Consider the following 144,179-nt stretch of genomic DNA (forward strand, 5'->3'; position numbering starts at 1 on the left):
ATCTATAGCTGATGCAAATAAACACAGCCTAAATGTCCAAAAATGAGAAAGTTCTGGTGTTCTTGGCTCATTTTATCACTATATTCATGCAATTAGATTAGAAATCCATCCATCCATCCATCCATCCATCTGGGTGTGCTCAACTTGGTTATAGTCCTACCTACAGTGAAGTTGCATTTGTTCTTCTGACACGTTTTTGATGCCATTCATTTTAATCACACCTTCTGCCAGGGTCAATTTTTTTTCTGCTTTGTCCAGATGTTGCTGTTGTCCGTGTTCAGCAGGAGACAGTAGAATGAGGTCAGAGGTGAAATCTCAGTTGTATGATGATGGCCTTGTTCTATGGTTTCCTGCTGAACAAGGGCAACAGCTAGACAGAGCAGAAAAGCACTGTCAGAACTGTGCGTGGTCGGAAGAATGACGAAATAAGTTTTTTTCAAAGACATTCCACCAAATATAAGCATATTGCACCTAGCATGAGGCATACCTATCTTGGCATAACCAAAGCAAAATTGGTATAATCCTTATTTGGAACACTGGAAAGAAGAAACTGAAAGAGAAAATAGAATAGAACGTTATCTGGCCTTTAGAAGATATTATGAATTAGCAGAATCGCTCTGTTCTGTGACATTTTTTTTTTTTTAAAAAAGGAAAATAGATCCTACCCAAGTACAAGCTAAGTGACCACAAACCGTAAAAAGAAGACACAAATAATCCTCACTGAATAATGCAGACACACAGCATACTTTCAAACATTCATAAAGACTGATGTCCTGGATTTAGAATAAAAATGAGCTTTTGTTCCCTGCATTATTACTGACACTAAAATGGCACTCAGGTACCATCCGTGTTGTTGTCATGTATTGCGTCCGGTGTTCCCACAGAACACGGGACACTCTCCTGATAACGGTGTGGAATTAAACATGATCCTTGGATGTTCCATTGAGCAGCGTGAACAGATTCATTCAGCTTGTTCTCAGATGCCTTTGACCTTTGTGGCTCAGTCTTATTTTATCTTTGCAAAACCGCCGGCCAGCACAATATGTCTTTCACGCCACTCTGGGCTCTCCACACCTTATCAGTTGGAGCACAGAATAATGGTGCAAAAAAAAGCTCTCTGTTTGAGATTGATAAAGGACGGGAGACAGTTTTTCCCATCAAACACTTGGGGCTTATCTGAGGCGCTCGTCTCGAGAGGTGGTCGAATAGCGGGTACGCTCTGAAGAGCACGCCTGGCCCCAGAGTCAGCCTGGCTGACTGTTCAGGAGAGACGAGATGCATTCAGTATGTCTTCAGTCCCTGCTAGAACAAGGCTTATTCATTAAACATCAGGGGTGTCGCCTCAGACACTGGCTCTGTTGCAGCGACAGATGGCCAGACAATCACTATGTTACTGAAACAATGGCCACTTTGCAGCAGAGACCAAGTGGTGCTTGTCAGAAATAGGCCAAGTCAAATTGCCCTTAAAATGACATAGACAGCTCATGTTGTGCAAAGCCAGAGAACTGTGGATAAAATGCAGCGGTATGTTCATGCCGGGGTCGCATCTTTGAAGCACAAATAGATTCAGCATTCAACACATGTACTGTAGGCTCAGTGTAGGTAATACTGAGGACTAGTATGTGCTTTCTTTCTCCTATTTTTCCTGTGACATCCCCAATTTAAAAGAACAAGATAATGTTGGTCTTTTACTGGATAATTTATCTCGCAGAAAGGAACAGTAAAGCCCTGAGAAAGATCACAGTTCAAGTTCATGTACAAGTGATTTAATTGCAGATTTGTTACGGGAGAACTCTAACACAGCCATCCACCACCTCAACACCTTTGTACTCGGCGCCGTTGCATAGAGAAAACAAAAGTGCTGAAAAGTTCAAGGGTTGTTTTCCCTTGGTACCAATCATGAACCTCTAAATGCAGCATTTTCTCAAAATACTTGGCTCTGTTTTCTGTTTTCAAGCAGTTGAGTCAATTCATGGTTTCTGCTCGAGGATACGTGTTTTGAATGCGGACGGCGGTTGCCACAGATGCTATGGAGACACATCAAAAACCCTCATATCGAGTGTTTCATTGCACGTTTTTGCAGGATATAGAATCCAATTACAGATTGAACTGTAACACCATGAGAGTGATTATTCCCTAAAATGCACCACAGTGTGGTCAGATATAGCACAGGATATCTGGAGAACTTAGGACTTCTCTATACAAAAAAAAGGCAGACAATTTAGTCCACTGTGTCTGTCAAAGCGGTAAATATAATTTTAAATTCCCCCATTCCCCATTCAAGATGTAAAGGCCCGGTCACACCGCCCGAACTTTGCTGGAGCATTCCTTGAACGGTAGGGAGGGGGGGCCGAATTTCGACAACGCTCATCACCGCGCACAAAATGGGAAAAAAATCGAAAACACGGGCGTTGGATTAGCGGTGCACCGCTGAAGCTGGCGTTGCTTTAGCGTTGGTTTAGCGGTAGCGAGCGTTGGTTTAGCGGTGACGCGAGTGTTGGTATAGCGGCGTTCTGCGCATGCGGGCGTTGGCTCGGCGGGGTATAAAGTTGGTTTAGCGGCATAACGCTTGTGACTACGGAGCTGAACGGATCGTTCATCAAACATGGCTGGTGGTATCCTCATGAAGTGCTGGAAGGCTCGTGGATCCTCATTCCTCAGCTCCACCATCAGCTTGTCATACAGTCCATGTTCAGGCCTTCTCAGTATCCACTGTCTGACCCACACAACTCTGTCTCTCCTTCTCTCTCTTCTCCTTCTGTCAACAGCTTGTTGCAATCGGAGGAGGTTCTGATTCTGCTGCTGGACTAGTGCACCAATCATAGCAAGTCTCTCAGCATCCATGGTGATACAGTTTTACTGTAACTTTGAGCAAATTCGATATAGATGAGGTCTGAACTCAACGGCAGCTCGATTCCAAATGAGCTCCTGGTCCATTTATCCCCGTATTTATAGCCAAATTCTGGTCCCGCTCCGACACCTCTATACCAGCGCCAAACCAAAGTTCATCGCCGCCATGGATCGCTGGTTCAACGCCCGACACCATTCCAGCAACCCCGTGTCCGCTCGTAAAACGCTTACAACCGCTCCACCGAAGTTTGTGCAACGTTTAATCGCCGCCCGGGCAACACTGGCGAAGCAGCAGTGGTTCAGCGTTCAAGATTTCTGCGTTGGCCTAGCGGACCCAAGCGTCCACGAACTTGCGTCTAGCGGTGCCCAACTTTGACTGGGCGTTGGTGGAGCGGGGGTGAACTTTGCTGGGGCGGAAAATTGCCCCCTCCTCACCGCTCGCAATATTTTGTGCAGCTCAAAACTTTCGGAGCGGTAGGAGGGCCCCTCCAGAAACATCAGCGGTGGCCGAGCGTATACGGCGTTGCTTTAACGGGGGCCAACTTCTGTTAAACGGTGGTGAACGGTTACGAGCGGTGGTGAATTTTTTTCACCGTTCAAGGAACGCTCCAGCAAAGTTCGGGCGGTGTGACCGGGCCTTAACTGTTACTTCTTTAAAGCAAGTGTGTAAGCAAAAATGTAGGCATCGTGGAGATCTTTTTCCCCATTTCTCAATAAGCTAATCTTGGCATATGGCTGCAGTTCTGCATATAAAAGGTGTTGGTCGCAGTGAAAGAATAGAAGAGCGGCATCCTCTTTCAGTTCAGTGTACAGGTCTCCAGTACTGAACAGTTTTAGCAGCGGATTCATCCAGCTACAGTAAGATCTGAGGAGAAAACATGATTCAGTTAGTCACCCTCCCCACTGGTGTGTTCAGGTGGCTCAGGCTGGTTGACTTTGTATGCTAATCCATTTAGAGTGTTCGATTAGGTAGGACAAAAGTTGTCTTGAGGTTGTCTGTATCAGTTCATATGTCAGTATGCTTTATATAGTGTGCCCTGACTGGAAATTTATAATAAGTGTTCATGAAAGTGTTCATGAATTTTAATTTGCACAACTTGATTTGCTACATTAGATGGCAACATGGGGCTTAGCACACAGTGTCAGCAGGTAGCTAACTGACAAGATCTCAGTCTAACTGTGCATTAACAGACATTTGCATGTGTATTATTTATTTATTCATGCAGTATAATTTAATATAGTAGTGGAATCTATCAAGGAAATAAGCAAGGAATATTACAATTAAGTAAAAATATGCTTTCTGGTCCTTAGTGCTCCAGTACAAGAGAGGCTGACTTCTTTTTTGGTTCTTGAAGATGATTTACTTCTCATCTATGAGGTTTTCTCAGTTCTAAGTGACTAATGAGCAGTCCCAGGTATTGATTCTGCCCCCATATCACATGGCTCAAGGTGTAAATGGTTGTGATAAGTCAAGGTATAAGTAGTGATGACTTTCTTTTCTGCTCTGTGTTGGAGAAAAAATTAAGAAAAAATTAGGGGGAAAAAATATTTCTTTTGCCCAGTCACAATCACCTTGGGCGGTACTAAGCCGTGGATGCAACAATGGTGCCCCTGTAAAAAAAATTAAAAAGGGTTTAGGGGAATTGGTTTTCTGATACATCTTCGTGCAGGTAGGTGAATGCTGTTAATAGACTTGAAAAATACAAGACGATCTGTGTTATTTCACAATTAAAAGCATAATTCTAACTTAACATATTCAGCATGTAGTTCGCTACTGTAGTTGGTTTTAAGAATTCCATTAGCAAAGAGGTTTCTGAAAACAGTGGCATGCAGATGGAGAGAACTGTGTGAAATTTGCAATGGAAAAATGTAGACTTATACGTGAAGTCTAGATCCAGAGAGTCAGACTCTGACCGAGTCATGTCCAAGTAGCAGCTCTGAACCCTCAAAATCCTCATTTTCAAACTACAGTCACATACACAGAAGTCAAAGATAACCGTTATGCTGTTACTTTGGCCATATTAAAATGTAAAATGATAACTAAGACACAAAGTGCAGTGCAGTTGCTATGCTGAAGCTGCTTTTATCTGCCATTTTTAACACTATAGTCTCATCTTTTTAAAATAAAACTTAAGGAGCAAGGTGGGAGCTGCTGAGGCTAAGGAAATTGCTGACATCATAACATAACTTAACACTCAACAGCACCTAAAACTACACCACAGACCCATAAATAGACAACAGCGATAAAAGGACAGAAATAGCAGATGCCAGTGTAGAGTTATGGATATGAGGCCCATCAACACATCCAAAGGTGAAAGCTTCAGAAAACTGACAACACCACAGTGTCCCTAAATGCCCCAGCATTATTCACATTTTGTGTCTGAAATACACCAAACTGTGAGAACAAACTTCTCTCAATGGACTTTGGGTTCATTTAGTCATTTAATGCGCCCTCTGAAGCTTCAGACGTTTGCTGTTTATTGTGTGTGAAGCTACAGAACCCAAAAAATGGCATTCAGGGCAGCGCAAGTCAACACCTACAAAAAGTGGTCCACAGAAGGACAACTTACTGATTCTGCTTCCATAGAAGAGCCACTCTAACAGAAATGACTAAAAAAAAGGTGTCAGACGAAAAAGTTCTATCTTTGGACTTGGCCTTTAACAAAAGATATGCACGGATACTACTGATTCCTTTGAGGTTTTTGTAATGAGGTCTGCAGTTTGAGAGAATTTGTTCGAATCTACATGATTGGGGTTTGGGGTCACAAAGACAATTTCATCTTTTCCATGAAAACTCACACTTTTATTCATGTACTAAAATAATTGCACAAGGGTTTTCAAATCATCAATTAGCCTTTCAACACGATTAACTAGCGCAATGTACCATTAGAACACAGGAGTGATGGTTGGCCTACTATCTTCATTGAAAAAAACTACTTTTCTTTCAAAAATATGGACAGTGACCTCAAATTTCTGAATGATAATGTAGATCAAGACTTGAATCTAAATCCAATATTTCATCATGACGCATTGAAGGCCCTTCTTGAATCCATGACTTTTTAAAGTAACTGACACTATAAATAATAAGAAAAAATGTTGAATTCTTATTTCTGTGAGACAAACAAACAGTTACAACTATTGTGACTTGTTGTTGCCAGTATTTGTCATTCTAACCAGGATCTGACAGCTCTTGTGTACAGACTACTGCTGAAATTAATTCTCTTAGCTGACTTCTTACACCAAATGTGCACACCACTAGTAAATTTCTTGAACAGCTTGCGTTTTTACCAATATTTTAATATCTCAGGTTGAGCATTTTGTGTCTGCAAGCAGCTGCAGATGGTTTGAAAATGCAGGACAGAATTAACTGTGAGAAGAAAATAGGTTCCTGCCTTTATCGGGATTTGTCAGTATTCTCCTTTGAAATCTATTTCAACCACGGCTGAGTCTAGAATGTTGAGCAGCATCTCCTCGGAGACTGGATTCTGAATGACTCAGTTTCTGAGTGAACTTCAGAGAGAACAACACAATATTTGGGACATCTTGCTGATATTGAGTTGCAGCCTCATTTTTCACAGTCCTCCCTCCAGTCTCAAATCCTCCAGCAGCTCATCTGCTCTTCTTTATTTAAATCTCCACTATGTTATATGTATGATTCGATGAGAGAATTTCTTATCGCTGTACCTCAAGTACAGACTGTCTTTTATTTTGTGCATGTACAAAAGGAGGAAAATGTTTGCTGCCAAACTGTTATTGCTGCTGTGCTTACAAGTATTTTCTGTTAACAGCATCAAAAGATTTAAGTGAAGCAGTTTGGTGCTAAATTGTTTACTTCGATGCAGGAAAACTGGCCCAGCACTAAATTGGACGGACACCTGTAGATATTGCAAAAGTAGCAATTTTCCTCCAGAGTCAGAGCAGACAGGCTTATAATGCCCAAACCTTTCAAAATCAGTTTGAATGTTAGATACATGGACAAGAGGATAAACAAACTACAGCTATATGGTACTGATATTTTATCGTTTGAAGCTAAAACTACATTTTACAGCTGGATCAAAGTTTATTTGGTATTTCTCAATGGAGAATCATTGGCTTTCTCTTTTAAGTGCCCTGAGGTAACTTTAATTTGGGGCTTTATAAATAAACCTGAATTGGATTTAATTGAATTGAATATACATCAGAGCTAGAGTGTAGGCTGGTGTGTATGCAAACATATTTAGTGTCTCTGAAATCCATAAACCTCTAAATGTTGGCAGGAATCAGTTGGTAAATGAAGATACTGGCACTTGTGTGCAGAGGTATAAATAACTGGGTTACTGCTCTATATAAATGTCACATAAACAGTATGATTAAAGATTGGACAAGACTTATAGCATAGAATGCTAATGTCCATCATATATCATCATTCAGAAGACTCAGATCCCATTCCATCCATTTTTTGGCACTTATCTGTCATTGGGGTGGCAGCAGACGAATCAATGTAGCTGCAAGGGGACACAAGCCAGTGTCTTATTGTGCCCGTCCCAAGCCCGGATAAATACAGAGGGTTGTGTCAGGAAGGGCATCCGACGTAACATAGGGTGACCTATAAGAGTGGAGGTAGGAGCACACAGGTAGACTACATCTTGTGTAGACGGTGTAATCTGAAGGAGATCAGTGACTGCAAAGTAGTGGTAGATGAGAGTGTAGCCAGACAGCATAGGATGGTGGTGTGTAAGATGACCCTGGTGGTGAAGAAGATGAAGAGGGCAAAGGCAGAGCAGAGGACCAAATGGTGGAAGCTGAAAAAGAAGAGTGTTGTATGACTTTCAGGAAAGAGTTGAGACAGGCTTTGGATGGTCAGGAGGTGCTTCCAGATGACTGGACAACTACAGCAAATGTGATCAGGGAGACAGGTCGGAGAGTACTTGGTGTGTCATCTGGAAGGAGATAAGGATACTTGGTGGTGGAATGAGGAGGTGCAGGAGTGGATCCAGAGAAAGAGGTTAGCTAAGAAGAAGTGGGACACTGAGAGGACTGAAGAGAGTAGACAGGAGTACCGGGAGATGCAGCGTAAGGTGAAAGTAGAGGTGCCAAAGGCCAAACAAGGGGCTTACGATGACTTGTGTGCTAGGTTGGACAGTAAGGAGGGAGAGACTGACCTGTATAGGTTGGCAAGGCAGACAGACAGAGATGGGAAGGACGTGCAGCAGGTTAGGGTGATAAAGGATAAGGATGGAAGTGTGTTGACAGGTGCCAATAGTGTGATGGGAAGATGGGAAGAGTACTTTGAAGAGTTGATGAATGAGAGAGAACAAAGAGTAGAAGAGGTGACTGTTGTGGACCAGGAAGTAGCAAAGATTAGTAAGGATGAAGTGAGGATGGCATTGAAGAGGATGAAGAGTGGAAAGGCACTTGGTCCTGATGATATACCTGTGGAGGTATGGAAGTGTCTCAGAGAGGTAGCAGTAGAGTTTTTGACTGGGTTGTTCAACAGGATCTAAGATAGTGAGAAGATGCCCGAGGAATGGAGGAGAAGTGTGCTGGTGCCCATCTTTAAGAACAAGGGAGATGTGCAGAGTTGTGGCAACTACAGAGGAATAAAGCTGATGAGACACACGATGAAGCTATGGGAAAGAGTAGTTGAAGCCAGACTAAGGACAGAGGTGAACATCTGTGAGCAGCAGAATGGTTTCATGCCAAGAAAGAGTACAAAAGATGCAATATTTGCTTTGAGGATGTTGATAGAGAAGTACAGAGAAGGTCAGAAGGAGCTGCATTGTGTCTTTGCAGTTCTGGAGAAAGCTTATGACAGGGTGCCCAGAGAGGAGCTGTGGTTTTGTATGAGGAAGTCTGGAGTGGCAGAGAAGTATGTTAGAGTGGTGCAGGACATGTATGAGGACTGTAAGACAGTGGTGAGGTGTGCTGTAGGAGTAACAGAGGAGTTCAAGGTGGAGGTGGGACTACTCAGGGATCAGCTCTGAGCCCCTTCTTGTTTGCTATGGTGATGGACAGGATGACAGATGAGGTTAGACAGGAGTCTCCATGGACTATGATGTTTGCAGATGACATTGTGATCTGTAGTGAGAGCAGGGAACAGGTGGAGGAGAAGCTAGAGGCGTGGAGGTTTGCCCTGGAAAGGAGAGGAATGAAGGTTAGCTGCAGCAAGACGGAGTATCTGTGTGTGAATGAGAGGGACCCAAGTGGAAGAGTGAGGTTACAGGGAGAAGAGATCAAGAAGGTGGAGGATTTTAAGTACTTAGGGTCAACAGTCCAGAGCAATGGAGAGTGTGGAAAAGAGGTGAAGAAGCGTGTACAGGCAGGCTGGAACGGCTGGAGAAAAGTGTCAGGTGTGATGTGTGATAGAAGAGTTTCAGCAAAAATGAAAGGAAAGGTTTACAAAACTGTGGTGAGACCAGCCATGTTGTTTGGTCTGGAGACAGTGTCCCTGAGGAAAAGACAGGAGGCAGAGCTGGAGGTAGCAGAACTGAAGATGCTGAGGTTCTCTCTGGGAGTGACCAGGATGGATAGGATCAGGAATGAGTACATCAGAGGGACAGCACATGTTAAAGGCTTTGAAGATAAAGTCAGAGAGGCCAGACTGAGATGGTGCGGACATGTCCAGAGGAGAGAGAGTGAATATATTGGTAGAAGGATGCTGAGTTTCCCACTGCCAGGCAGGAGGCCTAGAGGAAGACCAAAGAGGAGGTTTATGGATGTGGTTAAAGAGGACATGAAGGTAGTTGGTGTGAGAGAAGAGGATGCAGCAGATGGAGGCAATTGACCCTTCGCTAAGCCTCTCCCACAAATGGCTACTGTCCAATCCTACCTTAGCAACTGTAACTAGGCACGAGAGGTCTGTCAAGCTTTCAGCAGAAAACAATATGCCGAAGCAGTGTGCGTACGATACTTGCAAGTCCGACACTCGTTATCCGCAAAGCTTGGAGGGTGGTGTTGATTTTTTTGCATTCCCCAAGCCAAAGACACAAGAAGAAAGGTGCCGCGTGTGGATTAAGCAGTGTGGGAGACCGCATGATCAGCTGAATCCCTCCAAAATAAATAAGAACACCTACATCTGTTCTAAGGTAAGTTGCTAGCTAACATTAGCTAACCGTAGCTCTGTGTGTTAGGTCAAATAACATTAGCAAAGAAAGACTGTATGTAACATAGAGCTCAGAGGGGGGAGACTGTCGATTCATTCAAAAAAGCCCTCAAAACTCATTTATTTATTCAAGCCTTTGGTTGAGTTGAGGAGACTGGTTGATCACTGAGTTGTACCTGTTTTTCTACTTGTGACTGTACATATTTAATTAATGATACTATTCTCTTGTTTTCATTGTACATGTAAAGCGCCTTGTGACCCTGGTCTGAGAAAGGCGCTATACAAATAAAACTTACTTACTTAATTACTTACTTACTTACATTGTACAATACCTCATCTTCCTAAATATGGTCCTGCCTGCTTCCTTTGTAGCAGCAATCTACGGGTCTCCGCCTACGCTCACGTCTGGCTTTGGCGACAACAACAGATGAGATCGGTACTGCATTAATGTTGTAACCCCTTGGTTTGTGCCACTGCTGTGGCAAACTTGTGCAAGATATTGCTGGGCTTTGCTGTGCCTTAATGAGATCAAGTGTATAGATCAGCCCCACTAAATGTGAGCAATATCCTGGCGCACTGTAAACAAACATAAATTCAGCTTAGCAAGAAATGGGCAGACACATGATAATGACAGTTGACATAACATTAATTTAAATGTATATAATACATATCGGCTTACCCTGCTGTACAAGAACATTATTGTTCTTGTATATGATTATTTTTGACTTGAAGTGACAGTACATAGGGTGTTTGGCGCTTACACTGAGATCTGTGAGCTTTTCCCTCTATTTTAACGTCCTCTTCATTTGCACTCCGCCAACATGTAATTTGGTGAATGTAGTTCTCAAAAGCATATTGGAGACCCTTCTGTCTGCTTCTTTCTGATATCGCTGGAGAATATGTCCAAAAATTTGCATATATCTCCTGAGAAATATCACTCACCGGTACCGCTAAAACCTCCATATTTCATGCTAGGAGGGAAAGCTTGACAGGCGTAGCAGAAGTAACCAAGGGGGGCGGGGCTTAGCGAAGGGTCAATTGATTCGCTGTGGCGACCCCTGAAGGGAAAAACCGAAAGGAAAAGAAGAAGGGTGGCAGCAGACTAATCAGAGCATTCCAGATGTCAGCATTGCCAGCATTGTTTTAGAGCTCCTTCTGGGAGACCGTAAGGTATTCCCAGGCCAGATGAGATACGCAATCTCGACAATGATTTCTTAGTCAACACTGGGGTCTCCTTCTGGGTGGGTATAACCGGAAAACCTTCAAAGGAAGTCGCCCTGGAGGCATTTGAATCAGGTACCTAAATTCATCCATGATCTCTTTTGGTAACTATTCAGAGTCTATGGTTATAGGTGAGGGTGGGAATGTAGCTCGACTGGCAAATCACGAGCTTCGCTGTCTGTCCATCTCATGTTCCACTTTCTTGCCAATTGTAAACAAGATCCCAAGAAACTTTCCTTGCTTTGCTTAGGGCAGCAACTCACCCACAATCCAGAGGGAACAATCCACTGGTGTCTGGAAGAGAACCATGGCCTTAAATGTTGAGGTTGCTTCAGCTGTAAGCCATGGTCTGATGAGGCCAACAGAACCACATCATCTGCACAAAGCACATACAGAAGTTCACAAACTGTACATCTTTCAGATCCTGCTTTTGAATATTACAATCAGAGTCAAGGGGCAACCTTGTTTGAGTTCAACACCCACTGGAAATGTGTTTCATTTATGCAGAGTACACTTTGTTTGTACAAGTACTGGAAGGCCCTTAGCAGCGTCTCTGATAACCAATACTCCCACAGTACCTGAAAAATGTAATTCTCTTTCTTTTTCCTGTGCAGTTTGTAAGTTTTTCATTTTTTTATTGCAGCAAAAGTGGGTAAGATTGCTACCTTGGTGACCGCAATCTCACTGCTTCCTACAGTAACAGCATGCACATCAAACCTCCCATCGCCATGACAAATTCATTTTGGGGGATTTAGGCACCTAAAAAAATCGCAGGAAAGAAAATCATCCATTATTATTGCAATACAAAATGTTGCATATTACTTCTGGAACCAATTTAGAAACAGGAATGATTTCATCTTTCAGAAGTTTGAGAAAGTAGTGATTTCCCTCCATTAGATTACATTTCCTTTTCCCCCTCTGCTAGAATTGTGGAAAAAGTGCTACAGGAATGTTTTTTATGTGCTAACAGGCAGATGGATAAAGAGAAAGGCTGTCTAACCCTGCCAGTCTGGATCCCCTCAGTTGTCAGGGCACCCCTGATGACTCCATCCTACTGCTGGTAGAGATGTGAGAGGATGGAAGCATTAAGAGGTCCAGCACAGACAGTCCAATTCAATCTACCACTTTGTATAATGAAATGTTACTTGCGCAGCCTCATTTGCAGTTTAAAGACTCCTGACAGAAAATTAATAGTGATACTACCTTCTCAAAGCTTTGCTTTTTTAATGTAAATGAGGTCAATTGTGGAAGAATTAGCACAGAGCAGTTTGTCTCCCACACATATAAATGACACAGTGTTCATAAAAAGTGATTTTCTGCGATGGTAGATGGTTGTGTAGAAATGCACAATGCGTGGGAGTTTTCTGACACATTCTGTGGACAGCTTCCAAAGCTTCCTGCTTTAATACTGGACCATAACCCAAGCCTCATTTCTTGTCACTCTAGCAGAGGCAATAAAGTCAACATCTGGATGCCTTGCAAGCATAAAGTCCAGGATGGTTTAATTAACCTCGCCGAAAGCCCTGTAGAGTCTCATGGAATATTTGTCTTATTTCTTTATGTCTGTGTTAAGCTATTACTGTAGGTGTTTTTTCACTGTAATGGGAGCTGAATGGGAGCTCAGGGGGATTTTGATACATGACTTGCTTTGAAAACCTGATTTTTATTTTTGAACTGACTCACTTTTTGTTTTTTTAGGCTTGCACTGGTGAGCATTAATGTAAAAATGTGTGCATATGGATTCATAAAATGAGGAAATGGAATAAGGAATGACTGACAACAGACTGGTAGCACAGATTTTCAAAGTGAAACAACAGATTGTTAAACTGAATACAGATTGTTAAAGCAAACACACAGATTGATCACCATTGGTAGGTCAGACACAGACTAGTAAATCCAACTCGCAGATTGCTACACCCGCAAACACAGATTGCTCAGCAAAGTGCACTAGCTGGTAGATCAGATCCACAGATTGCTAAACTGACCGTACAGCTTGCTCGTTAAACTCAGCACGAAGATAAGTAAAGTGAATTTGAAATCCCTGCAAACAGCCTGTAGGAATGTCAAAGTTATGGAAGATCCAGAACTATCTTTTAAAGTTTGAAAGTTAACCGCATGTACAGAACTTTAGCTAATTAACCTTCTGAATGCCAAAATTGCCGAAAATGACTCATTTTATTTGAGACAGAAACGGTAAAAACAGAAAGAACTGCCGTATTTTCAACTTTCTAGGGGTCTAAACATTCAAAATAATCATGTACAACATGGAGCTCGATCAAGGAAAGCAACCAAATGCACCCTTAAAATCCAAATATTTAATCAAAATCATTAAAATAATTGGTCTGTATCAGAAAATAGTGCTTTCAGCTGAACTGCAGGGAATGTTTATGCAGAACAGAGAGGAGGGGACAAGAAAGACATAAAACTTACATGATCAATAAATACAGATGCAGCATGTATACCACATTAGAAATCTCACAGTTTGCTACTTCTACTACATGCAGTGCTTAGTTTTTCACATTTGCTTGCACACCAAAATTAAAAATAGAAATGCAATCTTTGAAACTTTATACCTCTGTGCCAAATCCCTAAATCAATGCTGCAAAATTGCTCATGCAATCTCCGCTTTCGCTTTTCAATTAAGCTTTTTTGGAAAACACCGCACACAGTTCTCTACATTTCTAATGAAAATCTCTTGAGTTTCTTTGTAATGCAAAACCAATCACACTGCCAAGCTGTTTCATTTTTTTTTCAACCAATTGGCAGAAACCACTTCTCACAGCTGTAAACACTGGTTGCTTTATTGTTCACCTGAAAATCTGAGCCATAGAGGAGCTCTCCTGTTTTGGAGGAAATTGGAGGTAAATGGTGGAGGACTGAGAGGAGGAGATGGAGGATGACGGTGCTCAGCTGTAGATTGAGTTTGTGGGATGCTGGGCGGAAAGTTGAGGCCAATCTAAGCTGCTACATGGCGCCATCTATCATCTGTACATGCTGAAATGAGACCTGATACAGATATGTCCTATCTAAACTGTGCTACTCTTTTATGTTTGCTGCAGTTCAGCATATCATTAAGCCTTTGTTATAACTGTAATTTCACTTTACACTGGGAAAAAAAAAAAGACTGCATGGATATGCTGCAATCTATTCCTATAATGGCATGTGTTGGTCATTTCTGCATGGAGCGTTTGCTTTTACTTGAGATTTGTCGACATTTGCATCTTGTGATTGTGATTTTAGGTTTAGAATTTTGACAAAATAAACCAGATATTCAGAAAAGAGGACATTTAGAGTCATTCTTACATGTGTCACTAAATTCTTGGCAACAGTTTGCCATAGGAACATGTTTTTGCCTCTTTCAAAGAGACTCTAGAAGCCAGTGGAAGGCAGAGCTGTTCACAGCTGAGCAAAAAACAACCAACACATACACAGTCCGGGCCAACAACAGCATTGGCCTCTGACAAATCCATGAGCCCATCAATGGAGACAACGCTGCATTTCAACACTCCTCCTTCAACACTGTTAACTCTGGTTCATGAACTGCAGGGAGAATCACAGACCTGTAATGAGAATAGGTCAAAATAAGTTATTGCATTAAAATTCTGGAGTCTTCTAGTTCATTTGTGTGTTTTTAGAAACCTGTAATTGGATGCTGCTGTCGCTGAAACAGACTATTAGGCTATATCTCACTGAGAGCCTGTTCAAGGTCAGTTTCTATCCAGTTGCTCTGGTTTACTGATCTCCTACACTTCACTGTTCTGTATTTTCCTTTTCTCATGGCCACACAAGATTTATTTTCAGGATGGCAGTGGAATTTCTATTACCAGCAACTATATACACTCAACTCTTCAGCATGCAGCATCCAATGGAGAGAGCATATGGTGACACTGATGTGGGATCCAAGGTTAGAATACATTTGTTACACCAGTGCATTTGTGTGTTTAACGTGTGTTTCTATTTGCACCTGTAATACATACAATTATTATGGAAATGTAGGAAGCAATACAGACATTTAAAGGGGCACCAAGGAAGATTTTAGCGGAAATGTAGCGTTGCCTACATTTCCCGTGAGCCTCGGCGCGCACTGTCGCAAACTATCGTAAATGAGGGAGCGAGCCTCAGGAAAGCCGGCGGAGTTGAAATCATTGTTGAACAATAACAATAACGTGTGTAAAATGTTGTAAAACCGAGTTGTCAAAGCTGCTCCGAGTTACGGAGTTAACCGAACGTTAGCTCCGAGCTAACGTTCGGTAGCTCAGAGCTAACGTTACATTAGCCAATACCCACGCAGTGTTTTTGCCACAAAGTTAGTCAACTAAACCAGTCACAGTCAAACTAATCCCATAGTCTACTAACCACACATCGCAAGCAACACACACAAAAGACAAAAGAACTGTATCAAACTTACAAAGAGCTAAAGTTACGTACCTGTCTAGGAGAAGCACATCCAGCTCGCCATCTGTTTTGATTCCTTTTTGCTCCCGGAATTCTCTCCACCTCTGAAATGCCTGTCCAAGATGAACTTTTCCTTTGCTTCGTTGTCGATCTGACAACCTTTTTGCTTGCAGACTTTGCTCCGTTCGCTTCCTTTTGCGCTCCATGTGTGCCATCTTCTCAACCAACTCTCCGCTCTGCTACTGCTAAAAACAACTAGCTCCGCTCTGCTACTGCTAAAAACAACTAGCTCCGCTCTGCTACGCTCCGTCAGCGCACGCGCACCGTATTTGCTGTAAATCGCTCCGTCTCTCACAGGAAATTCTGGACGAGTCGACAAAAAATTAATAAAATACAAATATTTACAAAACCAAAATGATTCATGAATCGAAAATGGAGGCATTAATAAGTTTAAATAACGAAGATTCATCCACATTAATATGAGACTTTGTTACGAGCATAAAAATCTTCCTCGGTGCCCCTTTAAATCTCACATTATGCACACCAATGTCTAGTTAGTTTGTACAAAAGTATTCATGTAAGCAATGTGTTTGCCATCTGGAATGGTTTTTAATTTTTTGCATGTAAAATTGAGCACTGGTTCAACAGACTGTGTTAAAAAAATAGTCTAGTTAAAAAAAATCTATTTGCACAGAGTTTCACAAATTTTCTTCTACAATGTAACCTCTGTGCAGTCAGTAAATGACTAATATTCTGAGAGCCTTTTAGCACTGGCCTAACCCTAACTCAGCTCACATAGTACAGTAAGACATGGTTTGGCAGTTTGTTGAAGTAACATGCAAAAATGTATGGCAAAGCACCAAAAGAAACAGTAAAGACTGCAAACTATGTGTGCACAGTGTATGAAATTAAAGAATAGTGGCAGAGGGGACACTGAATTCCACATATTTCTTGAAAAAAAAACTTTTAAAAGGAATGTGGTCCATATCTGCAAGGTACTGCAAAAGTATATTTCATGATCCACTCAAATCTGAGGGCTGTATTGGAACAGAAAAGCAAACAGTCCACAAAACAAATGCTCACTATGAGGAGGAATTGAGAAAGGAGACTCTGAATCTTTGTAGTCCACCAGTTGTAATTGAAGTAGTCACCGCTGGATTTTGATCGACGACGCCCATAAACAGAAGGAAGTCCTACTTTCTCCAGATAACCTTTTCTATGTCTGACCACACTCGGTGTATTTCGGGCAGTGAATCACATGCGTATTGCTACAGTTCAGTCTTCCCCGAGCTGCCATTAACACACTAGAGAGTTCTAAAGTCTCCGGATACACTGTGTTATGTCCACCCACAGAACTCACTTCTGGAATGATCACTGACATGGTGCTACAGTTCAATCTGTAACTAGCTGCCATTAACGGTGTTCAAACCCAGTAAAGAGTTCTAATTTCTCCAGATATCCTGTGTTATGTCCACCCACTGTAGCCACTCAGGACACTTTATGTCCACCCACTGAACTCACTTCTGGAATTATCACTGACATGGTGTTCACTCCGATACTAGCTGCTATATCCAGGAAAAAGTCACAGCCACTCTTTCAGAAACTGCCCCATGAGTTTCTCTGTGCTCAGTGTAAGAGGCAATTTTATCGTCTGCGAACACAGCGATGTGTTCCTATTGTGATATGAATAGAACTACGTGTGTTGTAGCCTGTCAGAGTCGACATCAGTCATGTGGAAACCACAAACTGGTCTTGAATGGCTTGATGCACTCTTGCCAGAGGGCCTAAGCATGAATGGCAGTGTCTTTTGCAACCTAGCAATCAAGGTGGACCCATCAAACACACCAATACACACATCCCAGATAAAGTCATGGTTCTTGCTTGACAGGTGATGCGGAATGTATGACCTCAAGTCTCGCATGCGAGGCTTTAACTCTGTTTAGACACATTTCTGGAGTTTCACATTCAAATGTAGCCTCGTTTTACTGTCTGCATACATGATTAGGCATCAGTGAATAATTAAGCACTGAATTACTAGTTGTGTGCCTCCTCAGCAAAGTCATGCAAAGAGGCAAAATGAGTTAGTGATTAGGTAATGAAAGCATACGAGTGACTGAGCATAGCAAGGCACTAATTTGCATTTGCTTCATAATGATGATCCAAATACAGTAATTATTAAGTAATCTAATTGTAATTGCAGTTATTAATCAGAGTCACATTCAGGTGACTGACAAAAACTAAGAGCAATTTCTCAATTTTGAGTATCAACTTTAGCAGAAATTTGTAATAAATGTTTGTACACAGATGTCGTGATGACGAAGCCCTCATTTTCTGCCCGAACAAGCAAAGAAAGAGGTGCAGTATGGTTAGAAAATCCCCTCCCTGCATCTCCAGTGTGCACAGAACCCACCTCAGACCAGGGATACATATTTGTTCATTTGAAATTAGCAAATAAAGCCCTCATTCAATAGGTCGTGTCTAATAATTGTGCTCTCAAAGGCTGAGTGTTGGTAATGGCAACAGTTGTGTCCAAGGACGTTTGGGAATTTTTCGTTTTTGATGGTGGAGAGCATTAAAAAACACCAATTCGTCAGTGAAGTCAGTGTTTCTATTAATCAAAATGCCACAATGAGATCCAGTATAGTGTGTTTATTTAAATAAATCAAGAACTCAGCTCCCTGATGTTCCTCAAGCTACTGAAAATGATAGGTGTGCAACGTTTTGTGCCCAGTGATGTTGGATTGGGTGCTGTTGTATCACCATCAGTATGAATTCATCCAAACACAGTGATGAGGCCTGTTTGATCAGTGTGTTGTCACAGTAACATGACGGTGCAGGTTGTCAGGTTTACTGCTGACCAGTGTTTTCTTTTGCTGACATCAACTCTGCAAATGAAGATTCACCTGAGGCTGCTCGTTGTGAGGAATTAGCGTTTGTGTCATTCATGAATTAAATTAAGAGCAGAAGTTGAGCTGACTGTATTAGCTCTACAAGGCTAAAATGGTCCAAACACACGACGAGTGAAAACTTTGGACACACGTTCTCGTTTAATGGTTTTTCTTGATATTCATGACTGTTTACATTGTAGATTTTCACTGAAGGCATCAAAACTATGAATGAACACATGGAATTATGTAGTAAAGTGTGAAATAAATCAAAATGTGATTTATATTTTAGATTATTCAAAATAGCCACCTTTTGCTTTGATTACTGCTTTGCACATTTTTGGCATTCTCTGGATGAACTTCATGAGGTAGTCACCTGAGATGGTTTTCCAATAGTCTTGAAGGAGTTCCCAGAGATGCTGAGCACTTGTTGACCCTTTTGCCTTCACTCATCCCAAATCATCTGGATTGGGTTTAGGTCAGGTGACTGTGGAGGCCAGGTCATCTGATGCAACACCCCATCATTCTCCTTCTTGGTCAAATAGCCCTTACACAGCCTGGAGACACCTCCAGACTTGGGGTAATTTTCCTGTTGAAAAATAGATGATGGGCCGACTAAATGCAAACCAGATGGGATGGCATGTCACTGCAGGATGCTGTTTTAGCCATGCTCGTTCAGTGTGCCTTCAGTTTTGAAGAAATCCCCGACAGTGTCACCAGCAAAGCACCTCCACACTATTACTCCTCCTCCTCCTCCATGCTTCACAGTGGGAACCATGCATGTAGAGACCAATCCGTCCACCTTTTCTGTGTCGCACAACGACACAACAGGTGGAAGCAAAGATCTCAAATTTGGACTCATCAGACCAAAGCACAGATTTCCACTGGTCTAATGTGCGTTCTTTGTGTTTCTTGGCCCAAACAAATCTCTTCTGCTTGTTGCTTTTCCTTCGAAATGGTTTCTTAGTAGCTATTTGACCATAAAGGCCTGATTGGTGCAGTCTTCTCTGAACAGTTGATGTAGAGATGTGTCTGCTACTGGAACTCTGTGCGGCATTTATCTGGGCTCTAATCTGAGGTGCTGTTAACTTGCCATTTCTGAGGCTGGTGACTTGGATGAATGCATTTTCAGCAGCAGAGATGACTCTTGGTCTTCCTTTCCTGGGGCGGTCCTCATGTGAGCCAGTTTCATCGTAGCGCTGATGGTTTTTGCAACTGCACTTGGGGATACATTCAAAGTTTTTGCAATCATCTGGACTGACTGACCTTCAGTTCTTATAGTAATGATGGGCTGTCTTTTATCTTTACTTAGCTGATTGGTTCTTAACATAATAAGGATTCTAGCATTTGTCAAATAGGGCCCGACTTCTGCACAGCACAACTGATGGTCCCAACCCCATTAAAAAGACTAAAACAATTCCACAAATTAACCATGACAAGGCACACCTGTGAAGTGAAAACCATTTCAGGTGGCCTACAACATGAAGCTCATCCAGAGAGTGCCAAGAGTGTGCAAAGCTGTAATCAAAGCAACGGGTGGCTATTTTGAAGAGTTTAAAATGTATTTTTGCAACATTGGGACATACAATGTCCTGCAATTCTGAAATGACCTTTAAAGCAGTTTAGGCTGTCACCAATGCCGTCTTGACTCCTCAATGCCGCCCCATCATGCAAAAATACTGTAATTTTGTGGGCAATCATTGTAAAAGAATGAATCACCATTTATAAAATACGGATGTAGATGTGGATATTATGCACAATTTTGGCCCGTTTTTTTCATTAAAAAATTAAAGTCAACATGTACATTAATATTTTTTAGATTTTATTCAATATTATCTGTAAATTAGCAAAACAGGAAAAATGTGTAAAACTAATAGTTTCAAAATATTTATACTGTTGAATTATAATATATATATTTAATTTAAATCACTGAAAGTGTCTGTAACATAACATTTAAATGTGCTAAATAGTGCAATTTTATGGTCAATCATTTTAAAAGAATTAATTACTGTTAAAAAAAACAATTTTTAATGTGGACGTGTACAAGTTCAGCCTTTAATTTTTTTTACAGTCAACATGTAATATTTTTCTGTAATTTTAATAAATATAATCTGTAAATGAACAAACCAAGAATAATCTGTAAAGTAATAGTTTAAAATTATTCATTATTCAGTCTTCATTATACATTTTTAAAAAACGGAATTACTGAAATTGCCTGTAAAATAAAATTTGTTTGCAAATTCAAACATGCTAAACATGCTATTTATGTTATTTATTATGAAATAATGAATCTCCGTTCAGAAAAGCACTGATTTTTGATGTGTACAATATGAATAGTTACTGCCCTGTTTTTTTTAAAGGGTAACATATAAATTACATTTGTATATTTGTATATATTATACTGTAATATTATCTGTATTTTCACAAAACAAGACAAGTCTATCCGTTTTTCCAGTGTTTTTCAATCCTGAATATACCCACTATTTTCTTCCAAATAAGGAAAAATATCTGTAAAATAACTTTTTGTTTTGCTAATTTCAATATTAGTCTATTTGTATGATCAAACACAATAAAAGAAAGATATACTCATTATAAAAGTATAGTTCTGTAAGGAGGATGTTTTGATAATAACTGTAGTGGCCTGTTTTTTTTTTTTTTGGTTGACATGTAAAGTACTTATCTTTTTATTATCTATAATTATCTTTAATTTAACAAAATCTGTAAACAGTAAATTGCTAAATAATAATAATAATAATAATAATAATAATAATGATAATATTTAACCTCTCAAGGGAGGGTATAAATACGATCGTCAGGAATGGGACGCCCTGTCGCCTCACCGGAAAACGGAAGCCGTCATCGCCATGGTAATACAAAGACGCCTGCTGTGCATGGCTGTAGCGCTGTGGCACAGGTTGCAACTAACAAGGATCGCTGCTGCTTCCAGAAGACGAAAGCATCTTCGTTTGTTAGCACTGCTGCATCAGCAAGAGGTAAATGTTGCATTGCAGTGTCATCTGTGTATTTGTAAAAGTGACATAATGTGATGCTACAAAACTCCGTGAGGAAATACATTTAAGGTTTTTGCTAGAGGTACGGACCCGTACCCGTAGCCTGTGGACTACGGATACGGCACTTGCCATTTGCCAATCAGATACGCGAGATCTGGTCACGTGACTCCCGGTAGACGATAGCGGTACGGACCCGTAGCATCGTACTACAGGTACGGACCCTAAACCTGACCCTAACACTAACCCTAACCTTAACCTTTGCTTACCTTTCAACAGTTTGCAGTGGTTAGCAGCTTCTTGACTCGTGAGACTCGCGTACGGGTCCGTATCTGTCTGGCAAATGGAAAGTGCCGTATCTGTAGCCCACAGGCTACGGGTACGTATCTGTAGACACTACCTACATTTAACTGTAAAATACGACTCCCATCTGTTACACAAAACCTGAAATATCACATGAAATATGCACATAGGCTGCATCACCAAATTATCATCATGTTAGCTAATTATCGTGATGCATAAACTCTCTACCACGATTGCAACTGATCATGACAACCTGTGCTCACGTAACAAAATGGTTTACTGTAAGTCATTTACGTGATGATGACAAAATGTGAGAAGATAGAGTTACTGATCAAACTGATATTTCTATATCCAGACAAAACAATAGTCTTTTCTCTTCCCAGGAAGGCACCATGCCCCCTTCGCAGCATTTCTCGTCTTTGTAAAGAGGGAATCACGTGCTGTGCGGAGCCGCACCAGTTGTTTGGTTTTCTCCACCGTCCCTGTAAAAGCAGACAATCAGCAGGCAATGATGTAGGGGCTACATTCTGCTTCAAATAATTTGAAGTCATCCCACATGTTTTCCAATCCTATTATCTGGCATTTCAAATCCAACAAATGAATGAATAAATGAATTCTGTCAGTTGTGTTCAAATTTTAAGGTGTCAGGGGGTGCACAAATAAATCAAACATCAGCAGAGAAGAAGATTTGTTTCTTTTGTTTTATATTTTTTCACCACTCTTTTTGTGATGGTCTGTCAGTGTGAAAAAGGCGTTGAAGAAATAATGGACGCATGTGGAACTTACATCAATATGTTGTTTCCTCCTCCATTTCGACGTTTCACTTCCTGAAAAAGTTGTCGAGAGTGAGCGTCGATGCAGACTCGCTATTTAAGGGCTGAACAGTCCACTCTCCCTCCGCACAACGCGGTTTGGTACGGCCCTTAATATGGAGGACCCTCCGTGGGAACGCGGAAACGGAGGGGTAGTGTGTAGGGATAGTGTGTAGGGGGCGGTTTGGAAAAGGCCCTCTGTGTCATTGCAGCCATTTGCCAAAATCAAAAAAGTTCATTTTATTTCTCATTAATGTACACTCAGCAGCACCCCATCTTGACAGAAAAAAATAGAAATGTAGAATTTTTTGCAAATTTATTAAAAGAAAAACTGAAATATCACATAGTCATAAGTATTCATACCCTGTGCTCAGTATTGAGTAGAAGCACCCTTTCAGCTAGTACAGCCATGAGTCTTCTTGGGAATGACACAACAAGTTTTTCACACCTGGATTTGGGGATCCTCTGCCATTCTTCCTTGCAGATCCTCTCCAGTTCTGTCAGGTTGGATGGTGAACGTTGGTGGACAGCCATTTTGAGGTCTCTCCAGAGATGCTCAATTGGGTTTAGGTCAGGGCTCTGGCTGGACCAGTCAAGAACGGTCACAGAGTTGTTCTGAAGCCACTCCTTTGTTATTTTAGCTGTGTGCTTAGGGTCATTGTCCTGTTGAAAGGTGAACCTTCGGCCCAGTCTGAGGTCCTGAGCACTCTGGAAGAGGTTTTCCTCCAGGATATCTCTGTACTTGGCCGCATTCATCCTTCCTTCAATTGCAACCAGTCGTCCTGTCCCTGCAGCTGAAAAACACCCCCACAACATGATGCTCCCACAACCATGTTTCACTGTAGGGATTGTATTGGGCAGGTGATGAGCAGTGCCTGGTTTTCTCCACACATGCCGCTTAGAATTAACACCAAAAAGTTCAATCTTGGTCTCATCAGACCAGAGAATCTTATTTCTCATAGTCTGGGAGTCCTTCATGTGTTTTTTGGCAAACTCTATGTGGGCTTTCATGTGTCTTGCACTGAGGAGAGGCTTCCGTCGGGCCACTCTGCCATAAAGCCCCGACTGGTGGAGGGCTGCAGTGATAGTTGACTTTGTGGAACTTCCTCCTATCTCCCGACTGCATCTCTGGAGCTCAGCCACAGTGATCTTTGGGTTCTTCTTTACCTCTCTCACCAAGGCTCTTCTCCCACCATTGCTCAGTTTGGCTGGACGGCCAGGTCTAGGAAGAGTTGTGGTCGTCCCAAAGTTCTTCCATTTGAGGATTATGGAGGCCACTGTCCTCTTAGGAACCTTGAGTGCTGCAGAAATTCTTTTGTAACCTTGGCCAGATCTGTGCCTTGCCACAATTCTGTCTCTGAGCTCCTTGGGCAGTTCCTTCGACCTCATGATTCTCATTTGCTCTGACATGCACTGTGAGCTGTAAGGTCTTATATAGACAGGTGTGTGCCTTTCCTAATCAAGTCCAATCAGTTTAATTAAACACAGCTGGACTCCAGTAAAGAAGCAAAACCATCTCGAGGAGGATCAGAAGAAATGGACAGCATGTGAGTTAAATATGAATGTCGCTGCAAAGGGTCTGAATACTTCTGACCATGTGATATTTCAGGGTTTTTTTTAAAATAAATTTGCAAAAATTTCTACATTTCTGTTTTTTTCTGTCAAGATGGGGTGCTGAGTGTACATTAATGAGAAATAAAATGAACTTTTTTGATTTTGGCAAATGGCTGCAATGACAGAGTGAAAAATTTCAAAATAAGAATGTGGCTTTGTTAGTTCTTTTTATAGCTGATTTTTAAATTTTGCTTAATTTTTTTATTGAATTTTGCTATCACTAATTGCAATTTTGTACGATGAAAACAAAAGATAAAGATGCTTTTTAATAGCGGAGTCTCATTAACAAAGTCTGTCTCTGTTGCTTATTAATTATTTATTCTTCCAGTTGATTTTGCTGTATTAAACTGAAAACCTCAGCTCAGAGGTTTTCTTTAGTTCAGCAGCACAAACCAAACAACACAAACAGGATGCAAGATGTGAATTCTGTTGTTCTGTCCAAATGCCATCCGGAAATGTCAGACTTCTCAGAATCAAGGAGTCTTTTCTAGTAAACATTATCCCAACAACAATTATGGTTTCCACGAAATGTTTTTGGCAAAGCTAATTGGACATGCAGAACTCCGTAACGGTTTTAGAGTCCAGGTTTTATTCAGGTGGCATCTGATTGGACCAAATTCATTCTGCGGTAGGACAATAAGCCTAAACAAGCAGCCGGCGTCATAAATAAAGAGGAGTCCTGCAACAGATGGTCTGAAAAAAGTCTGCATGAGAGCGAAAGCGGCCAGTATATCATGGAAAAACAGTGTTTAGCATGAAATGTAAAGGCATATGCATGATCCTAGCAAATCTTCACTATCCAGCGTCAGTCTAGAATATCAAATTTCATCAGATTTCAAAGTGTGACACAGATATGTGGAAATAAAAGTGTGAAGTGAAATGACACATCACGTATAATTTGTTTAACTCGTGTTAACCCAGCAGCTGCAATCCTGCACAGACCTGAAGCATTTGTTTAATAGTGAAAATGTGACAGCGTCTCGGAGACGCTATGGATTTCGGGCTTATCTTGTATTTGTGACTTTCTCAGTAATGTATATAACTGAAAAAAACCCAACATTGCCTGAGTTCAAAGATGGAAAAGGATACAGGAAGACAATTTAGGTGTAGGGCCTCTGCTCTGGATTAACTAGCATAAATACTGCAGGTTTGTAGCCTAGCCACGCTACACCCATGTTTCTGACGGCACAAGGGTCTAGGGAAGCTCGACAGGGAGGGAGGCGGGCTAAAAGGTTGCCTATCAAATCCCTCTGCAGCAATTGGGTAGGTAAACAACCAATCAACGCAACGAATAGGCTGACATAGTTCCTAGAGCACTGGCGGATTGTGGCTAAGTCCCGTTAGCTTCCCAACCAGCGGAGCTGCGGAGCCAACTGGTGTATTAAGGATTTGCCATATCTCGTCGGCATAAGTCCCAATAGGTCTTTCTTCTCAATGAAACACTTCAGTGCCGTCCTTTGTTTATCTTTCAAGTTGAATTTTAGCTTCAAATCTTTAAGGGCTGTGGCCAAAGCCGAGTCGAAAGATAACTGTTTATTGTGCGCCGGTTGTTTCTGTCAGAATCGTCGCGCCTCTGTCGTCACTTAGTTACGCCCGCCTTCTGACTCTACACTTCATGGTGATTGGTCAGGCCAGTTTTAGGAGAATCCAGCCTCGAGCCTTATGGAGGGTAACTAGACCCACCCTGGCAGAGAATTAAATTCGTTGCCGTGGGTTGTCTAGTGCGGCTTGTCTAGCAGGTTTGTGTTGACATAGAACTTTAAAACATGCAGACAAAATGAAGCATCGGCAGCATTGTGATTATGAAATAAGGTCATTGATGTTCACACAGCATTTATCCAGTTTACAGCAAGAAAAATCAGTCAAAACACAAGTGCAGCAGTAATCACTGGAAAAAAATGCCCCTCTCAAAACACGAAAAAACAACTTATTTCAAGGAACTTTTACCTTGAAAGAAATGAAAAAAATCTGCCAATAGAACAAGTAAAAAATGGCTTGGCAAGATTTCTTGACATAAGATACGGTATTTAGATTATATAGATCTTAAAATTAGCTGAGGAAACTTATTTTAAGCTATATTTTTACAGGATTATGAAGCTTAGGTGTCTTAAACCTTCTGTTGCTTTCATTTAAGGCACCAAAAAATATTGTTGCCTTGTCTAAAAAAAATCCAAAAATTGTGCAAAAACAATTCCCCAGATTTATAAAAATTTGCAAAATTTTCAGAAAGAAAATTCCCGAAAATTTTCCCTTAAAAATTTTATTTAAAAAATCTCCAAATTTAGCCAGAAATAAAAATTTATAAAGTAAAAAAATGAAAATTGTAAATTTTTTCAAAAAATGACTATAAATCTTCCCAAAAAACATCCTAAAAATATCTAAAGTGATTCCATATCTATCAGGAAAACTTCTGGTATTTTCTTTGAGGACATTCAGAAAAAAAATCAACCAAAATCCAGCGAATTTCGCCTGATTTTGGTTGATTTTTTTCCCCTGAATGTTCTTAAAGAAACATTTTTTTTTCAACATTTCTTTTTTCCATCAAGTGGGATGAGACATTGTGACTACAAATAAGACAAATACACTTGGTAAGATTTTGAGTTTTTGTAGTAATCAGGCAATACTACTAGTCAGGGCTGTATTCGTCGTCACATGACACCATAGACAATGCTGTATTTGCACAATGTAGCTCTGAAAAACACAAAACACAGCGTTTTTCAGTGGAAATCAGAGTTTCTGTGACAATGCAGACAGTTGGAATGACATTGTGTAACATCAACCTCTATTTGCTGCAGCCAGAAAGAACTTGTCCTTGCTGTTGGGCACAAAACTGCAAGCAAAGAATATAAACAGTCAACCTGATGAATGTCATTGGTCAGATGAGACTAAAATAAATTTGCGTGGATCAGATAGAATCCAACATGTTTACTGTAAGCATGAACAGAAGTACCAGAGTGAATGCATAGTCCTGACAGTGAAGCACGGAGGTGGCAGTATGATGATATAACTTGGACCTGGCCACGTATGTCACCTGACTTGAATCTGCAAGAATACCTTTAGGGTATTCTGGCAGGCTGCTCACTCATATCATTTCTGATTACTGAAATCTTGAAAAAAAATTGTTGCAGAAGTCACGGCACGATAGAATGTGGCCATTTAATATATCCAAAAACAAAATGACCTTGCGCTAAACACAAGTTTGTGTTATGTATGTGTACGTTATGTACGGATACTGAATTGGATGACCTAAAAATGTAAGGAGTGATGGGAAATGGTGGGACTCGGAAACACCCCCACAATTTAATTAATTGTTCCTTGTATCACTCGCGATGGATAAGTCTTGAGAAGTCCAGAGAGAGTCGATTTGTAGTAAAATAACAGTCATATGATCGTCAGTACAGTGACGCCGTACCGCTCTCTCGCAATGGTTCAGAAATCTAAAACAAATCTGTGGATCCACACAATAGCCCGCATCATTGCTGAAATCTCATTACTTGGTCTTTGTGTCATTTCATCCAGATCTATTAGTCCATTATTGAGTAATGTTGCAAACAGATAGACAAACATACGCTGATCGTCACATAACTCCGCCATGTTCGTTGTCGAACTAATTATTGTGAGGTGATGCAATTTGGAATAAATTCACAGTGAAATGGTGCTACACAAAGGTGTACTCACTGTGGTATATTATATATACTACCGTTCAAAAGTTTGGGGTCACTCGGACAATTTCATGTTTTGCATGAAAACTCACACTTTCATTCATGTGCTAACATATTTGCACAAGGGTTTTTTAATCATCAACTATCCTTTCAACGCCATTATCTAACACAATGTAACATTAGAACACAGGAGTGATGGTTGCTGGAAATGTTCCTCTGTACCCCTATGGAGATATTCCATTAAAAATCAGCCGTTTCCAACTAGAATAGTCATTTACCACAGTACCAATGTCTAGACTGTATTTCTGATTAATTTAATGTTATTTTCATTGAAAACACTAGCCTAGCCACGCTACACCCATGTTTCTGACGGCACAAGGGTTTAGGCACGCTCGACAGGGAGGGAGGCGGGCTAAAAGGTTGTCTATCAAATCACTGCAGCAATTGGGTAGGTAAACAACCAGTCAGCGCAATGAATAGGCTCCTAGAGCGCCGGAAATCAGAGGATGCGGTAGTTCGGTGAAGCCTTATTTATACAGTCAATGGGTGAAACTCAAGTATATTACAGACATGTTAACAGAAAGATTATTCAGAGTCGGTGCTAATGGAGCTCAACGACTGTTATCGTTTTTGTTGTCGACCCTGGCAGAGAATTAAATTCGTTGCCGTGGATTGTCTAGCGCGGCTAGGCTAGTTGTTTCCGGTTGTTTCTGTCAGAATCGTCACGCCTCTGTCGTCACTTAGTTACGCCCGCCTTCTGACTCTACACTTCATGGTGATTGGTCCGGCCAGTTTTAGGAGAATCCAGCCTCGAGCCTTATGGAGGGTAACTAGACCCACCCTGGCAGAGAATTAAATTCGTTGCTGTGGGTTGTCTAGCGTGGCTAGGCTATGAAAACACAGCTTTTCTTTTAAAATTTCTGAGTGACTCCAGACTTTTGAACCATGCTGTATATGTGTTTTCTCATTGAAATAAGTGTCATGCACGAATTAAGTGATGAAATTCCTGCTTTTCATGATCAATAATGTCATTTTTATTAAACCCTCTCACTGGCAGCAGATCACTGGCTGATATCACTGAGCACATTCTTTGTTGGTGTGATTACTTAAAGTCTCACTCATTGAGATAACTCCTCCAATCCCATCAGGTGAATCCAAAGCACTTGACAAAACCTTATCTTTCAGCCCGAGATCTTCCTAAAACCCTCCTTCCTCTTTTCTTTAATGTTTGACAGGCGGCTTCAGAAGGGGCTGTAGCGGTAGCATGGAGTGCCAAATAGTTTCACAGCTTGAGGATGCAAGTGCAAATGTTAGGCCACCTCTGTCTAAATCAGACACATCACTATTCCATTCATGCTGCAGACAGTCTGACAAAAAAAAAAGAAAAAATGAAAGCCAGGCTGCGGTATGAATACTAATAACCGTTGCTCTGCTTTGCATTGCTAATGTGGTCAGAAAACTTTAAAAAACTATGAAGCAACTGAATGCGCGAATCAGGAAATCTGAATTACATGTGATTATAATGAATGTGCCCTTATTCAAACAGCTCTGTTATGCAGAATTACCCTGATTTAGCCAGTGGAGGGCTAATGCCCTACTGGAGGAGAGTAAAAATACACATTTGTACAGCAGACAGGAGTTCAAAACAAGCACAGATGCTGCACCTCGAGCCATATTTATATGAATAAGTGTCACAGCATCCAGCCAGGACTTGAGCTCTCCTCTGCCAGCTCTGACTGTAGGAAGGGAACTGAACCTTGTTGGCAGCTGACTCAGTATTAAGTATTTTAAGTCTATGTCAGTGGCACACGTGTCTTGAATTTCCTCTTTTGCCCCCCTGAGAACTTTAACCTCCTGTATAAGTATAGCACCCACAGCCATAGGCTATTTAAAGGAGACTCACACTTGTTTGGGGTTATTGAGGGCAATATCGGATTGAAACAAGCAAATGATCACACAGTTTAATGTTATTTTTGCTGAAATCTACACCCAAATCTGTAAAAACATTGCTTAAACACTCACTTTTGAATGAAATTTTAACCATCTATAAGTGATGATGTGTATTTTTTTTTTATATAGCACAGCACATGTGTTTTCGATAGCAAACGGACCCCACTGTCATTTCTACATCCATTTACGGCTTTCTGCGGGAGTGAAAATGAGGCTTGTGTGTCTGCACCTTTATGAATCTGATGAAAAGAAAATGGATATTTCTTTCTTTGTGCACACACGCAGAGCAAGAAGGAGTGTGAATATTAGACTTTATTAGGTAGACTCAAGTTGATAATGCACAATAGTTCATTTTCATCTAATTTTTCAGGTGCAATATTACATTTTCATGTGTGGTATTCATTGTGACCTCAGTATATTTGCCAGCAGTCCTTATTTTATTTCTGTAATTTACTGTGCTTATATTGAACTTACAGACTCTTTTTTGCATGCAAAGGTCCTAAAGATTCAAGGCTTCAAGAGTATGGGTGGACTCTAAGTTATCACTGAACAATAAGATCGTTTGCACTTCAAAACAGAACAAGCATGGATAAAAAAAAAGCCTAAGTCAGAAGACAACTGCAATATAAAATAAAATGAACTTGCCTGTTACTGATTTTGTGTATTGTAAATGTGCTATTTGACATATTTCATGCCACTAATTGCTTTCTCTTTCTTTTATGTCACCTCTGAGTGGTTGAGTTCATCATACCTGTGTTTATGGCCAAGCTCTCTCTCACTCATGATTGGTTAATGTCCTGGGACAGCTTCGTTTTCATTGGCTATGTTTTGTCAACATGCAGTTTCTGTCTACATTCAGTGTCAAGTTACCGTAGCTGCAGTCACACAGCATGTACAGGAAGGGTATGAGTAAAACACTAAACGTATATGGATTTCTTTTTAAACTGTTCGGTACACTGCTTTAAATAACAGTTCTGATTTAATTTCGACTAGAACAGATTGATCTTGAGAGAAAACGCTGCTTTTCTCTCGGGGAAGTTGGTGAAATAGCTTAGTTGGTTAGCGTTTGCTTTTATTTTGAAAGCCCTGACCGGCAGTTACTTGAGCAGCGATACAATGTCTGTTCCTGATTGATGTGGACAGAAGAGAAGCTGCTGGGTGAGGTCTGCTGTTGTACCAGAGCAAATAATGGGGCAAAGCGGTAAACTCGGGTCATAAAAGCCTCAGAATTCATCTTGTTAGTGGGATTTTTAAACTCAGATATTTGTTCTTTCAGTTTTGCGGCGCCTCTCTCATTAACACACCATGTTAGCTGCTCGCTGCTAGCCGCTAACGCCTAATGCCAGTGCACCTGTGTCCGGCTTCTTTGTCTCACTCTTGTCGGTATCTTAATTTTCTCCCCGTCTGTTAATGACTTTGCTAAGATAAACGTTAGCTACTTTTATTTAAATTTCATCCTCTAATGTAGAAAGCTTGAGTCACCCGTATCCGACGTGCGCTGTCAAAGCTAGACAAAGACCTGGCGACTGTCTCCGTCCAGAAATGTATGATGTGAACTCTGCATGCGTCCTACTGGATATTTATACACCCAAATAGTCAAGCTAGTCCCGAAACTAAGAAATGGCGTCCTCCAAAGCAAAGGTCGGAGTCAACAGTGAGACCCAGAAAGAAAGTAAAGGCAACGCCAGCAGTTCAGCTGGAGAAGCATCACCAAATAACCGGATATACTGCCTTGATGACCTGGAGACTATTGCCACAGTTGGTAAGCATGTCTGAACCTGTTATGACCAGTTATGGTTTGTTATTTCAAGTGTATTACATGCAGCATTTCTTTCTAAGCTTCAGGAGTGATTCTTAGCTGGGGATAAACCTTATACTGGTTTGTGTACACAGAAAGCTACAGACAACACTTACCTCGAGTTGTTGTTTTTTTCTATTCTAGTCCACTCTACAGACTTTGTTCCATTTAGTGGATCAGTGTCTGTGTGACCAGTGAATGCACTTTACTGCATTCTCAACTATGTGTCCAGTTCATGCAGACTTAAATATTGGCGGCCTGACTCTCGTGGACATGGCAAAATGTATGTCAAGCCTCTTCTGTGGACGTGCAAAAGGATAGCTGCAGATACATGGTTGTTTTTATGCTACTTTTCCAGTCTAATTCCACTTCCACACATGCATTGTGGGTTTGAATCTACATATTCTGCACATGAACTCCACTGCCAAGCATGCACAGTGCTGGTTTTGTATTGTACTTGCTGCATTGACTCAAATTTTGGGGTTTGTATCGCCTCATTTCCACCCAGCTTTGTTTTCTTCCTATGGAATATGCCCCTCAGCGTTCATGCATGTCACTAAAAATGGATGAAAACTCAACCGTAGCCGTGGAAGTCACTAATTTGATCAGTTTTCAAGGTGTATGGAATTTTTGCATCAAGGGTTGCAGTGTGCAAAGAGCACAAATATCGCATGGTGAGAATTAAGCGAAGACGCGTACACGACGACGCATGCGTCCTTTATGTTCCACAGTTGGCATGAGTTGAATGAGCTAAGCTAGTTTGTTTTTGCATTGACAGAATCTGACTGTAAATGTAAGTATCGTCGAATCACTGAGCGGGTTGTTTGCTAACTTCCGACTTCATGCGTAACAATGCAACATGCCCGAGGCAAATTGAAGAGCAGAAAAACAAATGGAAAGGGGAGTTTCGCATTCCATCACAGATTTTCCCACGAGGTACCATGTATATGCGAAGGTCTGTGTGATGTAGATTTTATTACCTGCCGAAGTCTTGCAAGTTGATAAATGAATGTTGACAGAGCTAAACATTTTGGACCAGTGGTTAAAAGAGTTGCCTACAAGCAAAATGTGCATCGTGAACTAAGTAGAACATTCCAGTTGATAGATGTTGAAAATGTAATCGCTACATAAAAGTTAATGCTAAATACTAAAAAAGATGACAAAAAATATGGATATAATGGGAAAAAAAATAGTAAATAAATTTGAAAAATGCTAAACATGGGCAACCCAAAGCCAGTGTCAGAAATTAGAATGGCACAAAAATACATGATTGAGGGGTGAATATTGCTCTCAAGATTTTGATAAATATAATATTACATGAAGTGATGTATAATGCATAGCAATGCGCTAACAAGCAATTAAAAAGTAAGAGTAACTGTTGATAAAATTTAGTTATTTACGTTTTCTTAAATACTGAAAATTTTCCCCATGTGTGAGAATAATCAAACTACCAGCACCTTCCAGTGTGTTATCATGTTATGCTGTTACATGCTGCTATCGTTTGATAGTTGCTTTCATGATTACAATGAAGAAGTGCAGGTCAGAAAGATAAACAGCCAAACATGCTGGAATAGCTGCATCATTTCAGAAATGTGGGTCAACTTTGACGGACGATAAAGCAACATGTAATCTGCAGTATATCACAACATGTCACATTTTCAATGAGCACAGAGCCTGAATCCAGCTGATCATCAGGAAGTCTGGTCCAGAAGGGCCTCAGACTGTCTTTGACGGGCACCAACACCATGTACAGACATATTCAAATCAAATGTGCTGTAATAAACAGCTTGTTGTGATAAGAGTTTCCCAGCCCTACCACATTAACAAGAACAGGGAGTCACCTCGTCTCCTATCAGCATATCAGTATTCACTACTTTATCTGCATGTCACCCAGTTCCAGCTGACCTACTTTATCCTTTATCATCTTTCCTTTTACTTTGTATAAACCCTGCTGCTGCAGACTGAGGTTGTTCCACCATAATCTGAACAACACTCCCATAGATTTTTTTTGTCTAAAAAGCTGCTGCAGACTTACAGAACTAAAGCAGACAAAACACTACAGGGTAGCTATTGTCTTTTCAAGGCAGCAAAACTAAATTTAAAGCAACACTGTCATTATACCGCAAGAAATGTGCTATTATGTCACGCAGCCATTTAAACTCATGTATGTAATTTCTCATGTTTTACGCAAAGCCATGAAGCGAGTGGCAGCTGTGTACTGTGTTCAAAGCTCAAACATTAACATTTAGTGCATCCAAACCACATAATAACCTGTCAGGAAGGCTTTTTTATATCGTCTTTGCTCTGTTGAGAAGTCAGGGAGACTTCTAACAGAAACTGTGAGTGAAACTACAGTGAAATGTTTTCCCAAAGTGCACTGCTTGATGGATCAGATATTAACCAAATTCAGCCTGGGGTCATGTTTCATATGTTAGACACTGGCCAGTGAGTGCAGCAATGCTCATGGGTTCACCGTGTTCAGGCAGCATCCTGCCTTTAGGGCGTTTGAAGTTACTTGTTTGACGTGTCTGAATACTAAAACTTTGAGTCACCACATCATGAGATTACACAGGGACTTACTCAATCAGGACTTTTTATGAGTCTTCATTGTAAACATAAGAATCATTCATTCCAAGGACACGCCTTGCATGTCGAACACTATACTTTTGTTCAGTCACAAATAAAAAATGATGACGGCACACGCCTTCCACAAGTCGTTAAATTTTAAAGCGATACTCTGAATTTCACGAAACTCAGGAGTTAACCCTTTACACTTCAGTGCGTCGTAGGTGTACCGCTGGCGGTACACCTACTAATTTGCATAGGAATTTCAAGAATGTCCGACGGCTGCAAACACGATTATACAAACACTATACGCCGATGGAAAGCTTAGATTCTCATGAATCCGCCGGTATAAACCACTTTCAGATGCGATTACCACAGCGGGTGAGAAAAACACATTTGTCCGACAAGAACGAATATTCATCCATCCGTTCTCTATACACGGCTTCAACGCACACAGCGCGACTCACATTTCCGGGTTCATTACTACACACACAAAAAAAAAAGATTCCACAAAAAACGGCCATAATCCAACCTTTTACATCCAGATGACACAAGCCAGTAAACTATTTTGTCCAAAACATGTCCTGAAGTCGTATAAAATCCCCGAATCGGTCATTTTCAGGGAAATGCACCTCGTGATGCCCGTCCAATATTCCCCGTATTTTTTGTAATTTTTTTAATTTAAAAATAGAATATTAGCGATTTTTTTGTACTGAAAACGGCTGGAATTGACTGAAGCTTAAAGGGTTAAACAGTTTGAAAAATGAAAAAATGGTAGTTTAGATTTCCTAAATTGAAAATACAGGATCCATAGTAGGAGCTCAGTGCAACAAAAGTCAATTTTGAACAATGTTTCTAATGCTTGAGATGTTCCCCAGTGATGTCATGACGATGGCTGTCTTTTAACCTGTAGTATCGCTGTGGTAACTGATGCTGCTCTGGAGGAGGTTTCTAAGTTTGGGCTATAGATTTTGCTGTAAGAAGTGCCACCGTTGTACCAACTTTGTTCCTGATGATTCTCTGTGAGCGATACAGGTTGTCAGCTGAGGGAATATCTGCAAACACGTTGAGCACCCTACATGCACAGTTAGTGATGCAGAAAATGGACAAAATATGTTTTTCAGTTTGCTCCTGATGTGCTGCCAAGCCTGTTTTACACCACTGGTACTGCAACTGATAGAACACAGATTAGACTGATTAAACTGATTACTATGTTGGAATATTTATCACAGAAAAGATTCAAGTACATTAACTTTGCTTTGATTTGGCCAAAAGCTAAAATATCCTTCATTACTGGACAGCGTTGAACCTAAAGGATCTTGATGAGTATCATGTTTAGGTATGTAAAGTTTCAGAACTCTAATCTGCAGCTGTCATGTTAGAAATTAACAGCTGGTGAAGTCAGTTCCTTTGTCATTTGCACCAACTATATTCTTCAAAGCTCACCATATTAACAATCTGTTCCTCTTAACTACGGTTCATTTTGTTTTGAAAAACGCTGTTGTTTGGTGGGAGCGAGATAAAGAAAACCTGGGTTGGCAAAGCAAGTTGAGATACCCATTATCTCAGATTGGGATTTTTATTTAGCCTTGTGGTGTTGCTTTGTCATTCAGCTCTTTTCCCATCTCTCGTGTTTGTACGCTGGGTCAGTTCTGTCTTTAAATCGCACAGTTCATTTGATAGCATGTAAATATTATTTGTAATTATTGACAATTGACTTGAAATCCACTTTTATTAATACGTTTCTGTTGTTAATGAGTATAATGAGTATGAATAGTGGTTTGTGGCCTCCGAATATTTGGGCCCTATTAGAGACGAATATCCGGATATTCGTTCCGCCCCGTAACGTCCGCCCCGGGGGGGTTGGAGACGGCCCGAATATTCGGATCCGTTAGCGTGGTTGGTGCGGCGGTGCGGCAGCGGAGACAGCCCGATTAGTCGGATCCGTTCGTCTGGTCTCCCGGGTCCACATTTAGCCCTCGTTTAGTCTTTAGTTAAACTGAAGAATTCCCAAACACAGGTCTTCAGCATCTTGTCTTGTGTTTATGCAACGAAGTGAAGCGTGACTTCAGAGTCGGCAGCCACCCGGCCATTCGGGTGGTGTTTACAAACACGAATGGAGGAGCCGAAATGAGCCGAAGAACATGGCGGAATGAGCCGAAATGGGCCGAAGGCGCAGGGAAGAGATGAGCTCTGAATATTTTCGTCTGGGGGGAGGAGGGGGTGATCACATCGACATATTTGTATATGTTATAGACATGTGTGTATATGTTTATGTGATCACAGGACGAGATGAGCCGATGTGGACAGAAGGCGGAGGGAAGACAGTAACGTTGCATATTCTTTCCGCCCGATGACGTCCGACGGCGGGGGGGGGGGGCAATATTCGGATACCAAATTAATATCCGGATAGTGCCGTAGCGAATGAATATTCGGATATTCGGGATATTTGGGTCCAGTCCTATTAATGAGTCAACTTGGATACAATACAACTTGTATTTAATTGGGGAAAAAGGGAAGGAATTAGGGTGGTCTGAACTCAACCCTGTTTTCAGTCTCCTGTTCCATTTTGTCATTTGGGTTTCAATGCAGTAAAATTAATCAGACAGTTCTTCTGGTTTTGGTCGCCAAATGTTGGGAACAGTGTGAAATTTGATCCCCACCTAACCAGCACTCATTACCAAGCTGGAGCTGAGCAGATAGAATCGATGTTTTATGACAAGATGAGCAAAAATACAGGGTTGATGACAGCAGTTGTGTTGGGAAAATTAGCTTTATTATGGGTCACATAACGCCCCTGTCATCTGCATGGAGGCTGTTGGAGGTGATCTCTGCTAATGACAATCTGACGATATTGAAATACGGATGATTGTTCAACCATTGTTTGAGCAGATTTGACTTATGCGAGGTGTTTTTGGCATGCTTGATTGACGTGCTAGTTGCTGTCCGTGCTGTAGGTTCTTTTCAGTTTAACTTCGGAGCACATTGACTTTCCTGTCTGCTGTGTGCATCAGGCTTTTTAGGAATAGCTGTGTGTAAGTGTCAAGCTTCTATCAGCTGCTGACCAGAGTTCTGTAATGAGAGATGCTAATTCCCAAACAGGTAAAAAAAAGACCCAAAAAAACGCAAAATGTTCTTAAAATCAAGTTTTATCTAAATAAGGGCACAATAGTGAATAAAAAAAACAACACAATGACTCTCAAAAAGCTCATGAAATTAGAGATAACAGGGTTTAACAGGGCTCTATGTTAACTTTTTAAAACTCGTGCTATAAATAGCCATTTGTAGTAAGAGTTTCTACATCCATTTATGGGTAATTGTTTGAGTGGAGATGACTCGACGTTAACAAAGACTTATAAAACAGAGTCAAGCACAAGAACGGCTCTATAAACCGGTGGGAAAGTATGTGCTCACTGTTTCTCGCAGTGGCATGATTATCACTGAGTGTACTTGACTCCTGTTTTTTTTTTTTTTTTAAATAGCACACTGTTCTTCTTGTGAAGTAGGGTCAGAAATGCTGTAAGTCTGAAATCTGGGATTTGACGCTGTGCCAACACTCATCCGTTCAACGGAAAGTAGCTAAAGCCTGCTAATGTGCCTATAAGAGATGTAATGTAGGGGGCACCTGCTGGGTAAATGTTCTTTCTGTGCTTGCGTGGGTTTCCTCTGGTGCTATGGCTTCTTCCTACAGTTTTTGGGCATGCATGGGTGGTGCAGGCCCATTTTTCACTGCAATATTAAGTCCTGCACGTCTAAGGGAAAGTACAGCAACAACTAGAAGGAGAGAAACTCAGAAACTGATGAATTGAAGAACATGCACAGCATTTGTTATATGAATATTGGAATAACTTTCTCCACATACCGTAGACAGTTTACTACTACTTACAGTGCTGTGAAAAAGTATTTGCCCCCTTCTCAAATTCTGATTTCTTTTGCATATTTCCCCACTTTAATGTTTTAGATCATCAAACAAATGTAAATGTCAGATAAACATCACCCAAGTAAACGCAAAATGCAGTTTTTAAATGACGATTTTATTTATTAAGGAAAAAAAATCTATTCAAAGGTACCTGGACCTGTGTGAAAAAGCAATTGCCCCCTAAACCTAATAACTGGTTGGGCCACCTTCAGCAGCAACAACTGAAATCAAGCGTTTTCTACAACTGCCAATGAGTCTTTCACATCTCTGTGGAGGTATTTTGGCCCAGTCTTCTTTGCAGAATTGTTTTAATTCAGCAACACTGGAGGGTTTTTGAGCATGAATGACCTTTTTATGGTCGTTCAATCAGATTCAAGTCCAGACTTTGACTAGACCACTCCAAAACCTTCATTTTGTTTTTTAAAGCCATTCAGAAGTTGACTTGCGTGTGTGTTTTGGATCGTTGTCCTGTTGCAGAACCCAAGCGCTTCAGCTTGAGGTCGTGAGCTGATGATCGAACATTCTCCTTCAGGATTTTCTGGTAGAGAGCAGAATTCATGGTTCCACCAATGTGACCTCCTGAATGAGTGGTTGCTGTGCTCTTGTGCTCCATGTTTTCTCCATTTGTGGATAATGGCTATCACCATGGTTCGCTGCAGTCCGAAAGCCTTAGAACCGGCTTTGTAATCCTTTCCAGACTTCTAGATGTCAATTATTTTCTTTCTCATCGGTTCTTAAATTTCTTTACATCTCAGCATTTTGTTGCAGCTTTTTGAGACCTTTTGGCTTACTTCATTTTGTCAGAGAGGCTCTATTTAAGTAATTTCTTGATGGAACAGGTCTGGGGTTAATCAGGCTTGGGTGTGGTCAGTGAAATTCAACTTGCTTTCCAAAAAACGTGCTAAGCCACAGTTAATTCATGATTTAGCAAGGCGGGTATTTACTTTTTCCTCATAGAGCCAGCTAGGTTTGGAAAGCTTTTCTCCCTTCAACTCATTTAAAAACTGCTTTGGATATTTTTGCCTAATATTTTAATTTGTTTTATGGTATTAAACAGTTAAGTGGGGAATTTTTTTCAAAAAATAAGAGTTTAAGAAGGGAGTAAATACTTTTCTCGGCACCGTACATCGTTAATTGAATTTCATTCTTCTCCTATCTACTCTATATGAACACAGCCTGCAGTTCAGCCCAGTTTAGCTGCAAAGTCGCTGAATTTTTGTCAAGTGACTCAATAATGGTTTCCTGGTTGCACTGAAAATGCAGAATTTTGTGTTTTTTCCAGAATCGGATCAAAGCAAATGTGGAATACTTATGTAAAATGAAGTGATTTGATGAAATATTACAATTTTTAGCTTAGTTTTGGTTGTTTTTTTGTCAGAAAACCACAAGAACAGTTGAATATTCAACAATTATGTCTGGTTTTAAGTCTCTTGCTTTGGTTAATGGTATAATTTTGCTGATTTGGCGGGGGGGGGGGGGGGCACATTAATTTCAAATCTGCTGGCAAATTTTGGAGTCGGCCAACAAGCTTTTTCGTTAACTATACTATATGCTTCTGAATCTACAAAAGATATCAACAACTTGTTTTGTATCTTGATTTGGCCAACAAAACATTTCCCAACATCTTGGAGGTTTTCAAGGCTGCCAAGTTGTTAACACTGGTCCCATTTCTTCACTCTTTATTTTCTTTTATTTTACAGTAAACAGTGTAAAAGTGATTCAGATGGCTAGAATTGATATCCAGGCCTGCAGAATAATGACACGGCATCTCTCAGACCTTTCTCATTAATAGTAATCAGCGCTCGATTTAAGGCCGAGAGGTCCGGTGGCCCAAATGACATTTTTTGGGCCACCAACATACGTTAATTTAGACATTTTTAGGAGCCAAAATCAACTTTAAGTGTTCAAAAAAATTATGACTGAGTGATCAGTAAGTGATGTAAGATGTGCGCTGCACCTGGATTAGCGAAAATAGCAGGATGGAACCAAAATGTCATAATAAATATGATCCGAGCATAAGTTTTAAACTGATTTTCATTTTTGGAAGAAAACTACAACAAATTAGAAAGCAACAATTATTTACATTGGCCAAAAATTTGTTATTTCATGTGTTTTTTTAAAAATATATTTTTATTTCCCAACTCACTAGGCAAAATCATATTAATGTGTGACAGAAATAGAAATAAATATTTTGATGTGAAATTTACTCTCTTATAATATGGCAAAAGTGTGATTTACATACCTTTCAACTACAGCAGCCATCAATTTTAAGTGCTTCTATTTTCACATAATTGCAACTCCCTGTTCCCAATCAAACCTGAGCTGGAGTTTGCCTGAAGGCAGCTTGTCAAGCTTGAGACTTCGCTCAGTCAACTAGGCTAGTAAGTTGACCAAGCGCCGGGAATCATGGGAGGTTGATGACATCATACAAAATGGCTGCCCCCATGTAGAAAACATGATAGGCGGTGATTTTCGGCTAAAACTTGGATTTGGATAGCCTAGCCGCGCTAGACAACCCACGGCAATGAATTTAATTCTCTGCCAGGGTGGGTCTAGTTGCCCTCCATAAGGCTCGAGGCTGGATGCTCACTGCAGAGTGATTTGATAGACAACCTTTTAGCCCGCCTCCCTCCCTGTCGAGCGTGCCTAGACCCTTGCGTCTTCAGAACATGGGTCTAGCGCGGCTAGGCTAGGATTTGGAGGTCAGTAGCCCAAATCAAAATATTTGGGCCCCTAACCAGCGTGTTTTTTTGTCATTTTTGGTCACCAAAATCGTTTTTTAGTCGCAAATGGCGACCTGGCGACCGTCTAAATCGAGCGCTGGTAATAGTCGTGTTTCGCAGCAATATTTAACACCCATTCTGATTTATGAAGTCACGCGGCGACTTTATAGGAAACCACTCGCTCAGTAACATCCATAAAGCTGCATGTGAGCAACAAAGCCTGAGCCTAATGTCAGGGAAGGTATGCTGCAGGCAACAGCATTCGTCCTGTGCTGTTGGGGGAAAAGCGCCGAGCTTATGTGCCCCCTCTTAAAAATCCAATTTGCCGAGCCATTTTGTCTGATGAGAGGGATTTAGCTGCCTAAAACAAACCAGCTAAAGCTCTTTATCTGCCCGCTGTTGTTTTTAATTGTCATTGAAATCATGAGGCAACTCTCTTACGCCATTAGATTTATTTGCGAGGCAACTCTCTTACGCCATTAGATTTATTTGCTGCCGCAGTGGCCTGTGTGACCCGGAGAGCATCACTCGAAGGCAACACCGACTGCAGCTCTGCATAAATATTCCGGGTATTGTGTGTCTGCTCCGAGCGAATCTGTTGACTTGCATCCTGTCAGCAGATCAGGAAGTTCAAGAGTTGCGTGCAGCGCTGTTGTTTCCCTGAAGCCCCAGAAACAGAGCAGGTGGAGTCAGGGATGACCCAGTTTCCAGAGGAGGGGGTAAATATCACTTTGCAGTACATTATTCTCTAAAGTCATCACAGTAATGACAACTACTTGTGGTTGCCTTTGTCCCTGCTTGGTTTCTGATTACAACTTTGGCGTTTGGAAATACTGAAGTAGCAGCCCTATGATTTATAACACCAGCATTGAGTGCTTGGAGATAAGTGCTCATCCTGTTTTTCCATGTATGTGTTCAAACATAATGTAGGGATGATGTTCGTGAAATGGTACACCGGTTTAACATGCTGTCATGCAGGAAGGCTCCTCATATCTCATTAAAAGCTGAAGCTGCTTCTCCCTGTGTTTTCCTGTTGGGAAGTTCTATTTTAAGGTCATTTTCATGCACTCCGACTTCAATTTAAAAAAAAAAAAAGCACATAGAAAAGGTAACCCGTGTAATAAAATTTAACTTACAAAATTTGAAGCAAATTCGCCATTTCATTACAACAAAAGCTGCTAAATCCTACCTCCACTGCATGATCCTGTCTCACATCAAATAGTGCTTCACAACCTGGTTGTTTACGACCGTCACTGTTCTAGAACCCACTGAACAGCTTGATAAAAAGCCATCAAGGTGTTTGACAAAAAGCCACAATCATTTCATCATTGAGCAATGTTAATGAAATATCGATTCCTAAGGCTTGACAATTTCTAGTCATTTAAAGGCGCTTGCTTAATATATATGTCTGTGAATGGGACGGCCCCACGACCTCTGGGGGATTTTGTCAAAAAGAGTAATGGTATTCTGATACAAGGTTAACCACTAGGGGTGATTTTGAACTAAAATTTAGTCCTCCTTTGCACAGATTGCCTTATCTATGAAAGCTTGCACAAACTGGAATACTCTACCTATAGCTATAACAGAATGTGCCACCTTTGTCAGTGTAAACTTTGTGTAAACTTATGAGATTGTTCATTAATATTCACTGCCCGTCCAAATAAATAAAAAATTAAAAGTATTTTCAGGTCTCTCTGGACATTTACAGCCACTTGCCACCACGCTCTAATTTTTAGTGTACAGTGCAGCTTGTGGACGTCAGATTTATCTTTGGCATTCCTGTGCTGCAGGTTGTTGTTCCTGTCTGATCAGCGTTACTGCGATAAACCCAAATCTCTGGTAATCTTACCTGATGTGACAGTTAGGCTGGAGTGCTTTCTTTGTGTGATAAATTAGGTCAAGCAGGTCCTGCTGTTTACCGTTATATCCTCCCGTCATATTTCTACTCACCGTGAGCTCATTTTTTTCACTGCAGTATAAAGTCACATACCTCCATGGAAATGGCAGAAGCATGGCAAGAAATGGAGAGAATTCAAAAATGTCTTCTGTGTAAAATGACACCGTAATTAGGGCAACAGCAGAGTTGATGCAGAGAGTGATTGTGGCACAAAACATGAGTAAACTGTCAAAATATTCAGAAAAAAGTTGCATTCACACACATACAGGCAGAGAAATGTAGTTTAACTGCGTAGCTCATTTATTCCTTGCTAAAAGTATTCAAACTGAGCATTTGCACTTGATTGTTTAAAGGGGAACTTCGGTTTTTTTCAACCTGGGGTCTGTTTTCATATGTGAGTGATGGAGAAATGAATTTTCGACATAGCTCCAGTATTTAGCCAGGCAGGCAGCTTAGCAGCTCAGCTAGCGAAAAGTATGGGGCAACTTAGCCTAGCTTAGCTAGACTGTATTCCCGTTATAAGGGATATACGGGAATACGGTCTAGCTCTCCTCCATTGACACATTTTGACAGGTTTTCAAGCTCCGAGCAGATCAGACCGAACCAATCAGAGCACCAGAGGCGGGAGTTAACGATGCGACCGCAACAGAGTGAGGTTTCTCTCGTGCGCTTTCCTCTGTTTTGCACGGGCTGAATTTGTCCTTAAAACCTCAACAAGAAGCAGATCTTAAAGCTTTTCTTTTTAAAAAGGATGTATTTTTAATTCCGGCAGGCTGTACGATAGAATGCGTAATGCTGCCCTCCACTGTTGAAAGGGAGAGCTTAGATTTTCGTCAGGACCCCTGTACGACGAAGGAAGCTGTTAAAACTACAAAACATCATGGCGGAAAGGCAATTGTTAGGTCGCTTAGTGATTGCGTCTCACATGTGTTACGCTGATTGGCTCTCTCCAATTCAAGCTGTGATCGGTAGTCCCGCCTCTGGGCTAGATTTGGTTCAATGGAGCAGTTCCAGACTGACTTTATGTGTATTTGTAATACACAATATAAAGGCTGTCTGGTCCCCAGGCAAGCCCTAATGTGCTTTTTTTCCCCACACTGACCGGCTCAGATAGTCTCAACGAGTGTCCCACAACATACTAGAGATGAGAAATGAACGAAAACCTCCACATTACTTGTGGATCGCTATTTGTTGTGGTCTGTATCCAAATCTCTGGACGCTCGAAAGCAAATCTCATTCCGAAATCGTGCGATAGCTCGCGCCAAAACCAGTGTTTTGGCGCGAGCCAAGTTCTGCATTAATTTTTTTTTCTTCAAAAGTGAAGTGTAAAACAGGTTTTATTTACACGATGTACTTAAATTTACTTTGTATGTGTTGAAGATGAAGCTTTTAATTCTTATCTAATACTGAACAGTTTAATCATACACAATTGTAATGTTTTATTTATTTCATCTGACTATTCCAATCAACACTCCGATAACCACGACATTATTGTCTGTGAAGTGTCACTAAATTACCACTATATTACTAAAACAATCGATAGCTGCAGCTCTAAAAACAACCTGTCTTTGTGGGTTCAGAGGGTCAAGAAATGGCTAAAAAGTTTGGCACTAAAGAGATATATGAGCTTTTCGCCTGACTTTGACGGTGTATTGCTGTTTCTCTGTTTCCACGGCAACACACCCGTTGACAAAGGTTCATTGTAGGTAAAGCGGGGGAATGAGACAGCCGGCATTTCATTTGGAAGTTGCAGCAGCTCCATGTCTGACTCAGAGTGGCTGTTATATCACATATTGTCATCAGCCATTTATCGTCTCCCTCGCTGCTCGTCTCCACTGCAGGAGCGAAATGCAAAATGTTTCCCCTCATCTTTAGGAGGGAAACAACACAGACCTCAGGCCTATATGAAGCCACCGAAACTGTAGTGACTGTGCCTCGGGTTTTTTCTGGTGCGCTCCTGCAGAATTTCCTGCCATTACTGCCCACTCTCACTGTATCACCATCACACTGTGACCTGACTCCGTTCACAGTCTGATCCCTCCTGCTCAGAACACCGTCTTCCATTGTCTGCCTTGTCCCGTAGAGAAATGGAATCTGTGAAAAATACCAGCACAGTGACTCAACACAGTCACATTTCGTCAAAATCGAGACACCTCTTGAATATCTTTTAGGAGAAAAATGCAAACTGGAAACAAAGTTATGAATCAGTGTTGCATCTCAGATATGAACCAGATATGACCGGGGTGGTTTACAGGTGCCAAATTTACAATGGTATTACGGGGCTGCTCACCTTCGTTGCACTATGTTTTATTTTTTGACACAGTCTCCTCCTGCATGGGTAACAACTGAACAAGCAATATCTGAACTTCCATTAAGCCTATATTTTTATTCAGCGGACTCTAAAATTTTAAAAAGCCAAACAGCAAATCCCTTCTTAAAAAAATTCCATTGACATATGGTTTAAGGCTCACACCTGCTATTTCCCAATTTTCTCCCATTTGGGGCAATATGCAGTTTACTCCAGGCAGGGCAGATGGTGGTTTTAAAATTTGGACTAACAAAGGTGTACATAAAGTTGGGGACTTGTATGAACATGGCACTTTATTAACCTCTAATAAGCTCCAATTGAAGTTTTCAATTCCCTCAAAACATTTTTTAAAGTACCTACAACTAAAACATTTTCTCTCCTCAAAACACTGTGATGCTCTGCATGAACCACCGCTGTCGTGCCTAGAAGATATCATGATAAAACACGGGCATGGGAAATGACAAATTTCTATATTATATGCAACACTTGTCTCATATGACAAGGAGTCTAGCGTCGATAGGAGGAAGGCCTGGAGTGTAGATATTAAAGAAGAGCTCAAATACAAACGATTAATACAAGAATGAAACTTTTGCAACACAAATGGCTGATGAGAACGTACATTACACCAGAAAAACTCAACAAATGGTACCCAGAGACTCCAGACATATGTGAAATGTTTGACTGAGAAAGACACGCTAATTCATTGTGTATGGGAATGTCCTAAATTGATAACTTTTTGGAAAACGGTTGTGCGAACTTTGTGTGAAATTACAAATGTAGAAGTACCTTGTATTGCAAAGCTTTGTATTTTGGGGATATATCCTGATAACTTTTCTGTTAGTACCAAACATAAGACACTAATCAATTTTGGCCTCCTGCAGGCCAGAAGGATGAATGCTTTATCTTGGAAAGAGACTGAAATATCCCCAGTACAGTCCTGGCTGAGAGAGATGGCATTATGTGTTTCAATGGAAAAGTTAACCTACATAATTAGGGGTAAAGCACAAGAATTCGAAGATGAGTGGACACCTCTAGTGGACTTTCTCAAGAAATGATGAAACATTTTTGGAAGGATATTGAGTGTGACCATTGATTTAATTTTATTAGTATTTGTTTTAGGGCTGGACCCGAATATCTGGATATTCGTTCGCTACAGCACTATCCGGATATTAATTTGGTATCTGAATATTTGCCCCTCCCACCCCCCGTCGGACGTTACCGGGCGGAAAGAATATGCAGCAGCGTTACTGTCTTCCCTCTGCCTTCGGCCCACATCGGCGCATATCGGCTCATCCCGTTGTTTGATCACATAAACATATACACATATGTCTATGTGATCACTCCCTCCTCCCCCCAGACAAAAATATTCGGAGCTCATCTCTTCCCTGCGCCTTCGGCCCACTTCGGCTCATTCCGCCGTGTTCTTCGGCTCATTTCGGCTCCTCCATTCGTGTTTGTAAACATCACCCGAATGGTCGGGTGGCTGCCGACTCTGACGTCGCGCTTCACTTCGTTGCATAAACACAAGACAAGATGCCGAAGACCTCTGCTGAAGACAAAACGAAGGCAACGAAGGTCGGTTTACACTGGGTTCAATCTGTCATCAGGAAATGTTGGCCAGAACTTTCTAAAAATGAAAACGGATCCGAATTTTCGGGCTGTCTGTGTGACAAGCCCCGCCCTCCCCTCTGTCGGACGTTATGGGGCGGAACGAATATTCGGATATTAGTCTTTAATAGGGCCCGAATATTCGGAGGTCAGAAACCACTATTCGGGCCAGCCCTAATTTGTTTTTTGTTTTTTTTTTGTCTTTTGTATTGTTTAAGTTCAGGTGTATGTCATTGTTTAAACTGTGTGCTTCTTTTTGTCTGTTTTTGTTTTGTCTTATTCTTGTTTTGAAAATTAGTAAAACATATTGTTGAAAAAAAAGATATGAACCAGATGATCAGACTCATGAAAGCCACAGCGATAGTGTCATTGTCTTTGTATCATATTAAAGATTCCAGTCTCGTGTTGTATCGCTGCCATGTACACAAAAGGCATGTAACCAAATGCATAACCAGTCCATAAAGGCAGACAAAGAGACAGAGTGAAAACTAAATGAACTATACTCCCCTATAGGCAGACAGTTTACAGGAAAGCTGTACATCAAGCAGCCTGTTATCATCTCAGTGGAGACAGCAGGCTGACATGTTGACGTTTGAATGGGAAAAAGAAACTCAGCATACAAGCTGATGTTCCTTTTTTTGTCTGACGTTTATCATTTGTCTCATGCCTTTGTTGTTTTGTTTCTTGTTTTTGTCATTTTGTGTTCCCTTTTTGTCTCGCTTACATTTTTTGTCTTATTTTCTCTTTTTGTTTCTTGCTTTTGTCATTTTGTGTTTTTTTTTTTGTCTCATTGGTACCATTTGTCTAATTTTTTTGGTAATTTTGTTTCTCGTTTTTGTCCTTTTGTGTCTCATTTTTGTAGTATTTTGTCTCAATTATTTTTTTTTTTGTTTTTTTGTCTGAGTTTTGTCGTTTATATCCTGAAGTAAAATACTAGGACTGGACCCGAATATCCGAATATTCGTTCGCTACGGCATTATCCGGATATTAATTTTGGTATCCGAATATTCGCCTTCACCCCCTTTTTTTTTTTTTTTTTTGGTGTCTGTGACCAGTTTCTTCTTCTTAATGGACAGCCGATATAATTAAGTTTTGGGACTGTCTGCAATAACTCTTCCATAAACACAGAAAATATGGACTTTTTCTAATGATATCAGAATCTGTGCATTCAACTATTTTAACCTCACTCACAAAACACTCACGCGGGATCGACTGAGATGTAGGCTTCTTCATTATTAATAAGGGTGACTATAACTGAATATGTGAAATAGAAATGATTAAATTAGGACGTTCTCCTCTGTTTATGTGGGCTCAACTGAGATTGATCTTCTGCAGTTCTTCTCTGTTTTCTTAACCTTACGCTTTACTCTGACTTTTATTTCCCACTGAGATTCATATCTTACAGTGTTATTAATTATGGTTTTCAAGACTCTGTCTTCGGATAATTTGTGATTGCCTTCTAACTTAGCCGTTAGCATAGCTTTAGCATTGTGTGAGTAGCTAATTACCTGGTTTGTGTTTCTCGTTCAATTTTTTGCAGTTTCTGTTTGAGAGACATTTCTGAGATCACAGAGTGACAGTTATTTATCAATAATCAATCAATAACAGTACCCATACCAGTAATCAGAAAAATGGCAAATATCGGCCCCGATTATTGGCCAGGCCAATAATCGGTCTGACGCTAACACACACACTTTTGACACCGAAAGGCATCCTCAACTTTACAATACATGAGAATTTTGTTTCTCTGGTAATGAATGAATACTGGAGCTGTGTGATATAGAATAAAAATTTTCACGATGAAATGTTTAATTTCAGTTGATACTGATAACTGGTGATATTTTTTAGTGACCTGTTTTAAATCAAGTTGTGTTTTGATCCATCTTTGAATTTGACCACTTTAGCCTGTTTATCAAGGTACATGGGTGATAATTTAATTGGAATAACACCAACAAATATAACTTGTTTTACGCACATTAATAAAGAAAAAGGTTGGCTGGCGAGGACTAACCCTTCGTCAAGTCTGGCAGCGCTGGAAGCAGGCTGTTGGTATTGCATTGCTTAGGTGGAACGTCCAGTGTCGTGGATTTTTCCATCGCAAATCTCATCTCTTAAGGGTCACCACTGGTCCCTGTCTGCCATCGCCTCCCCAACGTGACTTCTGGAGACATGTTTTAGGGCTATGACAGACCCAGGCGGCTGTTTTCTAGTGTACTTTTGGAGACCTTTATGGAAGCCACGGAGAGCGTAATGGAGGGCGAAGGGGCTGTATTATATCCGGATACGATGAGCAGTTATGAATCATGGAGAGAGCATAACTGGCATTTACTCATGCCTGTAGGCTTTCGATTTTTGATATGTGTTTTCGTGGCATTTTCATCTGATGCAGTTAGGTTATAGATCAAACTTTCTGTTGAATCACTTTCATATTTTTGTTGACAGGTTTTCGAATCATCAATGAGCCCTTCAACACCATAATCTGCCATTTTCATTGACAATAGTCATTTACCACATCAACAATGTCTCGACTATTTCTGATGAATTTAATGTCATCTTCACTGACAAAAAACTTTTTTTCTTTTGAAAATAAGGACGTTTCTCAGTGACCCCAAAATTTTGAACGGTAGTGTATAATTAACATATCAAGATGATGTTAATGTGTGACCAACACATAAACCAACAAAGTGTTGACAATATAAAGCAAAAATCTCAACTTCTTGCATGCAGCTGTTTGCTCATCTCTGTCAGTCTGCATAAATATCACTCGGCTTGTAATTCAGACGAATTTGAAGCTCTTCTCTTCTCTGTTGGGGACACCTGAAAGGTTCAGTTAAGCAACAGTCACCTGACTTTGTACACGTGAGCTCACTTTAGCTCTGTTTGCAGAGATGAACGCGGTGTGATGCAACGGCGGTTGAAGTATTGCATTGTTGTCTGCTTTATAGTTCTACTTTTTTTCATTTCAAAGGGAAATATTTTGCGTTTGAGTCTACTACATTCATCTGTCAACTGTTGGTATTTTTTTGTTGGTTTTGCATAGTTATTTTTAGTGTGAAATATAAACTTTTAACAGTTAAAGGTCTTCCTTGATCAAAAAGTTGTATTTTACCTCATTTTCAGTGTTTTTAAGAATCCTCTTTTTAGCTCTATCCTACTTCAGTTCATCTAAATTTAAAAACAGACAGAATATTCTTATAGTCACTATGAAAGAGATCATTTAGGTACATTGGGCCAACAATGGTTCTGTATTGTAAATGCAGAACTAATGGTAGACTATTTATATATTTTTGTATTCCCATTTTAATTTTAATATCCGTCCATTTTCAACTTTTTGCCCATTAAAACCCCTGTGCATTTTCATTTAGTTGGTCGGAATATGAAGGTTTTTTTTAAAGACATAAATGAGTTGTAATCTTCACAGTTTTTCTGATCAGCTTAGGAACTTATCATTCTTTATGGGTTAAAAGTCGAACTTTTAAAAGACAAATATCACGAAAATGATCTGATGCTATATTTTGATGGGTGTTTTCAGTATTTTTCATTTGATTTTTGGAGTCAATTTGCATTTCCAATATTGCAATCTGTCAGTTTAACTATTCATCATTACCATGCTGTAAATGTTGGTTGGTTAAAGCCTCACTGCATAAGTCAATAAATAGTCGTTCGCTCTTTTTTTTGCTGCCACAAAGTGCATTATGGTGGATTTCAGGCGGAAGAGATAAGTGAGTGATTTGAAAGCCATTGCTTTCACCTCCATTGAATGAAATCCCTTATCACTTTTGCCCTTTTATTAAATGCGGCTTCCTGAAAAATTGCTCACCGGCATGTCTTCATTCTGCCGGTGTGCTTATGCTTCACCCAAACATAAGTTCAGACATTTTCAGCAGAGTAATATTCCTCCACAGTGAAAATGAACTCTGGTGTGGCCATCATTGGGATAGATCATAATGATTCATGCGGTAACTTCAGCTACATCTGCGTTGCCTCCCACCAATGCTTCTCCCACATCTCCTCCAAAAACACAGTGTTGATTGGTCATTTCCTTGAGATTTATACCCAATCTGATAATGCTGTGGGTGGGATGAGGAGCCAGTAACATTTCAGAGAGAGTCCAAGCCGGAGGAACACATTTTTAATTTAATCAGCTATCAGATCAAAGTAGCGATTGTGATAAAATCTGATAACAGGCCGGGATGATAATAGGCTAGACCTGATGACAATCTGCTGTCATTAGACTGTGCAGCCATTTGTACTGAAAGAGTTGTATTGTCTCTACAAATTACATCACACCCAAACCAGACTGTTGTCCTTTCTTTCACCTCTGACAAAACACAACTCTCGTTTTCACGGCAGTACTTGATTCACTGAGCTTTAGGAGGTAAAATTCAGCTTTTACATTACGGTATAATTATAATCTCGGGCTATAATATACTGTATTACAGTTAAACCATCAATGGAGACACTGATTATACAGGGCATTTCGTAAACAAAGCCATTACGTGCATCACGATATTGAACTGTTCTTCGGAAAAGTCATGGTCTGAGTGTTTTATTGTATCTAATTTCATATACATGGAGGTATTTCTTCGAAGCACTGCCATCAGAAGAGTCTGACTTGCGCTTGGGAGCCATGATGAAGGGCAAAAAGTTCGCGAATGTAGCACGATCCAAGGTGGTGTACAACTGGCAAATGTAAAGCAAAGCCATCCTATAGCACTGCGTGATGACATACAGTATTCATAGTTCTACGTAACGAGTACGACGGCATTTCGACGTTAGTGGTTACGTGGTTGACAGAGGACCCGCCCATAGCCAGTTCTGACATAACAACAAAATGCTGTAAGTCAAGGATGTCGTAAACCAAGGACCCCCTGTACTCTCATACATATACTTGACCTAACATTTCAATGCACGTCTTTTATTGTATTGTTAGTTCATTTTTTCTTTAATTCATTGACAAAAGAAATAAACCTCACAATTTAATACAATACAAAAACAAAAGTTTCCAAATTCCTGAATGAAAGGGAACCCAATGAAGAAATAACTCGTGTGCTCTGACCCTTTATATAAAACAATTAACAATAAAAAAAAAAACACAAACAAAATGTCTATAAAGTCTGACAGGCCTGCACAGCCACTCTCACTCAGAGGTTTCTCTCATACCAAGTGCCATCATACTCTGACTTCCTTGTATTTTAAAAATAAGCAGATTTTGATTACATTTTTATTCTTGTGTATGATTTACATTCTTTGGATTGCTTGTCTAGATTGTTTAATAGGGATTTTTTCTTGCCACTGTAGCCTCAGGGCTTGCTCTAGGGGTTTAGACATATGTTTTCTGTAAAGTGTCTTGAGACAATTTGACCTGTAATTGGCGCTATATAAATAAAATTGAATTTAATTAATTTGGCCCTAAATCTTGGTTTTATGAAGATCTCTCTTCCTTTCAATTTTACTTGCTTTCTCTTTTTGAAAATCTGTTCTGGGCATTGACTGATAGAGTTTCTTTCTAAGCCTTATACACAATTTGAAGGGTAGTATAATCTACTGTGTCATGAAATTTCAACAATTTTAACTGAACAAATAATGGGTTTGTTGGATATCTGTATTTTTTTTTGATTGTTTATTCTGAAGACTCTTTTCTGTAAAATGAAAATTGACTGCATGTTTGTCTTCAAGGCATTTCCCCAAACTTCAACACAGTAGGTCAGATGTGGAACAATCAGATTTATAGAACATATACAATACTTTGTTGTCCAGCAAATCCTTTACTTTGTATAATACAGCACTTGTTTTTAGCATGTATAGAACACCTCATTGTATGAATAACTATGCAGGTTTAGCTGCTTACTATGAGGTTGTTTAGCCTCCTCCAACAGTGCCGCTCTATTTTCTCTTGCCATTTTAGAGTTTTCACACTTAGTCTGGCTGTTCTTTCTGCCTAAATCTTCATTTTCTCATAATTTTTTTAAACCTGGTGGCTCATAGAATTACACAGTGAAAAAAGACTAATAGGAACCAATTCAAACCCAGATGGTGCCATTATTCTATAGTTATTACTTTATCCAATCAACATTTACATCAGAAAGATAACGTCAAACAAACATATCTTGTCAGTTTACGCATATTGGTTGTGATGGAACTGAAGAAAAACTATCCTAGTTCTGTCCTATTCAGCTGTCAAACGTGTTCCTTAGTTTGTATTAATTGTGAATTAACTTGTCTGCTTCAATCTCATTTTGATGTCCTGCACAAGAAGCAGTGCAAAAAGTTGACATTTTTTCAAGTTGACCTCATCACAATCCACCAATACTAATGTCAGTGTGATTGTGCTTCAGGATTTTTTTTGATATATTTGGAAGAATTGTGTATTTTACCTTCGAAATTTGGAAGTTTGCCTTCTGCATGTGACTGACGATTTGCAGAGACCACATGATTATGACTGGACCTAAATAGGATCCCTGTTGCAAACTAATGTTTCTTATCTACAGAAATATGCAAAAGTCTTTGAATAGGAAGTCACAAGGTGGCAACATCATGAATGAAACCAAAACTAAATATAGAATAAAGGAAAGTCTGTCCTTAAATGTATGCCAGTTTTTGATTTTAGAGCTTTCAATAGTGTATTTTTAGCAGATTGCTTCCCAAGAACGATGATTTCATGAAGTTTTAATCATATGCTATATTGTTTAAACATTGTCTCACATTGATGAAGCTGTAGACATTCAAGTCATTGAATGTTCAGACAAATGGGGTGTACTATACTTTAACTGTCACTTTGTACTTATTCTGTAAAAAAACCAACAACAACAAACACCCCAGGTCTTCACATAATAGACTTAAGATCTACGTAGCCCAGCTGCGCTAGACAACCCACGACAACAAATTTAATTCTCTGCCAGGGTGGGTCTAGTTACCCTCCATAAGGCTCGAGGCTGGATTCTCCTAAAACTGGCCGGACCAATCACCATGAAGTGTAGAGTCAGAAGGCGGGCGTAACTAAGTGACGACAGAGGCACGATGATTCTGACAGAAACAACCGGAAACAACTAGCCTAGCCGCGCTAGACAACCCACGGCAACAAATTTAATTCTCTGCCAGGGTCGACAACAAAAACGACAACAGTCGTTGAGCTCCATTAGCACCGACTCTGAATAATCTTTCTGTTAACATGTCTGTAATATACTTGAGCTTCACCCATTGACTGTATAAATAAGACTTCACCGAACTGCCGCATCCTCTGATTTCCGGCGCTCTAGGAGCCTATTCGTTGCGCTGATTGGTTGTATACCTACCCAATTGCTGCAGAGTGATTTGATAGACAACCTTTTAGCCCGCCTCCCTCCTTGTCGAGCGTGCCTAGACCCTTGTGTCTTCAGAAACATGGGTCTAGCTGGCTAGGCTACTTAAGATCTTGTTTTTTTGTCAGGACTGTGGAGCCACGGTTATTTTTGCTCTCCAGATTCTGAATTGGGCTGCACAATGGGCGAGTGGTTAGCACTTTCGCCTTGCAGCAAGAAGATCCCCAGTTCAAATCCTGGGGTGGGCCTGGGTTCTTTCTGCATGGAGTTTGCATGTTCTCCCTGTGCATGCGTGGGTTTTCTCCGGGTACTCCGGCTTCCTCCCACAGTCCAAAAATATGCTGAGGTTAATTGATTACTCTAAATTGTCTGTAGGTGTGAATGTGAGTGTGATTGTTTGTCTGTATATGTTGCCCTGCGACAGACTGGCGACCTGTCCAGGGTGTCCCCTGCCTTTGCCCGAGTCAGCTGGGATAGACTCCAGCACCCCCCCATGACCCTAGTGAGGATAAAGCGGTGTATAGAGAATGGATGGATGGATGGAGATTCTGAATTTACACGCACTTATTATGATTTTTAGTCAGTCCAGCAGTTGTTAGAATCGTTGCTGTTACAGTATTGTGAAATTAATATCACTGGATTTCTAGCATTACCTTGGAAAATGCAATGAGCATTTATTACAGCTTTGTGAAAACAATTAAATGGGTCATTTGGACCTCAAAATTTTTGAAAAATAGGCCCTTTCTTTTACAGTTTTCTGCTACATATTCATCAGTAATAGGTAATAAACTAGCAAGTGCTTGATTGCTAGCCCTACTCTAATCACAGTAACAGCGTTGTTAATCCAGGCTAATGTTAGCTCAGGAGTAGATGCTAGATTTTTAGCTAGCTGTTATCTTTCTCTACAATTTTTTTTTTAGATTTGGTCTCAGGACAAATAAATTTACACAATAACTGCATATTTTAGTATTTTGTACATGAATTAATTGAAATTTGATGGGTGGGATATAAAATGCCCTCCACTTCTGGAATGACCCATTAAAGATTTCAATGTAATGATAGTAATTAATAGATGCATTAAAAATCCGTCCCTTCACAGGCACGGGGACTTTTGGCCGAGTCTTCCTGGTCAAGGACAAGAAGAGCAGGGCCTTCTTCGCCCTAAAGCAGATGAAGATCCCCGACGTGATCCGACTGAAGCAGGAGCAGCACGTCCACAACGAGAAGGAGGTGCTGACAGAGGTCAACCACCCCTTCCTCATCCGACTGTGAGTCTCTGCTGCAAACACACAAGGGGGAGGCAGAGGTCACGATCCACTGGGTGAATGTTGTAAAGAAAGTTCAAGTGTAGTCTCGAATCCCGACACACCGACTCCAATTAGAAACACAGAACTGATGTTTCAGGGTTGAGGCTGTGTACTCATCACAATACCACACACATTATGTCACCCAGGACTAATGAGATAATCAACCAGTTGGACAGGCAGTGATGAGTGAGCCTAATTCAAACATCATGGAGGCAAGAGCTGGCCATAAGAACACATTTGTTCTTATGTGGTACGAACAAGCAATTTAGGAGAATTTATGACATTCACTGGTTACGTGTCTCATTGGTGCAATTAGGCCTGAATGAAATAGTGTGACTCTCCACGGGGTAAAGAAAACACACTGACTGGATGAGAAATCATCACGTCTTCGTCTGAATGAGTTTTAAATATGATGCCAGATTTAATGACACCAAGACGTCTAATTAATCCGCGATACTCCAAAGAGTTTGTGGGTGTTTTTTTTTTAATCCTGTCACATGTGGGCAGATCTTTCACTGCACCTCTGTACATACAGCACACCGTGTATAGAGGAAGAGAAAACTCACAAATGTCCTCATACTAGAAAAACAGGGTAATTCTGTATATTATAGATGTTATAATGCTTAGATTTTAGATTTGCTTCCTTGTTTTGTCTTGTTTTTCGTAAACACAGCCTGCAGTTCAGCCAAAAAGTCCCAGATTTTTACTCCACAAAGAATGTGGCGGAGTTATGTGACAATCAGCATTGGTTTGTCTGTCTGTCTGATTAACATATTTGGATGAAATATTCAGGGAAGGTCAGAAATGACACAAGGACTTAGATTTTGGCAGTGATGCACCTTATAGTCTGGATCCATGGATTTGTTTAAGATTTCTGTGTCATTGCGAGATAGTAGAATGGCGTCACTGTAACCATGACAACAAGGGAACACTACATCAGCTGCCTTCAGACGATCACGATTGCGATCCGGCAACAAACCCACCGCTGCAGACTTATCGGAACTTATCTGTTGGACAAGTTACAATGATACAAGGAACAACTGATTAAATTGTGGGGGTGTTTCCGAGTCCCATCAATCCCCGCCATCCACTTCATATTTAGGTGTCATTTCGGTATCCATACATAACGTACACGTGCATAACACACGCCTGTGCTAAGTGGTCATTTAATTTGTGGGTACATCTATATTAAGTGGCCGCTTCTGATCATCAATAACTAATAAACAAATACTACGGTACATTTCTAAGGAAAAAAATGCTGCATTTTCTGACACTGCTGTATGGGGGAATGAGCAGGATTGACAGAGTACTACATTCTCTCAGTGCTTTTCTAGTTTTGTTATGGAACATTAAAGGCATTATGGAGGATGTTTTTTTTTGTTTAATTTGTCTGATTCACATAAAATGAATATACCGACCTTTAGTGGACTTGTATGTATGGTTTCTAAAAAATAAAAAAAAAATAACTGTGGACATGGGCAGGACCTGAAAAACATCAGCCAATCAATGCGCTCGGACCGAGGCGTTTAGTTTGCTCCCTTTCCTGTCAATCAAAAATCTTCCGGCTCAGGCCTAGTTACGTAGATTACGTACGCCTTGGACTTACGTGTTTTGTGTATGTGTTGCTTTGGTATAGCTTCGTAGTTAGCTGGCGACTTGTTTTGCTCATCTTTTTTTAACATAATGGCAGATAAAGATCCAGGGGGACCCAGCCATAAAAGACAACTTCATGAGTCCTACGCAAGTTTCTGGAGGGGGGGCGTTTCTTCGTAAATGAGAGGTTGTATGTGCGCATGCTACGTTCAAAGTCGTAGGAAATTAAATCTCCTCTAATGCCTTTAAGGGTTTCTCAGTTCTAATGAGTGTGCAAGTCTTTGTTTTTTTTTAAGAATTTTCTTGAAATAAATGGTTTGTTTTTGCTAAATTTAGAATGCCGCACGTAGAATAAAGCGATTTTGATTAAATATCAAAGTGTATCTGTGTAAGCCTCGGTTTTGTAAAGTTTTCCACCGAAATGACGTGCAGCAGATGAATCATGCAAGGACAGTGAAGCAGCTGAAAATCCAAGGACTCTTTCAGTATTCGCAGTTATGTGCTTGAATAAATTGTCGTTTTTGTGTTATTAAAAAGAAAAAAAAAATGCTTTTTGAACCCGCTGGTGGGTGTGATGATCAAATATGTCATAAATGTGGACTTCCTCATGAACAGTCAACAATCATCAGGCTGAAACAGGAACTTTGTGGTCAGTTAATCCTTTTAAGAGAATCAAAATGAATTCGACTTGGAACACTAGTGTTAGCAGACCCCACATAAATTTGTCAAGGAAGTTTTTTATGAAAAGAATATTCAGATGTTCTTTAGTATTAGCCACTAACTTTATTTTCACTTGAGTAAAAATAATATCCAGTCATATATAATTAAAAGTTTTACAAATTGGTTTATTTTCTAGTATGAGATACATGTAAGGGTTGTTAAGATGGTGTCAAAATGAATAATTTTTTCGATAATTTCCAAATAATTCAGCCATTTAGTCAATTTCATTTCTTAATAATCTAAAAAAAAATCCTCCATGTCGATTCAAGGAAATCATTTTGCACATTTTAAAGCAATAATTCTGCATTTTGAGACTTTGATATGGAGCGGGAATCAAGTTGTGATCAGCCTGCCTGAGCACAAAGACTGAAAGCAGGATGACAAACAGCACTCGTGGCCTAAATTTACATGTTGGATCCTGTTTGTTTAGTTTATGTAAAAAGGACTTTAGGTTTATGAGTTGTTATTTGTGTTTTTTTTATAGCTACACCCACCCAGCGCTTCTGTGCAGCATCTCCGGCTGAAACGGATTCAGTCACTGAACACAGGCTTTGTTTTCTTCACTGTAAAACAAGACACACAGTCACTATTACCAGTTGCTGTTCATCAAGAAGTAGTTTAAGCACAACACCATCAGGTTTTCTTGAAATGTGGATCAGACAAACTTTAAAGGGGTTTTTAACGGTGGCTAGCACCATGCTAGCTGTTTCCCCATACTTTCTGTTTTCATGCTAAGCCTAGCACAACAAGACCATTTCCTAAAATGCTGAAGTATTCTGGTGTTTCTCCATCCAAATATTCACCTTTTGCTCTATTGTCTCATTACTGCACACACTAAAATGCATTCCAGACTTGTCCTGATCAGAGTAAAAGTTCCCTGCTGATACAAATCCAGAATAATTTGCAGTCTTAAGGAACAGACGGTGTGAGTGAAATCAGCCGTGTGGTACAGAGGAGTCACGATGAACTTTACTGAGTGCAATAAAACACTGATCTCCCAAGCATATTCCTGACTTAAGTGAGAATCAGTCCCTCAGCAGATATCCTCCTTTTGCCTAATGTGAAAAACAGTCTCTAAAAGCCTGTCCCAGTTAGGCTTTGCTGTAATTTCAGTATCTAAATCTGATGTATATTTAATACACATCGAACAGTGTTTAAAATTACACTTAAAAATAGAGCAGGAGTTAAACAGTCTTGTGCTGCCAAATGAAATAAGACTTGTTTTTAATTTGTGAAAGAAAATATAATTGGCTAATTATAGATGAAAAGAACAGTGTGAGGTGTGTTATTCAATGCCACTCAGCCTTGTATTGCAAAAAAAGCACAATTGTTGTATGAAGTAAGGTCTCAGCAATGTGAGACATTTCAAACACAGTACATCAATCAGCCAAAACATGAAAACGACTGACAGTGCAGTGATCTGCTGTGATTTGCAATACCAGGCAGGTAGCTTTATTATTGTGGCTGATATGTGTATAATAAGATTCTTTGGGGGGGTTAATCTCTAACAAATATATTCTATCAAGCTGAATAATCATATTAAATAAAGCAAAAAATGGTTCGTCTTGAGCAGCATTTGGAAAAACAAACCAATTTTAGAATTTTACAGGTTTTTCATTGTTGTTCTTATGTGTATTTATCAGATGACAGCAGCTTGACAACCACAAATCCTGAATTTCTCAATAGGTGTTAGTTTTGTTTCTGGAGACTGAACGCTGCTTCCCAGTTCTTACTGTTTCCAAAAAATGAATGTACGTCATGTTCTGTGATGCCCGAGTGATTGGTGAATGTTCCCTGTTTGTGGAGTGTTGAACAGTGCGAGGACTGATGCAGTAGAAACAAAAATGCTAAAATATGCACATGATAGACTGTAGATTAGCATTTTCGAGACATATGCCGACACAAATGCAGGGTTCTTGCCAGCGCATTTCAGCGTAACAGCCCGTTACGCTGTCATAACGGCCCGTTACGCTGTCAGTTTAAAAGATTACGCTGTGATTAGGGCCGCTACGCTGTTATTTTGACAGATAACGCCATGTGCGTTTGTTTTTATCGACTGGGTGCCTGTCTAGGTTAATTTATGTCTCCCCACCTCAGCCGTACTTTCCTGTCGATTGACCCGTTCCCGTCTATTGCGGGTGCACGTGCGGGAGGACCTGCCGTTACGCTCAAAAAAAAATCCTGGTGAGAACCCTGAAATGACGAACATAGAACACGAAGCAGCTTTTGTGGGCTCATTTTTTACTGCAGGGAAAAGTCCTGCACCTCTATGGAAACCAGGAAAATGAAATGTCACAAATCAAAAAACAAAAATGAAAATCGAATTTCTTTGACAACGTATCAATAACAAAGCAGAATTCAGTAGTACAGTACTGGAAAAAACATGGTGGCTCGACATACGAATGAATTTGTTCCCATGCTTGTCGCCTTTCTGCTCAGCTTTTGCTAAACACAGCCTGCAGTTTAGCTGAAAAGTCACAGATTTTTTCCTACAAGACTATTAGTGTCAGCAGAGTCATTCAAAGGCTGTACCTGCACGAAGGAATGCAGAATTTTCCATTTTTGACTAAATGTGGTTTGCACCAGTTGTTTATTTTTAGCAAATTTTTAAACAACACATGTGGAATAATGTGATTTTTAAGAAGTATCACAATTTTAAGGGTAGATTTAGGTCACACATAAATAGTTTCTACACTAGTCCTTCTATCCTTTGTTGATTAATGCTGCTGATTTTTTTTTATGTCCTTTTTTTTTTTTTGAAGAAAACCTTTCAAACCTGCTGGTGGGTTTTACTATTCAGATGGATATAAACTGAGAGAAGGCAGATGGTGATCAATATAGTAAATGCAGTATAAAAATCAGCTCATCAATGCTCTGTAATTGATGCAACGTACAACAGAATACAATAGAACTTTGTCATTGTAACAAGTACGACTTTAGAAAGCAATCCAGTCAGTGCATCATTCTCAAATAGAACTAATATAAGAACATGGTATGAAAATAGCTTAAATAAATAAATAATAGATAAAACACTAGAATAAATGAATGAAACATCAAACCTCACCCACACAAGTGTACATAAAGTGTGTACGGAAAGTATTCAGACCCCTTGAAATATTTCACTCTCTGTGTCATTGCAGCCATTTGCCAAAATCAAAAAAGTTCATTTTTCTCATTAATGTACACTCAGCACCCCATCTTGACAGAAAAAAAATAGAAAAGTGGAAATTTTTGCAAATTAATTAAAGAAAAACTGAAATATCACATGGTCAGAAGTATTCAGACCCTGTGCTCAGTATTGAGTAGAAGCACCTTTTCAGCTAGTACAGCCATGAGTCTTCTTGGGAATGACACAAGATTTCACACCTGGATTTGGGGATCCTCTGCCATTCTTCCTTGCAGATCCTCTCCAGTTCTGTCAGGTTGGATGGTCAACGTTGGTGGACAGCCATTTTGAGGTCTGTCCAGAGATGCTCAATTGGGTTTAGGTCAGGGCTATGGCTGGGCCAGTCAAGAACGGTCACAGAGTTGTTCTGAAGCCACTCCTTTGTTATTTTAGCTGTGTGCTTAGGGTCATTGTCCTGTTGAAAGGTGAACCTTCGACCCAGTCTGAGGTCCTGAGCACTCTGGAAGAGGTTTTCCTCCAGGATATCTCTGTACTTGGCCACATTCATCCTTCCTTCAATTGCAACCAGTCGTCCTGTCCCTGCAGCTGAAAAACACCCCCACAACATGATGCTCCCACCACCATGTTTCACTGTAGGGATTGTATTGGGCAAGTGATGAGCAGTGCCTGCTTTTTTCCACAAATACCGCTTAGAATTAACAGCAAAAAGTTCAATCTTGGTCTCATCAGACCAGAGAATCTTATTTCTCATAGTCTGGGAGTCCTTCATGTGTTTTTTGGCAAACTCTATGCGGGCTTTCATGTGTCTTGCACTGAGGAGAGGCTTCCGTCGGGCCACTCTGCCATAAAGCCCCAACTGGTGAAGGGCTGCAGTGATAGCTGACTTTGTGGAACTTTCTCCTATCTCCCGACTGCATCTCTGGAGCTCAGCCACAGTGATCTGTGGGTTCTTCTTAGGGCTGGGCGATATGACCAAAATTTTATATCCCGATATGATATACATAACGATATAGCATATTTTTGGTAAATTCAATGAATGACTGGAACCGGGCAGCGGCATACCTTACAAAGTACGGTAGTCTGATCCTTGTCGGTCTTTTTAAATCCGAATATTCGGATACCAAAAATTAATATCCAGATTGTCCCGTAGCCAACGAATATTCGGGATATTCGGGTCCAGCCCTAAATTCTCATTATTGCATTTCTGATATATTGCACCTATTCCAGTTTAACGAGACATCTTTGATATTTGTGTTCTGTACAAAGTGTGTCTGCAATAAGCTGCTGGCTTGTTTCCTGATATTTATTTTGTGATACAGAACGTGTGACGACTGTGCTTGCTGTATGTTTGGAAATAAACTGATTGCATGTCGAAATAAGTAGAGCTGTAGAAAAAAAAAACAGAAAAAAAGAAAAAGGAAGTGTGGAGCTGAAATAGCAGTGTAGGAAAGAGTCAGTAATAGTCTGTGGCCAGCAGCCACCACTTATGGAAAACACTGGAGCCTCCTCCATCTTCATCAGTGACATTTCTCTCTTGTTTTTATTCCTCTGAAGTGCCCTTCCAGCTGAAATAGTTTGCTGCACGCTCCTCCAAACCACACAAGGGGATAAAAGAGTCTGAGACTGATACTACCTCGCATCTTATCTGATTTCCCCAACTCGTCAGACAGCACTTTAACAGTTTTACCCTCCAAAGGACATGTAGGGCTGTGGACTGGAGAAGTTACACCGGGCTCTCAAAAACATCCATTAATAATGAATCATGTTGGACCTGTGTCTCCTTTGTGTTTCTTGGCAGGTTCTGGACCCACCACGATGAACGTTTCCTCTACATGCTGATGGACTACGTGCCCGGCGGCGAGCTGTTCAGCTATCTCCGCAGTCGTGGGCGCTTCAGCAACGCGACGGGCCTCTTCTATACCTCGGAGATCGTATGCGCTATCGAGTACCTCCACTCCAAAGAAATCGTGTACCGAGACTTGAAGCCGGAGAACATCCTGCTGGACAGCGAAGGACACATCCGGCTGACTGACTTCGGCTTTGCTAAGAAGCTCTCTGACAGGTGAGCAAAATAGCAAAAAAAAAGTGTCTGTTTGCTTTTATTTTCTTTTAATTTAACTTCAATTGCACTAAAAGTGAATTCAGTTCCAATATTTAGGAATTTGAGCAGTGAATGGTCGGCTTAAGTGTGAATCTTGAACTGCAAAAGGAATTTTTTAGACCCTAAAAAGAAGAATTTGTTGTATAATTCAGATGATTTGTTTTGTTTCTACACTTTTGTAGGTTTTTGTCACGTCATTAATTGCTTCCGGGGAAAAAAATATAATTTCCAACCATATTAGTAATGAATTAATTGTCTAAGTTAATAATTAGAATCAGCAGTTGCTGAAAAATGTGATCCATTTTACAAGAATACAACAAAAACACTTCATAGTTTGGAGTCTTGCAGAGTGGATAACGTCACATTCAGCAGAGGGGGGAAGGTAAGCGATGTAGCCCCATGACAAAGAGTTAAATATGTGGGCTGAACAAATGTTCCTTCACTGCAATGCTCCCACCTTTTGTTTATAATAGCACCAAGCCATCTGAATCCTCTCGTGCCAATCTCTGATCCATTCCTATCAACCAGAACCATCTGAAAGCCATCCATGTTAATGGGGTTTGGAGCAATTCATACAGCTATATCTCTGTGAAACACACAACAGTATGTTTACTGCACTCCCCTCAGTTCTTCTCCAGGGCTGCTAGCTCATCTGTCTCATTGTCCATGGTAATAGAAGGACCGCATGGCTCATATCTTTGCCTTCTTGCTTCCTCCTCCACAACCCTTCCGCTGATTTGTTTGCCGATGTCTGTTGTTGCTCTGGTTGCCATGCAACTGCAGCGCTGCTGAGCGAAAGTGCCAACAGTGTGGCAAAAAAAAAAAGACGTCACCCAGAACAATCCAAGTAAGGGTGTCAGGAAGGAAAGTGTAAAGACGTTTCACAGAATGAGAAAATGTGGAGGACAAGTAGTGGTGCATGGATATTGACCGAATTTGCAGTTTTTTTTCCATATTTTATGTCATTGTTACCTGGACGTGTTTGGTTTTTATTCTCTTGTATTTTTAAGCTAAAGATCTTGTATAGTCTGACATTTTACCGACTAAACAAGGCATTGATTATTCAGAATCACAACATCGATAATGAGTGAAACTCACATTTTTCCCAGCCTCACTGAGTCGTAACTTAGCACAGTTCATCAGATATAATAGTGTTGAGATGTTGAAACCGCATTGTGTGATGTTTCGTGTCTTTGATCTGCAATTTTCTGCACAGACAGGGTCCTAGATTAAAGCATGGATGACAGTTATTAAATGCTTTGGAAATAAAACAGGCATCTTTGTAAAAACTACTGTTAAAGAACAGAAACAAGCTTCTGCTAACTTGCATGTCCACTCAGTTTACTGTGTGAAATTACTTATTTTAGTTTCTTCATCGACTGGTTTTAGAGATCCTTAATGAGATCCAGTTACATACATAGATGGATAGATAGACAGATAGATCTTACATTCTGTTGTTTCTTTATGTAGTATCTACAAACTGCTCATAACTTCTAGAAAGTTATTCACTGTGCTGAACGTATCTTCCAACGATTTCTCTGTATCCCTTTTTTCAACCGTGCTGCATTTATTTTTTGGGTCAAGTCTGATGTGCTTAGCTCTGAGTCTTCTTTGTGTCTGTGCTTGTCTCCTCTGTATCTGCAAACATGGTCAATAGTTGAGCCAAAAAGTACCTTTGTCATGTGACTGTTGGTCCCAGCAGAGCTTCCTGATTGAGCTGAGGGGCACATTTGGTTCTGACAAATGGTGTTGGTGTCATTTTGGCTGTATTTCTTCTTCTTTTTCTACTTCTTCCCATTATTATTTTCACAATTTAAAGGATATCATGCTTTTCCAATCATGGGAGGTTTGGGATTTTAGAAGCCACTAGTAGATTGTTGAGGTTCACATGGATTTCCAGGAAAGTAGAGGAAGATGTAATTATAATGGAAATGCAAACGCTAAAATGTCTATTTGGAGGTGAATGAGGTCAATATTAGGGGCAGATGGTAGATGTTGGAGATGTTGAAGTACTTCTACATTTAGGGAAGTATACTTTTAAACTCTCAGCAATGGTGTCGACTGCTTATTTTACTCATTGTAGTTCTTCCAGCATGGAACAATCACCATATGGACATATTGACAAGATAAAAACATGATTTTCACCACAGGGGGTCTTTAATGCAGAGAAATGGCTCGATGACAGATCTGAAAATAGCAGAATAGGTGGGATGCTGGTAGCAATAATTCAGTGGATACCTCTGTGTAACTACAAAAGACATGATCTTTATATTGATCTCGAAAGCATTTGATGCTTTTGGTGTGCCACTGCAGGAAGATAGAATTTGTGACTGATGGAGAAAATAGACAGTTCTTTCTTATTAAAGCGGCATTGGTAGATGCTGGCAAGAATTTGAAGTCGAAATTGATACAGAATGTTAAGATCTCACCGCTGGGTTATCTGTAAAGCCAGAGGGGTTGAGTATAACAGAGGATGGAAGTGAAGCTTCATGAAAGGACGATGGAAACTTTCTCTGTTGAGCTTTCAGTTAAGTTCTTTTCATACACTACTGTCACTTAGAAATATCCTTATTTTTGAAAGAAACACTTTTTTTTCAATGAAAAAACATTAAATTAATCAGAAATGCAATCCAGACAGTTAATGTGGTAAATGACTGTTGTAGCTGGAAATGGATGAATATTAATGAATATATCCATAGGGGTACAGAGACACATTTCTACTAACCATCACTCTTGTGTTCTAATGCTACATTGTGTTAGCTAATGGTGCTGAAAGGCTAATTGATGATGAGAAAACCCTTGTGCAATTATGTTAGCATATGAATAAAAGTGTGAGTTTTTATGGAAAGCATGAGATTATCTGGGTGACCCCAAACTTATGAGTGGTAGTGTACATTAAATATCGTATTCTGAGTCAATGGTAGCTGCTAATGCTATTAAACAGCAGTTCATAAAATGCATTCAAGCTAAGTTAGCCTCATGTTATCCTTTGTTAATATTGTCACAGTCCACAAGCCACCCAGTAGCAACTGAACTCAACTTATGTCAGCTTAAATTACATGTTCAGATCCAGATATCTGTCAATGAGCTGCTTGGATCAGTTTGATTTAGTCATTTTTTTTATTTGCATGAATTCCTCTCTGAATCGTTTGTGTCTATAATTTGGAGGATTAATCATCAAACACTTCATTAGGGCTGCATCAACGAATCGATAATAATCGATTATTAAAAGCGTTGGCAACGAATTGCATTATCGATTCGTTGTGTCGCGCGATCCATGCGTCACTCGTCATGTCGCGGAGCCGTCTACTTCACCTGCAGAGCGAGTTGAACAGAGCGAGGTGGAGGCAGAACAGAGGAGGTATTTTCAAAGGGAAGTAAATTCAACACATGAAACATGACCAGTACGGAGAAAGCAGTTTGAGCGAAGTCCTTAAAAGTATGGGAGCATTTCACGCTTCACAAAACAAAGACATGCTGCGTGTTCATTACATGTGAATGCACGCATCTGAAAATCGCACTGATGCCGGACGGTCACGAGCGGGCCACTACGTGGTCACGTGACCGCGCTTTCAGCTTGATGGTCCGGTAGATGAGTCCGATAAACACAGCGGCTGGGCCGCAAACTTTCTCTATTATTTCGAAAACACTTCAGGGAAAAGTATTTCTAAAGCATTTGAGGCGAGAAATAATCTGTGCAGCAGCTGAACCTGTCCTGGTTTTAGTTCACTGACGGCTAGTTTAGATTTTAGTTTAAGGACAGTAGAAGTCGAATCTACTTCACAAAAATGAGCTGCAGGTAAACACATGGGATCGCAGCTGGAAACGCACCAACCGGCCACATGCGATGTGTCGCATCTAGTGGACACGCACCTTAAGTCACTGCATTATCCTACATTTGTTCCGTTTTAAAGTGAGGAAACGTAACATCAGTCTCTCTGGTAGCTTGTCTGATGCTAGGGTTAGCTTATTAACTGATTAATAACAGGGATAGGGCTTGTGTGACTGTGAGTGATTATTTCACTTTCAGCAGCTAAAGCATGGTTTGAATATATATTACAAATAAATGTAACTTGCACACTATGGTGGTAATATTTTGAAGATTAAGCCTCAAGTTTTAATTTTCTGACAGGATCTGAGTGAAGACACTGGTCTGTGTTGGAGTGAGGCAGGATGGATTGCATTGACAGGCTTCATGATGAGAAAGACATCATGTCCACCACAGCAAGCAGCTGTCTGACTGAGAGCATCCTCAACATAACCGTCACTGACATGAGGCCTCTGTCATTGGTTGAAGATGAAGGCTTTCCTATAATGATCTTATTTGTTCTGTCATTCCAAATCTTTTATTTCTGAATAAAGAGGCGGAAATTAAAAGTGTTATCGGATTCATCGATTAATCGAAAAAAATAATCGGCCGATTAATCGATTATTAAAATAATCGTTAGTTGCGGCCCTACACTTCATATCTTCATACGTGACTCATTTCCTGCTCATCACCTTGTACATGTTGCTTCGCTTGCACATGCTGCTGCCATTCCATGTGTTTTTTGTTTTTGTCCAGTAGTGTCGCATTTCTGAATTATGGAAGAGACTTTGTACGGAGGGCTTTCCTTGTCATATAGCAATAAAATACTTCTTTACATAAGCAAGGATAAATGTTGACAAATTATTACTGTTTTTATGTGCTGTTCAGACACAGCAGAATAACATTTGTTACACAGATAATCTTTCCAAGAACATAAACGTATAGAAAACCTGCTCTTCATACATAGTTTGTATTATATCTGATTGGATAATGGCAGATAATTTAATGAGTCCTGGACTATTAACATGTTTTCTCCTGTTCTTCTGTACTACACAGACACTGGGTTTTACTTGGCTGCTGTTGTGGCACATATCAGTTCTCTTGGCTTTCCTGCAGCAGTATGTGTGGCTGCTGGTGAATGACAGTTGGGGATACTCAGCTCTCAGCTTGAGATGTTTGATGCTTGATTGGTTGTCAGTAGAGAGTGAATGACAAAGCAGCTGTCACTTTGCACTGTATGTCTGATCTCATACTGTACATTTACTCCCTCCTAGGCTGTGCTCAGCATGCTACACTCGCTTACAGCTGCAGGTGCACAGTGTGGAAGCTGTTATTACGCTTGGAATTGAATTTGGAAGACATCATGTCTCCGAGTATTCATATTCAGGCCACAGCTACACTTTGTGGTGGTTTGAGGCGGCTTGAATCAGTCTCCGTTTGGGTGGCTGAGCTTGTCAACTTTCTTTAAAGATCCGAATTTGTCAGTTGATTTAAAGGAGATGACTGATTAAGTTTTATTTTACATCTCAGGAGAAATACGACTGGTTGAAATCAATTTTGACACATCAATAATAACATTTTTCTCATATGAATATTGACTGGCGATTCACAACTTCTAGACTAGGGGTTCAAATTTCTTTCTTTTTTTATTGTCACAAATACAGCACTGCCGCACGTCTCCGCCTTCACAGCAGAGTCCTGCATTGTGTCGGGTACTCGTGAGTTCTAAGGTAAACTACGGATAATTGTCTTGCTCGGTATCTACTCTTTGATATGTCAGGTTAATACGACGTTACTCGCGAGAACACGCGGCTCGATGTCACGCCCAGCATCCAGGCAGCAGGTCAGAGAGTCAGAGGAGTGTCGTCTTGGAAAATAGGGCAGCGACTTACCGGAGAAAAGTCATTAGCTTACGATAAATAGATAAATAGATTTTACAAGTTTAATAGACATTCGCAAATTATTGATTTCCAGCTAACATTACGTAACATATGAGGTCCAAGAGCAAAAATGACATTAACCAAGTAAGATAAATATTAGTGGTAGGATACAATTAAAAAAATGAATCTATCTAATTAGAGGATTTGTAATTAATTAATCACGACTGATTAACAAGGGCATAGAGGTAAAAAAGCGATATATGCAGTGTTGTCTTCATTTTAAATGCCACAAGGATTTTGCGGCTCCCGGTGTTTTCTTTTCTGTGAGAAACGGGTCGAAATGGCTCTTTGAGTGTTAAAGGTTGCCGACCCCTGTTCTAGACCTGTGGTGTCAAACATGTCACCCGCACGCCAAAACCGGTCCGCTAGAGGGTCCAACCTTTCAACTTTGTATATTTTTTTTAAGTTATTTTTTGGCATTATTAGATTTGTAGAGAGGCAGACAGGAAAGTAGGGAGAGAAATGGTGGAAGAACTGCAAATAATTTCTTTCTATAATAGTTTTTTTTGTTGGTTTTTGTCTGACTTTTGTTGTTTGTGTCATGTTTTTAATCATGTTTCTCTTGTTTTTGTTTGTTTGGTTTTTTCTTTACATTTTTTGTCTCGTTTGTGTCATTTGTGTAATTTTTGTCTGCTTTTTGTCGCTTTGTAACTTTTTTGTCTAATTTTTTGTCTCTGTGTTGTGTTATTTCGTGATTTTGCTTCTCACTGTCATTTTTTTCATTGTGCATGTCATTTTTTTGTAATATTGCCTTGTTTTTGTTGTTTTTTTTTTGTCTGACTTTTGTCGTTTTGATCTTGCGCCTTTGTGGATACTCTCTGATATGTATGTTGTCATGTGTAAATTATCAACTGAAGAATAATTTTGTTGAAATCGAATTTATTTTTCTTGAAAAATTTCAGATTGTTGCAAATGTTTTGTACAAAAGATAATTCCTTGAATGTGAGCATTTTCAGAGTTTACTTTTTGCACTAAAACAAAGGGGAAAATGTGGAGTTGTGGTGATTTATAGGTTATTATACTGTGGTTTTCGTGGTCACTTAAGATCAAATTGGGCTATATGTGGCCCCTGAACTAAGATGAGTTTGACATCCCTGTTCTAGATTTAGTCACAAGCCAGATTTAAGGCTTTGAGATGCTAAATAGAATTAGAAAAAAATGCTTCTGCTACACAAACTTATATTATTTTAGTCCTGTGATTATTATCAGTTTTAGCATTTATGTTATGGAACAGCTTTACTTTTGCAGTATTCTCAAAATTTTCAAATAAAACAAAGTAGTGTTTCACATAATTTACAAATTGATATTTAGATGTGTTGCACTTTCTGCCATTTCGGGGTGTTTCACATTTTTGCTCACTCGAGGCTAAATTTTTATCTGAAATTTTTCTCCCTCTGGTTAGAAATAGAGAAAGCTCAAAAATGTCATTGCCATATAACACACGTATTGTGTCATAAATGACTGAAAAGTGAACAAATTTATTTTCTATTATTAATTGTACAAAAATTGAGAAGTCCTGATATTAGCTAATGCAGGTAGGGCTGCAACTAACGATGAATCGATTATTCGTCTGAGCAGGACACGTCATCGAAAGCGAAAGTGAGCGTGCAATGCAACAGCAATAACCGTCCAAGCGGAGAGTGGAACATGGACGGACATCCACGCTGTATCGCTGTATAGTATGTGCATATACAGGGTGACACAAAAAACGGGAACTTTTTAGCAATCCAATAAAACCAACAGTGATGGAAGAAAAATATTTTATTCATAGTAATTGAAACCTTTAAACATGCCATTTAAGAAACGATGATGGAATTTTCTTTTCTTTTTTTTAATTACTTCCTGTAGATGGCGTCCTTCTGTACGAATGCATTCTTTAATTCTACCTGGGGCTATCTCAAGAGTAAAATGTACAAAACTCGACCAAGAACTCTGGTTGAGTTAAAACAGAGAATTCAGGATGAAATTCACAGTATCCCAGCTGAGATGTTGCAGTGGTCAATGAGGAATCTCAACAGCAGATTTCAGGAATGCATTCATACAGGAGGACGCCATCTACAGGAAATAATTTTTAAAAAAGGGAAATTCCATCATTGTTTCTTAAATGGCATGTTTTAACCCTTACAAGGCCATATTTCTGGAGAAGTACATATACTAAAACCACCTAATCCATAAAATATCGATCAAGTCTTGCGAGGTCGCATTGTTGTAGACGTTCCCCATATTAAATTTCGGCCGGTATGCGGCCCCGATAAGCGCTTCGTAATTGCGGCTTCGTTATAACGGCTCATACGGCTTTATCGTTTGAAATAAGCAAATTTGGGGCCAATGTTTACATCTTACCAAACATACAGGTGTGTGCATATTTTATGTTAATTAGCAATCATAAACAAGTCACACATGTTGAGCCGAGAATGTTCGGTTTCGGCTGTGTGTACAAGTAAGCGTGAACCGAGTATACTCGGTCCCGGCTTTTTAAGGGTTAAGGTTTCAATTACTATGAATAAGATCTTTTTCTTCCATCACTGTTGATTTTACTGGATTGTTAAAAAGTTCCTGTTTTTTTTGTCACCCTGTATTATATATGTACGATGTAGTGCGGATGTCCGTCCGTGTTCTGCGCTCCGCTCGGATGGGGATTTCTGTTGCATTGCGAGCTCACTTTCACATTTGTGACGTATCGTGCTCAGACAATTAATCTATTTATCGTTAGTTGCAGCTCTAAATGCAGGTTTGTTTCCAGGTGCCCACAGGTATTTCCATCACTGTTAAAAAATGGTGGCTTTGTGTTGTACAGATATTTTACTTACATTTGAATATGTTTTCATACTTGTTTCCTTGCTGCTCTGTGGAAACACAATTTGAAGTTCAGTTGAAAAGTTCGTAAATTTTGCCATGTCACTGTTGGTCGCATCTGAGTCACTAATGGCTCCTCGGTTGCGTTGAGGAGTGCAGAATGTTTTGTTTTTTTACTGATTCTGGTTCTTGCAGATGGTTTATTTTTGGCAGATTTTTAAGTGAGACATGGATAAAGTGGATTGATTTTTCTGACAAAGCAAAAGTCACACATGATAAGTTCAAGGGTCAGTGGAAAGTTGAAAATTCTTCCTGTGCTTACAGTTTCCTGCCCTGATAAATGGTGTCATTTTTTAGGATTTAAAGAAAAGAAAATCTTTCTTAAAGGGAGTTATGTGTCGATTGGCGTACATTTGTCCATCTGTCTGTCTGTTAGCAACATTATTAAAAACAGATGGATTTGAATGAAATTTTCAGGGAAGGTCAGAAATGGCACAAGAACCAAATCATTAGATTTTGGCATGTTTGTATGTATGTGTATATATATGCAGCTTATAGTCTGGATCCATGTATTTGTTAAAGATTAACCGGCACAACGTCACTGTAACTATGACAACAAGTGAACACTACGTCGGCTGCCTGCTGATGCTCACATCACTGCGATCCTACTACAAATCGACGGTTGTGGACTTTCTGAGACTTATCCATGAGAAATAATACGACGACTGAGAAGCCTTGGTGGAGTACTGCGCTCTCTGAGTGCTTTTCTTGTTTTCTTACTGTCAGAAAACTGTTGGAGCTTGACCTTTACCATGTAAAATGCTGAGATGACGTGTCATGATTTGGGGCTATATAAATCATACTGAATTGAATATGAAGGTCACACGAAGCGGGAGAAGTTTCATAGTTGTGTTGCACATCCACAGAAGTAGGTGTCGTGTAGGTGGTGAATACAAAAAAATCGATAATATTGTACTACAAGGAGTACCTACACACTGAAGTCACATCCTCTTCTCCAATCTGTGATAAAACTTGTGCTATTCCATGTATTCTTTCTGTCAACATTTAACACTTAATAGTTATGAGTAGTTGACACTAAATTTTTGCATGTTAATGACTCTTGGTGTCCATTAGTGCTTTGGTACTCGGTGACATCCACCTTTATACTTAAATGAAATGAATGATCTTTCATAATCCATTGATTACAACACAGGATGTCTTGTAAAAAGCAATTCATCCATTCATGTGGATGGGCATCCTGCTATAGAAATCTGTAATTTCTTTTGCCTGAGGGGTATAACAGACCAGGATCCAATTGCCAGACCAGGATGCTTTATATGCTGCTCCCACCAACTCAGCCCCCTGCTGTGTTTTTATTTACTGCTGAATCCCCACTAAAGGCATTGAGAATGTTTCAAATGAAATCCATCTTGGAGCGTCTCAAACACCCGTTCTTGTGTGGGGACTGTGCCAGTAGTAGTGGTTTGCTGAATTTCTCCTCCAGCTCTGACGGTGAAAGTGGCCCATTTGCATAATCTATCATATCAAGACTACAAAGACGTGCAAAAAAAACAAAAAAACATCCCACTGATTAGCTGGAGAGAGATCAGGGAGGCGGTGTGATGAAGCCAGGATGAGGCTGTGATCATAGCTTCTCCTTTTGAGTGAGGACATTCACAAAACGTAGACACACTTTTGACTTTACATGCGATCCTGGTTTGTTTCTAGTACGCTGAAGCCACAAGCTCATGCCGCCACACAAGATGAAAGCTCTGCAATGTTTAATTAGTCTGGCCCATTACCTCACACGTGATTGACTTTTTAAACAGTCAGTGTAGACATTTCACTACCTTGGGCACATCCAGTAGTTTGTTGTCCTTGAAACTCATATCTTCCGCCGGGAATCTCAGGGAATCCTCCCAACTCCAATAGACCCATGGCAGTGCCACTGAAGGACAAACTTGTGTCATTTAGTCTGAATTAGATATACAGTGAGCGAGGCCTCCCGGCGACCTCAGCAGAATTGAAAAGATGCTCAGCGGAGGAGGAGGACGGCTTTATATCTGCACTGCAGTCTCAATGCTGCAGCGTTTCTCCTCAGCGTTTCTGCGATGACCCCCGCTGACATGTAAACATAATGGAGTAAGATTACATTTTCCCCCAGACTGTGAAAGCAAAACAGATAGGGAATAGATATCTCTCTGATGTGCAAGTGACCCACTTATATAAATGGAGGACAGCAGAATTGCCCGGGCTGGGAAGACAACTGCCTTATTGCCACCAGCCCTCTTGTACTTTCCATGTTCAGGACATGATGAAGCATGGTCACAGATGGACTCTCCTCGTGCTGCCACAGTGTCCCCTGCTGGCAGACGCACTCATCAGCAAGTTTGAACATGAATCCCTGTGTGATGACACAGTGAGGAGCAACGACACGTGTCTTCTTTCCACCGTGGCCACGCCTCCGCCCGTCCTGCACCCCTACGCTTTATTCCCCCGGCATCAGCAGCCTCCTCCTCATTCGCTACCCTGGGCCCGACATCATTACCATACAAATTACCGTCGCTATGGCAACTGGCCGAAAGAGGTCATTACCCAGGTGATATCTGTGACAGACGATGAAAGGCTGGCGCCGGGCCAAGTGCTCTTCATCAGAGGACAAGTGGTTTTTGCCGAGAACGGCGCGCGTGTTTGTTCCACATGCACACGGTGTCAATCAGCTGCATATCCACGAGCAAATAATCTGTTTCCTGTTGTTATTCACGCTGACCAGGCATCCTTCACTTATTGTTCAGGAGTCTCACCCTCATTACGCTTTCATCCCGACCGCAGATCCATTACTCCTGCATCCACATAGTACTCCAAACCAGATGGGTCAGATGGCATAAGCAGATCACTTTACCTAGGGGTGTTGTCTTCCCCGAGTCTCTCCTTCTACAAACAGCACAGAATGTACACATGACCTCTCAAACAGTAGCTAACAATAGCTGACAGTGTGGCAGATGCTTATGTTTTCATTCGGGCAGAAAGGGCATCCTAAGCAATTACTGTGGGCAAATACTCGTAATATTGTCGGTGAAATAGCTGCAGTTTAGAGATGCCCCTTGGAGTCACTTGTATTGGGAACAAGTAGTCTGTTTTAGGTAAAAATAAATAAATAAATAAAAATGGAGCATTTTTCCTTGCAGAAATCCACATTCTACCTAACATATCTGCTTAAAAGGAGTAGAATAAACCGCATGGTTGATGAAATTCATTGACTATTAGAAGACATTTACTACAGGAGTCGCAATATCTGCAATAGCAACAGAACTATATTGGTTGCCTGTATCATATGTATTAAGATTTGATCACATATCAGACTGGCTCCTGGCTCTTTTAACCTCATTTGAGTGTTGGCACAGTAGGTCGACACTCATTATTCCAGGGCTCCTCGGCCTTTCTCTTAGTCGAAATCTCCCCTCAAACACTTCACTTAATTTGGAGTTTTCTCTTCTCTCACTGCATTTGTTCTTGTCTTTTACTCCTCCTTGCTAAACATAGAAAAACAGAATTAAATGATTATAGATTTAGGCGTGCAGTTTTTTTTGTCTTTGGTCTTAGGACACTCGTAAAAGAGAGATCTTTTTGCATTATGCAAAGTCAGCAGTGGGCTATTTATAGCAGTAAATGTCAGAATAATGGAAAAAATCTCCCTAGTCAGTGCCTCAAACCATTACTGCATCTTACAGATCTTTTCTGGAACCTTGTCTTTGGACTGTAATACATTCATCAAAATACATGGTAATACTGCATCAATTCCAAACCCTAGAGCATACTTGGAAGGACTGTAGTTTAACGGTATATTTCCTTATACTGAGTTAGTGTTAGCATCCGAACACCTGGTACCTGCAGTATGACTTAGTTGTAATGTCACAAATATTACAAAAGAAAAAAATATTTATTTTACAAAACTTTTGCGAAAATTGAATCAGGAAATGAACTGTAACCATCATGTACAACATTCTTCCAAGTGCCCTCCGGGATATTGGAAAATATGTGCTAAAGATTAACTATATATATTGTTTAATTGTTTCCATATTTGTCTCCTGGGTTTTTACCTAATTTAGTTGAAAAGTCGCAGAATTTGTTATGCGACTGTCACAACTAAATCAGTCATAGCTTCTGAGTGACAGTGAAGAGTGCAGTATTTTGTGTTTTTTTTGTTGTTGTTTTTTACTGAATCTACCTTATTTTTTGGCAATTCTTTAAATGGGCCATGTAAAATAAAGTGATTTTGATTAAATATCATGTTTCCAAGCTTAGATTTTGGTTTTCTGGATTCAACCAAAAGGCACAAATGAGCAATTCAAGGACTACTGGAAAATTGTTGATTTTCTTTTTCTGGTAAATGATGCCATTTTGGCCGCATTTAAAAAAAGATAACATGCCTTTCAAATTTGCCAACACATCTTAGGCTTTCAGAGGGTTAACAATGATGGTTTATTTGAATTTTGAAAAGCGCAAATATTGCTCTTGATAGTTAAAAAAAACCATCCAGTTTAAAAGGACTTCTAAATATCCCAAAACACAACGATGAGTTCTACCGATCAAAAGTTTGGGTTCACTTAGAAATGTCCTTATTTTTCAAAGAAAAGCATTTTTTTTTCAATGAAGATAACATTAATCAGAAATACAGTCAAGGCATTGTTATTGTGGTAGATGGCTATCTAGCTGGAAATGACTAATATCTGCGTAGGACTACAGAGGAACATTTCCAGCAACCATCACTCCTGTGTTCTAATGCTAACATTGTGCTAGCTAATGGTGTTGAAAGACTAATTGAGGATTAGAAAACCCTTGTGCAGTTATATTAGCACATGAATAAAACTGTGAATTTTCATGGAAAACATGAAATTTCCTGGTGACCCCAAACTTTTGAACAGTAGTGGATGCCACAGGAAGTAGATTAAAAACCACAACTATTAGATTCAGTCTTGTATTGTCAAGCTTGATGCTCAGAAGCTGTAAATGAAGCCTTTTGTAAACAGAGCTCTCCAACAACCTTTGATAGTAATGGAAATGGGTAAATAAAATCCCATAAACACTGATGTTTCTATATTTTGGACATACAAGGAGTTTATTGATGTGCTATCTTCCCTTCTTTCTGATCAGGACCTGGACTCTGTGTGGCACTCCTGAGTATTTGGCTCCCGAAGTCATCCAAAGTAAAGGTCACGGCCGAGCGGTGGACTGGTGGGCTCTGGGCATCCTCATCTTTGAAATGCTGGCTGGGTAAGTACAGTAAACACCTCCCTGCCCCAATTCAAACACTGGGGGGCGCTCTCCTCCAAGAGTGCAACAGAGGTAAAGCAGCAGTGAACAAACACTTGTTTTAAGGCAGTTGGGCTGTTCGACCATTAAAGACTCAGCGTTGATGTAACGTGGGCTGGTTATGTGGACAGGTTTGAATCTGCTGTCTGGGAGATCAGAGAAGAATCTACAGAAAGAATTTCTCAAGTTCCAATCACACACAGGTGGGGAAAAAAAAGATACCTCTGTGAAGCCTCAGCGGTGAAAACTGAGCCCTCCTCCACGTGACTGAAATAAACTTGATGATAATCTTTCAAGACAATCGTGTAGACGCACAGGGTGGTGGACACAAAACATCAACACCTGTGCAAGTAGTGATGCAATCCACCGGAGCAGCCTTGCAAGAGGAAGAGAGCGAGAGAGCAGAGCGCTTGAGGAGCTCGTGTTCACGGAGCAGAGGAATTATTCAATTAATCTCGTTGCTGTTATTGTCTCAGAGTGGGGAATCTATTCATTGTGTGCTTACTGGACACTGCAGAGCTGCGACAAATTAATCTGTGAAAGGGAATCATTGTAGCAGATGAAGAACAATGACGCTGATCCCCTTTCGAAAGCACTCCGGTTTATTCTAATGTTCTCTGTTGTCCGCGGTGAATAATAATGTCTGTGCCTTGTTGGCATTCTGAGAACAGGCCCGAGGGTTGAGATTGACTTTAAGATTGATTGAGATTTTGTTTCAGGGACACGCCAGGTGACATTCATTAATCCAGCAGTTAATTAATTGCAGCAGTGGCATAGCACGGGCCTGCCTACATATCGTCAGGTATTCTTTGACAGTCTTTAATAGCTTTCAGAATTTTATCTTCAGTTCTTTTCATATGCAAGATAAGAATTAAAAAATGATGTTAAGGTTTTCCCAAAGTTGTTTCAAAGTACAGCACTACACTTTTCAGCATTAACAGTGGGCTGAGAACCTTTTCAAAATAATGGCATAAATGTTTTTCAAAGTGCAGTGCAATGATTAAAAAAATTAGATGTAACCTTGTAGAGTCTTTGAAGCTGCTTAGCAGAAAAGTCAAGTTATTTTTACTGATATGGCACATTCATGACCATAGCCATTGGGTTAAAATAAAAGTTCTCCAGTAGGAAAATAAGACTGGCATTACAAATTAACCCAAAAAGCTGAAATATTAGGTTAAGGCACAGTCATGCTAATTGCTGCTCAGGACATGCTGAGGTTAATTGGTATCTCTAAATTACCCACAGGTGTGAATGCAAGTGTGATTGTTTGTCTGTATATGTAGCCCTGTGATAGGCTGGCAATCTGTCCAGGGTGTCCCCTCCATTCAATTTAAGTCAGCAGCTTCAGCACCCCTGCAACCCTAAGGAGGATCAAGTGGTGTGTAGATAATGGATGGATGGAAACTTAAAAAAGGATGAAGGAATAATCTTGCCTTGATTCACATTGTATACAGAAAGCAAGTAAAACCTAGAAGAAGAAGAAGGGTGACCAGAGCAAAGCACCACATTGAGGTAAAGGTTCCGTTTGGTTGGCCAGAACAGGTATCACTGAACAGGAACCATGCACTGGCCTCCACACAATCCCCTACGTCAAAACTGTCAGTACTCGGAGCAGGTAATTGGCAGTGAATCTCTTAGGTGGAGGTGTTGGGGGACACAAGGTGGTGGGTGTCATTAGACTGTGAAGAAGTCTTACCACCCTGGCGACTACAGACCAGCACAGGATACCGGCACGAAGCCCCATCGAGGATAATGGAGGCTGATTGGACTCTATTGTCAAGGCATGACAGGCTGTTTATGAGATTGGGAGGAAGCTCACTTGGGGTTTCGTCATGCACCCAGACTTTATGTATCATTTTGACACCCTGGCCTTGCACTTAAACAGTAAAGATGTGTGTCATACAATTTAAACAATAAGCTAAACGATGCTAATACGCTCCATAGAACTGACGACAAGTGCAGAGTTGGTGTGTGAGTTTATCCCTACCAGCAGCTAAGCAACAGATCAATCACACATCCGTTTGGTTCATATCAAAGACTTCCTGTTGAAAATCGCTGTCTTAATGACCACTGAAGTGACACCTATTTATCCAGTTAAAGATGAATATACATTCTTTGGTTAAACCTTACTGCTGTAACTCATGAATATGGAGCACCTTCTTCCAGTGCTACTAAAAGGTCGGCTGTGTGTGAGCTTGGCCTGCCCTCACCCCTTCCATCCATCTTCTTTATGCTGTGGTAGGAAAAGTTACATGGCTTTGAATTTGTGGAAGGAATGTGACCTTTTCCCAGTATTCATCAGAGCTAGGCTTTGAAGTGTTGCAGTCCTGCCAGAGACTGGACGCTGTGCTGTCCTCAGCAAATCAGCAAGCGCATCAAGGGAGGGGGCGCTACTATAAAACCCCACAGACAAAGAGCTCTCTTCATCTTGCAGTATTGTGTAGCCGTCCGTCAGAGGTCTCGATCCAAGAATGTAGCGTCTGCCTCTGAAAAGTTAGCAGTGGTAGATCACTCTTTGTTGGGGTGAAGCACAAGTTGAAAAACATTCAGCGAGAGGTCAGGGCCCCCAAGGGAGGAAGCCAAGAGAGAGTAGAAGAAAAAGAGTGGGTCTTCCCTCCGTAATCCTACCCCCAGGGCCAGATTTGTGGTCTTAATGGAAACCAATCATCCTGTGTGTATATGCAGTTGTACATGTGGCTATGTATATGAAGCCTGACTCTTCTCACGCTGAAAATCTGCTTCTTGTAATTTTCTTTACCCCCAGGCAAAGACTCGATTCAGTATGTAGAAAAGCCTTAGCAACATACAGTGACAGTGATAACATATAGTGGTTCTGTCAGTCCCACTGGCCTGAGAGGATGACCCAGGGTCAGGTGCATGTTACTTATTGAAATAAATTGCAGCAGAAAGTATTTTAATGCAAAGACAAGTCCCAGTTTGGAATTTTAATCAAAATGTTTAATCAGAATTTCCTGGATTGACTGCATAAAAATTAAATTGACCTCTTTCTTGTCCTTTACCACTCGTTGGCTCCCCAGCCGGTCATCATCCACCTTAGCTCTACTGCCAGCTTGGGGGTTAGAAATTTAAATTCTGGAGTCCTATTACAGAAACTTGTCACAGAAAGTTTCTTCAGCTTAGCCCTCTGAACCCCAAGCAGTGTCTGTCATTTCTTTGCTCCTGTCACATTTTTACTCACTGTGAGCTCTTTTTTTGCTGCAATATAAACTCCTGCACTTTTGGGAACAGTATTACCATGACTAGAGATAGAGAAAACTCAGCGATGTGTTTTGTGCTGTATAAATTTAGAATGTCAGAAATCTGAAATAAGATTCATTTGAATTATTAATTTTACAAAAGTATGACAGTATACCATATACTAAAATGTATAAAATGTGACTATTCAGCTGAGAAGACGGAGTCACTGCAGATTTTAACTGAACTTACCAAACACAGCAAATATATGAAATGTTGATTAAATGTGTCTGACACTTTCAATGAATCTGATTCCAAACAATGAAATTGATTCCGTTCATTTGATGCTCTGAAATGATTCAAAGTTGAAATTACTGCTCTGTTGGTCCATGACGGATTACAAAAACAGACGTTGTGCAGTTAACCTGCAGCAGTCACATTCAGCTGAAATAAGGCGCTAATACCTGCGTGTGTTCCTTTGGGCTTCGCTAATCACAAGACTGAGGTGTGGTAAAAAGGTTTGATAAGAGATTTGTTAGCCTGTGTGTACTTTGCTACTGAAGAAGTGTATCCAAAATGGAAAATATCCATGAGTCTGGTTCTATCCAGTCCTTACTAATTGACACTGTATGTTGTTTGCTTAATCTGTACAAAAGCTTGAGTGTATTAACAGCATGTATTTTTGTGTAACGGGTTTTTATTGCCAGTATTAAGTATCTCCTGCTCCCATTTTTGTAGATAAGAGATACTCTTTGCGACATTTTACTTTGCTATAGTATGTAGTTGTGGCATCAGGTGGAGGATGTTTTACCTTGTAGAGACCAGAGGAGGCGAGCAGAGAGCATTGTTTAGCTAATTTAGCTAATAAAGGGGCACCATGACAAAATGTTCTGTGGCAACTCGTGACCTCTGGCCAATGAACATGTTTAATCAAGCTGGGATCAACTGAGTCTACATTCCTATATTAATTATTGATTGATAATGCTGCATTTATTAAGAAAATTACCGCATTTAAGACACCCATGTGACACGGGGATGTAAACAAAGGATCCGCCTTAGGTTTGGTTTTCAGGTAAAAATTACTTTGATAAATGCTAGTAAATGAGTGCAGTGTATTCCAAAATAAAGTTAGGATTGACATCATTAGAAGGGGCTGCACAGTGGTCGAGTGGTTAGCACTTTCGTCTTGCAGCGAGAAGATCCCCCCAATCCCGAGGTGGGCCTGGGATCTTTCTGCATGGAGTTTGCATGTTCTCCCTGTGCATGCGTGGGTTTTCTCCGGGTACTCCGGTTTCCTCCCACAGTCCAAAAACATGCTGAGGTTAATTGGTTACTCCAAATTGCCTGTAGGTGTGAATGTGAGTGTGATTGTGACAGACTGGTGACCTGTCCAGGGTGTCCCCTGCCTTCGCCAGAGTCAGCTGGGATAGACCAGCACCCCCCATGACCCTAGTGAGGATAAAGCGGTGTATAGAGAATGGATGGATCATTAGAAGGTAGTTCTCAGGGGAGCATGAACATCCCCACTAAATCAAGCTTTTAGCAGCAGTCTCGACTGAATGTTTTGCTGTGGAGGATGGTGCTAGATTCATTGATAGTAATGGTGAATATAGTAGATCAACTGAGGGTGGATTATTGTCTTTAAGAAAGATTCTAAGATATAAATAAGCCAGTTGGCTGTAGGATGAATGCTACCGGAGTTCGGCCAGTGAAATGAGCTGTGAAAGATCTTCTATGAGAGTCAGTCTTTGTTTCCAAAGAACCCCCAACTGGCTGGTGCTGGAAGTGATGTCATTGCATGCAGAATCGATAGAACAAGGTTGACTGATGTCAGATGGATATAGCACACCCTGAGGTCAGGACACTGCTGTTCACTGGTAGAAGGCTTGCATATTCTCAGCCCATCATGTCACTCAACTTCACCATTGACGCATTCGCTTTGAAAAACAGAATAAGGTGGTATTTTTCGTGATAAATTGGTACTTTATATCAATAAAGCATAGCGATGACATTGTTGTCACCAAACTGTTTTTGCTGTCATCAAAAGCTTTTTGCTTGCCAGTGATTCATGCCACATTGACAAGGGCTGTTAAAACATTAATCATTACGTGCCGCTCTTTGCTGCCCATATTGTTGAAACCAGCCGCTGTCTTTCACATACTGCATCTAAAACCAATCTCAGTCAATAAAATCAGACCGTGAACTGGAATTAAAGATGTCAAAGTCGTTAAATGTCTCCATTTAAAACTTGAAAATGACATCTCTGATGGCACAAAAACAAATGGTTGTGTTGCGTAAATCTTTAACACTTTGCAACATGTTAAAGAGGGCTACGTGGATACATTTTGAACACTTTCATATATCCACATAATAACAGTGAGGTAACTGTTCTAAAGTTTTCCACTATAAACTGTTCCGTCTCTTTGCCACGTTTGTGTACTTTATTTCGTAGTCACTTTGTCAACTAGAAAATAAGTCATAAAATGGATATATCTTGTCATCCTCCCTGCATTTTGCTACACTGACCCAGATTCCTCAGCTATGACAGCATCAATTTTGGAAAAAAAAAAAAAATCTTCATGAGTGGAGTCTGCGGTGAACAGCCAGCTCCCAGACCCAGAGTCTCCCGACCCTGGATCTTTTCAGTGGGAGCGCAAGCAGCGTGTGACAAACTGGTGCGATTATGCGCCTGTCTGCTCTGTCCGTAATGCATTTAGAGGCTGGTCCCATTATGTAATTTGTGGGTAATGACTTGTCCAGGCCAAAGCAGAGGGAAGAACAGGAGAGCCGGGAAAGCATTCAGTGGAGTGCAGCAGCAGCAGGACCGTGGGTGGTAGAAACACACAAAATCATCAACAAAAGCTGTGAACAAAGACGATTCTGTCTCCAGCAGCCAGTTATTATAGCCGCCACCCCCAGTCTAAATGGTGACCTGTCCACGTGTTTGCTCACCATGTTGTTCAGACTGATTCAGGTGAGTGTGTGGAAGCTCTTACCTGTGTTTCCTGTTCCTTACATCATGCTGTTTTTCGCAGAGCACAAATTGGGTTTGCACTTCTGTGACAGTGTGAGTGAAGCTTCAGAGGGAGCAGGCTGGAGATGACATTTATTTTCTTTCCGCAGGTACCCGCCGTTCTTTGATGACAATCCATTTGGAATCTATCAGAAGATTTTGGCCGGAAAACTGGAATTCCCACGCCATCTGGATTTCTATGTCAAGTAAGCTCCAGACTCCGGGCTTGGGTCAAAATGCAACCAAGCAGTATGTGTGTGTGGAAACATGAATCGCTTACACCACTCTGCTACAACACTGATGCTACTCTGACATGTACCGCCCACCTGAACATTGTTTCAGACTAAGCATACCTCCCTGTTGGCAGCATAGCACAACAAAAAACTGCTCATGAGTGGCTTGAAAAATGAGCCCAAAATGTTGACCCAGCCTCTAAGTTCCCAGTCGTGTCAAGCATTAGTGAAATGTGCCGCAACAAGCCCGATCCACAGAGTTCCTGTGTCCATGCCCTGATGGATCAGAGCTATTTTGATGACACAAATTACTGGGGATGTGCGCGACTAGTCGTTTAATCGTTTAACCGCCTACTCATTTATTAAACGTTTAGTATTTTCAGATTCATTTATTATTTACTAGTTGGTTAAACGCTGCATTAAGCATCATGCACCTTGTTCTTCGCGCCTCTGCCTCGGCTTCTTGTAAACAGGCTGAGCAGCCACGGAGAGAATTGCTCCTCCTCCCCTCCCCTCACACGAACATGTAGCAGGGGCAGGGCCACACAGTTTGGAAGAAAGTTTGGAAAGGTAAAGTGGGAAGATGGCGACGCTCCCGCATAAGAAAATCAGCACCGTTTGGCAGTATTTTGACGCAGCAGATGACAACAAGGTCGCAGAAACCAGTGTTGCCAACTTAGCGACTTTCTCGCTAAATCTAGCGACTTTCCAAAGCGTCCTAGCGACTTTTTTTTTTTTGTCAAAAGCGACTAGCGACAAATCTAGCGACTTCTTCTGCCGTTTTGGCGACTGACAGGAAAACTCGGATCATTCTACTCCTGTCCGTCCCAAAGCACAGGCTGTCAGTCCAGTAACCCCGCAGCAGTCCCAGTGTCTGATTAGAGGAGACCCACATCACTCTGCGGCCAGACAGCAGATGAATCGCGCATGCGCAAAGTCACTACAGATCCCATCCAGACTTCGGGTGCTTTCACACCTGTTAGTCCGTTAGAGTGGTTCGTTTGGACCCAAAAGTTTTTACAATGTTGCTAATTTCAACTGGTTCGGTTCGCATTCACACCAGTGTTTTCGCAGTTGAACCAACTACGTTGAATGTTATATCTCCCCCCAGTCGTTTGGTGGCGCTGTTCAGAAAAATAAGGTGTTTAGATGACGTAGTGAACGCTGATTGGCGCAGCATGTGAAGAGGGAAAAATCCCGGAAGAAAACATTCTATGGATCGAGGTTTATTCGTAAACAATGAACTATGCTCTCCTGTTCGTTCTTGTTGCCATATATTCGTATCATTGCTTTATGCAGCAAGCACAAATACTGCTGTTGTTCCAGCATGATGCTCGCATTCGGTACGAGAACATTACACAGTCGTTTTTGGCTATGGAAGCTCCCGTAGACCAAAAATTCTGCTGCGCCATCAAGCCGGTCCGAATGGAGACAGATTTGTGTTCTCACCAGGAGCGAACCGAACTGGAGTTCACATAGAAGCGGACCGAGACCACCTCTCAAAGGTGGTCTCGGTCCGGTCTCGGTTCTTTAGTTTGCACCAAAAACATCTGGTCTGCTTTCACACCAGCCCAAACAAACCGTACTTGCCGGTGTTGCAGACTCCAGTCCGCTTTAAGCGGACCAAAATGCGCATGTGTGAAAGCACCCTTACAGAGCGGGATATCAATGAAAATGTTTCTTCACTGTCATTATGTGGCTTTATAGACTAGTTTTTATAGACTAGTTTTTCTGCCAGTATGTAGTATCTCCTGATCCTGTTTTTTTTAGATAAGAGATAGACTGTACTTTGAGCAGTGTAGTTTGCTATAGTATGTAGTTGCATCACCAGGTGGAGGCTTTTAGTGTTTACTGTTGTAGCAACCAGAGGAGGCAAGCATTGTTGAGCTAGTTTAGCCAGTAAAGGGGCACCATGACAAAGTGTTCTGTGGCGATTTATGACCTCTGGCCAGCAGTTTCTGGGTGTTTTTGTTTTCCCTTTTTACTCACTGTGGCCTCATTTTGCCCCTGCAATATAAAATCCCACACTGCTATAACTAGAAGTATAGAGAACTCAAAAACGTTGAAGAGTTTATCCAGTTTATCTGCTTTATTTGGAGGTCAAACTGAGCAGCTGAAGTGTGGGTCTAAGCAGATGGCAGACATGGATAAACTGTAACCCAGCACAGCTATGTGCCACTCATTGGCCCAATAGGAGGTTTATTTCATACAGTTACGCAAGACACTTCTCTCAGTAAATACATTTTTCTGTTTTTTTGTCCATATTTGTGGTGGGCTTTGGCCACAGCCCTTAAAGATTTGAAGCTAAAATTCAACTTGAAAGATAAACAAAGGACGGCACTGAAGTGTTTCATTGAGAAGAAAGACGTATTGGGACTTATGCCGACGGGATATGGCAAATCCTTAATATACCAGTTGGCTCCGCGGCTCCGCTGGTTCGGAAGTTAATGGGACTTAGCCACAATCCACCGGTGCTCTAGGAACTACGTCAGCCTATTCGTTGCGTTGACTGGTTGTATACCTACCCAATTGCTGCAGAGGGATTTGATAGACTACCTTTTAGCCCGCCTCCCTCCCTGTCGAGCTTCCCAAGACCCTTGTGCCGTCAGAAACATGGGTGTAGCGTGGCTAGGCTAATGGCATGAGACATTTTGACTAAAAATAAGACAGATAAACTTGGTAAGATTTGGAGTTTTTGCTGTGTAATGTCTTAACGAGTGCTTTGTTTTTCCATTATCTGGTTAGAACCTAGCTATATTTTTGACAAATTTTCCAAAGAAACATGTCGTATGAAATGTTTTTTTAATGACAAAGCTGGATTTTAAGTTTTGAAATAATTCAGGTTTGTGACCCAAAGGCATATAATAGAAGAGTAATTCAAGGACAGTCAGTCAATCTGTTTTAACAACTTCTGGCTCAGATAAATAGTGCAATAAAAACCTGCCTTTCAAAGTTGCCCGCAGGCATCCATGGTGACCTGTAAGGGATGTTTACAACAGACAGTGTGGTTGACGGTTTAGCATTAAATTAATAATGTTTTCACTGGCATTTAAGTTTGTTTATTTGTTTGCAACCTGTCTAGTATGTTTCTCCACAAGGTTCAGATGTCATGTTAGTAGTACTGAATCCTAGCCTAGCCATGCTATACCCATGTTTCTGACGGCACAAGGGTCTTGGGAAGCTCGACAGGGAGGGAGGCGGGCTAAAAGGTTGTCTATCAAATCCCTCTGCACCAATTGGGTAGGTATACAACCAATCAACGCAACGAATAGGCTGACGTAGTTTCGAGAGCACCGGCGGATTGTGGCTAAGTCCCATTAGCTTCCCAACCAGCAGAGCCGCGGAGCCAACTGGTATGTTAAGGATTTGCCATATCCCGTCGACATAAGTCCAAATACGTCTTTCTTCTCAATGAAACACTTCAGTGCCGTCCTTTGTTTAACTTTCAAGTTGAATTTTAGCTTCAAATCTTTAAGGGCTGTGGCCAAAGCCGAGTCGAAAGATAACTGTTTATTGTGCGCCGGTTGTTTCTGTCAGAATCGTCGCGCCTCTGTCGTCACTTAGTTACGCCCGCCTTCTGACTCTACACTTCATGGTGATTGGTCCGGCCAGTTTTAGGAGAATCCAGCCTCGAGCCTTATGGAGGGTAACTAGACCCACCCTGGCAGAGAATTAAATTCGTTGCCGTGGGTTGTCTAGTGCGGCTAGGTTAACTGAATCCTCCATTAATTTGTGTATAGTTTTATTTATATATTTCAGTAAAAACATTAAAGATTTCAACAAAACGCACCCAGAACTTAATGTGAGCATCCTCAGCTGCAGCTGCAGCCTCACTGGTGGACATTTAAAACCAAGACTGGCCTCCAGCTGGATGAGCTATGGCAGGTCAGGATATTCTAATATCCCCAATGAGGGTGACTAACACACCCAAGCTGGCCCCCCTACTATTCAAATGACTGTTTAAATGAATACTTCAAATAACTGTGGGGGTTTATTGCCCGTGGATGGGATGTTTTGGTGCAGCAGGGTCTCTTCAACACATGGTCAGTGAGCTCCCTGGAGCTAAAGAGGGACTTGAGGTGGACCTGCAGTCACTAATGACACACCCGGCTGATTTGGACCGGTTCCCCCGCCGCTCACACTGCCCATTAGAGCAGCTTGAGGGCACAGGAATGTGCGAGATTACAGGCTCAATGCAGCATGGATGTGTGTGTGTGCTCACTCCCTCAGTCAATCCTCACACAGTGGCGCCGGACATCCACAGCTTCCCCTGATAATTCACCAAACTCCCAGCTTTTCGTCGTTAAGCCATCTATCTTGCAGCCAACAGAGGGATTTATCATATTTCCACCATTTATATCACTCTTACACAGTCCTACATCACATACGCTTGTCCATCAAGCAGTGAAAGGCCTCGCCCAGGGCTGCAGGCGTCCTGCTGGTGAACAATCAGAGACTGGAGAAGCATTCAGGGATTACCCAGGCAGTAAAAATCAGTCATGAAATCAGCTGCTACTTAAGGAGCTCTTATGGACATGTTGACCCGACCCGACCCGACCCGACCTGTAGCACCCTGATTACCCTCAGCTTCTGTTTCATCATTTGGTTCTCAATGGAGCCTTAGAAGAATGCAGTCCTCAGCAATGAAATCCCCCAGAGGTACACTTCCATTTAAAATTTCGGGTCACCCAGACAATGTCATATTTTTGATGAAAACTCACATTTTTATTCATGTGCTAAAATAACTGCACAAGGGTTTTCTAATCAACGATTAGCCTTTTAGCATGTTTAGCTAAGACGATGTATCATTAGAACACAGGAGTGATGGTTGCTAGAAATGTTCCTCTGTACCATTAAGTAGATATTCCACTAAAAATCAGCCAATTCCAGCTAGAATATGTCTAGACTGTAGTTCCGATTAATTTAATGCCATCATGTCATTCATTGAAAAAAACTGCTTTTCTTTCAAAAATAAGGACATTTCTCAGCAACCCCAAAGAGTACCATTTTACACGTTACTGTGCAGAGGTTTTCAAAGCGAAGTGAGCAGGCCTTTAAAGAATAACGCCATGAATAGTTCTTATCTGTCAATAGACATCAAAGAAAGAACAGAAAACCGAAATCGATATTTAGTCTGAGCACCGTTTTACTTTAAAACAGCATCAGCTCTCTTTAGTACATTGGCACAAAGTCTTTCAAGGTACTTGGCAGGTATCTTGGCAAACTTGCCATACTTCTTGTGTGGATTCAGGCTATCTTAGTGTCTTCTGTCTCTTCATGTAATTGCAGATTGTGAACCTAGACTCAGTAAAGCCACTAAGTCATAGAGCTGTTGGAGTAAAGCTTTAGTATCCTGAAGGAGCAATTTGGATTTCTGACAGGAGTCGATACTTTAAAAAATACACGCAGTATGCACATCCATAAACACAAATGGGGGCAATAGTAACTGAGAAATATATTTTTAAGCATATTTTACTGTAAAACGGAAACATGCTGAAATAGAAATTCTCATATTCAGAGTATAAATGGACAAGCATGATGGGAAATAAAAAAGGAAGAAATTAATTGCAGTTTCTTTACTACTCTCCTGTTTTTGTTTTTTGTTTTTTCTTCTGGATGAATTTTCCTCCATGAAATCTCTGAAAAGGCACAAATACAAACATTTTCCCACTTGAGCTGATTATAATGCTTCTGTATGACATATCACTCTAGGAAGGATTGAGACAAAAAAAAAAAAAAAAACCTGAGAAATCGCTGACTTGTCAACATCCGGTCGCCATATTTATGAGCCTGTCAGCTTGCCAACTGTGAGATACGGCACTTTTATCGAAAGCGCTCAATTCTTCAGCAGGTATCAAATTTCAGCAGAAAATCTACACTCTGGCATTTTAAGACGCATGTGAATTATCGTCATACCCCTCCCATGCCTGTCTGCATCACAGGTTTATAGTCTCAGAAGTTGCTGCCTGAAAAATGAAAAAAGTACACACTTTCTTCAATTAAAAGATTGTCAAAGGGACACAGCTCTCTTTGCTAGCCTCCATCACCTCTTTCTGGCTGTCGGGCTACCTTTGGCAGGGATGCATTTGTCATTTTGACAGGGCCAAGAGGATTTCGTGACAGTTTTTCCTCGTGTTGCAATAGAGAGAGCACTTTTGAGAGACTCGCTGTGCAGCTGTAGATTCACTGACTTTGCTTCTTTTCCTCCCCAGAGACCTCATCAAGAAATTTCTGGTCATTGACCGAGCCAGACGGCTAGGAAACATGAAGGTGAGTTGGTTAGACTTCCCGTCTCCCCTGAACCACATGGCAGCCCACCATATTTCATACCTTCAGTAGGTAGTTTGACGTCAACAGTCTGAGGGCAGAACAGGAAAAGGCTCGCAGTGTGACTGGAGCGCCACATGGTTCCAATTAGTCATAAATGAAGAGAATTACACTGAAGACTTGTTTGGACCTTTTTAAAGGTTTTCACTTCCAGCAGGATGGAGAACTGTCTGTAAACATTCGCAATGTGTAAACAGACTTAATTCCATAATGACAGCAGCATCCTTTCCCCTTTCAGCAACACATTTGACACGTTTATTCAAGACTTAATCATCGAATGAACTCAAAACAACTTCAGTTTGAGACCGTATTTTCAGCACAAAATCTTGAATTTTGTACTATGACTGGTGATGGGACACGAATAAAAAAATTAATCTAATTAGAGGCTTTGTAATGAATTAGATTAAAATTGCAATATTGACACAAAAAGCAAACTTTAAGTGTAATAAATTTTGGTTGACGACTGAATGGATGAATAGACATAGGCTGAACATAAACTTTAACAAAAATGTTTGTTTCATTGATATTTATTTGTGCGTTTTTCATCTCTCTACTACATTCACAGATTACCGCAAACTCAAAGAGCAATTACAGGGATTTACACTTCAAAATTTCCTTATTTTTGAAAGAAGAGCAGTTATAAAGTTATGAAGATAACATTACATGAATCTAATTGATGATTGGAAAACTTGTGCAATTATGCTAGCACATGAATAAAAATGTGAGTTTTCATGGAAAACATGAAATTGTCTATGTGACTCCTAACTTTTGAATGATAAATCTCAAATATACGGTGGCCGACAAGGGCATATGCGCCGCAAACAAAAAAAACGCAATACAAACGGCCAAAACGCAATACAAACGATCAAAACTCTGCAAACACAGGAATGATGCAAACCCCAAAACACATAAAACAAATGCAACAGAGAAATGCTGCAACAAAAAAAACGATGCATTCACAGAAACACTGCAAAAGCAAAAACACACAAACCGACAAAACAAATGCAAAAGGGAAATGCTGCATACAAACCCCGAAACAACTGCAAGAGAGAGACGCTGCAAATTCACGGAAGGTCACCAGGCCACTAGGGGGAGCTGTTCTGATCGGCGTCCCTAGCAACGCTACGTAAATTTGCTGCTGTTGGATAATACTGTAAGAGACTAGGGCCGAGTGTTTAAAAAAGACGTAAGGGAAAACATACCTTTTTATTCTCCTCTCCAAGTGTTTGCAAACTTTCTTATCCCGCTGTCTTCTTTGCACCTTCCTCCTGGGTATTTCCTGTCGGTATAAAAGATCAGTCCCTTCCATATGGTCAGCTCCCCCTAGTGGCCTGGCGACCTTCCGTGAATTTGCAGCGTCTCTCTCTTGCAGTTGTTTCGGGGTTTGTATGCAGCATTTCCCTTTTGCATTTGTTTTGTCGGTTTGTGTGTTTTGGCTTTTGCAGCGTTTCTGTGAATGCATCGTTTTTTTTGTTGCAGCATTTCTCTGTTGCATTTGTTTTATGTGTTTTGGGGTTTGCATCATTCCTGTGTTTGCAGAGTTTTGATCGTTTGTATTGCGTTTTTTTGTTTGCGGCGCGTATGCCCTTGTCGGCCACCGTACAAATAAGCAGTTTCAAACATGGAATTGAAAAATCAATATAGAAGGAATTTTTCTCCTAAGCGAGAATCCAATTTGACCTCAAACTAACTGTGACAAACTCCAGCATCATGTGCAATGAGGCTCCTCGGCAAAGAGTCAAGTTGTTTGTCTGGAGTGAATTCATCTCCCCGACACCCTCATATCAGTTTTTAAATTTAAAACAGTGGGATTAAGCGAAACACTTAAACTTAGGGCTTAAACTTCCCAAAACACAGCTGATGGTTTGGGTTTTATTGTTTTAATGATCCAGTGATGCAAAGGCCTGTGTCCATTTACAATTTACAGGGAGCGTGCTGCTTCATCACTCATCAGTGGGAGCTGTGTATGTTCTCATTCAAACTGCAGGACTAGAGCGCTTCAATTAACATTAGTGAAGGGAGCCAGAGACTCAGAGCTGCTCTCAATAAAACAAATACTTCTCTGAGCCCCATGATTAACTCAACATAATCCCAGACAAGATGATATTGATTTGTGGCTGCCAGTATTTCTCTGCAGAGCAGGCACAGCACTCATTAACACAGCACAGATATTGATGTACGGAGGCTTAAGAGAGCCACCAGAATAATGACAGATTTTGACAGTGTTTAAATAGACTCAACTGATAAATTGAATGATTGTGAAAACTTTCAGAAAAAGTTGTCAGTTTGCTTTTTTATGTATATAAAAAAATGTATATTTAAATTCAAAGCAATCAATTCATTTTCCATAGCATGGTTAATCATCTGAGCAGTTTCTGGGCATTTTTGCTCTAATTTTTACCCATTTTTCATTGGAATGTAAAGTTCTGCATCTCCGTGGAAACGGGACGACCATGGCTTAGACCCAGAGACAACCTGAGATGTGGTTTTTACAGTGTGACAAAGTTATAATGCCACGAATCAGTAAAAACTGAAAAGAGAAGTTGTTTTTTTTTTTTTAATTTTATTTTACAGAAACTGAAAGATAATTAAATCAAGTGCCCACAAGTGTTACTAAAACTGGAAAAATGGTGGTTAAAATCAAGTTAAAGCGCCCGGATTATTTTTGGCGGCATTTTAAAGAAGGCATGTAGAACAAAAAAAATCACTCAGAAGGCGCAGTACTTCGCCAAGGCTGCTCAGTCATTGTATCATTTCCAGTGAGTGAAATCTTGAAAAAATCCGTGGCAGAAATCACGGCAATATAGACTGTGGACATTTAATATAAATGAACCCACAAACAAAATGACCTTCAGCTGAGCACAGGCATGTGTACGTTATGTACGGATGCCAAACCGCTTGACCTAAATGTGTAGCGGGCGGCAGGAATTGATGAGACCCAGAAACACCTCCACAATTTAATCAATTGTTCCTTGTATTTGTGACGGAGAAGTCCCGCTAAGTCTGCAGCGGTGGATTTGTAGTAGGATCGCAGTCATGGGATCATCAGCAGGCGGCCGACGTAGTGTTCACTTGTTGTCATAGTTACAGTGACGCCATGTCGCTATCTCGCAATGATACGGAAATCTTTAACAAATCCGTAGATCCAGACTATAAGCTGCCAAAATCTAATCACTTGGTCCTTGTGTTCTTTCTGTCATTCCCTGAAGTTTTCATCCAAATCTGTTAGTCTGTTTTTAAGTTCTGTTTCTAACAGACAGACAGATAGACAGATGGACAGACAGCGTTACATAACTCCACTGTTCCTTGGCAGAGTAATAATGTACTAATTCTGATTAAATATTACGATTTAGATTTCGTTCAGCTTTGAACTCAACACCAAAGAGCAGTTACTGGACTAGGTTTCCAAACCGCATTATGAAGCGTTGTTACGATTGAAGAAAGGTAGACATTTTTTATATGCAAATGAAACTATTTACATCAAATGTGCTATATTACATGAGCCACTCACTTCGAGGAACACTGTCCTGTTAAACAACAGCGCGACTTCGATAAGGAAATTCTAGCCAGAAGCCATGAAGCTGTCGACCTGTTGCTGCTCTTGTATGTCTGTTATTACGAAGAAAAAGAAACCCAACAAAAACCATCTTACAGCCATGGTTGTAGCTTTATGAGACTTTACTGGTACACATCGGTGCATTCAACTAAATTCTAGCATTAACACAGGATTGTCATGATAATACTGACATGCTGATTATCTTTTGTTATTGTAATTCACTCAATACTTACCTACAGCCATGGCCATAAGTTTGGACACACGTACCATGACGCTTGTGAATCTTGGAAAATACCACAAAATTGTCACTTACAATATACAGCCATGGCCATAAGTTTGGACACAGCATGACTTATGTCTGTTTTGATGTCTATTACAGAACATAAGTATATTGTAAGTGACAATTTTGTGGTATTTTCTAAGATTCACAAGCGTCATGGTACGTGTGTCCAAACTTATGGCCATGGCTGTAGATTTCTTAAAGGCTAGTGGAGCACCTCTACTAGTGTGGCTAATGAAATCAAAATACAGGCTCAGCTAAGTACAGCGCATCCATTTTAATACTCAGAGAGCACATACAGGGCAGAAAGTGACACTCCTTGCTAATTTATCTGCTCCTGCTGTTTGTGTTGACAAGACATCAGCCTATATCTGCACACAGCTGGCGAGCTGTTGGGAGTCTGCACACTGTTCAGGGTTGGTCTCTCATTGCCATACTCTATGCATTGTATTCAGAAAATATAAAGTCTTTTTGCTTTTTTTCACTTTTTTATGTGGCAGCTCTATCCAAAGATGTGCAAAATGGAAAATCCAGTTGATTGTACATGATTTGGAAAGACACAAAGCCATCTAAGCAAGGTCTCATCACTGACGATGCAGATCAGAGCAACAGCAAAGCTATAAATTTAAAAGGAATGAAAATGAATTGTCTACAGGCCTCAGAGACTGGATTGTGTCATGGAAAGGCACTGGGAAAGGTGACAAACAAAGCATAGAATCTGCTGCAATCCAGGTTCCCGTGGCCATAAACGTAATTCTTGAATAGAAGAAGTTTGGAATTAATCTTGGAGATAGACATTGGTCAGAGAGATGACCAACATGATAACTGCTCTGGGTTTTACAGCAGTGTTCAGTGAGATAGATATGAAAACCTGCTTGTAGTTTGCAGTAGACTTGTTTAAAGGACTGTTAAGACTGTGAGAAACCAGATACTCTGGTCTGATGAAATCACGGTTGAACTCAATTCTAAGCATTTTATCTGTAGGAAACCAAGCGCTGCATGTCTCCTGCTGAATACTATTGAAACGGTGAAGCACGGTGGTGGCGGCATCATTGCTATGGGGGTGTTTTCTAGTCACAGAGATAGGGAGATCCGTTAGGGTTGAAAGAAAGCTTACTGAAGCATAGAATCCTTCATGAAAAGCCTGACTGACTGAGAAAAGATTGATCTTGAGTGGTCCAACCAGAGCCCGGCCTTGATCCCAATTGGACTTGTCTGGAGAGGCCTCTCCAGAGGCGGTCAACAGAGTCTAAAAGTGCCTGAATACTTGTGTCAATGTAGTATTTCAGTTTCTACTGCAAAAAAAATCCTTAATATCTGCTTTTGCTTTGTGATTATGAGGTAGTGACTACAGACTGATGAGATAAATAACACAGTTTTAATAATTTTACCATAAGGATGCAGAAGTGAAAGGTCTGAATACTTTCTGAATGGTCTGCATGTCAGCAACATGCACACTGAGAGTTCAAATCAGTTAACTTAAATTTCAATTATGTCCAGGCCACACAGAGCAGCAGTAGGAGCTCTGATTGGCCAGATGTTGCATATTAGTGGGAGCTGTGTGTTGGATCTGGCCTGTCAGAGCACCTGCTGCTGCTCTGTGATTGTTTTTAGGCGATTCATTTTAGAATTCAATTAATATTTAATTTCTAGGAAGGAAAAATGGAAACACGGAAGATTCATGAAGGGATTACAATGTGAACCTCTAAAAAAGCTGTACTCTGGAATCCAGACAAACCAACCTTTTACCTTGTTTTTTTATGTTCATTGTGTAGTTAAGCCACAGATTGAAGGAGAGAAATATCATATGTGTTTGACCTTGTTATTCCTTGTATCCTGAGGTATATTGACTGTCTACTGAAACGCAGACAATAAAAATGCTTTTCTGGCCGTCACAGCTAATCTTTATATGTTCACCAAACCCCGCTAGGCTGTCATATTATTTTTTATATCGCCTAATAAGTGTTCTGGTTATGGGGTTTATCCAAGTTTTTGACATATTATAATCAAATCTGACCTTTTTCCTTCCTGAACGGCTAAATAATTCTTCATCACTACTGCTGCTCTTATTTGTCTGCAACACTTGGCTGAAACATTGCCTTTTGTGGGCAGCATTCAGAAACCTGGACAAGATGCAGTATCATTCATTCATTTTTTTGAGCTTATCATTTTCTGGCTTCTCCAGAAGCGTTTTCCATCAGTCTCTCCAACTCGTGGAGCTTCTTCTGTCTGATTTGAGGCTTTTGTAGACTTTATCTCAAACTGGATCTCCACCAGGACAGTAAGGCTTCTTGCCAGTTTTTACATCGGCGCAAACAACTTCTACATTTTGTTGGCTCCTCTATAAGGCACTGGAGAAATCTAGTTTGCCTCATTGTAGATTGCATAGATTACTGGAATCAGTGTGCAAACTGGTAGTCAGAGTTTAGTTTCAAAATCAGTATTTCTTCTATATCCTCAGGAAAAAACATATACCCCAAAGCTCCCATCTAGGGCTGAGTACCGAACTTCGGTTCTTTAATGGCACCGACCAAAATATTTCGGTAGTAATGAGTATCGAAATAAGCCTCGTCTTTCGGTTCCATGTTCCGGTACTTATCACGTGATTATGATAAAGCAAATCTGTGATTGGCTGTAACATTACACGTGATTGTGGCAAGCCGGAAAAAAAAAAAATGCTGCCCATTCACAGACAGGTTTCACATTAGGTACACTGAATTTACTGCAGTTGTGTAGCGTGTCGTTGAAGCAAGAGTACCTAGCTGCAGCAAGAGGTCCCTCTCCGTCGAAGTGGGAAAAGATGCCTCCGAGGTCTAACACGTGGCTCTACTTTTGTAAAATGGACACCAATAGTGCGCGGTGCAGTATATGCCAAAGCGAGTGGTAAACTCCATCTAAGGCTAAATACCGGCACGAGACTGATAGTCAACAAGTACCTTAAGGGAAAGTTGAAAAGAACTTTGAAGAGAGAGTTCAAGAGGGTGTGAAACCGTTAATAGGTAAACGGGTGGGGTCCGCGCAGTCCGCCCGGGGGATTCAACTCGGCGGGTCAGGGGCGGCCACTCGGTGCGGGAGGATCCCCTCGCGGGACCTCTCGCCGGGTGCGGGCCGTCCCCCGCCGGGTGCATTTCCTCCGCGGCTGTGCGCCGCGACCGGCTCCGGGTCGGCCAGGAAGGCTCCGGGGGCGAAGGTGGCTCAGTATGTACTGAACTGTACATTGCTTGCAAATGTTCTTTTGCACTGGAAATCACTGGAAAATTCAACTCAAGATGTGAAAAGTAATGTGTAATGCAATTTTCATTCTGTTAGAGTATATATTGTAAAACTGGTATCGAAAAAAGCACCGTTTAGGAACCGGTATCGAAGTGAAGGTATCGGAATTGGTACCGGTATCGAAACTTTTAGATTGATACCCAGCCCTACTCCCATCCAACTTGCTTGTAGCTTTGCTTCTTCTGCTGGCTCAGTGCCTAATCTATATGGGTTTCTCAAAACCTTAATAAGGACTACTCAAGGTTTCTCATATTGGGAAAGGCTATTTTCAGGGACAAACAGATAAATGGGATACTTGAGAAACTTGCTCATACTTGGGATGCGAACCTACAGGAGTCACATTGTGCACCAGAGCTCACAATACAGACAACTAGCTGAGATATACACTGTCGTTCAAATGTTTGGAGTCACTTAGAAATGTCCTCATTTCTGAAAGGAAAGCAGTTTTTTTTAATGAAGATAACTTTAAATTAATCAGAAGCATAGTCTACACATTGTTATTGTGGTAAATGACTATTCTAGCTGGAAACAACAGATTTTTGATGGAATATCTACTCAGGGGTGCAGAGGCCTATTTCCAGCAACCACCCCTCCTGTGTTCTAATGCTACATTGTGTTAGCTAATGGTGTTGAAAGGCTAATTGATGATTAGAAAACCCTTGTGCAATTTTGTTAGCACATGAATAAAAGTGTGAGTTTTCATGGAAAACATGAAATTGTCTGGGTGACCCCAAACTTTTGAACGATAATGTAAAATGTGAGAATGTTGGATCTCTGTTAATCTTTGTCATGACCTCGCTGTGTTTTTCACTAGACTTGTCGTGTCTGTTTCAGAACGGAGCAGATGATGTGAAAAAGCACCGATGGTTCAAGACAATTGACTGGGATGCGGTTCCTCTGAGGAAACTGAAGGTATCTCTGCTTCTCTTAATAACTTATCATTTCAGTTTAAGATTGAAGATTGATTATATATATGACTTGCATTGATCTTCTTCCACAGCCTCCAATAGTTCCTAAAGTTTCCCATGAAGGCGACACCTCCAACTTTGATATCTACCCAGAGGACAACTGGAAGAAAGACCCTCCTGTGCCTCAAAAGGACTTGGAGATCTTCAAGAACTTCTGAACTCTCGGCCTGGCTTATTTATTGATTGATTGGTTGGTTTATTGATGGATTATGCTGAGAATTGACACAACATAATGTAAAGGTACTGTTACAGGTACTATCATGACGAAAATACTTATTTATCAAAGCAGGAGGAGTCACATTTTATCTTTAATAACGACTTCCCTGAACTCCAAATGACAGATGCTGTGACATGTATCAAACCACAGAGATGATTTGCTTTTGATATTTTTATTTATCTGACTAAAGTCAAATCTTTGTTGTTTTAATTTTATGATTTTTTTAAATCATTGTTGTTTTTTTTCTCTGAGCCTGCTCATATGCAAAAAGAAAAAAAAAAATCTGGTTCCTTTGAAACCAAAAGACTGTTACTTTCTAGGTTCAAAACTGAATAATCAGGTCTTTTTTTATATCGTCATGTTTTATATTTTCTCTCTTTTTAAAAATGTTCATGTAGTCATATTTAATGTGACTCCAGACTGGTGCTGTAACTGTCAGCTGGCCAGTACTCATTAATGACTTATTATACTGTTTGTAGTCAGACACTTTATTTTAAAAATGCGTGACAGGTAGCACTTGTAAAAAGGTGCCTTACACCACAGTTTGATGGGAGTATTGTCTCGCAGTTACATCACTTGAAATCAGCAGCACTAATGGAAGTGAAATGGTCGGACTCTCAGCGAATGTGAGGTTGTAAAGAACCGGCTGCTCTCCTGCTGTAAAGCTGTCTCCTCCCAGCTCTGTTATTTCCTCCTGCAGCTCTGCAACAGATTCATCCACAGCCACAGTTCTTTGTTATTGTACAGCCACAGCTGGTCTACAGACTTTCCCATCACACCTTCAGTCATCATCATCATCATCGTCACTGTCATGCTTCTAAAGCCGAGTCATGTGAGGTGAAACTCACGTTTAACCTCGATGTCGTCAGTATTCATCAGCATTTCAGTTGATATTTCAGAACACGTCCACCCTCAAGATTTTCATTCTGTGCCTCGGCCTCCGTTGCTGTGCAGCCAACTAAACTGAAAACGTCTCATTAGCAGGTGTTGCGACAGAAAACAGCAGCAGGTCTAAACAAAGCGGCATTGTTTCACTGTTGGAGGCCGGCGATGCTGCGTGTACACTTAAATCCTCTATCAGTGTCTTCACAGGCGGCTTTCATGTAAAGCAGTTAGTGCTGAGCGGCATTGGCTTTATGTTTTTTCTTACGATACACTATGAGCTGAAGCTGGGCTCAGAATACAGGAGTAGCTTTACACTCCCTCCTCCAGGTTATTCAGTGGGATTATGTAATAATCTGTGTTGGTTAGTCTGTCAGCAACATTACTCAAAACGGACTTGATTTGGAATACATTTTCAGGGAAGGTCAAACTTGACACAAGCACCAAGTGATTAGATTTTGGCAGTGATGCGGCTTATAGTGTGGATCCACAGATTTGTTAAAGGTTTCTTCATCATTGTGAGACAGCGTCCCGGCGTCACTGTAACCATGACAACAAGTGAACACCACATCAGCTGCCTGCTGATGATCACATCATTGTGATCCTACTACAAGTCGACCGTTGTGGACTTATCGAGACTTGTCAATCGAAAATTATACAAGAACAATTGATTAAATTGTGGGGATGTTTCAAAATCCCATCAATTCCCACTGCCCGCTACATATTTGCGATCTGGTATCCGTACATAATGTACACATGCATAACACACACCTGTGCTCAGCTCAAGGTAGTTTTGTTTGTGGGTACATCTATATTAAATGGCCACATTCTATGGTGCCATGATTTCTGCCACAAATTTTTTCAAGATTTTGTCCGTCGAAAATGATACAATAACTGAGCGGCCTTGGGGAGAACTACGCACTCTGAGTGCTTTTCTTGTGAGGTAATGGGATCGTCAACGTCAACTCACAGACTGATTAACATCAAACATGATTGAAGTTAGCGGAGATACTTATGATTAACATTCTAGCCCCTGACTCTAACTGTAGCCTGAAACTTCAAATCTCACAGCTCATCTCAGTCACGTTTCCAGACTCATTTAGCTTCTGCTTTTGGCTTTTCCTACTGCAAAGTATTATGCGCAATTGTTGCGATTACATGACGCAGTGCACAATAATCTTAATATATTGTAATGTGGTGTCAACTACCAGCTATTTTAACAGTCGAATTATAGATTGATTATTGAAACGAATCATTCTAGGTATAAATTGCACAATTACTAGCTCACATATATATATATATCATATTTCACTATCTGCTTTTAAATTCAGCTTTAAGTTGTTTTAGGCACAAGCTAACTTGAAATAATAGCAGTAAAGATGCTTGTGTACTTTTGTCTTTGTTTGTTTTTGATACCGAGCTTTGTGAAATTAAAAAGTTGTTCAAACCAGAACACACAGTGATGCCACCAACTAACTGAGATTTAATTTACCGACACCACTCTTTTCCTGTCTTTGGTTTTGTGTCCTTGTCCGAGATTAGCAAGTAAAGCAACCATGTGTTGGGATTTTAAAACCCCTGTAGCGTGAGCCCAGCTTAACCAATCAGACACTCTTAAAGAATCAGCTGATCGCCACAAAGTAAGCCCAAATAATTGCCGCTGTTTTATTTCAGCAATGAGGAAATGTTCCGATCTCGACAACTGTATGTAAATTTGGAAAAACAGGCAGCAAGTTGTTGCTAGCATCTAAGATTACAGCAGCAGTCCCTTAAATTCAACTAAAAACAGCACAGCTAACTTTGGAACGAATGAATGAATTCGACTCTGCATGAGAAGAATGCAGAGATGTTGGTCTGAACAAAGCCAATGTTTTATTGGACGTTTTGACATCTACGTCTTGAGAAAACACTTGAAACAAAAAGTTCTTGGCTTCCATCACCTGACATTCACATCCATTTATTTCCATTTAGGTGCCATCGTCATCCAAATTGCAGAATTCTTCCTCCTGTTTCATTTAATTTTCTCTCAGAGCACAAACTGCTGTAGAACTCGCTGTACATGTAATATAATGACTAATGTTCTTTCCTTTTTGTTAAGACAGAAGTACCTACCATCAGTTTTAATAAAGCCTTGCGACAAAGAGATGTGGAACATATTTATCAGTTGAAAAAAATACACTAAAAACAACACAAAAGGAAAATATAAGGGGACTGTTCAGATTTTAGTCAGAGTTTGTTTCAATAGAAAAGATAAACAGGCAAAATTGCACATAAATGACCCCAATGCTGTAGTGTTAGAATATAATGACTCTAAAGTATCAAGAAAGTATTGCCTCATTTAATTTAAATTAAGTAAACTGAAATGATCTAACAACACTGAAGCCTGGACCTCAGCCCTCACAGCTCACTGTAAATAAAGCAACATCACCATCCATCTTTCTTCTATCTATATAGTCACAATTGTTTTCCCACTCTTCTCTGTAATGTCGAACACATCACGTCCCATTGCCTGTCAGCCAGTTATCATATACACAGTTAGCAAGTCCATTCATCCAGTCGCCCGCTTTCTTAGTAGAAGCTGCTCTGAATACGTCTCGAACAGCATTCTTCTCTGCACTTTTATTACAGTGTTCAAATCAATGCAGCAGAACCGGAGTTTTTCTTCCTCCTTGTGTTGTTCTTCCTCTTCAAAATCTGGCTCCTACATTACCCACAATGCAACTCTTCCAGCTGCAGTTTGGTCCTTTGAAGGGTTTCAGCAAAACTCCTCATGGTTAGACAAGAAACTTTCTGAGACAAAAACTATGGTATCAGACAGAATGAGGACACTCCTGTGCAAAAATGTCAAATACTTCAAAACTGTATCACTTTACAGTAATCACACTGCTTCTAAGTAGTACACTAAGTCGTAATGTAAATATATTTCAGTGTATCACAGATAGTCTATAAATGTCATCCTTCCATCATATTTTACCCTCTATTACAATCACTCACCTCAGTTCTTCACTGTCAGACTAGGCATTCACTATGGCAGTCCTGGCAGTGAAGAACTGAGGTGGGTATGTGATTGTATGATCACACCACATATTAGAACCAATCTGAGCAAAGCAATTTTGTCTTGTTCTCATCTGTCCTAATAATGTGCTCCTAGTATTTATCTGACTGCTTTTGTCATGTTCTTTACGAAAGTTTTATTTCGCAATTTTGTACAGAAAAACAAGCAAGGTTTCGTTTGTTTCATCATCCATAGCATCCACATAATGTCACGTACCGGGCTTTGCAAAAGTTCTGTTACACTCGGTTTCATGATCTTTAGAGACGTTTACATGTCGGAGTGAAAAATTCCATTAAATAAACTGAAAGTTCTACCTTATAGGCAGGGGTCCTTAATACAAATTTTTTTCTCCGGTGAAGTTGTATCAAGATGGAAGTCAAAAGAGTTGAGATATCTGCTCTCCTTCGTGCTGAACATCAGCCGGATGACCGTCCACAGAGTCGCGGAGAGGCTCAAGAATGGTGAAGATCTTTCAGGTCTTCACCATTCTTGATAGATCAGTGAAAGATCTTCACCATTCTTGAGCCTCTCCGCGACCCTGTGGACGATCATCTGGCTGATGTTCAGCTGCTTGGCTCTGTCAGACTTGTTGTGGCCAGCATGAAGAACAAATTTGTGTTAAGGACACCTGCCTATAAGGTAGAACTTTCAGTTTGTTTAATGGAATTTTTCACTCCGACATGTAAACGTCTCTAAAGATCATGAAACCGTGTAACAGAACTTTTGCAAAGCCCGGTAATGCAATGTCTTCCAGACTGAGCTGTCTCAAAAACTCTCCACGGACAAGCCCTGAGTGAAGTCTGAAGCATTTGTCTATTTTTAAGAGGAGTTCACTGTCTGTGGCGTCATATTAGGCGGATGGCCACGATGACCATGATTCTCATTCTGTAATTCCTGATTGCTGCTGCAGCTGTTTAATCAGATTTTTTTTTTTGTTGGTCAATGATCCCCCTGTATTATTTTCCATCCTTGTCCAGTTTTATGATTAGATTATTTAGTTCTTTTGTCAGTTTTACTCCGCCAAGGAACGCAACGAAGTTGTGTGACCATCGGTATACGTTTGTCCGTCTGTATGTCTGTCTGTCAGCAACATTACTCACAAACAGACTTACAGATTTGAATGAAATTTTCAGGGAAGGTCAGAAGTGACACAAGGACTAATTGATTAGATTTTTGGCAGTGATGCGGCTCATAGTCTGGATCCACGGATTTGTAAAGATTTCTGTCATTGTGAGATAGCGGCACGGCATCACTGTAGCTATGACAACCAGTGAACACTACGTCAGATGCCTGCTGACGATCACATGATCGCGATCCTACTATAAATCGATCACTGCGGACTTACCAGGACTTATCCACGGAAATCATACAAGGAACAATTGATTCTTTTGTGGGGGTGTTTACGAGTCCCGTCAATTCCTGCCGCCTGCTACATATTTAGGTCACACAATTCAGTATCCGTACATAATGTACACATGCATAACACATGCCTGTGCTCAGCACAAGGTCATTAAAGATTTCATCTGTCGGAAATGACACAATGACTGAGCAGCCTTGGCAGAGTGTTGCACGCAGACATATAGTTTCAAAACAGAAAAACTTCTGGTGTTCACCGTCTTTTTTAAAAGCATGGTCGTGCTTTTACTTTTGTTTCAGTGATCACAGGTTGTTCAAAGTTTGTTTTGTTGCATTGACTTTCGGCGTTGGGGACTGTATTTTTAGTATTGTCTTTCTAAATTATTTGTCTGATTATTCATAACAGGAAGTAACTTGATGTTCAACCTATAAGTAACACTACTGTTGGAAGGTGATGCAGCTTTTAATCATTTGGCATTTAAGCGATATTGCACAGGAGTAAACTCACTTCTGTTGTTTACTCTAAGTACACTTTATGTTTAGACTTTCATAGATGATAAGGTGAATTTAACAAATAAGATCAAGCACTCTGCTCCAGGAAAATAGCAAACTTCAAAGTATTGGCACCAAATATTAAAATATGGCAGCTTCAGTTCAACAATAGACTGAATGCATTGTTTTTGAAGACACATACTAGTCAACCCAGTACAGACATTTACGTTTAAAGGTCATCCACAGTATACGATATATGGGAATGCACAGAAACTAGTATGTATTACCATCATATTCAGTAGCAGCTGTGTGTGTGTGTCCTTGTTATATGTAGCTCTTATATGTAGGAAAAAAGAATCGGCAAGCTTCACAATGTCTGTAATATCACAGTCCACACTGTATTTAAAGCTTTTTCTGCTGAGTAGGAGAACATGCTTTATTGGTGCTCATCCATTTAGAATGTTTTTTTGTACAATGCATGTGTTGTTTTTACTGTCCAGTCCAAACCCACGTTGTCTTTCCCAGCAATCTGCTTTCTGATTCTCAACCTTTGCCTTGAAAATGTTTTTGTTGGAGCAATGATTCATCGTTTTCTACCCAATACATAGCAATGCCTTTTAATATACAGTAACTCCCTTTATACCTTTAGTTATGGAACTTTAAGCAATGACATATGTTTGTATGAAGACCAAAGCGTCTTTGGAAATGTTCGAAGAAACTGATAAGAAAGAAACCTGTTCTCTTTTCTCTTCTTCTCTTGTCCCGCCTGGTCCTTTGCCGTCGCTCTGAAGGTCAGCTGACCGCCTGTGTAGTCAAGCAAGGCTTTTGTATTTACAAAATGGAAATCTGGCATTTGGGAAATGAACCCTTCATCGATGTTTAAAGCTTTTCGAGTTGAGGTTTTTGTGACGGAATGCAGAAAGCTGCAGCGATACACAGCGAGGCATGTTTGTTCTGATAGCACAGTGACATCACACAACGATAAATATTTAATTGTCTCTTTACTCATCTCACAGATAAAACTACTCTGATATTAAATCATTATATCTCAATATAATGCAGCCAAAATATGTCATGACTTAAACAATCTTTTATTCATATAACTATTGCAGGAGAACTCTAATAGTCTCACTGTTGGAAACTTGCCTTATTGGCCACTGTATAATCGTGCACATTTTCTGACAATTTTGCAAATAGTAAAAATGGCAAAAACGACTGAGCAGTAAGCTGGGGTCTCTTGGGGTCCCTGGCTTTATTTTACCTCCATAATTTCCTCATTATTAACCACGCCTGACGTGTACGTCAGCGGGGTTACTGCATTCGCTTCGGTATCTGGCTGGCTGGGTAAGTATGTATGTGTGTATGTCCGTTCATGCATGGGCGTGGTTCTGCCATCTACTGAGGGCTCGTCTAGTTTGGTTCTTGTTATTGAGAAAAACAAATGTCCTTGATACTGCTTCGAAAGTAAATACTCCATTGCCTGCCTGTAGACAAATGTAATATTTTTCATGTGTGTGCACTGGAATTGATTAACCATAATTCAACCAACTGTCTCTTTATTTCTACTGTAAGCCCCAAATGACAAAAGTTCCTTCAAGGAAACGTCTTGGAAATTTGAAAAATTTCAACCACACAGCCAATGTTGATGTGATTTTATGTGCTTGACAGCTTGCACATATTTTGCAAAATTAGTCTTCATTTGCAGTCGTGGCTTGGTCCCCTTGTCGAATGTAAGTCCAGAAATATGTGTCTCTTGAGCTCCTAAATGCTCCACAGTGTTCACTAGTTAGTCACTAACTGTGTGTGTCAGCTGTCTGCTGCTGCAGGTTCAGTAATCAATTCAATTTTTCACCGTTGCTGCTGCAGAAAGGTGGATTGAAGGGGAATTTTAGACCAGAAAGGGAACTCCCATTTGATTACAAAGCATTTTATTTTGAACCAACCAGATCTAAAAAAGTTTTCTGCCTGACCTCACCAGAATATGCTCTTTTGCTATTATTTTGTTTACAGTAACTTAAAAATATTGAATAGAAGTCATGCAAAAGTTTGTCTTCATACTATGATTTCTTTTCAGAGCTACAGGCCTTTTGGTAGAAATGTGAATTTTTCAGGGCTGACAAAATTGTTCAAAACTAGTTCATTCTACATTTACTCCAGGTGTCACAATTTAAAGCCAAAATATCCTTAATTTCAGCATATTTTTTTCTGTAGCCCATTTTGAACATCAAGCAGTTGCACTAATTTACTGTCTATGATAAAGAGTAACAGAAACAAGCATTGGCACCCTGGATGTCTTTTTAAAACTTTATTTTTTTAAGAGCATTTTGGATTAACTTTAAAGGGTCATATCACCATGTAGGGTTGGTCCAAATAGCATATAAAATGTCTCATAATTTCCCACATGTTGATACCAAGCTCACCTTCTGGCCACAATTGCTTCTTTTTCAAAACAGTTTTCAGATACAGTTTACACTGACTAATTTTCTCAAGGTTTGTTACGGAATAAAAATCACGCTAAACAAAAGCAAAATTTTGGCTTTTGAGTGATTTTGAGGGGTCAGGTGGGATTGATTTTTACATGGAAACCCCAACACAGCCTTTTTATCCATTGTAAGTTTTTATCCATTGTTGTAAGTCTACAGAATTTCCTCAGAATTGATCTGCATGTGGTACAGAGGGAAATCATGAGTAACTATGACTTCCTCTGATTGAATAGTGGTGGAAAAAAGTTTTCAGACACCCCATGCATTTGTGAAATATTGCATTAAGAATCACTCTTAGGTCTTCTTCTTTTAGTACAGTCACAGCCAAAATACTAAACAAATCCTAAAAACTTAAAATTAATTGGTTCCATAAAAATACATAAGAAATTTTGAGTATTGGGTCATTATGGTGCGAGTGATCCACTAATTAAAAGACACAATTTCTGTTGCCGTGCAGCACATTTGAAAGTTCTTCAGAAACAAAAATGACTAAAGCAAAGAAGGTACGGCAGGAAACATGCCTGAAGATACTGATTCTCAGACAGGAAGGGTGCAGCTGCTACCAGATAACCAGGAAGTGCAGATGCAGTCCTTCAACAGTTGGATACACTCTGCAGAAACACAGACGAACCAACATTTTGGTGTCCAACGGTTTCTTAAGCGAGAAAGGACTGCATCCTGATCCGCATGAGCACGGAAAACCGCCGAATGACATCACAGGAGCTTCAGCAGCAGAGGTAAAACCAAACTGTTGTCCAGTGTTGCACCTGCACTGTATGTGGTCGACTTTTAGATCATGGCTTAAGGTCCTACTAGGCTGTCAAGAAGCTCAGTTCAATTCAATTTTTCAATTCAATTCAAATTTATTTCGTCAAGGATGTGTAGCACAGACATTTTATGATCATCAGATAACCAGTCATACACACATGTTATGCCATACACACCCCTGCTCGAAAAGGAGCAGGCTGAAGAAAATCTTATATTTCCTGCCCCTTATCAACTAAAGATAGAAGACACACGGGTGGAGGACAGCTGACAGGACAAGGTCCAGTAGAGCGGGCAGTGCACCGGACGAAGTTCTGTGGAGCGCCGGGCACGAGTTGGAGACTGTTTACGGGACGAGATCCGGTGGAACACCGGGCGAAAGTTGGAGACTGTTGACCGGACGAAGTCCGGTGGAGCGCCGGGCATAGAGGCGAAACTGTTTATTTACGTTGGTGACGGTGCGGTGAATAAAAACCCTGTTTGTATTGCCAGACTGCCGTGGTTAATGTGCTGAGTGGCCCCAGACAGGTCATCTGTTACAAAACAAAATTACCCTTCCACATCCTTCCATGAAGTACAAAACAAACAACTGTCAACTTACAAAACTGTACTGGACATCTTTTTTTTTCTAAATCATTGGTACCTGCCCTGAATGATTAGTCCAAATTTAGACACAAAATAAAAATCAAAACAAATCAAACATAACCCCTATGCTCTTGCATATAATCTCATTGATCTGTCTTTAAAGACTTTCTTTAGATAAAATATATTTGTACAATCCTTAAATTCGTCATAAAGACAGTTCCAGAGTTTAACACCCACTACTGACACACACATCCGTTTTAATGTGGTCCGTGCATATGGCTGTTTAAAGTGGCCTTTCCTGCTATGCTCAATGTCCTCTGAAGTACAGACAAATAAGTTTTGTATTGCTATTGGTAAAACTTTACTGTTGACTTCGAACATAACTAATGTATGTAACTGAAGTAATTCCTGCCACTTCAGTAATCCAGAATCAAAAAATAGCATATTTGTGTGCTCCCGATAATCTGCTCTATAAATAATCCTGATTGCTCTCTTCTGCAGGAGGTACAGTGGTTTTATGTTACCTTTGTGTTTCCCCAAACTTCCACACAGTAACTAATATAGGGCAATATAAGTGCACAATACAGTGTCCTCATTGTCCTAAAATCTAATATGTGCTTTACCTTATTTAAAATAAAAATATTTTTTGACATTTTTTTCCTTACATGTGCAATGTGGGCTTTCCAAGTTAGACCATCATCCAATATTACTCCCAAAAAGCAGAGGTCATTGACCCTTTCTATTTTGATTCCATCTACAGACAATACATTTTCTTCCTTTTTTTCCTCTTACCAAAAATCATAAATTTTGTCTTGTTTACATTTAATGATAATTCATTGTCTTCAAACCATGTCTTGATTTTAACCAGTTCCTGTTCAACAATGTTTGTCAAAGCTTTTATATCATATCCAGAAATATATAAATTGGTGTCATCAGCAAACAAAACAAATTTCAATAACTTTGACACCTCACATATATCATTCACATAAAGAATAAACAAATTTGGTCCCAACACAGAACCCTGCGGAATTCCACAAACAATCTGCCTGTGTTCAGATTTACTGCCATCAATCTCCACAAACTGTTCTCTGTCTAGCAAATAGCTCCTCATCCAATCTAATACTATCCCTCTCACACAAAATGTTTCCAACTTTGACAATAATATGGAATGGTCTATTGTGTCAAATGCTTTCTTTAGGTCAATAAACACCCCTATGGTGTATTTCTTATTGTCAATTGCTGTTGCAGTTGACCTGTTACAACAAAAACCATATTGACTCTCACTCAATAGCATATTCTTCTCAATAAATTTATCTAATTTTTCAACAAATATTTTTTCAAGAATTTTTGAGAATTGAGACAATAGAGACACAGGTCTGTAATTTGTAAGATTATATTTATCTCCACCTTTAAATAATGGTATTACCTTTGCTACCTTCATTTTATTGGGAAAAATTCCTGTTTGAAAGGAAAGATTAATAATATAACACAAAGGTTTACTGACAATCTATGGTCCTTTTCACAGTTACCATGTCAAGCCCTTCACTGTCTGTTGACGTCTTATTTTTCAATTTCATTACTAATGATATAATTTCGTTTTCACTAACATCCTTAACAAACATGGATTGTAACAGTTTGTTCTCCCCTCTCCATTCCGTTTGTGCATTTCCTTTTTTGTTTTCTTTTATAATTTTTGCCAGATTGGGTCCCACAGTTACAAAAAAAAAAGAGTTAAATTCATTTGCCACTTCAGTCTTATCTTTTACAATCATATTGTTTTCATTTATAATATGACTTCGTGGTTTTATCGGTCCTGATGTTCTTCCAACTACCTTATTCAAAATCTTCCAGGATTCTTTAATATTACTTTTATTTTTTTCTAATAAATTATTGGAGGAGTCCTTCTTTGCTTGTCTAAGTATTGTTCCCAATTTGTTTTTGTAAGTCTTATATCTTGTTTTAGCAGCCTTTGCTCTTGATTTTATAAAGTCTCTATAAAGTTTGTTTTTCTTTTTACAAGCCTTTACTAGTCCCTTTGTAATCCAAGGTTTTCTCTTGTTACTATCCTTTTCTTTCCATAGAATCTTCGGGCAATGTATATCATACAGCAATAAATATTTATCAAGAAAAACCTCATATGCAGCATTTACTTCTTCCAGTCGACTTTAGTTAAATCAATCCTAAACTTCTCTATTGCTTCCTTCGTTCTCTTCCTTACAAATGTATATGTTATCTTCTGCTTTTCTCTACTCATGTGACATTCATAAGTGAGAAACACAGGTAAATGACCACTTATATCATTAATTATCAATCCACTTTTCATGTTATTTTCAACTGTATTAATGTAGATGTGATCAATTAAAGTTGCACTATTAGTAGTAAATCTACTGGGTTTAAAGATTACTGGGTACAGCCCCGTACTATATACCACATCCAAAAATTCCCTTGTTAATCTGTTTCTGGGTGAGCTCAACAAATCAATGTTAAAATCACCACAGACAATAAACTGTTTCTGTTCCTTTACCTTATTCAATAATTCTTCAAAATAGTCAATGAATGCTTCTACTTTGGATCCAGGTGACCAATATACGCATGTGACTATGATATTTTTCCTCTTTCCAATGTCAATCTCCACAGTTATACATTTAAATAAATCATCAATTACCAGTGTCATACTTTCAACACACTTGCACTTAAAATTACTGTCAACATACAGAGCAACCCCACCCCCTCTTTTACTTTCCCTACATCTCTGATATAGCTCATACCTCTCAATACAGAAATCAATACCTCTGTCCTTATCATACCAAGTTTCTGAAACTGCTATCCCTTTAAATTTACTTTTTAATGTGTTTAGATAATCCTGGATCTTGTAAAAATTTGCATATATGCTTCTACAATTGAAATGTATCATAGAAAAAGTGTTATCGAGCCCAACAATGTCTCTGAACTGTTCCTCTGTATAGTAGTCACAAATGATATTAATTGAGTTGAACAGATGATTATCTGGGTCGACATCATGTTCAAAGTAATAGAATTTATGGTTTGTTAGTTCTGAGCTTAACCTCGAATTTCCACATAACGTGATCGCGCCGCGCAACGGAGCGAAGCGCCGCCGTCTTGCTCCGAAAGTCAAAGCACACTGCAAGCGCAGTCCGGATGGGGAGGGCTGCTCCTCAGGAGGCTCTCATGTGAATAACGATATCACATGATAAAAACACGATATAAACAGAAAATAAATAAACCACACCTCATTTTGCTTCTACAAGGTCGCTCTGCTCGACCCAGCCACATTGCTCTGTGATTTATAGTACTTCTAGCATGGCTGAGTACATGATTTATGTTTTGATCTCAAATGAGTGCTTTTCTTTATCCAATAGATAATTTTGTATGGTTTATTCTATATAAAAACGGTAATTTCTCTTCGCCCATGGCGTCGTGTTGTATCTGGGACCCTGTTGACCTGATGCTCGTGCCTCTGGAGCTGTAATAACAATATACAGGAAAAAAATTTACGTCCGAGAGGTCGTGCATTGTGTTTTATTTTGATAGTTCTGGTTTAACTTCCTGTCCGGTGCTTTCTCAACGACAGTGAATTTACGAGGTTTTGAAGCGGCGGCGCAGAAAATAGACCTGAAGCGAATCTGCAGAGCCGTGGCGCACGCCGGCGCTTCAGGGATGCGGCACTGACGCTCCGCAGCGCGTGCAGTGGAAATTGTCTGATAGAAGAGAATGGGTTCTAAGTGCTGCGCAGTACGATTCAAAAGCGCGGCGCTGCGCAGCGTGGCGCTTTCGCGTTATGTGGAAATTAGGGGGCTTAAGAATGACTGACTTACAGCCTCTCCTGCCAGACATGTGCCCTCCCAACCTGTCAGCGTTGCCGTCGTCCCCCGGTTATTTTCAGAAACCGTATCCATTGTATTTTAATCCATATCCATTTTTCATCGTTAGTCCTTCCGTCGTACACGTACCATCATTTGTATTGTTCCAGATCTTTAAGCTTTCGTATCATGACCACTATGGCTTGCTCGGGTGTTCCATTCAATCGAATCATGACCCTGCAGTTCCATGTCCATGTAGCCTGTATCTTGCTTTCTTTTCTCGAAATGCAAGCCTGTCTGGCGATTTCTGCATTCTTCTTTGTCAGATGGTCGTTCAGATAAATTCCGGTTCCTCTCAACCTTTCAGCCTGCCGTAGTAATTCCACCTTGTGTTTCCCGTTAGCAAACCGAAGCACGATGGCTGGTATGGCTCTGGATCTCCCAGGGAGAGAATAACATGCCGAAATCCCATCACTCTGAATAACCATATCCTTACTTTTAAAGAACTTTGTCACTTGTTTTTTGAGTGACTCTTGCTCCTCTGCCGGTGCATCTTCCTCACCCTCGTTGCTACGGTCGGCCACGGTTCTGGTATGTCCGATGTATAGTTTTGAGTCCAGTTATAATCACCTCGTCCTTCCTCATATATTGTTCCAGTTCCTCAATTCTTTATTCTAAATCGTTGATTTTCTTATCATTCTCTTTGACAATGATATTCAGGTCTGTTATTTCGTCCATCATTTTCATAAGAGTGTCCTGCTGTTTGGCCACTGCCCTCATGTCTTCAGCCAATTGTCTCAACGTTTTTCTTATTTCCTCCACGTCCTCAATTTTCTTTTGTTTTGCACTCATTTTTCTTTGTTGTGTTTCCTGTAATACAATATCATAATCCAGTTTACTCTCTTTCCTTAGTTTGCTTTCTTCCTTACTTTCTTTCTTCTAGTCGGTGTTGTCCGCCATCTTTACTGCTCAATGAGAGACAGAGGTTAGCCCGGCGTCGTTGGGCCCAAGCACACAAGAACTGGACAGCCAGGAATTGGAAGAAGATTCTGTGGTCAGATGAGTCCAGTTTCCAGCTTTATCTTCGTCCTGCTAATGTGAGTGTACACAGAAGACCAGTTGAAGCATTATCTCAAGCGTGTACAGTACCTACTGTCAAGCATGGTGGAGGCAGTATCATGGTTTGAGGATGCATGAGTGCTGCTGGTGGTGGTGATCTCATTGTCTGTGATGGCATATTGAACTCTGCAAAGTGTTGTGTCATTCTCCAAACCCACATGCTCCCTTCTGCACATGCACTGTTCCGTCAAGGTCAGAGCTGGATGTTTCAACAAGATAATGCCCCTTAAACACATCCAGGACCAGTAGAACTTGGCTGCAGGAGCTCAGTATCCAGGTATTAAAGTGGACGGCTCAATCCGCAGACATGAGCCCTATTGAAAATCTGTGGTGGATTATCAAAAGATCCGTTTCAAAGTGTGAACCAAAGAATTTAGAAGAATTAAAAGCACTTATCAGTGTGAAAGGCTCATGGGGAACATGCCAGTCAGGATTAGAGCTCTACTGCTGCTAATGGCAGGACTACTAAGTATTAATTTGATGATGATGAAGATTTTTGTTATTCTTCAGTTTTGAACACATTCTCTGCTATTTGTTGACTTTGATACTAACTGATATAATTTGTTTGTGTCTGTCTAATGAGGTCACAACTTTTGAAACACATAAAATACTTTTCCACAAATATTTGCTGATAATATTTGAGATTGCGTAGAATTTTAAAGCTGTCCAAAAACTTTTTTCCACCATTATGTCTTCCTACTTATTCCTCAGAGACTAAGTTACTGACATTACAGCTGATTCCCTGCAGTTCCTCTCTCGGCCATGTGCGACACCACACTGTTTTGATTCTCAGATGGTTGGCATTAAGAGTTCTTGGTGATAATTCGGCTTTGTGACAGAAGCAAGGTGTTGGTGGTTCTTCTCTGGTTAACCGCTTCATGAGGAAACCCCTGATGTGGCGTTTTCCAGTCGCTGCCACATGTTTTCCCAATGGCGGCATAACTGTGTTCATCTGTATGTCTTTAAGCCTCATCACGGTTCAGGGTTTTGTATTGTGGATTAAGGCCCATGAGCTTTAATTTCCTCTCTCTATCTCTTGAAATCCGAAGGTAGGAGCAGTGTTAATGTGCTGAAGGGTGTGTTTTGTGGAGGGTTATTATGTTTACAGTGGAAAAATGAGTCATGTTTTGTCTGGAGTCCCTGCTAGTCTCGCTGTAGGTGATGACAGTCAGGACCGTGGAACTGCAAAGCCCTAATAGTCAGCTAATGAATACCCTATGAAGTGCTTTCAAGTTGAATTTGGTGGAGTGGCAGCAGACCCCGTGAGACTGCTGTTTAATACTTCCCAGAAGGCCTTGGTGACAAAGAAAATGCTCCCAGTCAGGAGGTAAGAAAAACTGCATGTGCGCACCATGAGTTATAAAAAACCTGCACACCCTGAATCTGCAGGATTCGCTCCAAATAATGATTTAATCCTCTGTTTTCTGAGAACAATTGAATGCAGCATGCTGATAACGTATACATGCAAAATACCGTAATACCGCCCAAGCCTAATATATATATATATATATATATATATATATATATGGGTGTCCCTCAAGTTTCCAGCAGAACAATGCTCACTAAGTAGTATTGTGATAGTGGGAAACAGTGTCAGAAATAAGTGAAAATGTCAGAAGTCAGAAGCAATTCTGAGTAGATGGAGGCTTACTCAACTCAAATCATGGCTGGACTAAAAGTTTCAGTTTCTGAATCAGTAGCATCCAATGTACGATCAAAGTGAGCCCACCATACGAAGATCAATACATTCAGCTTTGTTCACACAGAGACAGAAAAGATTATGTCTGTAGAACCTTAGTCATCCAGGTGATGATAATCAGAGCTGAAGGAAACTGGAATTCTTTATTTGGCTCTCCTTTTGGTTCAGTTCAAGAACCAGTTGCCTTCCACTAAAACTCTTAGAGACAGAAGAAATTCCCTCACAGATGCCAAACGTGCACAATAAAAAACGCAGAAGTCCCATTTATAGAAGGCTGTATAGTGGTGGTCAAGTCATATTTACTAATGAATCCCAGTTAGAGATGAGTGGCAATAACAGAAAACTATTAAAACTGGACCAAACTATTTTTTTCACATTCACTAAGGAAACAGGTAGTGTCTACAGATATGGATCCATACGCGAGTCTCGCAAGTCAAGAAGCTGCTAACCACTGCAAACTGTTGAAAGGTAAGCAAAGGTTAAGATTAGGGTTAGTGTTAGGGTCAGGTTTAGGGTCCGTACCTGTAGTACCGATGCTACGGGTTCGTACCGCTCGCGTCTACCGGGAGTCACGTGACCAGATCTCGCATATCTGATTGGCAAATGGCAAGTGCCGTATCCGTAGTCCACAGGCTACGGGTACGGGTCCGTACCTCTAGCAACAACCAAGGAAAAAATGACATGTCAACTGAACTATTTCATTCTTTGTGGTGAACCTTCTAAAAATGGCCGCCATTGTCGCAGTTTCCTGCAGCTCTAGAGAGCTTTTAATCCTTTTTTAGTATGTAGTTTTGTTTTTTATGTACTCTGCTCTCATCCTTCTCCTTTTAAACAGATGCAGGGGAATCGTTTGCTATCTTGTCTCATTTTGACACTTTGTAAGGTGATATGTAAGAAGTGATGTCGTTAACCGTTTCTGTTGCCCCCATAACATCTGAAATATTCATCAGTTAGGCTTCAAACACATTTGATGTGTGTCAAAACATCCTCGCCCGCTGTTTCAGAGGCGAGCTGTCCATGATATGCAAATGTAAAACAAAGCAGCGCTGTGATCAGATTTAATAACATTTTACTAACGCTGAATGCCAAACAGTTAGCTTGCAGAGAGTGCATCAGCCAGATAAAAGCTGAAAGTTTCATTTTTTATTGTAATTTTATTAGCTATGCCGCTATAATGCAAAAAAAATGAAATTTGTGTCAAAATCCTCAGTTCAGGACTTTACAGACGCCCATTTACTGTGACACATTTTATTATATTACAGCTTCAAGTTTTCTTCCTTAAATCCGCAGAAAGTTTGCAATCCTTGGCACTTTTTGTCTGGCAGATTCTCTCAAACTCCATCAGATTGAATGAAAAGCAGCTGTCTAGTGGCATCTTCAGGTGCCTTCACAGATGTTTCATGGGTTTAAGCTTGGGCTTTAGCGGAGTCGCTCAGAGAGAATCAGAAACTTGTTCTGAAGTTGCTCCATTGTTGTCCTGGGTGAATGCTTTGGGTTATTGTCATGATAAAAAGTGATGATACTGCAGTGATGGTATTAAGTTATGGTGGCGTTTGTCTCATCAAACCAAAGAAAGTTTTTCTGGCTCTCATGTCTTTTATTCTAGTGTAGTTTTAATTAAGCCTCTCTGCCATAAAGGCTGACTGACTCATGTAGTTAATTCATAGCCTAATAATGTCAGCTTAATATCTGTTTAAAGAATAATAACACTCGGTAGCATTAGCCACCATAACCTGCTGGCCATATTAGACTAAATAATAGTACAGCAACAAAACCCCTAAGTGGACTGATGTAGTGAGCCTTATTTTTCATGAAGAAGGAATTTTTATCTTTCAAAACTGCACACTGACTTGGCTCTAGCCCAGCAAAATGCTTCCTTTAACTGCAGTACGCGACTAAAAGTCAGCCTATGTATTTTGGTCCAGATCTAATCACCTCCAGCCTGAAAGAGCAGCAACATAATAATTAAAGTACCATTTGAATTTTCAGCAAAAGCAATCTCCATTACAGATGAGGTCCTGTCAAACAAAATGAACTCCTCTTGAACTGTGGATGTAAATGGGAGCTGTGAATTCTGCGGACATAATTAGCACTCTTGCAGCGAGGCCACAGGCCAGAGACAAATGGAGGCGACCCCACTCGCAACTGTTCCTTTGGCTGTGTGACTCGCTCTGGCTGCAGAAGTGATACTCACAACAGGGCCACTAAACTCATTTTGGTCTGTTCTCTTTTTAATGAAACACTTGTCATTGTTGGGATCTTCTGAAATAGTAATGACATTATTTGATATTCTTGTATCAAGTCCCGTGTCTGGATTTAAGCCTCCACTTGTGTGGCATTTGACTGGTGTTGGATTTCAGAGGTTAATGTAGACTTTAGTGGGCCTGCAAGCAAGCGGTTTACCCTCTTGTAGCCACTCTAGATTGCATTTCTGGATCCAGTGAGTTAACCTAGTTTTTCTCTTTGCCAGTGCATATGTTCGATGCCGAACTGATGCCCATAGCTTTTAGGTCAAGAGACTACACAGACAAGCTGCCTTTTTTTGATTCTGTGTCTTGTGAGGTGATCCCTGTATGTCAGGGGTGTCAAACATGCACCCCACGGGCCAAAACTGGCCCACCAGTGTCCAGTCCGGCCCGTGGGACGACTCTGTAAGGTGTACAGATTACAGAGAAGACATTAACTGTGAATTGTAAATTTGTAAAACCATGATTTTAAAATAATTTCTAGACCTTGGCCAGTTGTTTTGATCATAAAGTAAGATATTATATTGCTCATTGTTCTTTTGAAATTTTGTGTCTTGTTTTTGTAATATTTTGTCTTGTTTTTGGGGTTTTTTGTTGTTGTTTCACTTTTGACATTTGTGTGATATTTTTGTCATTTTCTTTCACATTATTCTCATTTTATGTCTCATTTTTGTAGTCTTTTGTCTTGTTTTTGTTTTTGTGTCTGACTTTTGTCATTTTGATCTTAGAGTAAAATACTACATTATTCAGTTCCAGATGACTGAATGTTTTGGGCTTTTGTCGACACACTGATCTGTAAGTTGTAATGTATAAATGATAAACTGTAGCAGATAATATTGTTGAAACTGAACTTAATTTTCTACAGAAACTTCAGGTTGTTCATAGAGTTTTGTAAAAAATTCTAAAAAAAAAATCTTTAAATGTGCACTAAAGTCCAAAATTTGCACTAAAACAAAGAGAAACATTTGGTGTTGTCGTTATTCATAAGTTATTTTGCTCTGATTTAACTGGTCCAGACCACTTCGGATCAAATTGGGCTGAATGTGGCCCCTGAACTAAAATGACTCCCCAGCCATAAGCAATAGTTAGAATCAATCAAAAGTGGCCAAGAAAGTGCAGCAAGTTAACCACTGACAGAGTCATGGGTGACCAAGGCTCATTGACACACATGGGGACTAAAAGCTTCCCACAGAGGAGTTACTGTGGAACAAATTCCGAAAAATCTAGTGTTGATTGTCCTAGAAAGGTGACCTAAATACCTGCAGATGGGTCAGACAGCCCATGCTAATACCTCTTGACCCCTAAAAGTACCTACACGGCAAGATTGTCAGAACTGGACCACGAAACAATGAAAAAAAATGGCTTGGTCTGATGAATTGGGTTTTCTTTTACATCAGGTGCATCCTTTAACATGGGAAGTGTGATGCTCTGGACGATGTTCTGCTTGGAAACTTAGGCCTTGCCATTCATGTTCATGTTACTTTGACATATAGCAGCTAACTAAACATTGCTGCAGACCACGTACATGCCATCACAGCCATTGCATTCCTTGATTTCTGGGTCCTCATTCAGCAGGATAATGCTTCCTGCCACTCTGCGAAAATGATCCATGGAGGCTCCTACTCCCGAATTCTAGGACTTCGAGGATCTACTGCAAATGTCTTGGTACCTAAAACCAAAGGACACCTTCAGATGTCTCTGGAGTCCATGTTTGGCGCAATACAACATTAGGTAGGTGGCGTTAATGCTGGTATTTTAATATCACTTCAGTCTATGGGTGTGACAACGACACACCTCCATGTTGTTAATCAATGTGGTGTTTGTATAAGACTAAAAAAATCCTCTGAGCAAAATCATAATTTATAAATATACCATTTGATTCTGCATTTTTTTTAAATTAAATAAACATGTGGGTAAACGCATGCATCTGTAATGATGGTCTGAAATCTCATATTTTACACTCTTTTCTCAAATGACGCCTGCAGAAAGCATTTTTCTATGGACTATATGGTAAAAATGGATTGTTTACATAAGGATTTACCAGACAATTGCATACTTCCCTTATTAAATTTCAAAGGTGCAGATAAAAACAGGCTTTGTGAGGGCTTTCTGCAATTTGGGGAATCCCTTCACTGTGACTTAACATGCCAAATCAGTTTTTTCAGTTTTACCATTGGTACTTTGACAGTTGTGTAACAGATTGATCAGTGCTGACTGATAAGAATCTGGTGTTCAGTTATGTTGTAGTAAATGTTAGTGATTTGGATGGGAAATGTAGTGTTTCATTTAATTTTGTCTTCCATCCATGCTCTTTGTCTGGAGTCACATTAGTACAACATCAGTGATGATCACTGGCCTGAGCTCAAAAATGAAATAACTGTTCGTTTACACTGCAGAGATCTTACAAATAACGTATTCAGGGATGAGAATTTTCCGCAGATCCGCGGAATTCCGCAGATTTTATCATTGCCAGGGTCATTCTTGTGAATCGTCTAAATTCAAGGAGAAAATTTTTTTTGGGGGGGTGAGGTATGTTTATGGCCGGCGAGTCGTAATATCGAACGGCTGCTAATATCCACCGCACTGAATGCTAGCTGCCACTCAGTGAGAGCAGTCATGTACAGTACTGTAATCGAATCACCATGAAATGTAGAGTCCAGGGATGGGAATTTTCCGCGGATCCGCCGATTTCCACCGATTTCATTTCAGGTTTGAACACTTATTGTCGCTGATACTCCCGCAAGATGGTAACGACGTTAACGATAGCTTGTTAACGACGATTGTAAATGGCCCAGCGATTGGAAGTCTCTGCGCCGCCACACACATAACACCCCCCCCACACACACCCCCACCCCCACGTCAACAACTTTCCGCGGGAATCAGAACTTGCTGATCCCATCCCTGCGTATTTGATTTCATTCTGTGATGAATCTAGTGCAGAGTCCCACACTGACAGTGAAACACCCAAATATTGCATTCCGAACCAAAATGACTTGGTTAGGTTCAGGAAAATATCATACGGTTTAGATTAAAATATAACCCTTTCGCAGCATGTTTGACGCTTCTCCATTTTCCCACCCCGCCCTTACTAATATACGTTTGGCTGGCTGAAAAGAAGTGACAGTAAAGCAATAAATCCATGGCAAAGCTGCATCAAAGCAGAATATTTTCCTCCAAACATATCTGAGAATGCAGTTCAGCTGTATAAGCATGTAATTCTGGGCAGACAGAGAGTTGAGTGTTGATGACAGAGTGGTGCTTTTTTTTTTTTTCATTTTCCCATTCGGATTTTATCCTTTTATCAGTTTTGCTGGTGAAGTAAATTCAGGGTGTGAGCATCTGTGCTTCCTAGTATGAAGCAGCATGAGAACTAATGAAAATCCCCCCCCTTTTTTAAAAATAAAAGCAATTAAGATGTTAAAGCTCCCAACAAATTAATTAATTCCTGAATTCTGTCCATAGTGGCCGCAAGTTTTAAATGAAAGATTAATGAACACTTTTAGGTTGCTTTAGTAATGAAATATCTGTCTAATTAATTTTGTCTGGTGCCAGCAAAGATATCACAAGGGCTCATTTGAGATTTGGGACAGTCATGAAATTCAGATACTTAGATGTAATACCTCTTACTCTTAAGCAACACTTACTGTCCTTTAAACAGCTCCTAACTTCAATTAAAATTTCAATTCATCAACTTTGAAGCTTGTTTTTTTTAAACAAATTGAAAGATACTACAGCTCAATTTGACATATGTGCAAGAAAAGAGGGAACTCCAGTGGAATATAAAAACAAATCGGTGGGTTTTAAAGCTGCTTTTTAGATTTTATCCAACTCTGTGATGTGTGTTAAATGGATTTACAGACACGTAAAGCAAGTGCTTTACATCAAAAAAAGAAAACAAAAATAAAATATTAGGAATACAAGATGGATCAGGAAAGGACAAGCATAGCTAACAAATCAGAGAAACATCCAGGAGCTTGGCAATTAAAAGATCTAAATGCAAAAGCAAACTCTTAAAATGAATGGGAAGCCTTTAAAAAAAAAACTCTAAACTGGAGTAATTTGTTCTTGATATTTAACTTCAGTGAGACGAACTGCTACCATCAGGAACATCTAAAGCTTTGAGGATTTCTTTGGAAGGCCAGAAAATAGCACAGCATTAGTCAAGTCTTTGGGTGTCTTCTTTAGATAGGAAAGGTTGCCACACAGGTGACATTTCCGAGATGGTAAGATGTGTTTCTAGTGATAAGTCTTTCTAAAGAAAAAAAAAAAAGCAAGGGTTTCTGCAAATCTTCTAGCAAAATGCAGATGAAACGGGTCGTTTCCAGAGGTGTTGAAGTACTGATCAATTCTTAAAATATTATTCATCAAACAGACCCAACACCATATCAGAAACACAGGAAGTTAGAGAAATAATAAACACGCTCTGCTTAAAACATCCCCCACCTTATAAATAGTATCATAAGTGCAAGAAATAATAATATATACTGGACGATACACCTCCAATATGATACACCTTCACTACAATAAAAAAAAACAGTCAGGTCAAGGTCATACACCCCAAAAACCACATCTACATTACCAACAGGCTTAGTGTGCGCAATATGAATGAAATCCCTCAAGTAGTTTCTGAGCTATGATCCAGAAACCAAAAAATATTTGAAGTGCCTCACTATGACCTTGAAAAACGGGTCAAGGTCATACACCCCAAAAGGCACATCTATACTATGTAGAGATGGCCTGGGTGCAATATGAATGAAATCCCTCAAGTAGTTTCTGAGATATGCTCCGGAAACAAAATGCGGACGGACGGACGGACATACGGACGGACGTGCCCACGCCAATACCCCCCTCCGTGCCTACGGCCGGTGGGGGATAATAATACAAAAGGCATGAGAACAAACACTGGCCCCAAGAAAACATGAGAAATCAACAATTCATTATGTCAGAGGATGAATATCATGTATCCCCCAACCCTTAAAATGATCATCCAATAGATTCAAAGTCATGCTCAACCAATTTTCCAATGACACAGTACACGTGGTTTGTTTTAGAAAATGTTTGTCTCATGACTTTGTCAAATTTGACTATTAAGATTAAGTTCAGTATCAACTTTAGTCTGCATTTTATAAGATTGTGAATTCAGCAGTGTGCAATCAAGATGACACCACATTGTTTTTTTTCAGAACGAAACCAACTACTGCAACAAACTATGAAATTATCCCACCCAAATTAGTTTAGGTTTGTGGGCAGCTCAAGTTTTGTTTATTCAAATGCTGAACAGGTATTGTTATATGGAAGAACCAGAACTTTTGTGTAAATCTTTGTTTTATTCTTCTACTGATATTTCTGTCATGTTGGCACTATCCTCTTTGCTGCTGTAACTATGTGAAACTCCCTACTGTAGGAAAGGTTTGTTGTATAATAGAAGAAGAATGGGCACATAAAGTGGCCTTTGGTTGCCTCCATTTATGAAAACCTCAAAACCTGTGACATCCAGATATGAATGTGACTGAGGCAACAGCACTGCTTGTTAAGTGGGATAGAAATGTATAGAGGTGCATCATCTGCATGTAGACAAAGAAATTGTTTCTTAGCCCGCTGATGATATTTCCCAGTGGCTGCATGTACAGATTACAAAGTGTGGGGCCTAGAGACTACATACTCTCCTACAGTAAAAAAAAAAAAAAAAAAAAAAAAGACCTAAAACAGTTAAGAACAGACTCTGAGGTGTTAACATGCATCTGCAGCTGAGTCAGAAGAATGTTGGGATGAGTGAGGTTGATTGCAGCATTTAAGTCTAGAGGCATGAGAGCTGATATCTTTACTTTCTCCAGATTGATTCAAGGATCATTTACTACTTCTACTGTTGTGAAACTAGAAGTTGGATTGAAATTCCTCAGAGACACATGCTGTGTCCGAAATCGCATACTAACGTACTACATACTACATACTCAATGAGTATATACTGTATACTACGTACTATAAGTATGATTAGAACGCCGACCGTTCACACTGTAGTATACTACTACGTTTCCCATAATGCATTTCAAACCTCCGACGACCAAAAACGGAAGTACGGCTATCAAATATCTCGGCTGAATGCGGGCTTCAGGTCGATTTTACGCTAACAAACAGTCGCATAATTAATGTGGCAATTTCAAGCCGACACTCCTCATGCAGTTATTAGCCAGATTATGCGAATCATTTCAATTGTAGCTGCAGGCTACTGGAGGTAGCTGCTACTTGTTCTGTATGCAAAGCAAGCTGCTGCAACTAGCTGCTAGCATTCAGTAGCACATTGTGAGGTGTCTGACAAATTTAAAACGTTGGTCAGAAAACGCCTATTTCTCAAATCTGTGGGGTGATTAGGATGACTACTTAACCACATAAAATAAAATAAAAATCGCCCCGGTCCGGCCCCATATCCCGCGGAGGCTTGCATTTCGGTGGGTAGCTCGCAGAGCATTATAGGGCAGTTGAGTATAACTAGTGTGGTCACCGCGCATACTTAAAATTTTCCGGATATAGTATACATCCGGGTATTTCTCGCGTACTCAGTCTTTTCATACTATCCAATGTGAACGCACTACATACTTATTTTGACGTCACACTTAGTATGAGTAGTATGTTAGTATGCGATTTCGGACACAGCCACACTTTTAATGTGTTCGGATAACAACTGAGAATGCTGGTAATAAAAGGTAAAAATGTGAGATTTGCCTGAGGTTACTCAAGACCAGAAGGTTCAGTTTGGTATTCTTAACAAGTGCAGTTTAAAGAGCTGTGAGTACAGATTGATTTACAATTTCTCGGACGGCATCCTCGGGGCAACTAAATTGGGAATTGGGTCAAGTTTACAAATTAAATTAAAATCTTAACAGCTTCTCCACCCAAACATCACACCAAGCACCAATTGTTCTGCTCAGGATCATAACAGAAGAAGACGACAGTGGCTGGCTGATATGTCATATTTAAAGCTATACACTATTAATTACGTGATCCTGTCATTGGCCCCACTGAAGCTTCACTCGGCCCAAACAACAGGGTGCGCTTGTTTGCATGCCCTGTGATATCGCTCTAATAACAAGTGAGCCCTCCGTTTATGTGAGCAGCAGTCGCCTGGGATTCCTGTCATCAGGACAGGTCATGAATGCACCACACCCCTGCTGGGAAGGACATGACACCTCAACACACCACCCAACCCCCAACCTCAGCACCACCAATGCACCTGAACTCACCTTTGTGTTTGTCCTGCTGAGGTGCTGTCTGGAATGCAGCATCATGCAGAGAAATGCTTTTACTGAGGAGGATTAGGGAGAAGAACTGCTCTCGGGTTACAATTCAAAGTAAAGGAAGAGGAGTTGTATGTCCAGTCTGATAACTATGATTTTTGGCAATGTTTTTGACACTTCTGACTTTATTCCGGCAGCTTCTGACTTGTTACGTAAATGCTTTCCTATTTTCTCTGTGCTGTTGTGTTGTTTAATTTTTGCATTTAATTACTGAACTTACTCAACTGCAAACTCAGTTTTACAGCCTGAATTAGAGAGTTACATTCACCCTGCACTTCTGGAAGTGCTTGAGTTTCCATGAGACTGGCCTCACAGAGATGTTCGAGAAGAGGTTGTCAGTGTGGGTGAGATCCTTTGCGACCTGTTGATGGATCTACTTTTATCTGCTTTAATTAGAAGGGACTAGTTGTTGGAACAAAGAGTGTTTCACTTTGATTCGAGAGGTAGTTAAGTGAAGAATCTGCCTGGACTCGGTCACTGACGCCCTAGGGTGACTGGTCAAACACCCCCACAGTGTGCCAGGGTCCACATATCTCAGAGTGCATTTTAAAGTACTCCTTTCATGCAGAAACAATTTCCGCCTACATTTCTCGACCATCTTTGTAGAGGCAGTGAAAGAAACATCTGCACACCATGAAATCCCTTTTTCTTTGTCCTCTTTTCATAAAGTGAAAAACAAAACTATGCTACAGCCAACATCTGGCGAGGAAGGACATGGACCAAAATCTAACAGTTGTGACAACATCAACATGAATACATGGGAATGACAGCTGCTCTGCATCACCAGTTGTATCAGTGCTTAATATGAGTAACAGAGATCATTTTTTCAGTTGCTGGAGGGCTTTTGTTGCTCTACCTTTCTCTTTAAAATAACCTATTGGTGAGATTGTTGTCATGCTGAAACTTTCCTCTTCTGCTAAGGTTTTTGTACCCCTTGTCAGCCATCAATTGTGACATCTATAACTGTCATCTCCCCAACTGTTCCTTTTGCACTCCTTCAGCCCCATATCATGACATTCCTACCTTTGTGCTTCACTCTCGAAACAATGCATTCACTGTGGTTGTTGTGACCAGTTTAACTCCAGACATGTTGGACTCCATATGAGCCATATTCATCTGACTTTTTGTTTCATTTTCAGTAGCAAACTTTTATCTTGAAATTTTGGGCTAAAGTGCAACCACATTTTTTTTTCTTAAAGTGCATTTACAGAGTTATATAGTGAGTCATATTTCCATTATTAACACCTGGGCCACGTCTGAGGCACCTGGACATCTGTTTTTCAGAACTAGATTATTTAAATCGGAAACTGTCTGTAGTGTCATTTTCGAAAAACTGCAGTATAGTGGTACTATGATTCACGCTATACCTCTTGATTACTGTTGCAATTGCTTTTTTAAGTTGGTCATTGATTTTCTTTTTTTGTTTGTTTGTTTGTTTTATCTTTGGAAAGTCTCACAATAGCATTTTTCAGTACATCAGGCAATTACTTATCTTGTGGAGCCATGATGCAGACATGCAGACAAGCACAATCAATGGGTCCAAACCTGAGGAGGTTCTGCCAGTCACAGGCTTATTTATAATTATATTCATAAAGGTAGCCTACTTGGAAATCACAAGTGTATTCAGTTTGTTGCTTACAGCTTCTGTTTTGCTTCCTGTATTTTCAGTTCAGTGCAAGTATGTTTTTGATTGTTTGGAAGAGGCGACACTCTACATGTCAACTGAGAAATAATGTCATTGTCAAGAGGTGGTTCAGTTTTGAATCATTTCACAGCTAAGTGATACTGCACAGTGGGGTACTTACATCTGTTGAATCCTGTATAAAGCCCCACAAAGACTCAAATCAGGGCAAACACCCAAAGTAATGTCTAATGCTTTGATTATTACCAGAGGCATCGTGACCTCAGTAGCTGTGGAATGAAATTAGTAACTGAGTGTGAAGATCTTCGGTCATGAACTTGATAAAGAACCAAGCAATACTTCAGAAGTCTGCTGCAAAGATCTGACAGAAGCAGGGCCATCTCAGCTGTACTCCATTAGACAGTATAGTAGCAGTTTGACGTCAGCCACTCCAGGTTAAAGGCACATGAAAAGTGCCCAAACCATGATTTCATTTTGTCATTATGAGCTATTGGGGATAGATGAAAGAGGGAATTTCAATTATAACAACAAAGTGCGCAAAAAGAGATTTGAATACTTTTTGTAGAGACTGTAAATAAAAGTTTTATCCAAAGTGCTTTGCCATTTCTTGCAATTTACCCATTTAGACACACATTTCTGACAATTAGCAGCTAGCAGCTAATTAGACACAACATCTGGACATGAAGAGGAGAGAGTCGAACTGTCAGTCCTGCTGGACCACAGCTGGCTGTTGATTTTCTTGAGATACACTACCGTTAAAAAGTTTCGGGTCACCCAGACAATTTTGTATTTTCCATGAAAACTCACACTTTTACTCATGTGCTAACATATTTGCAACAAGGGTTTTCTAATCATCAACTAGCCTTTCGACACCATTAGCTAACACAATGTACCATTAGAACACAAGAGTGATGGTTGCTGGAAGTGGGCCTCTTTACTGCTATGTAGATATTCTATTAAAAATCAGCTGTTTCCAGCGAGATTAGTCATTTAGAACGTTAACAGCGTCTAAACTGTATTTCTGATCAATTTAATGCTATCTACATGAGAAAAAAAAATGCTTTTCTTAAAAAAATAAGGACATTTATAAGTGACCCCAAACTTTTGAATGGTGGTATATGTCTGGCAATGAGGGGCTGGCCTGACCATCAGCAGTTACTTAGACACAACAACATCTGGATACAAAGAGGCAATAGACGAACTGTCAACAATCCTGAATCATTGCTGGTTGTTGATTTTTCTGAGATATGACTGGAAGAAAGATGAAAAATATGCTAAATGTTTTTTTGTGTTGTTTGGGTGAACCAACACTTGGATAGCATAAGTTCAAATAAAATGTCTGTGAACCATTAGTCTATCAAATTATAGCGAGCGTGACTCAACACCACTGGATACGTTTGGCATCACATCTGAACGGACAAAACAATTTTTTGGTTCGAGTGAGTGCAGAAACTCTTCATTTCCACTCAGCACTTCTAATGTGACAGGTTGGACTTTGCCAGAGTCTGAGAGAGCCAGCTTGTGTTTACGTGCTGCCTGTCACTTTGTGTGCACTTCACACTGGAGCTCCTCTCTCGGTAAATGGACTCTTCCCATCCATCAGCGCAACAGCTCAACAGCTGGATGTGATTGAGCTTCTCTGCTGCTTCCACGAGTCCTCTGGAGACAAAAACACACACAAAGAACTCTCACTGTGATTCACACACAGTCCCGTCTTGCTCTCGCATCAAACTGAACCTCTGGAGAAAGACGCCAATAGGACTGGAATCATCCAGGCTTCCCTCAAACACCTCCCTTGTGTGCCTGACATTTCAGCCCCACCTCTGTCATCCCTGTAAACGTATAATTTCATTGATGGATTTTCATATTAACTTCACCCCGCTCCTTCCGGATGCTACTTAGCAGCTCAGCCATGCTTGTTTGCACATTAAACCCACTTAGCTTCCTGACCTCCTGACACACAGAAAAGTGTTTCGTCGGTGCCCTGGTGCTCGATGGATGCTTTGCTGTCGAGCAGGATGTGAGATTCAGCGCTACTGAACACTTCTTTTTGGCAGCAGTGGAAGGAAACATTAAACACAGGCTGATGGCTTTAAGACAAGGAAAGGAGGAGAGAGGGATAGAGAGAGAGATTCACAGATTCATCATTCTGCTGCTGGCCAGGAACACATCCAGACGCTGCTCGGTAACCAACCACAAGTCAATGAATCATCCTAATTCCTGACAGTTAATGTGTTATCTTTACAAACCTGCACATCTGAAGCCAAATTTGATCTAATTCCGAGAGAAAATCGCTAAGAGTAGCTGCCATGCTGCGAAGAAAGTTGTTTTAATTCTTCAGGCGGCAAATTCATGCCCCCTTCAATCCCTCATCTATCCGATTATGAATCATGAATAACTCATTGGAGGCGTCTAGACTCATCCCTGGTTACCTCACTCCGATGAGTCTGCTGTCCAAACGCATAGACCATCACCCCCTCTGTCATGCTCACTTGCATGCCAATCGATCTACCTCAGATTTGGCTGGTGTGCTGCTGGGTTCCCAAGGAAGTGTGGTGTTGAGTTTGTAGCTTTTTGGATGTTGGTTCTCTAAAGGGACTTTGGGTGCTGCCATTGGCTCCCCAATTCAGGCAACTTTATTTCCTGTAGCTGTCAGCATGTTAACATTTTCTTCACTACAAGAAACACAGCAATGACCTCAACGATGTACCAGCCTTGAAAATTTAATGTTTTGCAGAGGATTTGGATGATGTGATAAGGCAGCCGTGCAAGTTATTTTGGTTGAAGAATGGCCTGACTACATCTCAATGCCACTCTATTGTGAGTAAAAAACAAAAATGCTTTGTCTTTCTTCAAACTAACCCTTTAAGCTGCAGTCAATTCCAACCATTTTCAGTACAAAAAAATCGCTAATATTCTATTTGTAAATAAAAAATATGACGAGAAGTACAGGGAATATTGGACGCGCATCGCGAGGTGCATTTCCTTGAAAACGACCGATTCGTGGATTTTATACCGACTTCAGGACATGTTTTGTACAAAATAGTTTACTGGCTTGTGTCGTCTGGGTGTAAAAGGTTGGATTATGGCCGTTTTTTGTGGAAAATTTTCATCTGTGTGTAATAATGAACCCGGAAATGTGAGTCGCGCTGTGTACGTTGAAGCCGTGTATAGAGAACGGATGGATGGATATTCGTTTTTTGTTGGACAAATGTGTTTTTCTCACCTGCTGTGGTAATCACATCTGAAAGTGGTTTATACCGGCAGATTCATGAGACTCTAAGCTTTCCATCGGCGCATAGTGTTTGTATAATCGCGTTTGCAGCCTTCGGACATTCTTGAAATTCCTATGCAAATTAGTAAGTGTACCGCCGGGGGGACACTGAAGTTTAACGGGCTAATAATTGTGGTGCCAAGCCAAGAGGCAGTGACCCTGAAACAGTGGAGAAAAGATGGGGCTGTTTCATCTAAATGATCCAAATCTGGTGCAAAAGATGGCATTTTCTGCATGGAGGTGTTGTTGTTGCAGAAGAGGGGATTTTGAAAAGTGTAACATGTACACTCCTGTTCAACCGTTTGGGGTCACTTAGAAATGTCCTTATTTTTGAAAGAAAAGCATTTTTTAAATGAAGATAGCAATGAATTAATCAGAAATAAAGTCATTGTTAATGTTGTGAATGACTATTCTAGCTGGAAACAAGTGATTTTTAATGGAATATCTACATAGGGGTAAAGAGGCCCATTTCCAGCAACCATCACTCTTGTGTTTTAATGCTACTTTGTGTTAGCTAACGGTGTTGAAAGGCTAACTGATGATTCGAAAACCCTTGTGCAATTATGTTAGCACATGAATGAAAGTGTGAGTTTTCATGGAAAACATGAAATTGTCTGAGTGACCCCAAACTTTTGAACAGTAGTGTAGAAAGCAGAAGATTATGGCAGAAGTGGCAGACTAATACTCACTGTCTACATCCGCTGAGTCAGACGAGGCTCATTTTGTCTCTAGTTAGTCCTTAGTGTGACTGGTGAGGAGCTATCAGATGTTCAGGATACACAGAGTCTGAGGTTGCTGAGTGATTAAAACCTCAGCTGTAGAAGAATTTGGTTGTGGTGCAATAGCAGCAGAGATGTTGATAACAGCCAGTTCATTCCAATCTGCTGACACACAAAGTCAGAACATCTAGTCTAGCCTCCGTTTAACTCGATGCACTCTGTCATTCCAGCGTCATACTAGTTTGACAACACATGCACAGGATTTAGCAGAAACGCTGTAAAAATGATCAACACAACCAGACAAACTGAAAAATGTTGCAACTACAAAAAAAAAAAAAAAAGGAGCAAAAAACAAATATTGATACAACGGTAAGGTTTCCGAGAAACCCACAGCTGTCATGAACATGACGGGGGCATACTTGTTTGTTGCCACAGTGACTCATTACCCGACACTGGTGCCGGAAAATGAGTTTCATCAATGTATTATTCCAGGTTTTAAAGGCAGCGCTTCAGTGTTAACTTGTGCTTTCTCATTGCAACATTACTTCTAAATAGTGTGTTGGGAAATTGGTCATGGCTGTTTTTGTGCTTAAATTATTACTGAAACTACTCAAGATTTAATAACAATAAGAGTAACAATGCAAGTAATGCAGCCAATATGACTGGCATTTTGAGGGGTTCCTACTATTTTCATTCTCTACAGAGTGCACTAAAATCACAACATTCCATTTATTTAAAGGCTTTCTTTTTCCTTTTTAGAATGGAAAATCATTTATTCAGCTAATAATATTGCAGGTACGCCGCCAACTCCTGGACTGGAATCGTGCCCTTTTCTTTCTTCACATATTTGGTACAATGCAACATTTCAGAAATGTGTTTGCTCAACAGAAAGAGCTGCAGTCCTTGACTTTACGACCTAATGTCAAACTGTTTGCTCATTAAAATGGACATCAACAGTCAATTTGCACTGTGTTTCGAACGTCCCATCATCACTTCTATTATAAAACCCTACTGGCTGATGCCCAGTTTTTATGGAGGCTAAAGTTATTGCACAGCCGTGTGTAATAAATTGAATTAGTAGTTAATTAAAAGTTAATAAACTGGCAACCAACAGCATGAATCACTTTTGCATTTATGTAATCTTGCCAACAGGAGATCAGAAATCACTCATTTGTACCTCAAGTGGTCTGCAGGGCATTAACTGTTATTCGACAAGTACTTATTGATCAATTTGTTTAAATCTTCAAGTTGAAAAATTCCAGATTTTTAAAGGTTGCCAAATTTGGCACAATCAATGAGAAAGCTGCCTCATCCTGCTGCGGCTGAAATTAATGTAGCTTTGTCGTACTTAATTTCTGTTGCCTGGTAATGGAAGATTTGGCAGAGTAATAACTGAACATTTTTACAACCGATTCAACAGCATCAGTGTCTTTTATCCAAAGATTACCCCTAAAAATTTCAGGGAAGGTCAGACAGACACCGATCATCACATACCTCCATCGCGTTCCTTGGTAGAGCATCCATAAAAACCAGGCTTAAGCTACACAGACTACATATATTATTGGTTTTTGTTGTTATAAGGGATTTGTCGAGGCAAACGAAAATATAGTAAGTTATCTTTTATACCCTGGAGCCCAGCTTTGTATTAACTATTCTGTATTGAAAAATAATCACATTTGAAAGAAGAATGTTGAACCACCTTCCGAATGCAGCTCGGCAACATTATCATTCCTTTGGAGTGATGTTTGTGTCCACTTGATAAATGCCAAAGTTCAATATTCACTATGTTTTAGCTCCGTTTTTGGTCTCCACCAACTATTTTGCTGCCAAATGCTCTGCTATCTTCACCAGCTGTTCTGTGAAGTAGTTTGCAGGGCAGAGACTTCCCTAAGAAATGTCTGCGTTGTGCTGCTGTGAAGGAGTGAACAAAATCACTGGTTGTGGGAGAAAAATAATGAGCTAAAAGACACAAAAACATCCGCCCACTGTCATAGTTTTCCATGAGTTTGCTGTTATGATCCAATGAATTCTCACTGTCAGACTGGTCTGTCTCAGTTCACTTATGTTTTTGGAGTATATTTATATCTCTGTCTCACTCAATTAACCCCTAGGATAAACAGTTTGTTCTTTCCATAGTGTTTAAAAGTAGCTCTGTTTCTCCTCCTAACCAGAAATATGGGATTTGGGCATGCTCCTTGTCTTGTTTTGTGGACCTAAACTACATTAAAATGAGTGACCATTAGGTACTAACTATTTTATTTGGAAGACTGCACATGTCTGAAAACCAGCTTCTCACAACAAAACATATCCCACCAGGCACTGTGGATATACATGTGATGCAAACAACCAATCACAACGTCCCAGGGATGCTGCATTCAAGATCATTAGCACTGGTCGTTAATGTGCAACTAAATCATCAGTGAATGTTACACTCCTCTAACCCAGCCTTGCAAACAGAACTGACCGTAAAAAGGTAAGAGGCAATGTGTTGCAAAGCCCACAAAACACGCAAAACCCCCAATTGTGACTCATTTTCTAAATGCAGTGCTCCAAAGATTGCTCCAAACACCCAAATGTTACTTATGCCATGTAAAACTGTCTCTTACAAGCTGTTGGGAAATATGTAAAAGATGTATATCTATGACATAGCAAAAGGGAAATATATTGATTTATCAGATTCCAGATACACTATCTTTCAGGTTTCAGGTCACCCAGACAATTTCATGTCTGAAACTCACACTTTCATTCATGTGCTAACATAACTGCACAACGGTTTTCTAATCATCAATGAGCCTTTCAACACCATTAGCTAACACAATGTACCGTTAGAACACAGGAGTGATGGCAGCTGGAAATGCTCCTCTGTACCCCTATGGAGATATTCCATTGAAAATCAGCCGTTTCCAGTTAGAATAGTCATTTACCACATGGCCAATGTCTGCATTTCTGTATTAACTTAATGTTATCTTCATTGAAAAAAATGCTTTTCTTTCAAAAATAAGGACATTTCTAAGTGACCTCAAACTTTTGAACTGCATTGTACTTTGGCAATTAAAACATTGGAGTATTTCAGAGTCAAGCTTTTTCAACAAGCAAGCTCGAAAAACTTGTTCCTTCAAAATGGGTTCTTTGTATGATAAGTGAACCCTTAGTCTTACAAAGAACCCAAATTAAAAAAAAAAAAAAAAAAAAAAAAAAAGACAGTTCTTCAGAAGCAAATAGTACAAGAATAGAAGCAAAAAGCCCCTGTAGAAGAACCCTTTTGGAACTCTTCTTTCTAAAAGTGTCCCGTCCTGGCAAACACAACCAGCGAAAATGATGTCATCGTCTCCTTTCTGTCCCTCTGCAGGCTCCACAGAGAGGTCAGTATGATTTTGACGTCACCACTGGTCGCTTCGGAAAGTATCCCTCTTCTTTCATTCCACCTCACTTTGGGATCTCATTGGCCGCCTTCCTGTTTTCTTTATAAAGTTGATCTTTGTTTTTTCGCCCCCATAGGCCTCCATCTTTTACTAATGAGATCCTGCTGCTCGCGCCTTCGCTGAATGGGCAACCAGGGAATCGCAGTTATGTATCAAAATGCTGCGTCGACAGATGGTTTCCATCAGCTCCTAGTTGTTTTCCTGTTCAGGTGTGGCTCCCTCACCTCGGCCCTGGTGATGTACTAGCAGATAGAGGGGACGGGGAAGCAGGGACACAGGACGAGGTAATGCACTGAAGACTAGAAGCACCCTACAAGGCAGACATGATGTGACCTAGTAATAAGGCCATAATCATGTGGCTTTTGTGAAAGGTCTTTACACCTGCCCAGACTTTGGTATACAAAAATTAAACAGTATTTTTTTTAACCTCCCAAATATACATATAGCTGCTCTCATATTTTCACTCAAATATTAGCTCTTTCTTCATTGGTTGAGAAAATAGTCCTTGTCAAGATCACAAACCCTTAAAAACCTCAGAAAAATTAACCCTTTACGCTTCAGTGCATCGTAGGTGTACCACCGGCGGTACACCTACTAATTTGCATAGGAATTTCAAGAATGTCCGACGGCTGCAAACACGATTATACAAACACTATACGCCGATGGAAAGCTTAGATTCTCATGAATCCGCCGGTATAAACCACTTTCAGATGCGATTACCACAGCGGGTGAGAAAAACACATTTGTCCGACAAAAACAAATATTCATCCATCCGTTCTCTATACACGGCTTCAACGCACACAGCGCGACTCACATTTCCGGGTTTATTATTACACACACAAAAAAAGATTCCACAAAAAACGGCCATAATCCAACCTTTTACATCCAGATGACACAAGCCAGTAAACTGTTTTGTCCAAAACATGTCCTGAAGTCGGTATAAAATCCACGAATCGGTCGTTTTCAAGGAAATGCACCTCGCGATGTGCGTCCAATATTCCCCGTATTTTTCGTAATTTTTTTGATTTAAAAATAGAATATTAGCGATTTTTTGTACTGAAAACGGCTGGAATTGACTGAAGCTTAAAGGGTTAAACTAAACCTAAATCACAAAGCCACATTTGTATGGGAAAAATGAGTTGAAATTAAAAGGAATTGTCCTTTTTGGTACCTCTTTATGACAATCAGTCAGTATTGAGAGATTTTTCATATGTACAATACCATTCGAAAGTTTGGGGTCGTTAAGAAATGTCCTTATTTTTGAAAGAAAAGCAGTTTGTTTCACTGAAGATTTGTTGGGTGCCATTGGAGGTTTTCTTAGTATCTCCAACTGGGGAAAGACCCCAGTTTAAACCCATGATCTCTCAGGAGGAATGGGTGGATGACAACAATTCTATCTGAATTCTAGTTTTTCTAATGGTAAGATTAACATTTTCTTGTGTCTGCAGTCCAGCCTTATACTTTCATGTTTTTTTCTGACGCCACCATCAATATTATGATTTCTAGAAAAGAAATCCTTCTATTTCAGATACTCCAACTTTGCTCTCGACCAAAACTCTGAAGCACTAGCAATTCCAACTAAAGAGGCCCAGTAATGTAGCCTAGCCGCGCTAGACCCAAGCTCTGAAGACGCAACGGTCTAGGCACGCTTGACAGGGAGGGAGGCGGGCTAAAAGGTTGTCTATCAAATCACTCTGCAGCAATTGGGTAGGTATACAACCAATCAGCGCAACGAATAGGCTCCTAGAGCGCCGGAAATCAGAGGATGCGGTAGTTCGGTGAAGCCTTATTTATACAGTCAATGGGTGAAGCTCAAGTATATTACAGACATGTTAACAGAAAGATTATTCAGAGTCGGTGCTAATGGAGCTCAACGACTGTTGTCGTTTTTGTTGTCGATACTGGCAGAGAATTAAATTCGTTACCGTGGGTTGTCTAGTGCGGCGAGGCTACTAGTAATGTCTTTAAACAGCTGATCACTCTAGCTTTTAGCAAGTATTTCTCAACCAGAAGGAAATAGTGCATTTATTGGCAGTTATTCCCCGCCATGCATCAATATATGTTTAGTCAGCATTTCTGGCAACAGAACTAAGCCAAAGCAAACTATCCCATCCCCCAACTAAAATTTGAATGTACACTACCGTTCAAAAGTTTGGGGTCACTCAGACAATTTCATGTTTTCTATGAAAACTCACACTTTTATGCTAGCATAATTGCACAAGGGTTTTCTAATCACCAATTAGCCTTTCAACACTATTAGCTAACACAATGTAGCATTAGAACACAAGAGTGATGGTTGCTGGAAATGCGCCTGTGTACCCCTATGTAGATATTTCATTAAAAATCAGCCATTTCCAGCTAGAATAGTCATTCACCACATTAACAATGTCTTGACTGTATTTCTGATTAATTTATTGTTATCTTCATTGGAAAAAAAATGCTTTTCTTTCAAAAACAAGGACATTTATAAGTGACCCCAAACTTTTGAATGGTGATGTCTGGCAATGAGGGGCTGACCTGACCATCAGCAGTTACTTAGACACAACATCTGGATACAAAGAGGCAATAGACGAACTGTCAACAATCCTGAATCAAATACTAATACTGATCAAAAATAAAGACATTTCTTAGTGACCCCAATCTTTTGGACAGTAGTGTAAGTGTGCCAACAGTTTTGATACACATTACTGATACACAGATATTTTGTGGTGCATGTGTGAAGATCTCACTGGCTGATGCGGTGTTTTTTTTGATTGGCTAGTATAGGCAAACTAACACTCCAGTGCTTCCTTCCTGCAGCAAATGCTGCTTTTCAGCAAACCCTCAATCTTTCACTTCATCTATAATTGAACTAAACAGTGGCTTTCAGTGGCTTTTAAACAGCCAGCGGCTCTGCAACGTGTGTTATTGTGCAAACTCTGAGCGCATGAGCCGTTCTGGATCACTGGACGTTATTCTCTGGAGAAAGATCTCTCTACTGATGGAGACAAATGGGTCTGGCTGAATTCCCTAGCTGAGGAAACAGTGCGGGTGGCTCGTGCCCAGGGGAGTGGATGCCGCTAAGATGGAGGCGCTCCAGGGAGAGGAGATTTGCTGAATGAGCGGATGTGCCTTAGATTTGAAATTATCCTCTCTGTTACTGATACCTCTGTGGGGAATAACAGGAGCAGGGATATCATAATAGAGTCTGTGATCTGGCTCTGTGTTACTGATCAATTCAGGTCACAAGGACATTTTTGGTACCACATGAAGAAAAAATCCCAACTGTGAACTCCTGTTTTCACGTTGTCAAGGGCAACTGGGACCAGATCTTTCAGCAATGAGACAACCAAACATTACAGAATACATGCAGTATCCTGCTCAGAAACAGGTGGTCACCAAACAGTGCTGCTCTCCCATGAAACTCTTGCACATCATTATTGCTCTGCATAGCTTTCTCGTGATCCAGCTGCCTAAGTCATCTTTGTGGACTGGAAATGCCAGACAAGGGAGTAATTTACAGCTGATCTGTTGCACTCTTAGTGTGGAAAGACCTCACCTTATGCTACTATGCACAGTGCACATGTTGCACTTCAACTGATATCAGTACATTTGAAGAGAAACTGGTGATGGCTGGTTTATCACAGCATTGAAGTTAACAAGTTTTACAGTTTACAATATGTTTGACATTCAACTATATATAGAACCATGCAGTTCTATGAGTTGGATACTGCCGATGTCTTCTAGTTTATGTGAAGTTTGTGCTCTAGAGCCTGTATGGAGAATGTGTACCGGGTTTCCATGTTTTTGGGAGCATATATTGTGAACATTATTCTTCAGTTGAGTTGGTTCGAGCATGAAATCCATTTAACAATGCATTATTTGAGTCAATGCAGTTACAGTGCTTCCTATAGACTGAAACTGTAATTTGTAGGTCAGTTACTTGCCTCAAACATCAGTTATACTGAAATCAGATATTAGGGGATAACCAGTGCAAACATGACCTTTAAAGTTCATTAAATTTGTTTGGGATTTATAGTCTAATTTACCCAGTTTGTCAGTGAGTCATATGCTTGTAAGGTTTGTGTGGTTGCTGAGTCTCCTATGAGCCATAGCTGCTGATTGCTGGGATCTGCTTGTGTTTTATGGGGAGAAAATAGACGCTGTGATCAGAAAACAACTAACCACAATGTCTGAAGCAGAAGAAAAGTCATAAGGATTCCAGCTGTTATCGGCGCAATAGCAAATGTAAGATTTACACCAATGTTCTCAAATGTGTCATATAGGTCATTCCAGGAGGACATTTTACATCCCACCCATCAAATTTCAAATAATCCATTTAAATCTCCTTTTTTGGTATTATTTTTTTCCATTGATGTCCCTTGTAATTGTGGCAGCATTTTTTTAATCAACATAATATTTTAAATAGTAATTATGCATGGAACATGTGTCCCACAACAATGCTGTTAGCACAACCTTTTTAGCTGGTAGAAGAAGAAGAAAAGAGTGAATCACATGAAACGCTGGAATTGACATCATCAAACAGTATTCTAAAAGAATGGGTAGAGCAAATCTATGTTCTTTCTATTTTTCATATTTTCATAACATTGTCAGCCTTGATTGAAAGTCTCACTCTACCTCATGCAACCCTGTTGTGCATATTATCAGGAAAAGACAAATTATTTTGACTTTTGTCTTTACTTTTTTGCATCAGTAAGTTTGTCCTCTTGGTCAGCAGTAACAGCTAGCTAAATATCTAGCGTCTCCTCCTGAGTAAAAGCTAACATTAGCCTGGATTAGCAACCCTGTTGCTGTGATTAGAGTAGGGTTAACAAACAACAAATAAAACACAAGTAACACCCGTCCCATGTAGCTAAGTATATTTCTAATGAAATCGAAGGGATGGTAGTACTATGGGCGGGGTCCTGGGTACTTGACTAACATAACATGAATGAAGAGCTAACAAAACGTTATCAATTCACACTCAGTTAAAGAATAAATGACGGTGCCTCCAAGTGGTAATGAAATAATGAAACTGAGTTACTAATTTCTATCACTAAACTTTACTAAACTCAAATTACCTCTAATTCTAAGTAAAGTATGACACACACACACACAATACTTTATATTCAAAATCTCATTTAGTAAAAAGTAGAAAATACTAGAAATAATATGTAAAATAACATTCAATAAAGAGAATTTGTAATGACCCAACGAATGGTTTGAATACTCTGTTCAATGGTTATAAACACCACACACTCAGGCTGCACATAAACAAGAAATGTTCTTAAAATAAATTAAAAAAAAAAAAAAAAAGGAAAACCGTTGCAGGCCTGTGTCGATGCTCAGGAGCGGTGAGGCCCAAAACAATTGGCCGTTTCACTTGCTACGCAAGCAGAAAACAAAACAGTGCACTTTCAGTTCAGTACTCACAGTCACCGGGATGAGCGGGCGAAACAGGCAAACCAGCAATGAAAAGCGAGGGAAACGAGCGAGGTCACTGGCAGATTCCCAGCAGCGGCAACATCTCAGACGAGCAGGAACGATAGCAGGACTGTCACGACAGCTACCCACTTCTACCGGGTCCAAGGAGAGCTTCCTGGTCCTCAGTCTACTAAAATGACAGATTGTCTCCGTCATAAAACAAACAAAGCTGGTGGAAAACTAACAGCGGTGCTACAGTTAGCAACAAACGTAGTAGCATAGTCTGCTGCTACATGATAGCAGGAGCTAACATCGCTAGCAGGCTACCGAAGTTCGCACACTTTTCAATACACTCGTCATAAAACATACACAAGGGGGTTATTTACCTTCGACAGGTTACAGTAAGTCCAAATCCAGCGGATAAACTCTGCGTTCATCCAAAATGAACAATACTCCACCATAAGCGTTTCTCCCGACGTGTATACAGCTCCTCACTGTTTCTTCATCAACCGTGCCCGTGCTTCATACCTTACGGGGTTTCCGTTGCTCATCCCGCCCACATCTATTGTGATTCGCTGCCCAGGTCATGCCAACCAAAAACAATAACAGAACAGGAATGATTGACAAGAATTGAGAAAAACTAAACTAGATTGCGCGCAGACCACGCTATCCCAATGTGCGTTACAAACAAACTCCATCCATCTTAAAGGAACAACACAATAAACATGGAATGTATTAATGACAGCAAATGAAACAAAAATGACAATAAATGATCTCTACTGCTCTTAAATACATATCAACCATTTAAAATAAACATTTTAACACAGTTTAACTATTTATTCTTTTTATAGTTATATACACAACTTAGTCTAAAAGGGTTTTTAGGCTGGGCTACACACAGAATAGAAATGGTACGACTGATGAGTAAGCTGAGTCAATCACGCCTCTGATAGTATATTTCCTATTGCTAATAAATATGTAGCAGAAATTTGTAAAAGAGAAGCTTAATTTTTCAAAAATTTTGAGGTCTCCAATTCAGGAATGACCTATATAGACATTCAGTTTAATAGATTTGTCCAGCAAAAGCACTGAAATGCCCCTAAAAAGACAATCAACATCACAGGAAAGCCTCTAAGTTTCTGCCTCTGGCCCATATGTGGGTGTTAATTCATGTGTCAATATACTTGCCTGTTGGTATGTGTGCGTTTAATGTATACGAGTGCTTTCACATTCCTGTAATTAGTGTATATTTTTAACACAAACCGGGTTTCCCAACACCTGGCAGCCACTTGCAGGGCTCCGGTCTGACCTGTGTCTCAGGTGGCTCTGTGTGTTAGCGGCTGCTTTATGATAGCAGGCAGATCCATTTCTTTTTTTTTTCCTGCCCACTGCCCGTCGACAGCAGGCGACTGTCGGCTCTGAGCACAGCTGCAGCACAGCAGGCAGGGGGAGGCTACAGATGGGCAGAATACAAAACAGTGAAAAAAAGCTCACTTTGAATGGAGGAACTGGTCGAATAAACTCTGTGCGCACATAAATATAGAAATATGAGGAGGGAAATAGCTGCCAGAAGCTTCCCCGGGCCACTGATCAACATTTGCTGATTGGAAGCAGCCTTATTAAAGGATTGTTATGCTCAATTATAACTCTGACAGCAAGAAATCCACACCAGTCATCCAAATATCTTACTGTGGTACAACATTCGAATAAAGCGCCCCTCATTAAAGGCTTTATTGGCCATAACTAATGACTGTTAATTGTTAATAAAACATTTACAAAAGCTATATAGATCACATATAAGGCATTAATAGATCACCCTTGGCATTAAGAGCTTTCTCGAGCATGTGATGGTCCTCCTGCAGGATTCTTGTCTCTTTAAATCGTTAGGAGGAGAAAGCTATGGAGAATCTGAACTAAAATCTCTTTATTGATAACTTGTTGAACAGTAGAACTGCAAACCTGCTGGATTAAAGTGTCCACAAGTATGTAATTATTGATTACCAACATGAATAGCTGTGTGAATACAAAACAGAAATGATAATGGCCAGAGCAGAGGGGTTTTCACAACCTTCCAACCCAAATCTTATTATTAGCTCAATAAAGCCAATTCCACAAAGCGCAACTTATCAAAAAATCCTACCGTTTTGAATGCGTTTCTACTGAATTTAACCAAAACAGCAGGACTGAGAACATTACCTTCAATGCAGTTTTGTCCAATCGACAAATGTCAGATTTTTCAGGGTCAGGGGAAATTAGCTGAAAATGGATTAAAAAAAAGGGAGATTATTTAGATTGCATTAATGCATAAAGAGGGGGGTGATAAAAAAAATCAGCTCGGTGAAAATGTAGATTAGAGAACAGCCAGAATACAGAGGATGATGTCATCAGTAGACAGGATTTGTCCAACAAACTTTTACTCATTATCTGAGGAGACGTCACTAATGTAAATGGGACCTGTGGGTTAGGATCAACGGCTAAATATTTAAAGATATGTGTCATAAGCATAGATCCAATACATCTACATCTGCATCTAGCCCAGTACCAATTAGATGTAGTTGATCCTGGAGAGGACTCCATCTGGAGAATTTTATTGGGAGATCTAATCACTTAAATTGGCAATGATGGGGAAACCTGGACGTACATGACTGGGAAGAACCACATAGCTGATTACTTGAGTCTTAGGCTGCACAGTGGTTTGGTGGTCAGCACTTTTGCCTTGTAGCCAGAAGATACCCGGTTCTCGTGTCCTGGCTTTCCCAGGAACGTTCTGCATGGGGTTTGTATGTTCTCCCTGTGTATGCATGGGTTTTCTCCAGGTACTCCAACTTCCTCCCACAGACCAAAAATATGCTGAGGTTAACTGGTAACTCTAAATTGTCTGTAGGTGTGAATGTGATTGTGATTGTTTGTATATGCACCCCTGCGATAGCCTAGCCGCACTAGACCCAGGTCTGAAGACGTAAGGGTCTAGGAACTCTCGACAGGGAGGGAGGCGGGCTAGAAGGTTGTCTTTCAAATCACTCTGCAGCAATTGGGTAGGTATACAACCAATCAACGCAACGAATAGGCTGACATAGTTCCTAGAGCGCCGGAAATCAGAGGATGCGGGAGTTCTGTGAAGCCTTATTTATACAGTCAATGGGTGAAGCTCAAGTATATTACAGACATGTTAACAGAAATCTTTAAGGGCTGTGGCCAAAGGCGAGTCGAAAGATAACTGTTTATTGTGCGCAGCCATCTTCTTGTCTCTCCTTGTTTTTATGGTTGTTTCCGGTTGTTTCTGTCAGAATTGTCGCGCCTCTGTCGTCACTTAGTTACACCCGCCTTCTGACTCTACACTTCATGGTGATTCGTCGGCCAGTTTTAGGAGCGTCCAACCTCGAGGCTTATGGAGGGTAACTAGACCGACCCTGGTAGAGAATTGAATTAGTTGCCGTGGGTTGTACGGCAACAGTGTGTAGCTGCTGGTATGAAGGTCAGCAGTAGGTTTCTCCCTGTGAGTTGTTGGTTAGTTGCTGCCCCAACTAAAGAGATTAGGTGTCGTGGAATCTTGACCACGAGTGATGGGAAAATAGAGTGGACATACTGATTGGAGTTACATTGGAAGACGAAGCTCTATGTAGATTTTCCCTTCTATCTACAGTGCCTTGTGAAAGTATTCGGCCCCCTTGAACTTTTCAACTTTTCGCCACATTTCAGGCTTCAAACATAAAGATATAAAATTTTAATTTTTTGTCAAGAATCAACAACAATTGGGACACAATCGTGAAGTGGAATGAAATTTATTGGATATTTTATACTTTTTTAACAAATAAAAAACTGAAAAGTGGGGCGTGCGATATTATTCGGCCCCTTTACTTTCAGTGCAGCAAACTCACTCCAGAAGTTCAGTGAGGATCTCTGAATGATCCAATGTTGTCCTAAATGACTGATGATGATAAATAGAATCCACCTGTGTGTAACCAAGTCTCCGTATAAATGCACCTGCTCTGTGATAGTCTCAGGGTTCTGTTTAAAGTGCAGAGAGCATCATGAAGACCAAGGAACACACCAAGCAGGTCCGAGATACTGTTGTGGAGAAGTTTAAAGCCGCATTTGGATACAAAAAGATTTCCCAAGCTTTAAACATCTCAAGGAGCACTGTGCAAGCAATCATATTGAAATGGAAGGAGTATCAGACCACTGCAAATCTACCAAGACCCGGCCAGCCCTCTAAACTTTCACCTCCAACAAGGAGAAGACTGATCAGAGATGCAGCCAAGAGGCCCGTCATCACTCTGGATGAACTGCAGAGATCTACAGCTGAGGTGGGAGAGTCTGTCCATAGAACAACAATCAGTCGTACACTGCACAAATCTGGCCTTTATGGAAGAGTGGCAAGAAGAAAGCCATTTCTCAAAGATATCCATAAAAAGTCTCGTTTGAAGTTTGCCACAAGCCACCTGGGAGACACACCAAACATGTGGAAGAAGGTGCTCTGGTCAGATGAAACCAAAATCAAACTTTTTGGCCACAATGCAAAATGATATGTTTGGCGTAAAAGCAACACAGCTCATCACCCTGAACACACCATCCCCACTGTCAAACATGGTGGTGGCAGCCTCATGGTTTGGGCCTGCTTTTCTTCAGCAGGGACAGGGAAGATGGTTAAAATTGATGGGAAGATGAATGGAGCCAAATACAGGACCATTCTGGAAGAAAACCTGTTGGAGTCTGCAAAAGACCTGAGACTGGGACGGAGATTTATCTTCCAACAGAACAATGATCCAAAACATAAAGCCAAATCTACAATGGAATGGTTCACAAATAAACGTATCCAGGTGTTAGAATGGCCAAGTCAAAGTCCAGACCTGAATCCAATCGAGAATCTGTGGGCAGAGCTGAAGACTACTGTTCCCAAACACTCACCGTCCAACCTCACTGAGCTCGAGCTGTTTTGCAAGGAAGAATGGGCAAGAATTTCAGTCTCTCGATGTGCAAAACTGATAGAGACATACCCCAAGTGACTTGCAGCTGTAATTGCAGCAAAAGGTGGCGCTACAAAGTATTAATGCAAGGGGGCCGAATAATATTGCACGCCCCACTTTTCAGGTTTTTATTTGTTAAAAAAGTTTAAAATAGCCAATAAATTTCGTTCCACTTCACGATTGTGTCCCACTTGTTGATTCTTGACAAAAAATTAAAATTTTATATCTTTATGTTTGAAGCCTGAAATGTGGCGAAAGGTTGAAAAGTTCAAGGGGGCCGAATACTTTCACGAGGCACTGTATGTTCCAAGTTTCATGTGCCATCATGAGCTCTGGGTAGTAACCGAAAAAATGAAATCAAATGAGATTTCCTCTGTAGCATGGCAAAGGGTTGCTTTGCACATGGAGTAAGAAGCTTGGACATCGAGAAGGAACTCGGGGTAGAGTTGCTGTTTCTTTGCTTCGAAAGGATTTCAACGCCTCCTCGGCACCTTCTTTGTGGGAGGAAACCCTAGGGTACATATCTCATCTGGCCTGGAAATGCCTTGGAAGCCCTCTGGGTAAAGGAAATGGATAGATGAGATCCAATATTCCTCACAGATATGTTGATATATTTTTTAAGTATTCTGGGAGTAACATGACCCAGAAATATGTGTAAATTATTTCCACAAATCAACAAATTTATACGCATAAAATAACACATTTCAAAGCCCTGCTCTGGGCCCTGAGCACATAAAATTAAAGCTCGGCCTTGACTGTTTATCCCCTGAGTTATTCTTCTGAGGCAGGCCCCCCCAGGTTATTTATATACTGAAATGAGCTCCACCAATTCAAATATCAGCAAATGTTTGTAGCTTAATACCTATGTGATACATGGAGCTCGACAGATGCTTTAAAACTCCTCACAATTCATATCAGAGCTTGAAAATATCTACAATGAGCAGAGAACATGGAAGTCAGAAAGCATTGGCAGACAAAAAAGTAGTTCGCAGGGATCTGCACATAGGATTTGTTGACAATAAGTTATATCTAGAATAATACCGTTATCCTTTGAATTCATGCAACAATACATATTTCTTCTAACAGTAAGCCCACTGTACCTTCTGTGAAATGTCAGGAGGGATTGTGGAGAATAATTTGAACTTCAAGTGCAATATCTGTATAAACTGGAGAGAAATTCAACACCCATGGTAGCGCAAAGTCTTGCTTCATCACTCTCTTCAGAAGAAAACAAAGGCTCAAGCACAAAGATGCTCCGCCAGTCAATATGTTTGCACCACTAAGCTTATA

At 40.4% G+C, this 144,179-nt stretch overlaps 1 protein-coding gene across 1 annotated transcript; it reads left to right on the forward strand.

The window, feature by feature from the left end:
* Positions 1-30,882: 30,882 nt before the first annotated feature.
* prkx (protein kinase X-linked) lies at positions 30,883-104,204 on the forward strand. Its single transcript, XM_022208450.2, has 8 exons — positions 30,883-31,543; positions 55,000-55,168; positions 62,446-62,709; positions 76,447-76,566; positions 82,924-83,019; positions 89,259-89,316; positions 97,317-97,394; positions 97,483-104,204. The coding sequence occupies exons 1-8, from the start codon at positions 31,402-31,404 to the stop codon at positions 97,606-97,608; spliced, it is 1,053 nt and encodes a 350-aa protein (XP_022064142.1). The 5' UTR covers positions 30,883-31,401; the 3' UTR covers positions 97,609-104,204.
* Positions 104,205-144,179: the final 39,975 nt, after the last annotated feature.

This window comes from Acanthochromis polyacanthus, chromosome 22, assembly GCF_021347895.1.
Source record: "Acanthochromis polyacanthus isolate Apoly-LR-REF ecotype Palm Island chromosome 22, KAUST_Apoly_ChrSc, whole genome shotgun sequence".
Lineage (NCBI taxonomy): Eukaryota > Metazoa > Chordata > Actinopteri > Pomacentridae > Acanthochromis > Acanthochromis polyacanthus.

Bases quoted from the DNA above. Each gene is read 5' to 3' on its own strand.
- prkx (XM_022208450.2), top strand. From the start codon at position 31,402: ATGGCGTCCTCCAAAGCAAAGGTCGGAGTCAACAGTGAGACCCAGAAA. The intron at 76,567-82,923 runs GTAAGTACAGTA...TTCTTTCCGCAG, and splicing joins ATCTTTGAAATGCTGGCTGG to GTACCCGCCGTTCTTTGATG. The intron at 83,020-89,258 runs GTAAGCTCCAGA...TTTCCTCCCCAG, and splicing joins CATCTGGATTTCTATGTCAA to AGACCTCATCAAGAAATTTC.